At 46.8% G+C, this 144,179-nt stretch overlaps 1 protein-coding gene across 1 annotated transcript; it reads right to left on the reverse strand.

The window, feature by feature from the left end:
• Positions 1-22,222: 22,222 nt before the first annotated feature.
• Positions 22,223-119,496, reverse strand: LOC147887297 (cyclin-C1-1-like). Its single transcript, XM_087394504.1, has 10 exons — positions 119,328-119,496; positions 105,838-105,887; positions 91,914-92,020; positions 84,245-84,284; positions 53,449-53,493; positions 46,388-46,506; positions 23,480-23,594; positions 23,201-23,245; positions 22,863-23,010; positions 22,223-22,731 (listed from the first exon to the last, which is right to left on the reverse strand). Exons 2-10 carry the CDS (start codon positions 105,867-105,869, stop codon positions 22,627-22,629), a joined length of 756 nt encoding a protein of 251 aa, XP_087250630.1. The 5' UTR covers positions 105,870-105,887; positions 119,328-119,496; the 3' UTR covers positions 22,223-22,626.
• Between the last annotated feature and the right edge of the window lie 24,683 nt (positions 119,497-144,179).

Below are 144,179 nucleotides of genomic sequence, written 5' to 3' on the forward strand. Positions count from 1 at the left end.
TTTATGTGGATGATATGCTATTGGCTAGCAAGAACACTTATGAGCTGGATGCCTTGAAGGCCAAGTTGCCTGAGGCCTTTGACATGAAGGATTTGGGACCTGCAAGTCACATACTTGGTATGCGCATCATGCATGAGCGGATCAGGACACTCCTTTGGCTTTCAAAGAAGAAGTATGTTACAAAAGTGTTGCAACGTTTCAATATGGAGGGGGGGAAGGCAGTAAGTACTACATTGCCTCCATATGTGAAACTGAGTTAGGTAGATAGTCCCAAATCAAATGAGGAGAGGGCCATGATGGCCATGGTTCCTTATGCATTATGCTATAATAGCCACTAGACCGGACATTGCATTTGCAGTGGGAGTTGTTAGCCGGTATATGGCTAATCCAAGAAATAGGCATTGGGAAGGCAATTAAATGCATCATGAGGTACATGAAGGGTCCAAGGAGATGTATATCTGCTTTGGAAGACGAGGGATGAGGGAGGAACTAACTTGGAGGCCAGTGCCTTGCCCTTTCCTGAGGGCTAACGAGTAGGAGTATCTTGGGAGGAGAGGATGGATGGCTCTGCTATAGAGGGTGGAGTAGGGGAAGGGATGGGGGAGGGTGAGTGACAAGGGTGATAACCTTTGGGGGTGTTGGAGGAGAGGCGAGGGGGGGGGAGCAGAGTGGGCGGTAGTGGGGGGATCCAGAGGGCAATCGGGGAGGAGGAGGAGGGTGAAGGGGAGAAGGATCTGGAGGGGTGGAGGAGGGGTGAAGTCTCCACCACTAAAGAAGAAGAGGTTGCCCATTGCTGTGTTTGGGTCTGCTAGTGCTATCGCTCCTCCTCCATCTCCTAAGAGGGTCTCTCTGGGGGAGCCTCTATCATCCACACATTCGGTTCCTACTGTTGTAGTGTGGGCTATCATCCTGGGTGCTCAATGCTTGAGGGATCCATTGCAGAGGTAGGACCCCTCTGCCTGTGGTAGGGGGAATGACCTGTAGGTGAGTCTACTAATGACTGCTCCTCTTGAGGGAAGGAGGATGGCTCACGCTCCATCCACTCCCTCACCCTACGTCTAGCTCTCCGTCTTTGATTATCTGATTCCTCTTTCTCTCCATCTACCTCTTTGTCTTCGATTCTTCTTATTCCACTTTCTCAACTGCTTCTTCCCTTTTACCGGGATTCACTTGCCTTCAAAGGGCATCACCCAAGGTATCTATGACTTCTCTTGGGGCTGACTGGGAGAAGATTGGGCCCTCTCTGAGAGATCTCAATGGAAATGAAACAAAAGAGAGAGAGGTAGAGCCAAAAGAGAGCCACACAAGTTTTGCTTGGTGCTGAACACCCTAATCTTCTATGTCATCCATGTATATATGTGTTTGAATATTGTACATAACCGGGGTTAAGGCACAGTGGCCTTTAACCCCCACAACCTCCCGCCAATTAAAGGTCAATGTGCCTTCAAGAGAGAACAACTAGTGGACATACTATCCAATGCCCATCAATACACGACAATATTCAAACCGCTGATGACTAGGTAGACTCTTCTGTTAGATATGCTCAATGCCCCACCCTCCTGGTAACCACCAGTGGTCCAAGGTGCTCAAGTTGTAAGGTCCCCATATGAGGAGAAGCCATGTGTGAGCCCGGAACACTGGATGGATCCTGACTTGCATGTCAAATGAGGTCTATCAATGAGACCGTTGATGGTAGAAGTCAGCTAGAGGCCCCCCTCAAAGGATCATGGCCTCATGATAGGAGTTAGGGCATAGCAGACCCCCTTCTTAGGTTCTGGACCCAAAGCTTTTCAAACCTTGATGCCCCTTACAGAGGGAGTTTTGGCATGTGGGTCCATGGAACTAGCTGTTATTCTAGATTCCTCTCCTATGTCTCTTGAGCTAATAGTTCTCAATCTACAGCCTTGAAATGGGGGTTCATTCAGTGTGATCGGATCACACATCCATCTGTTCTGGGGCATAGAGTTTGCCTCCAAAGGAGAGGTGGATGTCAGACATGTTTGATGACATGATAGAGGAGCAGTTGTCTTGCATGATGGACGAGTGGATGGGGCCGTATGGTTTGGATCTATGGCTCGCCTATGGCTTGCCAGCTTTCTTCCAGCTTGGTTTCACTTTAGAGTGACCAGGTTCAGGTTTGGTAGTAGTAGTGATCTGATTGCCACCAGAAGCGAAGGTTCATCCAGCACAGCAGCTTTAGACATTACAGCAATGTGCAGAGGCATTTGGGGTAGAATTTTCCTTCATGATGCATTGGGATTGAAAGGTGGGTGTTGAGCTGGTGGCTATTCAAGTCCGCAGGTGCACAGAAACAAACTACTTTCCCTCTAAGCCCCCTTCAAAATCATAGAAGTCCCTCTTCCTAGAGCAAGCTCCCACACATAGGCAAGCTTTGTTCTCTTTGACATCTTCCTCATGAGCTAGACAGTGGTGAGTTGGAATGTGCATGGGCTTCATGATCATGCATGTAGTCAGCTTCAAAATCTGATTCTTCACGAGGAGATGTAGAGAGCAGCTGTAGGAAAGTCAGTTGACCTCCTCTTGATCTAGAAGCATATGTTCACAATAGCCGATGTTGCATTAGGAAAAAAGGGAGCTCATTTTGGGGCCTTTTACAGTTTGGAAAAATAAGCTCTCAACCAATCAATAGAGGGCCAACGTAACGTTGGAAATTCACGAAAATAAGAGAAAATAGAAAAAAGAAACAATACTTTATGTAGGTACAAGCGTGCTACATTAATGTGAAGATTGGTTTTTTATTCTCACAAGATCTTTGGACATGAAGATAGAATCTAGTCTGACATTTTATCTGACAAGGGCCTTCTCGCTTCCACCTTCCTTTGAACTTTGAAATGTTGTGCTGCCTTTCCTTCGAAAGGTCTACCATTCTACACCACTGCCTCATTGTGCAGCAGCCTCTTCTTTTCCAAAACTACTCCCTTGATCCTGTTTGGTGTAGAGTAAGATGTTTCTTGTCAACTATCTCCTGCCCACTTTCTCTTTCTTGAAACTTCAATTTGTTATCTTGTTTACATTACTTTTCTGTTGTTACAGATTCACAAGGTCTCCATGGTGAATAAAAACCATGGCCGTTCTTGTGGAAGACGCTTTGTGGATGATGATGCTATGAAGGCAGAATTATACCACACATCCTTACCCCATCGACCTGCTTCTTCTATTTCTTCGGTAGAGAATTCAAGTACAGTCAAAATGGAAGGAACTTGGGAAAGGTTTAGTGTTTTGAAAGGAGCATGGGTGCTCATGCAACCTAGCAAAAGAAAAAGACCCCAGACAAAAAACACGTCATGGAAGGGAAGAGTACGAGATTTTAAAATCACCAGAGGGAAGATATCGGTGAAAGAAGTTTTGATTCAGCACATATAATTTAGTTAGTATGAAATCAAAATAATGAAGTTTGAAGTTGAAAAAAGCACACACACCACTTACAATTTCAGCTCTCTGTGTGTGTTTTTAAGAGAGTTGAATATAAAGCATTACTTCTGTTGGATGTCAATAGAAACAAAACTCCAGTGGTCACTGCGTAAGGAAAAAAGCATTAAGAAATCAAAGGCTACAAGAGTTCTCAATCTTAAAGAAGAATCCCAAAAGAAGCAGTCACCCACATACCTGTTATGGTATGGAAGTAGCAAAACATCGATAACTTCAAAATTGCAGTGTCTGAACCAGTTGGAAATACCGATGGGAGTTTCCTTTGCATCTCTTAACTTGGAAGAAATGGCAGGATCAATAATATGAACTGTATGCTATACAGAGTGGTGAAGCCAGCTTCTCATCATGCTGCATGGGACCAAAAAATAATTAGGGTGGGGTATAAAGGAGGTACAAGGAGGATTGTTTTGCAAACAAATGTAAAATAATAGACACTTACTAGAGCATTGCAAGAATGATAGTATCTGAGCAATACTCATTCTTATGAGCCAATGCTACCAAGCATGGTTTTGTCAAGTCAAAATCATTCACTGAAGTTTCATCCTTAATATGGACAACTATATTAGGGCCCAGCTCCTGCAACCTTCTTTGTATTTGTAGCTCCCTCTTTCCAGTCTCCACATCTATAACAGATTTTGATTCTTTTATTTGCTGCTTCAGTGACTCCTCATAAGCAGCCTTCCCTCTGGTGTTCTTTGAGTGGGTTACTTCAACAACCTTAACCTCATCTACCTTCGACTTCCTTGTAGGTGGAATTAATAATATGTCTCTTATCTTTATGTCCTGCCATTCCACATGATGAACAAGCTTGTCATACCTCCATCTCACTCTGGACAAAGTGTTGAAGTCTTTGGCCATCAGAGTCACCTTGTGAGCATGGGCTGCTACCAGCATTGCATCTTCAAAATATTTTTCCAAGTAGTCCTCTGCCATTTCCTATAAGGAAAGAATGGCAGTCCTGTTCAACCTGAACCTAAGGTGCCAACTATCACATATGTCTTTCACCAGTCTTTGAAAAGGTGCCTTGGGGATTGCAAAGCCTATAGCTTTCTGTTGCTTTCTGATCTCCCTTAGCACACCTGCACCATGTTTCAATCTCTTGGCCTTTTGCTGGAGCAGGCTCATTGGCTTACCCTTCCTGCCATGTGCACCTCTTCCCTTTGGAGGCACACTAAATTTCTTGGTACCTACCCCAGCTGCTGTTGCTGCAAGCCTTGGCCCTTTGCTAGCTTTCCTTGCAGTTGACTCGGTTCTTGCCATCACTCTGACAAACTGAATACAAAGCAATGGAAAGAGATTACAGCCATGGAGAACATGGTATGACACAAAAAGACAATGACAGGGGTGGATGAAGCAACATTGACAATTTTGCAATAAAACGCGATATGGACAGTTTGAAATTCCTAACAGCTCGAAATCGTGTTTTCTTGCAAATACCTGAAGTGACATGCTGGTGCATTCCTATAGTGATTTCTCTGTCTTTACAACTAAATACAATATTAAGGGTGGATGAAGCAAATACCTGAATTGACATGCTAGTACATTTCTACAATGATTTCTCTATCTTTACAACTAAATACAATATGGAATGAGTCTATGCAAGGAGAGTACAGCCATGGACAGGGGTGGCTGAAGCAACATATACAAATTTGCAATAAAACGCGATATGGACAGTTTAAAATGCCTAACAGCTCGAAATCGCGTTTTCCTGCAAATACCTGGATTGACATGCTGGTGCATTCCTATAGTGATTTCTTTGTCCTTACAATAAAATACAATATGGATTGAGTTTATGCAAGGAGAGTCCAGCCATGGACAACTTAGAAAGACACAAAACCAGAATAACAGGGGTGGATGAAGCAACAGTTCAATAATTGCAACAAAACGTGATTTCGGCTGTTCGAAATTCCTAAAGCCTTCTCCTCGCATTTTCCTGCAAATTCATGAGGCAGCATGCTGGAACATGCCTTCAGTCATTTCATGCTGGAACATGCCTTCAGTTCATGCAGGATGGATTGAGTCTATGAAAGGCAAGAAGAGTTCACAGACTGAAGGAGGAACCCATAGATAAAGTTTTATCCTTAAATGCAATTGTCACACATTAAGATCTGCAAACATTGCTAAATCTATAGAGATGATCAATCTCTCACTCAACCAGGCCAGTTCAAAAGTCTTCCTGCTTGTGGTTGCAGTGGAAAAACCTTAGGAATGCCTATAATCTTTATCCTAATATCCAAGCTATATCACATCCTACAGCCATGTGTGTTATACTATTAAACAAGAAGATCAAAATATAAAGAGTCCTACAGACCTGGAAGCTATATGTGGGTGTGTTGTGCTGCTGATGAGTACCCTATTCTGGTGATGAACCTGTGCTGCTAGTCAGTGTGCTGATGGTGCAGAGTACGGAGGTAGGGAGGCAAGAGAGCTGAGACGGGAGGGCCGACACAGGAGAGATTAAACAGGAGGGAAAAGATTAGTGCAAAATACAAACAAGGCAGCTGCTAAATCTCACATGTGTGGAATGGAGTCATTTTTTCACACGTGTGGGTGGGACCCAGATCTCTTGGAATTTGAAACTTGGCACATGTGAAAGGGACACTTTTTGCCTTGGAACTTGTGCCATTAATGATTTCATAATCAGTTCTACAACCACTCTTCCCTCCCCTGCCTCCCAATCTTTCATCCCTACGAGCACCCTCCCATCATCCTTTTCCTTCCCTCTCGGATCCCTTCCTACCTAGCACACTCCATCCAAACTGCAACCTACCTGAAGACTGCCTGAAGACTACTACCACTGCCAGATCTCCAGGTTACCAAGGCTGCAGTTCAAGTTTGGGAAAGAGCAGGAGATTCACCAGTGCAACTCCAACAGCATGGAAAAGGAAAAGAAAGGTCAGAATTCTAGATTCTTTTCAATGTTTTTTTATATATATTTCTTCCATCCATAGAATTCTTGATGTCCAAATATCTTCACTCAACTCCACCCTTCTTGTTACATATTCAATTTATACTGTCCAAGAATCTGGTAGATCACCCTAGAATTTGATTGGAGATGGATATGAATAGAACCTAGAAGTTTGCAACAAAATGTGAGGAGAGTGCTTTATCCATCTCTAGATAGCCCATATCGCATTTTGCTGCAAATTCATGTTCTCGACACATTCCTCATGAAAAGCTTCACTCAGCTCCAGCCTTTCTCTTGCATATCAACTCATACTGTCCAGGAATCTGTGAGATGATCCTAGCATTTGATTTGACATGGGTATCAATAGAACTGGAAAATTTGCAACAAAATGCGAGGAGAGTGCTTGACATTTTCCAAATGGTCCTACATCGTGTTTTCCTGCAAATTCCTGTGTCTCTTTTGGTTCTCACTTCTTCCTCATTGTTAAGTAGATTAAAACCTTGGAAGGGCTTGCAGCTAAGCCTGTAGCTATGTGTGATATGATTGGAATGAGTTGGATGCATTAGCAAAGTCTACTATTAGACTTCATCTTGCAGAGTTACTTTATTTCACAATATTAATTGAGTAGACTAAGGAAGATTTGTGGAAGAAATTATGTCACTTATGAGAAGGAAACTGCCTATATAAAGTTTACTTGATGAAGAGGTTGTTTGAGCTGCAAATGAAGGAATGGATCTCCATTGCTTCTCACTTGAATGAATTCAATATATTTTTCAGCCAGCTTCAGGCTCTGAAGATGTTGATTGCACAGACTAAGGCAATATTCCTCTTGTGTTAATTGCCATCCTCATGGGATACCTTCTGTATAGCTGTCATCTGTAACTCTGTACCTAGTGGAGTACTGAAGTTTGATGATTTTGTGGGTAGCTTGTTGCCTGAGGAGATTAGACAGAAGTCTATGGATGGCAACAAGTAGGGTGCAACCTTAAATGTGTAAAGGGGCAGACCACAGTTCAAGGGAAAGTCCCAAGAAAGAGGGAAGTCTCATAGCAAATCCAGGGCCTGGAACATTAAGCGTTACCATTGTGACAAGAAGGGCCACATGAAAAAGGATTGCTACAAGCTGAAAAGAGAGCAAAAGTATAAGAAAAAGAATGCAAATTGGGGTGCAAATAAGAAGGAAGAGAGTCCAAGGAAGGACAAAGGAAAAGTGGAGATCAAGGAGATCAATGCAGTCACCGATGATAGTGACAAGGACATACTCTTCATGTCTAGTCTACCTGTAGAGTTGCTTACCACTTCAGATGATGCATATTCCCGAGATTGGATTTTGGATTCTGGTGCTTGATTCCATGTTACGCTCCATAGGGAATGGTTCTCCACTTATGATAGTGAAAAGACAAGTTGTGTGCATCTTGGAAATAACTGTGCATGTGACATAGCGGGAGTAAGTGACATAAAGTTTTCTTTTGCAAATGGGTCTGATTTTGTTTTGAAAAATATGAGACATGTGCCTAAGCTGACCAAGAGTCTCATTTCAGCGGGTCAACTAGATGATGCTGGTTTTCAAACCACCTTTGGCTTTCAGAGTTGGAAATTCAGAAGGGCTCTATGGTTTTGGCAAGAGGTGCCAAGTGTGGGACATTGTATCCCTTACATGTATCAAGGGTGTCTCATCATGTTGTTGCAATAACCAAGTAGCCAAGTACTTCTTTGTGGCATTGCCGGTTGGGGCACATGAGCTAGAATGGAATGAAACTCTTATACTTTTTAGGCTATGTACCACATTTGAGTTTTTTTAATTTTAAATTTTGTGAGCACCATCTCTATGGGAAGCAGACTAAATCAGCCCATAAAAGAAGGAAAAATGAAGATCTTGAAAAGCTTGATTTGGTGCATTTAGACGTATGTGGTCCCATGCTTACACAGTCATTAGACAAGGCTGAATACTATGTGACATTCATTGATGATGCAACTAGGAAAGTGGGGTTATGCTATAGCTCGGAAGAGCGGTGTTCCACGTATTTCAAAAATGGTTGGATTTGGTTGAAAATCAGTCAGGTAGAATGCTTAAAAGCCTAGGGACTGATAATGGTGGAGAGTATATCTCTCATGACTTTCAACATTTCTGTGATACACGTAGGATCAAGAGAGAGCTCATGTCTCCTCATACTCTAGAGAAAAATCTAGGTTCAGAAGAGATGAACTATACCATTCAGGAAATATTGCAATGTATGCTTTCCGATGCAAGTCTTTCCCGTGGTTTTTGGGCGGAGGCAATGAAGACTACAATGCATGTGATGAATAAATCACCTAGTAAGAGTTTGCATGGTCATATTCTTGAAGAGGCATGGAGTGGCAAGAAGCCCTCTTACTCTCATTTGCGTATATTTGGGTGTGACGCATATGCACATGTGCCAAAAGAGCTTCAAAAGAAGCTAGATCCTAAGTCTAGGAAATGCATCTTTTTGGGATATGGTGAAAGTGGAGAGATGGGCTATCATCTCTGGGATCCAGAAGCAAAGAAGATCATATGAAGCCATGATGTGGTCTTTAATGAGAAGAACATGCATAAGACACCTATAAGGGATGTGGAAATGAGGAGAATTACTTTCTAGGATGTGAATCCACCTACATATGTTGATAGACAACAAGCTGTCCATATGCTGGAAATGGTGCCCCCAGGTACTCCCACAATTACAAAATCAAGGGCAAATGATGGATCATCTATTGGTAAAAAAGATGAGCTAACTGTGGCTGATATGCAAGCGGGATAGCAAGCTAAAATGCCCTTGAGAAGATCAACTAGAATGTCTAGACCACCTGATAGACTTGTTCCAGGGGCATACTATGTGATGCTTACTGATTGCGGGGAGCCTTCTTGCTACAGGGAGGCTATGATGCACGAGGATCAGTGCAAGTGGGAGTATGCTATGCAATCAGAGATGAATTCACTCATGATGAAGGATAAGACTTGGGACTTAGTTTCTTTGCTACATGGAAAGAAAACATTGCCATGTAAATGGATCTACAAGATGAAGGTCAAGTGATGATGTTCCTAAGTACAAGGCCCATTTGGTTGCTAAAGGGTTCAAATAAAAGAAGGATGTGGACTTTGATGAGCTCTTCTCTCCAGGGGCATACTATGTGATGCTTACTGATTGCGGGGAGCCTTCTTGCTATAGGGAGGCTATGATGCACGAGGACCAGTGCAAGTGGGAGTATGCCATGCAATCAGAGATGAATTTACTCATGATGAAGGATAAGACTTGGGACTTAGTTTCTTTGCCACATGGAAAGAAAACATTGCCATGTAAATGGATCTACAAGATGAAGGTCACAAGTGATGATGTTCCTAAGTACAAGGCTCGTTTGGTTGCTAAAGGGTTCAAACAAAAGAAAGGTGTGGACTTTGATGAGCTCTTCTCTCCGGTTGTGAAGATGACCACACTTAGATGTGTACTTAGACTTGTTGCAGCAAAGGATATGGAGCTTATGCAGATGGATGTCAAGACAACTTTCTTGCATGGGGTTCTCCATGAGGAAATTTACATGGTACAGCCAGAATGCTTTGAAGAAAAGGGCACAGAGCATTTGGTTTGTAAGCTAAAAAGGAGTCTCTATGGCCAAGCGCCTAGAAAATGGTATTAGAAGTTTGATGCTTTCATTCGGTCCCAGTGTTTCAGAAGAATTGAGATTGATCACTGCCTCTACACTAAAAGGGCTAAGGATAATAGCTTGATACTCCTGTCACTTTATGTGGATGATATGCTATTGGCTAGCAAGAATACTTATGAGCTGGATGCATTGAAGGCCAAGTTGCATGAGGCCTTTGACATGAAGGATTTGAGACCTACAGGTCATATTCTTGGTATGCACATCACGCATGACCAGAGTAGGAAACTCCTTTGGCTTTCACAGAGTATGTTACAAAAGTGTTGCAGCGTTTAATGGAGGGGGGAAAGGGGAAGGTAGTAAGTACTCCATTGCCTCCATATGTGAAATTGAGTCATGTAGATAGTCCCAAATCTCATGTTGAGAGGACCATGATGGCCAAGGTTCCTTATGCATCAGTAGTTGGGAGTCTTATGTATGCTATGATAGCAACTACATCGGACATTGCATTTGCAGTGGAAGTTGCTAGCCGATATTTTGGCTAATCCAAGAAAGAGGCACTGGGAGGTAGTTAAGTGCATCATGAGGTACATGAAGGGTACCAAGGAAATGTGCATCTGCTTTAACTAGCTCTATAGTGAGTAGTAGATTATTGATAGTTTTGCATCTATTTCATGTTCAAATTTCTGTCAATTGTTAAAGGAACAAAAGCAACAATATCAATGAATAAAATCATGGACTTGACACATGACACAAGGTTCATCATGACTCAATTCTCTTTATAAATATCAAAAGTAGTGCTTTTATTACAGAGTTAACAATGGCCCAATACTAGCATTTTTTGAGAATTGAAATACAACAAATACATGAATAAGGCATCTCACTCATATGAGCCTATAAATTCTCTCTAAAAAACCTTCGATAACATGGAAGTCATCATTGACACAACTATGATCTAAACTATGGTAATCATTATGGTCATCTTCTTTTATTCCCCATTGCTCCCTGTCTTTACTATTTCAAATCATTACAATCAATGCGTTTATTTTATTCACCATGACGGGAGGACATACTGGCTATGAAAACACTACCAAACCATGATGCAAATTGGAACCATGACTTATAATGATTATCATAGAAATTCAATTGCTAATGAGAACGCAGCAATGATGAGTGATCATTTAATTAAACATCATTACTTTAACTGTGTGAGGTTTATAATTCGATTGCCAATAGACTCCTTTTATCTCGACAGTACAATGAAATATTTTGCCAAAAAAACAGTGCTAATTATATTACTTCGAGAACAAGATGCAAAAGGTCAGCTTGTAGCTGACGGGCTGCGTTCACAAATCGGACACAGCCCTAAAAGGTAACAAAATAAATCACTCTCTCACGGCAGGATAAGGCGAGTGTGAATGAACAGCCATCGGGGTGGTGAGTAGCGCCACCAAAGGCCCTGCGAAGTCTGCTCGAAGAAGAGGCCCTGAGTGTTCCAAGCCCGGAGGAAGCGTCTCCGCTTCTCTTGATCGGACCGGGAATCTCCCTGAATCTGGTCCCACTGGCCTCTGAGGGTATGAATAATCTCGCACCAAATATCAGTCATGATCTAGGCAGTCGATAAGGAGGTGCCACCGAGGATCTGCGCGCGCAACGCGAGGTCCAAATGTGCCACCCTATGATGTTGCTAATAATCTCCCAGACTGGTTGTCTCTCATGAACTCCTATATCCGCCTCTGCTAGGTGCTGCGGGATACCCTCGAGCGGCCCCCATGTTCCCTGTGTGATAAGGAAAGTGGGGTCCTGCTCGTAAGCCTCGAATAAGTGATGTAGACCAGGTGCGGTGCTGCACCAACAAAACGTGCCCCAAGTGATCAAACCTAGCTCTGGTGCTGCGCGAGTGAGAATCCCGAAAGTCCACCTTCACACTTCCTGGGCGCGAGTGCAGCTCCACAGGCAGTGTTTTGGTGACTCCTCAACCTCATGGCAGATCTGACAGTGTCCCTCCTGGCCTATCTGTCTCAACCAGCTCCGGAAGACCTTTGTGGGCGAGAAGCCATAGGAAGTAGGAGATCTTTCGCGGCCGCCAGCTCTCTCACAAGGCCTGCAAAAAGAATCTGGAAATACCTTGTGCATACCAGCTGGGCCGCTGGGTGGGGGGGCGGCGGCTCTGCATCCTCCCAAGAACTCGCCTGCCCAAAGTTGTGCTGTAGGCAAAGAAGGAGGTCGGCCCCTGTCCTGTCACAATCTCTGGCCAACTCCACTCTCCTGGGTCCCAATCATGCTCTGACAAGGCCCGCCCCTCCCAGAGCCAGAGTCGCCAAAGCTGCATCTGATCCTGCTCAATGTTAGGATCGGTACGCCAGACCTTCCCCAAAAGGCCTACGACCCGAACCCTCTGCCATGGGAGTAGGGGGTCGATGAGTGCATCCTCTCTCCTGAGTCGTCCATCCCCCATAACCGCGAAGAAGGAAATAGAGGAGTCGTCCATACGTCCTGCGACCACCAGTGGGATGGCATGGGGGGTGAACTGTCCCAGCCAACGGTCGTCACCAGGCATGAGGATCTGAGGCTCAGGTGGAACCAACCAATCGCTGGGATCGCGCTGTCGATCTCCGTGCGTCTCGCCTGGGCTCCATGTGCACCTCCAGCTGTGTCTGCGAGATCAGCCGTCTCCAAATGTCTGTACGTGTCCCTCCAAACTCGAAGGGACTGGGCTGGCCCCCTCATCTAGCCATCCCACCGGATATGTGATCTCTCCCCCAACTGAAGGCCCTCGGCATCTCTAACCTGATCATTCCAGATAAGCGGCTGGCGATCCTGACAGCGGGGAGGGGACTGAATGAGGCTGAGGCGGAGCCGCCTCCAAACCATGAGGAGGCTACGAACGAGTGGGGAACGGGGCTGAGTGAGCGGGGCGGAAGTGAAGATCCACCTGAGGGACGGGAGCCACTCTCCACCTCGGCGCGGGACACAAGAACCGACCCCCTGCTGAAGTAGCATCTTCCACGTCTGCCCCCCCGGGGTCAAACCGCGGATGACTAACTTGCCTAACAAGGCCTGACTCTGCAGCTCTGGATCGATGACTCCCAGGCCTCCCTCAGCCTGCGGAAGAATGACTGTCTGCCAAGCAACCCTGGCTCTGGTATCTCTGAGGCCATCCTCCCCGGACCAAAGGAAGTTCCGAACCAGCCTCCTAAGCTGTGCCACGCTGGATCTCGAGAAACACCAACAGGAAGCCACATACCAAGCCGTGGCAAGGAGGACTTGGTTGACTACCAAGGCACGACCTGCAAGGGAAAGCTTAGCAGTGCTCCAGAAAGCCAGCTTCCGTCGGATGGAATCTAGCACCGCGAGAAACTGCTGAGCTGGCGTGATGTCCAGGCCGACCTGAAAACCCAGGTATCTAGCTGTCTGTCCCCGCGGGATCCACCTGAAACCCAAAAACCTCCCCCACTGAGAACGCGCCCCGGGGTCTGTGAGAAAACCAACTGATTTGTTCCAGTTGATTTTCGCACCAGCAGCCGAACAGAAGACCTCCAGGGCCATCCTCACCCTCTCCAGCATCAACTCATCGTCCTGGACATACAGGGCTGTGTCATTCGCGTACTCCGAGTCCAAGAGCTCCGTGTCCTCTCGGAGGGGAAGGCGAACACCCCTGATCCCTGTAGACCTCGCCTGAAGGTAGTAAGTCATAGCCTCGGCGAAGAAGAGAAATAGGTAAGGAGCAAGGGGGTAGCCCTGACGCACTGATCTCTCCAAGCTAAAACTCTCACCCATCGTGCCTCCAATGATGACTCTGCTAGAGGCTGTCCTGTACAAAGCTGAAATACCCTGAATCCAACCTGCTGGGAAACCTAGCCGCTCCAGAGTCCCCTCCAGAAAGGACCAGTCCACCCGATCGTAGCCCTTCTCAAAGTCGAGAAGTAGGATGGCAAGGTGTGATCCACTGTGTTGAGCCCACTCCGCCGCCTCTGAAAAGGTGAAGACATTATCCAGGATACTGTGATCCTGGACAAAGCCTGTCTGAGTGTCATGAATGAGATCTGGAAGTAGAGGCCGAACTCTGGCGCTGATCATCTTGGCGAGGATTTTGTAGGCAGTGGTAAGGAGAGTGATCGGGCAGAGTGATCAGGCGCCACTGACGGATCTCCTGTCTATCTCCTCCCTTCGGGATGAGGCAAATCAGTCCCGAGGAGAGGCTCTCTGGCATATAACCGCTGCTGAAAATCCTCTGAAGAGCTGCTAGGAGGGGCTGATGGATCTGGTCCCAAAAGGAGGTGAAGAAAGCCCGGGATAGCCCATCCTCACCTGGGCACTTCTGTCCATCGATGGCCATCAAGGCCTCCAACATCTCATCCGTGGTAAACGGTGCCAACAACGTCGCCTGCATGCTAGGCTAGACCAAGGAAGGAGTGTGCCTCCACACCTCCTCACGGGCACGACGAGTACGAGGAGAAGCGGCTCCTGCTGGAAAAGGGTCCTGTAGAAGTCGGTGGCCAACCCCAAGATCTCTTTCGGATCCGTAACGATGTGTCCCTCCAATGTCCTGAGACTCCGAAGCTGATCACCTGCAGCTCTCTGGCCATGTGTCCTGAAGAACTCCCTGCACATCCGGTCACCCTTCCGAGCCCAGAAGGAGAGAGAGGCATGATAGGAAAACTCTGAGCGACGCTGGAGTGTCTCCTCAAGAAGGGCTCTGGCTCGAAGGGCCTGGATCCGAAGCTCCTCCCAGCCCGGGGATGCCTGCTGGAGCCACTGAATGGAGGCGAGGTCCCTCCGAAGAGCTCTCTCTCTACCCCACCACTCCTGTCGAACCTGTAGGGCTGCGAGCTGGCAGATCTGGCTGGACTCTTGCAAAGCCTGCGCCACCGAATCAACCAGATCCGCGCACTTGCCCAAGTCTCTATCCCAAAGACTGCAAATACTGCTGTGCACGTCCTCCCTCGAGAAAATGGAGTCGGGAATCCGGCATGAGCGGGGGGGAAGGGCCTGAGCTGCCGAATCTAATGATAAGAGCACAGGCGCATGGTCGGAGAGTGTCATCCCTGGAACTATACCGGCCTGACCGCCTCTGTTGATGGCCCAATCACTGACATAAAATCTATCCAGCCTCTCCAGGAGTCTGCCTCCTTCCCTGCGGAAGCCCCACGAGAAGTCCAAGCTCCCGTGCCAACGCCGGAAGGACGGGTCTCGCCAACAGTCCCTTCCTCCTGTCGCAAAGATAAAAGAGTCCCAAGCGGACTGCTCTATCTGAGACATACCTGTAAACTCCGGTCCTCTGCCCTGCTGGTCCTCCAAGGTCTCCAGATTGTTGAAGTCACCTCCAACAATCCAGGAATCCATGTCTGGGAGAATCCCTGTAAGTGTCCTCCAGAAGGTGGCTCTACAACGGAGATTTATGGGAGCATAAATGTTGAGGATTCCAACTCTGGAGCCCTCCAATTCCAGGCCTACCCAAAGGGCACGACCTGGAATCAACATGCCATGATCGAAAACTCCCTGGGCTAGCTGCTCTCCCACGGAAGTACAGACACCACCACTCCTCCCCAGTGCGCCGATCGAGGGCTCCCAATAAGTGTGAGAGCGACTAGGGAGAATCTTCCCGCATCTACGGGAGTGAGCCGCCGAAAGCTTGTGCTCCTGGAGCAGAAGTACATCCAAACGACCAATCACTGCTGGCTGAAGTTCCTGTCTCAAAATGAGCTTCCTAGGACCACGGGTGCCAGAAGAGTGAAATTCGTTCACATTCCAGGATACGAGGTGTAGGCTCATGGTGAGGACTGGGAGGCTGCGAACCACTGTCTGCTCGCGGTCGAGGTCGAAGAAGAAGCTGGCATTTTGGAGTGGAGGCGCTGGCGCTTATGGGAAGGTTTGGAGGGGGAATCGGGGTCGTCCTGCCCGTCCTTCAACACCTTCAGCAAAGGCGAGAGGCCTTTGGTACCATGAACGAAAGCTTTCTCGAGCCAGCTCGAGATCTCTGAGGTGGACATCCCGTAGAAGGCACGGAGTTTCTGAGGAGTCCAGGCTCTGACATCTTGGGGGAGGGGCCAAGACAGGGGGGGCCTGAGGATCACAATCAGTCTGAATCGTTTGGCGGCGCAGCGCCACCGCAGGCGCACGTCACCCTCGGACCACTGAGTCTCGAGAAGCTGCCCACCGGACGGGCCTATCCAGGAGCAAACCTGAGCATGCGTCTGCTCCCTGAGAGCCTCCCAGACCGAGTCGTCTGTCCAGGTCTCGGTGCCGTCGCTAAGGAACGTGAAAGCAAAGCTAGGGCCATCCCTAGGGGCCAAGGCGGCTATCTTCCCATCCGCCCCTTTGCGGAGCAGGAAGATACTGATGTCGAGGCAAGCAGGGAAGGTCCCGAGGTCGGCCACATCCAAGTAGTCCCAGGGGCCAGATCTGTAAAAGTCGTGGGGGAGCTCTCTCTCCTGAAGCTGAGGCCCGTCAGAGTCTGCCACTGAGGGGCTAGCGGACGGAGAAGCCTGCTCCGGTGGTGGTGTAGACTCAGGGTGTCCTGCCAGCGGAGGGGGAGGGGGAGGAGGCTGGGTAATAGGCAGCTCAGACTCCTCAGGGGCGGCTGGCGGAGGAGAAGAAGGAGGGGGAGCGGGGGCTGCTCTCGGCTGAGGAACCGTCGGTGCAGCTAGCTCTGCGAGAGAGCTGAAAGAGGCGGGGGGGGGAGGGATGGGGCTGCATCTGGAGCTGGGGCTGAGAAGGAGGGGGAGAAGACTAAGGAGGACGAGGGGGCTGAAACTGCGGGTCGGGAGATATGGGGTGCAATTGGGGGATGGGCTGGGGCTGAAAGGGAAGAGGCTGGGGAGAGGAAGAGAGAGGGACCTGAGGCTGTGGAGGGCGGGCTACCGTCGAAGAAGATGCTCTCCCATGTCCCTGGGGCGGCTGCCTGTCGGGTCTCTGAGGTGCAGCTGCAGGCTGGGTAACCTCTGCCTCCTTGCCTTTATCAGAAATCTTCTTGTTCTTTCCTCTTTTCCTTCTAACCTCAGTCCAGCCGCCAGCTATCGGCTGCCTCTGCTCCTCCTGGCGTGGCTGCCCGGAGGGGGGGGGAGGGGGCGGAGAGGGGGGGGGCGGGGGAGGCCGAGAAGAGCTGGCGAAGCGTGGGCAAATAGCCGCCAGGTGCCCAAAGCCGTGACACCGCAGACATTGTCCTGGCTGTCCGGTGACTACCATGCTCTGGGTGATGCTGCCGGCACCTGTCACGATCTCGATCACTGCCGAGAGAGTCGCAGGATCCGCCACAGCCACACGGACTCGAGGGGCTCTTGCCATAGTCACCGCATCGGCGAAAGTATCGTGCATAACCCAGCCGAAGTGGGAGCCCAGGTCCCTAACAATCGGCCGCAGCTCAGCAGCAAGACCAGGAAAAACTAGCGTCACTGGATGGCGAGGTATACGGAACCGAGCATCAAAATCTGCTGCGCTGAATCCACGGTACCACGGGACTATCATGATAATCTTTCCATCCACTGACGTGGGGGAGCCAGCAATCAGGTTGCTCGCAGCTTTCGCACTAGAGAGTTTAAGCCAGAAGATGCCCCTTCCCATAAGGGCCACCTCCTCAATATGGCCGTCCTCTAGCATGAGAGTGGACTGGAGCCAGTCCCTGATGGCTGATCTGGAGGGGGAAAGTCCAATGACTCTGCCATAGACAGAGGTAAGGGCAAAGTCATTGGCAACCTCCTGAACCCGAGATGATTGTTGCTCTGTCAGGATGACGCGGTAGGCATCTGGAGAGGGAGGGACCGTCTGGGCCTCCGGTTCCGGGCAGGGAGCCGCCATACCGCCAAGACAAACTGCGAGGCTACCGATGAGGAAGAGGCTGCCACCCAAAAAGGGGGGGGTAGAAGCGGGAGGGTGGAGCCTGGGTGTGGCGGGAATGGAGGTGGCGCGAGGTGGAGGCGTGGAGGCGGGGAACGGGTGAGGTGGGGAGGCGGGAGCGGAAGCGGGGGCGAGGGAGAGGCGGAGTGGGGGCGAGGGGGTAGACGGGGGGGCGGGGGGAATGGAGGGACGGAGGGGGCGGGGTGGAGCGAATGGGTGGGGGGGGGCGGGGGTGAAGGAGGGACGGAGGGGGCGGGGGTGGAACGGGAGGGCGGAGAGGCGAGAGGGGGCGAGGGCGGGAGGCGAGGGGTGAGGGGGCGGAATGGGAGGCGGGGGTGAGCGGAACGGTGGAGGGCGGGGTGGAGCGAAGGGGTAGCGGGGTGGAGCGGAAGGGGTAGCGGGGTGGGGGTGAGCGGAGCGGTAGCGAGGGCGGGGGTGGAGCGTGGCGAGGGGGGGCGGAGCAAGGCGGGGGTGAGGCGGGGAGCGAGGGGTGAGGCGGGGGGGGGCTGCGGTGAGGGGGGGGAGAGACGGAGGTGCAAGGGGGGGGGTGAGAGCGGAGGGCAGGGGTGAAGCGGAGGAGGGGCGGGTGTGGCGAGGGAGGGCGCGGTGGCAGCAGCGGGTGAGGGGAGGTGAGGGCGGAGGGGTAGGGGCGGGAGAGGGCGAGGCAAGGAGGGGTTAGGGGGAGGTAGACGTACGGCGGGGGGGGGGGGGGAGCTCGCAGGAGCTGGTGATGAAGCTTGGACAGAGAGTCTACATAAGCTCAAAGGAGCACGCGTGCAGTACAATGAAATATCTTTTTGATTAACAGTTAATTAATGATAGAGGCCAATAGACCCCTTTTGGAGACAATAATTTTTATTAATTGTTAATGGAAGATAGAGGCCAATAGACCCCTTTCATGAGGAGAGATGCATGTGCTTGGGTACACAAATTCAGATGATAGCAGGAGATCCACTTCTGGTTATGTGTTTATCTTTGCAGGTGGTGCAGTGTCGTGGATGTCTCGCGCATAGAAGTGTGTTGCTTTGTTCACCACAGAGGCCGGGTATGTTACAGTCATAGAGGATTGCAAGGAGGCTATATGGCTTGATCGGCTAGTGGGATATTTGGGGATACATACAGGTGTACCGGCATTGCATAGTGATTATTCAGCTAGCATGAAATCCGCTCTTTCATGCAAAGACCAAACACGTTGAGGTCAGGTACCATTTCATCAGGGAGGTACTTGAGGACGTGCGCATAGAGCTTGTCAAGGTTCATACAGATGATAACCCTATAGATATGGTGACGAAGAGTCTACCTTGTCAGCGGTTTGAGTATTGTCATGTATTGATGGGCATTGGATAGTATGTTTACTTGATGTTCTCTCTTGAAGGCACATTGGCCTTTAAGTGGAAGGTTGTGGGGGTTAAAGGCCATTGCGCCTTAACCTCGGTTATATACAATACTCACACATACGTATATATGGATGACGTAGAAGATTAGGGTGTTTTGCACCCACCAAAAACTTGTGTGGCTCTGTTCTGGATCTCCCTCTCTCTCACCCTCTTCCGTTCTGCTTCCATTGAGAGCACTCTTAGTAAAATTTCTTTTGAATGAATGGAACATCCTTTCAATTATGCTTGTGGATGAATGGAAAATATTATAGGATGAGCATATCACTCTCACTCCTACTCGTAAATAATGGAAACATTCTCTTACACACACACACACACACACACACACACGCACACGCACACGCACACACATGCACGTGTGTGCACGCATGCATTTTTTTGGTTGAATATCGACATGCATGCGCGTGCGCGTGCGCGCACGCACACGCGCAGAGAGAGAGAGTATAATGTCCTTGAAAGACTTAAGAATCTACGAGACTTAAAGTAAAACAAGATACATTAAAAGCTAAGGGCTAGGGCCACCAAAGCGGGAATCCACATCCAAGACTGATGTCTAAGATGAGAATATCAATGGGCTAGGATTGAAGCGCATTTTGGATGGCTTGGATTGTTTACTTTCAAAATAAAGGGCCCGGATTCAAGCGCCTTTTTCCCTCATCTCATCCCTTGATCTACTTCCAAATCTAGGGCCCGAATTGAAGTGCTATTTGCACTCATCTCCTCCCTTGGATCTACTAGCAAATCTATGGCTCATATTGAAGCGCATTTTCCTCTTGTCCATTAGATCTTTGTGTTGATCAAGGGTGGAGATTTCATCCTTCTATTCTTTGATGGTATCCCTTCAATCTACCCCTTGATCTAATGGCTGGGAGTGCTTTACCTCAAATTTGAATGTATCCCTTGGATTGAAGATTAGATCAAGGGTGGGAGTGAAGATCATAGGTCCAAACTCTAGGTTAGAGGTCTCCACACAATTAAATGCTTTTGTCAACTTCAACATGGCATTGCCCCACACCTCAAAGCACTCTCATTGGTACATCTCAAATTGCTCTCTAATCCCTTGAAATTAGGAAACACTAATTGGGAGCCCTTTTGAGATCCCAAATCTCCCCTAATGGGGAGAGAGAGAGAGAGAGAGAGAGAGAGAGAGAGAGAGAGAGAGAGAGAGCATGTGTGCACGTGCGTGTGTGTGGGGAGGGTGGGGTGGGTGGAAAGAAGAGTGGGTGGGGTGTGGGGGCAAGGGAGTGGAAGTGGGAGTGGAAGTGAGTGTGGGTGTGGGGATGTGTGCGTGTGCACACGTGCACGCGTGTGCCTTCACCAAAAAAGTGCATGCACATGCACGAGTGCATGTAAATCCCAATGTAAATTTATTTGCATGTGCGCGCGTGCATGCACGTGCGTGCGCATGCGTGCATGTTTGTCTGTGCGTGTCTGTGCGTGTCTGTGTGTAAGTTCAAATGTAAATCTATTTGCATGCAAGCACGCACATGCTCTCTCTCTCTCTCTCTCTCTCTCTCTCTCACACACACACACACACACACACACACACACACACACACACACACACACACACACACACACACACACACACACACACACACAATCTAGTAGATAACAAAGAAGAGTAAGCAACAATTTAGACATGTTGAAGCTAGCAACAAATACCAAATGTCACCCAACTACTACCTTGACAAATGCTAACAACTAAGCTAAGCGAGACCATGCGCCACTCTAGTAGCTGTTAAGCTCGAAACTTCCAAGCCTCACACTACTAAACATTGCACTACTAAATGCCAAGCTAGCAACTAGTTGGGGTAGTGCTATTTCGAATTTGATAGTGATGCTTGCTTGCATGGCATTGCGACCTCCCAACCTAGCATTGCTAATAAGAAACTAGTAGCTAGTAGCACTAATTATTGACTAGGCATTGCTAATTGCTAAACTAGCAATTGCTAGCAATAGCTCCTAAACAATCAATGCTTCAAAGAGAGAGGAAAGTAAATATGCGTACCCACTAACCTAGATATGTAATAAGAGGAGGGGATTATAGGGGAGATGCAAACAGAAAGTATTGAACACACCAAAACGAGCAAGGACTATTACGAAAGCTTTAAGGTAAATCCACATTGAGTGCATGAGGTTAGAAAGAATAGATCTTTAAAAATATGGTAAATGACAAAACTCCTTGAACGTCTTTTAATCCTACTAAGGATGCCGTGCTTTGGATTATAGATTAGATCTACCACTGATGAGACTCAAACTAAAAAAAGACGTACATAGACTATTGATGCTGAACGCTTGAAGCCAAAAGCTTGTAAGAGAGGTGCATGTATCAACATGACACTCCTGTATTGAAATTTCTCAAGTCCACCCTTGTTATAGGAACTATTAGTTTGAACTTTACATTGCCAAAACTGATGCTGTCTACTTGCTTCTCTTATTATAGAATATGAGCAAGCTAGGTAGAGGAGCGAGAGGAATAGCAAGAGAAGCAAGGAGAAACAATAGGAGCAACAAAAGGAAGACAAGGAGAAAATTAAAAAAAAGAGCAACAAACGGAAAAGAAAGAAGAATGGAAAAGGAGGACGAGAAGGAAAATGAGTAGAAAACACCAATAGAATTGCTGCATTACGTGTACTTCAATATAGTTAGCTATCATCCTCCAACCTTCCCCTAGATTGAAGTGCCTTTCTTGATTCAAGTGGCCTTCAAAGAATTGATGTGCCATCTAAAAGTGTTTAAATAGTACCTAGTTGCGTCATTTTCTACCATGACAAGGGATGATTTTCACCTCTTTCTGGGGGCAACAATTTCTTGAATGGTATTGATTCATCTTTTAGCAATGCATCGAACATTACCTGCAAGCATGAGTTAAAAAGCATTTTGAATGGCACTGGTTTGGTGACAGGATTTGCATTTTTTAATGCATCACAACTTGTTTTGCAACTGTTACTTTGAGCTTATTTGCTTTGCTGAAGATCAAAACTTCAAAACAAAAATGGAAACATGTGTAGATTATTGGCATAAAAGATCAAATGCATCACATCTTGTCTGATACTTTCTGTTGCAGACAAAAATGTACATGATGTTTGCTTTGGAGAAGCATATAAGCGTTATAACTTGTTAATCAGGCATATAACCCCCCCATCCCAAAGAGAGGGAGGGAAAACTCATTTATAAATATCAGACACCTATACAGTGGAATGGTCAAATTACAAAAATGACCTGTTCTGCAGCCTTTGCACTTTTGAAGGCTCACCATTTTTACAATCCTGTCATATGGTAGCTCCTATAGTAAATGGATCATACAAGTGTACTCTCCATCAATTCCTCGTACTAAGAAATAGTTATAATAAAAAACAACCCTCAAGAATGGATGTAAGGAGTTTCACGTAGCCATGTTGTGGTCTTATGCAATCCTTAAGGTCTATGCCGAAGTTTGCTCAAAGCTGCATTCACTTTTTCGTCTCCAACCTCTATATAATTCTCGTAGAAATCAAGAACTTCCATGCAAATATTCTTTATCTGAAACCCAACCAGAAACAATAACCACCACCATGGGATTATATTCAGGGTAATTTCTTTAGGTCGTCACATACATAGAGCTACCAAAATTCGCTGACTTTCCTCAGAGTCATACTTTGAAAGGCACATACCACTTTTAAGTCAATCCGTAGCTCCTCAAACCATGTGTAGGTCTCCCTCTCCTTACGTATACAGGCAATGAATATACAAGCCAGTGCTATCATGTGCGGAGGATACAATAATATCAAGTCTGTTTTGTAAGTATCATTTACCAAAGACCTGTTGATACCATGTAAACCATCTTTCATTGTCACACGGAGATACCTTTGGAGCCAACTCTTTATGAACAGCTGAAACAAATACAATCAATAAACTGCAAGCAATCTATTCTGCAAAATTGATGGCTCAATGCTCATTACTGGGTCAAATGAAAGTTAGTAATCCACTTGCAATAAGTACTCAAGCGTACCATGCATCTCCAATCAAATCAGTCAAGGCACCATCTTGTAAAAATCTGCATTGCAGCAGGCAGACAGTTTTCACCAGGAACAATTGTCACCAACTAAGGGATATGTACAATCAGTCACTGAGATTAAAACATGCTGTGCGTTGAAACAGCTAGTTTTTAAGAATCAGCCATTTTTATTGTTCAAGACAAGATTTTACTTTATTTTTCAACTGTCACAAGTAAAATCAAGTGAAATTTTCAAAACAGGGACGTACATTCATCAACGTAAAGGAACCTTACCGTACAAGAGATCGATATGGATGATATACTACAAGATAGTAGTCAAGTGCCTCTAGTAACTTCATCTCCATCTCAAGCACATCCTTGACTTCATACACATTCTTCTCATCGGATGCTGTGACCTCACAATAATGCAATAAAAACATCATGATTTAGTATACTTTAAGGTGGGAAAGCACAACACTTAGGCAAATTAATAATTAACATTAAGCATTTTATTTAATAGCTGCTTAACAGTTAGATCAACATGGGCTATTTTATTTCCTCTCTCTCTCTCTCTCTCTGTGATCGGCTCGAGAGTACGATCCGAGTGAAGCAGGGATGCCCCCTCTCATTGAAACTTTTTGGGCTCTACATTGATGAGATCACGATCTTCACCTAGGAGGTTAGAGATTACTGCTCGCTGATCTGATGATACAAATACTGTTATATGCTGACGAGTCCTTATATCCTCTTCAACAGCAAGTCCCTAGAGGCACCTAGAGGATCTAGAGGTGTTTTGCAAGGACAGAGACTTGACAGTTAGCCTTGGCAAGACTAAGGTCACGATTTTCAACACACCTCACAGGCAGTGCTTCATCGACATAGCTTCACTTACTGAGGTGAGCCAGTAGAGATTGTGCAGTCCTACACATACCCTGGGGCAGTCTTCACAGGCCTAGTTTTCACGATCATCCATGCAGCTAGAGCACGGCTCACACATGGCCAGGGGGCTCTAGCTTTGAATAGAGCGACAATGTTTCTAGGCACACTTCCAGGACCCCCGACAAAGGGATAGCTTTTTGATACACTAGTGAGGCCGACAGCCATGTATGCAGCAGCCTTCTAGGAGAGTGACCTTACAGGGACTGACTAGTAGAGATTTAGATTGCAGGTGATTATGGGTTCTCAAATGGTTCGGAGTAAGTCCTTAGTCCCCCATCAGATAGTACAGGCAGAGTTTGCAGTTCACCATGACACCACTGAAGATCGATTCTAGGAGATAGCGGAGGTGAGACCAAGTGTAGAGGGGAAGGGTGACTGGTTGAGGGCTAGGGCTGACAAGAACGAGGAGCACTGTGAGGAAAAAAGGGAGCTCATTTTGGGGCCATGAGAGAATTCACAATTTCTTTCCTCTAAAACACTAAAATACGACATAACTCCACTGACGCACGGTGCAGAATTTGGTACTTCTGACATCACCGACGCGTCCGGCAGCCAACCTGTCAAATTGTTTCTTCAGTACACTTTTTTTGCGGGGTCTTTTTGGCCTTTTCTGAGCCTCTGGGTGCCCGTTTTCAGTGTTTCAAATGTTGTTTCGGGGGTTTTGGCCCGCTCCAAACGCGCCAGTGATGTCAAAAGTACCGAATTTTGCATTGTGCGTCAGATATAATAAAGTAGCTCAAGTATCCTCATTGAATGCAAACTTGATAATATTTCTTTTTTCTTCCTTTTTTGTATTTTTTCAACGTTACGTTGGCCCTCCTTTGATTGGTGGACGGCTATTTTCCTTCCAGGATAAAAGGCCCCAAAATGAGTTTCCTTTTTTCTTAATGCATAAAGGGTACGGTGGTAGTAGGGCATGATTAGGCTGTTACTGATGCAGCTCCGATGTTGATGTCGATATTGGTATCGGTGACAATGATGGTGTTGCTACCACCACCAAGGGTGGTGACGAGAATGATGATGATGATGATGATGAAGTTGAGGCTGAGGTTGAGGTTGAAGCTGCTGAGGCTGAGTTGTGGTGGCTGCCTTCTGTATAGCCATGCTATCTGTCTGCAAACTGTTGCGGTTGTGGGGTTGTTGATGTCATTGATCTCTCCTTACGGTGGCTGTTTGAGCTGTTGATTTGCTCCTCTTCCTTCTTTTCTCCTTTTGCCATGGTGCATTGCTGTTTTTTATGCAATTTTCTTGATTTTTACAGAGGGGGAAGAGCCCTTGCCCTTCCCATTGTTTCCGTTTCTACTTCTTGGGCTGAAAGGTCGAAGGCCTTTCCTGGATTGGAATAATCTTTAAACCAGCCTCTCAAAAGCCTTCCCCCATGCATCAATCAAGCGTTAGGTGTACTAATAGATGGTCCTCAAGTACCCCAGCTTCCCCTTCGAACCACGTTCCAATAATCTTTTTTCAAGTGGTGTATCAGGAGCTTTCTTGTTTCCCGTTATGAGAGGCAAATGTCACATGTATAAGGGCACATTCGCACGATGGGGGGGAGTCATCCCATTAGGACACTTGTTGGGATCAACGGGAAAAATCCCAAGATGACCTTCCATGAACGTCTCTACAATGTGTGCCTTCTTTGCTCGAAAAATCCCTATCTGCTATGGGAATACGTTGGTACGACCTCTGCAAGAGGGCTACGTGCAAGAGGGTCTGAGATGCAAAAATGCAGGCTGGGCTGGCACAGCAGGGCTGAATCTTGTGGAATGGAGGGGTCATCAGATGTGCGGAAGGGGCTGAGATGTGAAAATGCAGGGTGGGTTGGTGAGCAATCAAGAATGTTGGAATGCTAGGTTGGGATGATATGCAATCAAGCATGCTGGAGACAGCTACAACAGGTGGGATGTGCTGGAGAAGGGGGCTAGTGCCCACCTCCGTAGTCTCCAACTAGATGGAGCCCAAACTTTGTGTCTGACTGTGTCATGATCTCCTAGGTTTGGGCTGCACTCACCTGATAGGGTAGTGATTTGGGGCTCAATTCTGGAATGAGCTCAATGGTGTGATCTTCGGGCCGCGTTGGAGGTAGCTCCCTTGGCAAGGAATCTTTGAAAGTATTTGGAAACTGAAATTTCTCACTATCTTGAGGATCTAATTCAGCTGGCTTTTTCTCTTTAAAAATCATGTAAGCAGAAATAGAACTTCTTCTTGTGTTTCCAACGGATACACTTGATACAACTCGAATGGTCTCTGCTCTCCCTTTAGCAACAATCCAATGTTCCTTGTCTCTATGCTTTAAAACAAGAAATTCTCTCTGGCATCCCAAGATGAACCCTTTTTCGGTGAAACCAAGGCAGAAACCAAGGCATTTCCAAAACTACATCGAATTGGTCCAAAGGTGAAACCAAAAAGTCTTCTTGGTCCACATAATCCTGCACATGGATCCTCAGCTTGCCAATAAGTGGACTTACCGGTACTGATTATCCCTGAAAGATCTGACGGGCATCAAGAGACTATCCGAGTTCTTCTGCCTCGATCCCTAACCGCAAGGCGAGATCATGTGAGATGAAGTTATTTGTTGCACATGGATCAAGAAATATTACCACATTCTAGTCTTTTACTTTGCCCCAAGAAAGGCAAAGCTCTCTAGTCTTGGAGTATATTGTCCCTCTCCCCCCTCCCCCTTTCTCCCTTCCCTTCCTCTTTTTTGGGGGGGGAGTAAAATTACAAAGCCGGTAGTCCATAGAATACACTAACCATCAACAATCAAGTAGACTCTACCATAGTTGACTATTGATGTAGACGTCATCAAGTTGTAAATACTCCAAAGTCAAAGTTTTAATTGACCAGTTATTGGATCATAATTAAAGAGTCTCTCATTTATTTAATTATGTTCAAAAAGTTATATTTAATTGGTCAAAATATCGACTTTGGTCAAAGATACTTAACATCGGTTAAGTAAGCCTAACCTCGATTAGGAAGACTTGGTGTATGCCAAGAGGGTTAACTGTGGTTAACCAAAGAACCTTTGACTCCAGTCAGAAAGAGTTGACTTCGATCAACAAGACTTGGCTTCAGCTAAAGCAGGCAGACTCTAGTCAACCTAGATCATTACTAACTCCGGTCAAAGAGTTCTGGCATTAATTAAGGCGCCTTGGCCCCTGGTCAAAGTCCTTAATTACGGCTAGAAGGGTTGGCTTCAGTCAACCACAGAGTTAGTTATTTTTATGTGCACATGTTTGCTTGGTGGGGACGCCCACAGAGACTAGGATTAGTCTAGAATTGTTTTGCATGCAAAAGCGCTAACGATTAATGGTTGCAGGGCTAAGTGGGATTGATTGCCCAAGCGCTACGGAGCCCACTAGGATAGCCAAGAGAAGCCCATGTGACCGAGGGCTACGAAGACCCTAGAGTTTTGCCATTTGAGGCATGTAACTAGAGATAGTTTAGATTTTTTACATTTGGCATGTTGCCAAAAGAAATGAGCTGAGAGATTTCATGTATGTTTTTGTACTAAGCAGCTCGTGAGCTGAACTTTGTACTCAATTTTCCATTGAATGAATAAAAACCTTCAGGGGGGTCTAGCCCGACAAGTTGTCCTGGGCCCGTGTGTGTGTGTGTGCGCTCGCCGGGTGATTCTTTGCGAGCTGAACGCATTCACTGGTCAACAGTTTTTTAGCCTCCACTAGCTTTACAGGAACCTCGCCATTCCTACTTTGTTTCTTTTAAGGGCATCACTTCTGTTGCTAATGTTATTCATGATGATGGCTCTGTGCTACCTTTTTCTTTGGCAGCTACACGGTATGGCTTGGGCTCTCATTATCGTGCTTTGTGGCAACAATTGCTTATATGCTTTCGCCTTTTGTTCCAATTCCTCCTTTGGAACTTCAGGATAGGTTGGAGGATTGAACTTTGACTTCCTCAGATTACGGTGCCTGCATTGTACAAAATCCTTTGGCCTCAACCTTGGGTAGAAAGGCAAATTCTATTTGGCGAACACATCACCCAGCCAAGCGGTGGAGAAAGAGATTACAATAGCTTTGGGCCTACAAAACTCCTCTTCGGCAACAAGTTTTCTTCTGGCCAGTGCTTCTCGGCATTTTTCCATCTGGACAGATGTTGGCTCGTAGACACATTGCTCCTGTTCGTTGCCACAGATGTTTTGAGTTCTCAGGGGATTGTGCCTCATTTATTCTGGTTTTGTCCATGTTCTCGTGAGTTCATTGATCTTCGGCAGTGCCTGCGAGCGAGATTCCCGACTGTTCCTTTTGGGAAGTCTTTCTGGCTCTTTGGTTTTCATCCACCCAGACCGGAGTTTCATCTTTTCTTTGTTTGGGTTCACTATTGGGCACTCTAGACTTTATGGATAGACAGGAACCGTAAAGTCTTTGGTGATCCTATATTTTCCTTGTTTGGTCTTTTTAAGCGTTCTCTGCAGCAATCCTTTTTTGATTGCTTGCAGACGCACTGCATAGATCATGATGTATATCTAGCATACACTAAGATTTTCAGTTGATGTAATTTCAGCTGCCTCGTTTTGAGGTCGCTACTATTGTAATATAATCAATCAAAAGTTTCAACTTTTTTTAAAAAAAGTGTGTGTGTGAGATGGAGAGCTCCTCTGCTCCCCCGTCCTTTCCCGTTCCAGCCTCCGTACCTCTCCCATCCCTGTTTGTACCTCACCCGCTGCTCTCCGTACCACTCCCGCCACCCTCCGTCCAACTTCCGCTGCTGTCCGTACGCGATTTGCAGCACTCTGCGCCTGTTCCGTTGCAGTCCGCTACAGATGCCTCTCCTTCCCCACTTCATGCTACTCCGATAGCTTCTGTCTCTACCCTGTCTCCATCTGTTTCCATCCCGGTTGCCTTTGTTAATACTTTGTCTGCTCCTCCTGCTCCTCTCCTCTTTTCTTCCCCTGTCTCTTCTTTCCCTGAGAACTCTGCTTTTCCTGCTCTTCACTATGTTCGTAAAAAGAAAAGGGGCTCTCTTTCTTCGTCCATTTCGGAAGGGGTGAAGGCAACCAAGTTTGATTCTTCTGGCTTCTCCTTTTCCTTGCTTCAGAAAGATCTGCTTTGTCAATTGTGTGATGATTCAATGCTTTTGCCTTCCACTACTGGACTTTCTTTATGCCAACCTCTCTCCCCTGAACCTTTGCTTCAAAGTATTCGCCAGGAACAACAGCTTGGTGTTTGTTTATATTTTATGGGGAGAGTCATGACAATGTCTAATTTACAAGCCTGGTCTTCAGCTGCAGTGGGTGCTGGCAAGATTACATCTTATGTTTTCTTGGGAAAAGGATTTTATTTTGCACATTGTGCTTCTGTTGACAGTGTTTTCCACTTACTTTGGGTGGAGTACATGGGGAAGGCCATTTTGCAGTTGCTATGCCTTGGGATCCTTAAGAGGCATGATGTCGAAGTTCAACTTGTCTGTATAATGTTGGATGCGAAAAGACAAGTTTTTGATTCTGGTGTTGCACAAGAAAGTAGTTCCATTTGCGAGTTCAATCTGATAGTCCATGAGACTAGGACTGGTGGTCAACCGAAGTTTGTCGACCATAGAACTAGCTAGGAAGTTATGAGAACAGCCACTGTCGATGAGGATAGTGACCGTTGTTCCACGAATCGATCCTTGAACACAAAGTACTTGAGTGGCCAGGGAAGGTTCAGGGTTGCTGGCAAGGCTCAGGTGGATGGTATTCGCCATTCGAACAGCTTTGCCTTTCTTGTCTTGTGCTGGGGTAGCATCTTCTCTTTGGGAAGTGCTAGGTTCCATATTGAAATTTTGCTTTGGTCACTTAGGACAATCGAACCATCTATGGTCGCCTGTACAGATGGTACAAAGTCCTTTTGTGCTGGAGTTGTTCTTCTTGTCAGTGGCCGCACCTTTATGTTGGGGATGTCGGTAATGACTTTGTGAAGAAGAAGAGGCGCGATCCTTGGAGGAGTGCTTCTGTTGGAATCCAGCATATGATTTCTGAGTCTTCTAGGGATCTTGAGATTGTCGCTGACCTTGATTACCGAAGTTTTTTCGAAACCTGATGTTATCTTGAGGGCGAGCACCTTTGGCCATAGGAGAGTTCTGTGTGCGATTAGCACTCTGCTTCCCTGTGTTTTGGAAATCTGTAATGCGCTCTGCGTAAGCAATAGCGCCAGCTGTGGTGGTGATGTTTGCTTTAAGGACATCAATGCGTAACGAGGGATTTAGACCTGAGATGAAAGCATGAAGGCGATCATCCTCAGTTAAACCATCAATCTCCAGCACCAATGTGGTGAACTGAGAGATGTAGGAAGACAGGAAGCCCGTTTGCTCCAACTGCCGGAGTTTTGAACGTGCTTGGAAGTCCGCATTGGTAGGTATGAACTGCTTACGGAGCACGTGTTCAAAACGTTCCCATGTTAACACACTTTTGCCGTCCTTTAAGCGTCTTTGCCACCATAGAAAAGCTGTATCCTTGAGGAGGGAGGCTGCCAAGGCGATCTTTTTGCCTTCAGTGAGGTCAACAGTATCAAAATACATGCGCATTTTTGCGAGCCATTGGTCAACTGTTCGGCGATTGCGTTGACCAGTGTAGGCTTCCGGAAGTTTGATGTCAAGTCTTTTAGTTTTGGAAGCTTGAAGTAAACGGTAGAGGGCACGTAGTTCAGTGTTTTCTACCTCTGGTGGGAATGAATCCGCATAGTCATCTGGTTGCGTCACGTCATCCTCTGTATGTGTGGTACTGCGAGAATCTTGAAGTTGTTGAACTTTCTAGACCAAGTCGGAGATGCTGTCCTGAAGCTGGGAAATTTGAAGTTGCAGTAGTGATTCGCCTTGTACGTTGACTTCAGGGGTCTTTTTTGGACTTGAGTCTTTGATCTCTGGAGAGGCTTCACGCTATCATTGCGACATATCGGAGATCCCTGTGAGAAAAGCGCGAACTTGCGCTCTAGTTTGTACCATTCCTGGAAGAAGATTCGGGCTGCTCCGTGAGGTTGCTCATGTCGGAGGGGGCAGGCGAGGCAGGATGGAACCACCCGTGGAAGTCTGGTAAAGGAGGTCCTGTCTGAGGTAACACTGGTGATGCCGAAAGTGGTGTTACTGCTCGTGAGAGGACAGGAGTAGGTTGCAGAGTCCACGGATCTGAGAAAGGATAAGGAGCTGCTGTCGGAAGTGGATGATATCCAGGAGGAGTGCCTTCAGAGTGTAAATACTGTGTCTTGGAGAAGGTACAACCTGTATAGGAGGATATCTAGGAGCTGAAGGAGGTGGAGAGTACCCTGGAGATGCCGAAGGTGAGGGGTAAAATTCTCTCCACAAATGGCTACTCTAAGTCCTCACCAATCCGCAAATCTGCTGACCTCGGAATCAAGCACTGATGCATAAATCTTGGATATGACATGTCTAATCATAATGATCCTGTGGTTCTCCGAGCTCATGGGATCCCTTGCCTTGTGGATGGGTGAGATAGCATTAATGGTCCAGGTGCGTGGAAACCCCAAACAAACAGCTTCATTAAAGAGGATTGCTAAGATCGGGGCTCGGAGGTTAACCCCATACGCAATGAACTCAGTGCATAGTCCCTCATGATCCTTCGCTCGTCCATTATGAAGTTTCATTACAGCATCTTTTACCCCCCCCCGCCCCTAGCGAAGAGGGTGCAAGATGTGGGGCGTGGCATATGTGATAGGTTAGGGACTGGCTGATTTGGGATGTCATAAAGTGTGCGTGCATAACCATACCAGACCTGAGTGTCAGTGAGTGGTGAGGGGGACCGTCCCTCTAAAAATCTCCGCCAAAAGTTGTTACTAAACAAAATGTTCAGTAGTTCCTCCTTGTTCTGGCAAGTGAAGTCTAGTTTCTTTCTACGTACCAGTCGACGATACTCGCGTAGCGTCTCTGGTTCGCTTGAAAGACTATTTTTGATTTCGAATCTAAGTTGACGGCGTAAAGCCTTACATTCATCATCATACCAGCTATTACAGGGTACGGGGTCCCAGGGGGTGGTGGGTGGATGGAGCGGGTGGTGTGAGGAAAAGCGTGAAGGACAGCCTCGTGTAGTGAGCGGGTGACCAAGGTAGCACGATTCTCTAATAGGGGTATGAAGTCAATATAAGCGAGAAGTATGTACAGACGGCCAGAGTAAGTAGGTGAGTGATCGCGGTCGAAGTGTATATCATGATAGATGGAGTAAGAACTCAGTGGGGTGGAGGGTGCTGTGCGACGAGGGATTGAAAATGCTAAAGAAAAGATATGGAGGGAGAGGTGCTACGGTAAAATCAGTTATGCGAGATGTGGAGGTAGGGGATCCCATGAGATGAGCCATCTATCAAGACCATTATAAATAATGAGATCATGCATCCTGCCAAGGTCTAATAGGGCCTCCCCACAAGATGTGATCGGACCTCGTCTATCAACCGAAATCCGTAGCATACCTGCATCCTCAAGGTCAATGTCTAGCAGTAGACTGGAATCATCCCTGAAGTCGAGGAGTCGTATCTGCTGACAGGCGCCTGGTCTCGCGTTGAAGTTCCCAACTAGGAGGACTTCTCCGCGGCTAGAAAAGTCAACAATGGACTGATAAAGAGCAGCAAATGGAGATGTCGCATCCTCAACTTAAGTATCTCTAGCAAAGTGAGAGGTCTCAAGGGGGAAGTAGCAAACTGCAACAAACAGATCCCGGCTGTCCATGTGTCAGATCTGGATCTAAAGAAACTTGGAATGTGCATCTCTCTGCTCTACTGAAATGGTCCCCAAAAGTGTGGATCTGTAAAGGACTGCTACTCCACCTGACCCTCTAACTCTCCTATATCCCTCGTCTCATCTCTGTAGGCAGACTCCCATGTGTACCCGCTGACTACTGGTAGTGGGCGCTCTGGACTCTGATGTGTCTTTGCGTAAAAGACTATGTCGTGACCTATATAGGATTCCGAGAAGTTCTCTGAATTTGACCATAAGGTACCATTATAGTTCCAAAACGTGTTGGATAGGGTCTCGGATATCTGAGTCTCATAGACCCCGCTTCCCTATGTAGGGGAGGGGGCTGGTGCCCTACGGGGGCTTGTAAGAAGTCATCCCTCTCGTACCACCGCTCACTTCCCCTCCTTCCCAACTTGATCCCGCTGTTGCAACAAAGAGCAGGGTGAGGTCCTCATCATGGAGATCGCTGGCTGATCTCGGAGGACTGACCTGCACCGTAAAGCTGAAAGTTGTGCTTGAGTGTCATGGAGCCGTATGATTAGGGATTGCTCTCGGTTGGGGTCTCTCCCCACCCCCCATGCCCTCTCAATCCTGTGCTCAACCACACCCAAAGTAGCGGCCACGAAAGCAGCCGCATCTGCCATTAGTGTAGCCTCAATATGCGGGATCCCATGTACTCTAATGTTGAGAGCCTTGTTGGCTCTCTACTGCGGCTCCATGAGGGTAGCCGTAAAGGGTACCCTTTCGGGTTCACGTTTGACCACGTCAACCCATCTAGAGGTCTCCTCAATTACAGATTGCATACTCGTAATCTGTGCCTCAACAGTTGGGATACTCCCTGGGACTGTGTGTATGGTTGTCACCTCCTGCCGGAGCTGCAAGATATCCTGTCTGAGTCCCTAAATGAGACCAGTCTACTCCCGAATGGCGCGAGCCTGTTCCTGTTGTATGATGGGCTTTGCTCCTGTGCGAAGCGTGTCAGCTCCATCTCGCGCTCACGGATACTGTGTACCTCCATGAGCGAGGTCTCCCAGGCCTTTGGTATGTCTACCCGCCTGTGTCTTAGCTGAAACTGGAATGGCTATGACATGAAAGTATGGGGATGAGTCCGGAAGCTGGGTGGTGACTGAGTGAGTTGGGTGAGGTACGGAGAGGACAATGGCATGGATGAGGCTGTCCCAATGGGATGTGGGAGCGTGGGCGAGGGGAGAGAAAGGTTGAGGCGTAATGTGGAGCAGTGTATGACACTTCCGAAGTAGGTGTCATAATCGGTGCGAAAGCTGTAACGGGGGAGGAGGGGACTGTGATGGCACAAATGAAACGGAGGAGGCCGATGTGATGGGTATGTCATTGTCTATCATGGGTATGGCGCTGATAGTAACCGTGGCTAGGGATGTAGAGGTTGTAGCTGAGGCTGAGGCTGAGGCTGAAGCTGCGGATGAGGATGTAGTTGTTGGGATATCTCAAGGTGTATGCCTCAGGCACACCTTATGTTTCTATGTGTGAGTGCTAGAGGCACAGTTAGGTGCCCACAAGCACAGTTAGGTGGTGGAAAAGCCACATAGGATGATTGAGTGAATCTAGGAGCAGATTGAGGAGATGATTGAGGAGCTTTGAGGTCATCAGTGATGTCAGTGACCTTGTATGAGGTGCCTACTTAAGGACCTCTTTCTTCTTCATTCTATAAGCAAGTATTCTGAGTTTGTGTCCACTCTACTCTTTCTTTTCAGTATTCCAACATGGTATCAGAGCCCTTTGATCCCCCTTGAGCCCATTTCTGCCACATCATCATCTTCTTCTTCATCTTCTTCTTCTCCATTTTCCTCTTTCTTCCCAAAATCTTTGAGAGCTTGGTTCTCCATCTACAAACAGCCATTGCCCAAACCCTCTGAGCTGGAAACTCCTCTAGTATGGGCGAACTTCCACCTGCAAGCAATTGAAGAAAAAACGTCTGTGGTGGCTACCATTCTCCAAACATCGAATTTCTTCTGTTGCTCAATACTCCCTGCATACTCCGCCATTGCCTGAGCCCTCTTAGGAGTAGATGGGCGACCTCAAGACGAAGATTTTGAGCCATTTTTCAGGTCATTTGGTTCAGTAACGAGGGAGAAATCGTCAAAACTCAGTTTCAGCCTGTAGCAACTCTCCCGGGCAAAAGTGCGCACCATTTCGTCCAACCTCTGTGCTGGACCTTCTCTGGTATATGAGCTTTCTTTTGCTTCAGAAAGCCCTCTTTTCCTTGCTTTGAAGAGTGAGCTACAAGCCCTCCAAGTTCAGCTTTTCAGTTTTGACAGTTTTGGACAAGTTTTTGAAGATGATGCTACATAAAATGCTACTCTAGCATTTCTGGTTTTTTGAAGCTTTCAATAACTTCAGTACAAGTGTGGATTCAGTTTTGTTTTGACTTGCTAGACCTGGTTTTGATTGGAAAATGTTTATTTCATCCACTTCTATGAAGCATGTAAGAAGAAGCATCATTGTTTGAAATCTAGTCACTACTATTTGCTACATTAAGTGCTCATATTTTGGAAGTCTTTCAGTTATTTTTGCCTTGTAAGAGAGATAGACACTGCCCAATATCTGGGTTAGACCCTCTCATGGCTACCATATATAATCTTGAGAAGTTCAATGGAAAGGGGTTCCATACATGGCAAATGAAGGTAAAATTTGCATTAATGCGGGAGAACTTATGGGGACTTGTCAAATCTACTCCTACCGCTTCTTCTACGGCCTCAAATGCTGGGGAATCTTCAGCTCCGACACGACCGGCAAGGGATCCAGCAAGAGAAGAAAAAGCATATGGTATAATTGCTTTAGCTTTGGGTGATGATTACATACATCATATATATGACTTGGAGTCTCCATCGGAAGCATGGCAGAAGCTAGATTTGATTTTTGGTGCAAGCTCTCATATTTCTAAACTATCACTTAAAATCTCTTTCTTTGAATTAAAGATGGCAAGTGATACTACTTTAGCTGCCCATGTCAACTATATGCGGAGTCTTATGACTCAGTTAGCTTCTATCAACTCTCCTATCACCCCTGATGATGCTATGGCAGTACTACTTAAGAGTATGCCTGAAAGCTTTGATCACATTGTAAGCACTTTGAAGAATCTTCCCAATCCAAACCTTGAAGGCATTATCTCAGCTCTCCAAGAAGAAGAAAGACACATGGAGTTAAGGAAAGGCAATGACACTGCTTATGTTATGAAATTCCAGAAGGGCAAGTACTCTCCTTGCAATCACTGTGGAAAGACAAATCACCTTTCAAAGGACTGCTTCAAAGTTAATCCATGTAAGCACTGTGGCAAAAACAACCATAGTGAGAAGTTCTGCAGAGCCAAAGCAAAGACAGAAAATGCAAATCTACTTACAGTTAATGAGCCTCCACAAGATGAGGCATCCTTTGAAGATTATGCATTTTAAATTATCTCTATGTATGCTCCAGATCACTCTTTTTATGTCAAGGTACTCAGCCTGGATAGTCCTCCAAAATGAATGAAAATAAATTATTGTGTGTTGTGTTTTGTGAACACCTCTGGTCACCTTATGATGTAGGCCATGTGTATGTTTGTTCCATGGTACCTCCTACAGACATTGTGTGCATGTACATGTAGGAGAGATAACCATTGGAAGGTCTGTTTGTATCCCTTTCTGTTTACCTTACACCCAAGGAAACCCTTGCTAGCATGAGAACCTAGCCATAGATTTATCCTTGACCACCATGAGATGGCATGAGAAACTATGAGACTAGATGTATCCTTGACATAGCCTGAGGCATCTCCTTGAGGGGGGGTTTGTTGGGATATCTCAAGGTGTATGCCTCAGGCACACCTTATGTTTCTATGTGTGAGTGCTAGAGGCACAGTTAGGTGCCCACAAGCACAGTTAGGTGGTGGAAAAGCCACATAGGATGATTGAGTGAATCTAGGAGCAGATTGAGGAGATGATTGAGGAGCTTTGAGGTCATCAGTGATGTCAGTGACCTTGTATGAGGTGCCTACTTAAGGACCTCTTTCTTCTTCATTCTATAAGCAAGTATTCTGAGTTTGTGTCCACTCTACTCTTTCTTTTCAGTATTCCAACAGTAGTGGGAGCTGAAACTGGAACTGAAGCTGAAGCAGGGGCTGAAGTAGAAGCAGGGACTGAGGTTGGAGCTGAAGCTAAGGTGGGTCCTGCCTTTGCCTTGCTGTCAACCCCAAGTCCACTTCGGTTGTAGCGTGTGTTCACATCCTCAAGTTTCAATTGTGTTTGCTGTTTTTTTTTTTGTTGTGGTCTTTCTTGGATTTGTCCGTCTCTTTATCGCTTTTGCCCATTTTCCCATTTTCTTGGACTGACTTCAATTCCTTTCGCGCAGGCCCTAGTGCGGGAGATGGAGTGGAAGCGAGAGTATGAGGGCCCCCCCATGGTGGGAGGAGCCCACATTACGGGGAAAGGGTGGTTCTGCAAGGGGGGGAAGAGACCCGACGGGAGAGAGCGCAACTGTAGGCGGGGAAGGGGAAAGAGAGCCGGCGGTGGGATTGCAAGGGAGTTGCAAACGAGGGGCAGCACCAAGGAGGGAGCAGGAGGCAAGAACGGGAGAGGCAGGAGTGGGAGGGGCAGGAGGGCCGGAGGAGAGGGCGGGGTAGCAGCAGAGTGGACGGGAAGGGGCTGCGAGGGCGGAGCAGGCAGCCAGGCGGAGGGGAAGGCGCTGTAGAGTGGAGCTGCAGCGCGGGCGGGGGAGCTGCAGCGCGGGCGGGGGAGCTGCAGAGGGCAGTTGGGCTGCGAAGGGAGCTGCACGGAGCAACAGAGCGGGAGCTGCACGGAGCAGTAGAGCGGGAGTTGCACGCGGGGCAGCAGAGCGGGGAGCTGCAGGTAGGCGCGGGCGAAGCAGCCGGAGCGGGGAGCAGGAGGCGGGCGGAGCAGCAGGAGAAAGAAAGAAAGAAAGAAACTATTATTATCGTCCTTTGGGGTCTTGAAATCGACCCATGGGACCCAATGGAATGTTACAAAAAGTCTCCTTCTTTGAAGAAGGGTGAAGTGGACAGCTAGCATGTTGCTACCTGTGTAATACATTGGTCACGGTATGCAAGGACCTTGGTAATGTAATTGCCCAAGGCTGCGAGGTGAGGATGGGAAAGCAAGCTCTCCAAACTGTTGTGATGCTGTGTGACATTGCTGAAATCTTCTCTTAGATGCTCATATCGCGGACATGTCAAAAGAACATGTGCCTCATTTTCCACTTCATCTAAGTTGCATAGCTGGCAGAGTCTTTGTTCCCTTGATACTCCTTCCCATGCTTTTTTCTCCACTTCTAGGGAGTGTGATCGAGTTCGGATGATTGTGATGCTTCTTCTTGCCCTGAGAGAGATAGGTGTGCATATATATTTGTGTGCTTTGTTCTCTTTCTGAGAGTATGTGGTCCAATAGTTGGGGTTGATATTCTCACAATAATATTCATATTTGGTCCTTTTCTTCACTGATTGCCATTTACTGTGTAGTGCTTCTAAAAGGGCTGTAGAAAATGTCCTTTTCTCCTCTTCCCTTCGCATTGCATCTAGGTAAGAAGCAACTTCCCATCTTTGGAACCAGCCTTTAATGTCATACCCCCATCCAGATGATAGCATCTTGCTCTTGTTTGTTTTTTGAGGTCTCTTGCTTGCCTCCCATGCTCTCTTTGGTAGCCTATGTGCTTGCATATCTTGAATCCTCTTTATATATTTGAAGACTCTTTCTAGTGCTCTCAACTCAATGGGTCTGCAACCAGTTTCAAGAAGCATGATTGAGTATGGTGTGGTGGACTTAATTCCTAAATGCCTTTTGAGAAATGACTTCTGCAATTTCTCAATGTCATTCCATTTTGATGCTGAAATGCTGCCTCCCCATACCTCCACACCGTAAAGCACTGTTTGAATGACATACGCATCAAATAGCACACGCCTAATATCCCATCTCGTGGTGTCATTGTTTCTGCAGTCATTTTCAAAGCGGTAGTACTTACCCCATCCTGCATCAATCCTCCTCTGAACACAATCTCCCCATCTATGGTTAGATGGTACATCTATCCCCAAGTATTTGAAAGTTTGCACCCTCTCGATTTCCTTCTTATCATACATAATGCTTGGGATGCTGGCTGGCTGTATTGTCTTTATTACCATCATTGTGGTCTTATTGACATTAACTGTTAGACCACTCTCCATGCAAAATTTATGGAGGGTGTGCATCATCCGCTGCATATTCTCTGCTGTGTAAGAGAAGAAGACCACATCATCTGCATAAAGCAATAGTAGAATGGTATATCCACATATTTGGGGACTCGTTGGCTGCTCTCCCTGTAGCATCATATGAATTAACTCTTCCAGCTTGTCTATGCATAGACCAAACAATGTTGGGGATAATGGGCAGCCTTGTTTGACTCCCATGTTACTATAAAATGTGGCTGACAGCCCATTATTCCCTTTTAGTTGGCATGCTACTTTCTCATACATTCTGAAGATTGCCATTCTCAGATGATCAGGCACTTCTAAATGCACCAATCTTTCCCACAAATGGTTCCTGGGGACAGTGTCAAATGCTTTTGTAAAATCAATAAAGCAGCAAAAAAGGGGCTGTCCTCTTAGCCTGCTTTCTTCCATTAGTACCCTCAAAGTAATCAAATGATCAGCTGTACTGTGGTTCTTCCTGAAGCCTGCCTGTCCAATGGCTCTTTTTCTATTCAGCTCGGCCCATAGACTCAGCTCATTTTCGATAATTGTGCTGAAGAGCTTTGCCATAATGGATCCTACCATGATAGTCCTATAATTGGTGAGCTGACTGCGATCTCCCCCTTTAAAGATGGGTTTTATCCAATTATCTTGCCAGTCTGGTGGGAAACCATGTTTAATTGCATCATTAAGCAAGTGGGCTAAGCACCCTCTTGTATAATCCTGTGTCCACTTGATCATCTCAGTATGAAAATGTAGAGTGTCTGGTGCTTTCCCACTGGCCATTTTTTTAAGACCTTCATTTACAGCATCTATAGTGAAAATGTCTGGACCGTTGTAGAAGAACTTCTCAACAACCATAGGTGGGGCATTTGGGTGTATGTATAATTGCTTCACATATTGAAGCATTTCCTCTGCTGTAAAATCTCCCAGAACATCCTTTTTTCTTCCCTTTGTTTTCCTCCAAGTGCCTTTCGGGTTCTTTGCAAACTCTATGGCATCTTCCCATTCTTTATCCACCAAGTATTTCCTTCTCTTCCTCCGGTTAAGGGCATGAAAGAGCCTTTCAGCTTCTCTACGTTCACTCCCATTTGGCATATGTTTTATCTTCAGTCTGGTGCTCTTACATTCTTTATCGAACCACCGATTACATGGTAGCCCTTTTGTACATGTTCTCTTATTTTTTCTCTACCCCAAAACTGTTTGTGCAGTAGAGAATAATGCTTCCCTCATTCTATTCCAATCTAGCATGCATGTGTTCTTGAGCAATGTATCTACAGCCTCTTCATAATATTCCCTTTTGTCTGTGTCCATGCGGAGGGACCAGTTTTCTGCTGTGGCTGTTTTAACTTCTGCCAAATGGGGTATGTGCATCTCGATGTAGAGAGGGGTATGATCCGATTCTCTCTGTCAAGAATTTCTTTTTCGTCCAGATCTCCCTCAGCTTGCCTATGCTTCTTAGAAACCTCTATTACAGTTTCACTGGCAGTGGTATTCCCAGTTTTCACTGCATCTGCCCAACTAGTGGGCTGTTTGATAGATCCTTGCATGCATCGTGTCCCTTGGAATTCTTCTAGTGTCTGTTGTAGCTGATCTATTTTAGCTTGCTGCATAGTCACAGTCTGTTCAAGATTTGCATTCTTTTGTTCAATGTTTGCATTCTTGTATTCAAGCTCTTGGCACTTGAGAGCAAGGTTGCTTAGTTCCTGCTGTTGTTGGGCCATAGTTGCTTGCAAAGTAGCCAAAAATGTCCAAATGCTTCATTGTGATGGAATGAGAGGGACTGCAATTTCATCTAATGCCAAAGGAATTACCTCTGTTGTTGGGGATTGTGGTACTGCTGCTGCATTCAGAGACTGCATTGTCTTTGTTGAGGCTGCATTCATTGTCGCTTTACCATTTTTTGGCACTGTTCCAGAGCTTCCCATTTGACTGGTTTTCAGAATGGGAGTGGAGTGAGAGGAATGCCCACTGCGTAGTATTCTCCTATTGAGGGCTGGAGATGCCAGATTGTAGAAAGAAATTGGTGACGCTTGGCAGAGAACTGCCCACAACTTCGCGTATAGAGCTCCAAATGGAGCAAGCTTAGGCTCAAACGAAGCCTCTATCTCATATCTGGCTGAAAAACAGTGACGCGAATTTCACCTGGCAGAGAGAGAGAGAGCGAGAGCGAGAGCGAGAGAGAGAGAGAGAGAGAGAGGGAGGGGAGGGGGGAGGGGAGGGAGGCGAGGGGGCAAGGGTAACGGCAGCGGCCGGGGGGGGTGTTGCAGGGAGGTAGCAGGGAAGGAAGGGAGGGGCACAGGGGTAGGGGCAGAAGGCCAGCGGAGGGGCAGAGGCAGGAGGCGGGCGGAGGGGCAGAGGCAGGAGAGAGAAAGAAACAAAGTTTATTAAAGTCTTCGGAAGACCGATGGGTCTATGAGACTCTGAGAAACCTAATACAATGAGCTGTGGTAGTGGAGCTACTAAACGAGCATCCATACCAATGCAGAATGCAAAAAATGCAAAATGACAGTACTAAATCCTAAGTACAACATAGTCATATCTCGACACTATATATATATATCAATCTCAGCATCATCATTGACATCATCATCATCAACAGCAATAGGACATCATGATGGATGGGCTGTGAAAGAGGAGGCATGAGGTCAGCAATAGAGCGCTATCGCCCCCCCAAGGGTGCAGTCCTGGTACGTCTCCTGGTCGTAGCTCTGCGTCTGACCAGGGCCACTATGACCCCTGTCGGTCGGGCTCCGACCCTAAACAAGGAGGGGATGTCCCCAAGTATGATCTGTGAGTCAACCCTATGTCTGAGATGTCAGGTCACAGGCTCCGGGTCACGGTCATGTCGAGGCCTCGCCTCGTGGGGGTCTATGTGATCTGGCTGAAAGAACTCCGTGATAGAGCTCTGAGAAGTATCAATCGAGGAGGAGGTCTGCCCCTGTCTCCGTGCTCGCGAAGTATCCTATTGTGGTGTCTGAGCACCTCATGAATGAAAGCAGCCAAACATCGCTGGTCTGGGTAGGAGAGGAAACGGGTCAACACTCCATAACTATCTCTGAAGAGGCAGTAGAAACACCCTTAGATCTCATAGTAGACAGGTTACCTGAAGATGAAATGCTCCTCTATCTCAACCTCCTGCGTGTCACATAGTGTGCATATGTGCCTCTCCCTGGGTAGCCGCTCCGCTCTGCCGCTCTCAATACGAAGTCTCTGTTGGAACTACCCAAGAGAGATCCTCAGCGAGTGGGGTAGGTGAATCTGTGTGTATCCTGGTGGATCAATAAAACCCTCCGCTGTGATATGTAAGAAGTGATCTCTGTAGAAGCCTAGCTTCACTCGAAGATCACTCGGGCCCAACCAGGTCCGGATTGTGTGTAGTTGTAGTAGATCCTCACGGATAACCTAGTTGACCTCGTGTGATAGGAGGGGAGAAAAAGGAGCATCCATGATGTACTAGAAAGGAGGTAGTCTGCCCATGTGGAGCCCGAGCCACCTTGCAAACCATCTCTATGTGGGTGCATACCAGCACCTCTGGTCCCCCCCTGCTGCAAGTGCCATAGAAGAGGACAATGCTAGCCATGATATCCTGCTACGTCCAAATGTGTAATCCCCATACTCCCTGACTCGGTACACATACGTGATGACCTGAAACATAGCATCTAGCTGTAATGGGGGTGACCCAAACTCCGCCTGAATGATCTGGTGAGGGACGGATGGCTTACCACGGATCATCCATGATAACATGAGAACCTGTAGCTGCTCCACCCTGGCCCACTCTGTATCCAACAAGTCTGGCCCCCAGCATGGACTGCCATACATCCCTACTGGGCCAACCAAGGAGTCAAAGAGCAACCCTTTGGTCCGTGGATTCTGAAAGTAAGAGCGGAAGCACTATCTCTCTAGCCTAGCCAATGAAGCATATCCTCTGCTCAGGCGTGCACGCATCGCGGGTCTCATGGTGAAGATGGGTCCGGAAAAGACAACCCCAAGGTAAGTGTATGATGAAACTCTCTCAACAGGGGGACCCATCAAATGTGAAATGCTCATCTCGCATGACGGCTCGAGATGTATTGAAGATCATAACCTTGGTTTTACTCAAGTTGACCTTCAAATCATGAGACTCACAAAAGGACTGTAGTGCGTCAAGGTGTCTTTGGAGTCCCCTGAGGAGGACAAGAGAGCCACGTCATCTGCGTAAAGTAATATCCGGATCAACGTGCCCACAAGGGACCAACCTACCCCACCCTATGCCTGCATCATTGTCTCAAGCTCGTCGATGTAGAGGCCAAACAAGGTAGGTGATAATGGGCGCCCTTGTTACTTTGGTTCCCTAAAAAATTTTAATACAACAAGCTAGCCTGGCAAAAATACTGAGTTGTACAAATTCCCTCTTGCTCAGACAAGGCTCATAACCACTCAGCAATGACTGGATGTAATCTTTTGGCCTCTAAGTCTCTCAACGATCTTTTGGCTCACTGGATGTAATGTTTTGTTCTCTAAGGCTCTCAGCAATTGCTGAGTTTTTTATTACATTTATGTAATCTCTTTTTGTTCAATTTGAGGCTCTTAGTATGCACTATTGTTAACTTTTATATTTGAATGGTTATGGTCGCTAGCTGTAATCTTTTGGCCTTTAAGGCTCTCAGCAATTGCCGAGTTTTTATAAATGTAAGATCCTCTGTTCAATTTTTGCTCGGTATAAGTTGCTAATTTTTATATAACCTGTTATATAGGCGACATACATTGTAATCTCTTTTGCTCAATTTTCACTCGATGAATTGTACTTTTGCCCTCATTTATATTTATTGCAATAAGGACTATCCTATAGTGCTCATAATCTCATCTATCCCTGTCCGGACCCTGCCTAAAACTCACTCATAAAGTGCCATGACAGCTTAAATGATCTCCTGGTCGTAACCCAAATCTTGTAGGCATCGTATGAGGCGGGCTCTCGGAACGGTGTCAAATGCCTTACGGAAATCCACAAAGCAACAGTAAACCCTATGCTTCCGTGCCCTCGTCTCCTTGATATACATCTGAGCGCGAGAATATGGTCCCATGATCCTGCCTGAAACCGGCATGTCCTGCTGCTCTTAGTCCTCAAAACTCTGCAAATCTGCTGACCTCGGAATCAAGTACTGATGCATAAATCTTGGACATGACATGTCCAATCATAATGGTCTTGTAGAGAGAGAGAGAGAGAGAGAGAGAGAGAGAAAGAAAGAAAGAAAGTCTATTAACGTCCACTGGAGACCAAAAGGTCTATGGGACAGCAAGAAACCCTCCAGTACATCTACTTTAGGGAGGGCACATGGCAGCCCAAGGAGTGCAAAAAGCAACCCCAATTATTTAGAGTACCTACATGATATTCTGGAGAGTAAACAGCCATACATCAGTTTAAGACTGAGAGTCTTTTGTTTTTTATTTAATCTCTCTGATTAGTGCTACCCCTTCACGGTAAACTGCCCATTTTCCATCCTTTCTAGCAGCCCTGACTTTAGCTAATTCAGTTGCCTTAATCTTGAGTTGAGTTTGTGTAAGCTCCTCTGCTATCCATACTTTGGTGCCCTTCAGCTTGTAAGATTGTCGAAGAAGCTTGATCCACATATCTTTTGACTTCAGTTGACTTCTATAGTGCAAAATAGAAGTTGGCCTGGAGTCGTCATCATCCTGCTCATCATCATTCACCCATTCGATGTTGGGCAAACATGATTTGATCTTTGTCAATATTTCACTATATGTATCCTCCTCTTTGTACCAATCTTTTGGTAGCCCCCTATTCTAATCTTCAGCACATTATCACATCTAGCTCCGTGTTCTTTAATCTCTACTTGGATATCAGACTTACTCGCTTTGTTGTCCACTTCCACAAACACTTCCTTCCTAGCAGTTTGTACTTCAGTGTGAACAATATCTTTGACTGTAGAGACTAGCTGCGGGGTAGGGGGGGAATCCTTACAAGATTTTACAGCCTCATCAATTACTGCCTGCTTACCAAGCCCTTCCAAGATGTGAAGTCGGGCCTTTACTTCTGCCTGCTCCAATCGTAGCTCTCTCACTGCCTGCTGCAAATAAAAAATCTGATCCTGTTGCCCGAGGATGGGCCGTTTTGAGCCTTCTTGTTGGTAATTCCGTGCGTATGGAGAGGGTGTCATGGCTGCAACTATAGAGTACCGAGTCCTGATGGATCTTGAAGGAGTTGAGGGGGACTTGGAGGAGAGGGTAGGCCAATCCATAGTTGGCTGTATGATGAACCCCCCTGGCTTAACCTAACCCCCCGGGTTGGGTTGGGGGTTTAGCCCAACTCGGGGTTAGAGAGAATGTGAAGAGGAGGAAGGTAGGCTGCACCATGCTTTGCTGGCCATATCTCCTGTTACCCCCTGGCTGAGCTAACCCCCTAGTTGGGCTGGGGGTTCAGCCCAGCTAGGAGAGGCTATAGGAGAAGGGGCGGAGGGGCTACGGGAGGGGGGGGGGCAGAGAGGCTACAGGAGGGGGGGGGGCGGAGAGGCTACGAGAGGGGGGGGGCTCTAACACAAATCACGTCTACATTTACCCCAACTAGAGCTTGCTGGAATCCTTGAACAATCATAAATTCACTTTTGAAAAAGGTAGCTCCAGCCCACAATCTTATGACCAATTGTTCCAAATGATTTTGATTTGAATAAGTAAAACCACCTCACTTTTACACCAGGATAACGGGGTTGGATACTTAGCTTCATCAAACTAAAAATGTAGTGTTGTCTCTCAACCCAGCAAACTATACCAGAAACTCCAAGACCTATCCTACAAAAATATGCTTAATAAATGCCTTGCCCTTCTAGCCATTCAAGCAAAACCCTGCAGGGTATCCATTGATTCATATCCTGTGGGGCCCCTCTCAACCTAGCCACAATTGCATATTTTCCCCAATCTTCAGAACTCTATGAGCTTCGATCTCTTGCGCTGACTACTTTCCAAATTGTTAGGGAAGCACCCCGGCTTTGTTTTCCGTGTCATAAAAATATTGGAAAGAAAACGTGTGCACATGGCAAATACCCAGCAAACTGATTCTGAGATATAGAAGTCACAACAGTCTCCATGAGGAGAGGAAAACAAAATGCCTTTAAAGGCCTAAATCAGTAACGCAGTTTAGGGTCAGGTATAAAAGGGCTGGAAAGCCTTCCAAGTCCCAAACCATACAAATTTAAGGAGCTCTCTACATTCCAAACATGAATAGACGCATAGTACAGAGTGCAGGTTTGGGAGGTTGAAGACTATAATAATCATTCTCATAAGACAAGTACCCTACCATAGGGGTACACAGGAAAGACAGGTCCTCAATAACACGATAAAATATGCACACTTGGTATCCTCTTTTAATAGATGCAAAATCAGGATTTGCTACTGCTTTGAAAGAAACGTACATGGCTTCTTCATAAAAAACACAAGATGCTTTGCTGGCACGGTACTCTCTTCAGCTTTTGAAGCTAAATATAAGCATGTTGGAGCCACTAGCCATGGATCATATTCAGTAAAACTTTTCCTGAAAAATCATAGAGGTTGACTTCATCATATATCCAGATAATAATAATAATTAAGACTTTTCATGGCGCTATCAAAATTTTATTTTACCAATCAATGCTTCTTGAATCCAAAATGTAAATAGAAATTGTTTGGGTGATTGCGGATGATGACACCAAGAACAGACTCACACTCCTTATGCAAGAGAAAAACCAAACTCCACTTTGAGATTTGTAACACTCCCAGACAATATAGACTGCAATATGCATATTAGGGACTTGCTACTAACCATCCCTACCAACTACATCAGCATGGAAGGTAGTTGTAGACATATGTATCATTTTTTTCTTGTATGCACCAAAGGCATGAGCCTTGGGCGTACATTTATGCAAACATTTTCTTCCTACGTTCACATTAATCTATATAACAAACTTCATCACAATAACACTAGCACTTCAGGACACTGTGAAGGAGCCTTTTCTTCTCCAAAAGTAAAGTACCATCTATAAAAACAATAACACAATACAAAGAGTCAGCTGTAAGTGAGGCACTGAGAGAAACCTAGCTGTCCTGCAGCTGCTTTGTGAGGTCCCAGCTCACTCGGTACCATGGAAGCAGGTAAGAATAACCATTCTAGTGGACTATGCAAATCCATACAACCTATGGATTCCTTGATGGGTGAAGATGTAGAAAATGCATGCAATCCAAGCCTTGCAAAAAGGTTCATGCCTCTCGGCGGTCATCTTGAAGCCATGTATGCCATGCTCCCAAATGGCAAGTAAGGTAGATGATATTCAATGCATGTGGTATAGAAGGAGATGGGTACATGCACTTTCTGACTGCTCTCGAGGGGCCCCTTGCAAAGCCGGAGCCCATTGTGTACTCTTCTCTACTGTTGTCTTGGGTCGATGGCCCATCTCTTCCCCAGCCACCCCACAACTCTAACCTTTGCAATCGAGTGATTCCGAAACTACTCATCCTCAATGTCACTATCAATAGCCTCCATCTCAAACTATAGGACCCTTCTAGGTCTATGTTGAGTAGACCGGATAACCTAAAGTGATAGACCATGAAACGGGCCTTGGGGGCTTGTGTACTTATATCTATTTTTATATATTGATTTATATCGTTTAAGTGCTTCTATATATATATATATATATGGCTAGTGATAGCATTGCAAGGCTTGTCAATTTGGACACTAGCCTTAAGGCTCTTACATGGTCCCAACATGCCTACAAGAGTCCATAAAAAAGTGGTCATTTTTTAGTAATCACTTGTCGTCCATATGGCAATGCTGTGGAAAATAGAAACATCATAATTGCAAGGCAAATGCCTGAAAAGGCCACATGATAAAAACCTCAAGCATACTCAAGGATTATCAACACCATGTAAAACAGTAAAACAAACAAACAAATCAAAGACCATTAAGTAGCTTGTCTAACGACCCTAGGTATCTATCCCGAAGGGAGTCCAATCATGAAAAACAATACAATACATTGTCACGAGGGCGTGAGTTTTGATATTCACATGTGGCCTCGACCCCAGTAACCAAGTGGCGAGGTCACGTGCGGTGTGCAAGTTTCCCTTAGGCTTATGCCTTGGGGGCAATTGAAAGGTTTAGGACCAAGAGAGGACCAAAAACCTTTAGGCCTTTTAAGTTGGTCATTGGTGGGCTTTTAAAAAGGCCCCACAGGAGGGGGCCTAGGGACAAATGAGGCCCTTGGGGGCAACCCAACGCATGGGCTGCCACATGGCAAGCCCATGCATACCTTTTTGGAAAAGAAGGCCTTGGGCAAAGAAAGATGGCGATGTAAGCTTACGGGAAGGAAGAGGAAGGCAGCCCGCGCAAGGTGACGCCGTGAACAAGACGCTGGCTAACGGATCCTTGCGGAAGGCCGTACGGGTACAGAAAGCATTAAATGCAGGCTGCACGGGCACCGAGAGGTGGGTTGGCCTTCCTTGTTGAAGCCGTATGATAGTACAGATGGCTGTGCAGGCAATAAATGCAAGTACGGTGCATTAACTACTGCTGGTACAGCTGTGTATGGAGCTCTCAACGCTGCTGGTACGGATTTGTATGGTGCATTGAATGCTGCACATGCTGCTGGTACGGGCTGTGTACTCACGTTTGGGTAGAGATAAATGCCATTTGCCAAGGAGTGAGCAAAGCAATGACCAGCATAGTATATGCTTGGTAAGAAGAATGCACACACAGGTTATGCTTGGGGGCCATGTTGGCCAATGAGCAGTGGGCTCTGTTTTTTAAGAGACTTGCTTGGCAGGGGTGATCACAATGAATGCTTGGAGATTGTTTGTACTTCTGAGCACCGGGGGCAGCTCAATTATGCTCAACCATTGTTGGGTATTCCAGTGATCAGTGAACACTTGGGATTGTCTGGGGGGGGGGAGCGTGTGGCCTTGATTGGGCTGAAGATAATAGCTCCCCATATTAAATGCAGGTGTTTGCACTGAGTATGGATGCCTATGGTCACATGGGGGTGAAAGCAAAGCCCCACAGGGCTGATATGTTGTGATATTGATGCCTGTTGGGTGAGGGAAGAGCATTGAATGCGAGTGAGTTGGTACTCACTGTGTAATCTCCTTGTAGCACTCTTCAATTAATAAAGAAATACCGAAAGGGGTGCCGAGGCTTTGGGGCCAGTCTGTGTCTTTGTATTTGAGCGGGAGCTCTCTAGCTCCCCCTATTTGTCTATGTAGTATTTGCTGAGTATTCTTTTGTGAAGGCTTTTGTTTGGTTGGTTTTACCACCCTCTCGTTAGCCTTGAGGCTGGTTTCATGGTTCAGTTGCCGGGACATCACCATCTTTCTCAAGGAGGTGAGCCTGTGATTGTCTCTGGTGAAGTGTTGTTTGCTGTGATTCGATTACAGCGAGAAGAAAATCAGAAAATATGTCTTTGACAGATAATGATTGGATATGGAGGGGCAATCCTCCCAGGATGAGCAAGAAGAGCAATCTATGCATGAGGGAGCCTTCCACGATGACCAAAATGTTGAGGCACAACAAGTGGTAAATGCTTTTGGTGTGGGTGCCTCTTAGTCAAAAGGGTCAAAATGCAGAGGAAGCCGATGCTATCTTTAAGACACAATTAGTGAGCGCTGTGGGAGCACTCACGCAGCTCACACAGAACACGAGGTTCCTTGAGTTTATGCAGACTCCTTTGAGGTCCAAGGAGAGAAAGAAGCATTCTCATTTAGGGGAGCCTAGTGGGGTTCAAAAACAGCCATTTGGAGTGAATCCATTGGATGGACAACCTCCAATAATGCCAAATGTATAGGGAGTTTCAGGGCAGCCCTTTCAAGGTCCTGGTATGGTTATGCATGGCCAAAGGGCTGATTTTCAGAATTTAAATCAAGGGCAGCAAGCTCTTCCCCAACCCTTTATGCATGCAGGGTATTTTGGTGGGGGTTCAGTATTTCAAGCAATGGCTGGTCAAGTTAATGATGGTCAAGGAATACTTGGAAATTACCCTGTTGGTTTACAGCATGGGATGCAAGGCAATGTATTTGGGGAAATGCAGCCCGCAAATGCCTAACATGATGTATGGCAATATTGGCATGCAGCCAGAAATGCAAAGTGGAAGGTTAGGAACCTTTGGAACTCCTACAGGTATGTTTGGTATGCCTGAGGCTGGTTTGACAAACCCTCTAATTGTGAGGAAAGGAAAGCCTTGATGGAGGCTAACAAATCCTTTCACTGTAAAGAAGAGGGCCACATGGCACGGGATTGCCCAAAACGTAAGCAAAAAGGGAAAGTGGATGATAGGGAAGAGCAAAAAGGCAAGAAGCCTAAACTATATTCAGGTTTAATGCCTGATGTTATCAGTGAGCAGCCTAATGATGATGCTACAGAGCTTTGCAGGGCATGGGGCAAAGTCAGGGATCAGATGACATTGATTTTCTTTGACCTAGCTGCTTGTGCAAATTTTATCTCTCTTGAATTGGCATGCAAACTAAGAATCCGTGCAGAGGAGATGGGGCTTATGAGTGAAGCAGGATTGGCTTGTCCTAGCTTTAGCACTCCGGTTACTCCTATCATTGGAAAGCTCTGATTGCATATACAAAGCTTTGTGGACAGCAAGGAATATTATATAATCTTCCGTGAGCATAGGGCTTTTGTGGGCACTTTCTTTGATGACATGATTGTTTACTCAAAAGATGAGGCAGAGCACAGGAAGCATCTGGCAACAAAAGAAAGTAGCTAATCGTTGTCGTGAATTGATATTTAATGAAGGTGATTGGGTTCTTTTGCGTTTTGAAAAGGCAAGGCTGAAAAAGAAAAGGGGAAAAGACCGGTTGTTTCCCAAACTCAACATGAATATTATGCGCCTTTTCAAGTTTCAGAGAAGCTAAGTGATGTAGCTTACAGGTTGTAGCTACCAAATCACTGGAGGATTCATAATGCTTTCCATGTGAGTCTCATTAAGCCTTTCAAGGGTGATGTGCCAGAGGATATGCCTGATGAGATGCAACCACAGGTTGAGGAATTGGATGAGATCCTAGTTCCAGAGCAGATTTTGGCACATAAGGAAAGGAAGATAAGAGGTAGAGTTTCCCACCGCTACTTGGTAAAATTCAGAAATTATTCTCCATTACATACAAAGTGGTTGGAAGAGGGTGATTTGGCAGATACACTTTAGTTATTACAGCTATATCTAGATGCTTTTTCAGCTTGAGGTTGTGGCTCCTTCAGGCTCAGCAGAGCATAGGTCTGGAGCATTGCCTGATGCTCAAGAGAGGGGTGGTTCCTATGTCTCTAAGTTACAAACACGCTCACAAATCTAGAGGTCACTTGGTGACATTGTTTGTTTCACCCAAGGTACTGCGTGCTGACAGGGTATACCTGCCTTGAGACTTCTATGATCAGTGTACTAGTCACTGTGAGTGGGTTTTTGCAGTTTATATGGATTGCTATCCTAGGTTCTGAACAATCATATATGCTATCTTCAATGGTAATACATGTTTTTCATGATGGTATATTCACATGTATGATGCTTTTGTCAAAGATGAAGCCCAAATATGCATGACTGAGACTAATCCAAGAAAGCAACCACTGGCAGTCCCTAGAAAGTTCCGGGTGAAGATAGCCACATGAACAGCTTTAGCCTTCTCCTTTATCCCCTCAGCTTGGAAGATGAAAGGAGCAATGAGATTGCCCAGAACGGATGTGGAGCAGCAGGAAGATAGGATGGAACAGCACCACGCTAGGTGGATGAAGGGTAGAAAGGCTAGGAGTTAGGCATGCGAGAGAGCAATCAATAGGAAAGCTAGAAGGGTGGACAGGGCAGCGAAGATAGAGCGCTAGGGCAGCGATTTCAGCAGCGTAGCAACGTGGAAGAGCCCTGACGGCAAGCTGGGATAAGGTGTCCAGCAAGAGAGAGAGAAGATGGCAGCGAACCGGAGAAGTAGCAGCAGCTTGGAAGGCTATGGCAGCAAGGTGGAACCTGTTGCGCAGCAAGAGGAAGGGAGATGGCCTAGCTGTGGAGGATTCACTGAATGAATCTGTGTGGATAGGCTAGGCCACTATTTTATAGGAGAGCTAGGGCTAAAAATAGAGTAGCTTTTCTAAAAATAAGAAAGCTAAAAGCAGAAAAGCTAAAGGAGCTTTTTGGAAAAGCCAAAAACAGAAAAGCTAAAGTAGGTTTTTGGAAAAGCAAAAAGCAAAAAAGCTAAACTAGTTTTTTTGGAAAAGCAAAAAGTAGAAAAGCTAAACTAGCTTTTTAGAAAAGCAAAAAGCAGAAAAGCTAAACTAGCTTTTTAGAAAAGCATCAACTTTTAATAATTCAATACTTATGAATATGGCTATTTTTTTAATTATTATTTTATCCTTCACCAAGGTTAATTAATCCAGAGGCCTAGGACTCAATCAACCCTACAACCTAGACAACTTGTATCTAACTCTAGACAACTGAGAATTCTACTAAACTGAGACCATATTTTAGCTCTCGAAAGGCTCTCGAAACTAGATACTCAAGGACTGGGTTTTGAGATCGCTCCAAACTCACTAAGCTATGTGATCTAGATCCGTAGATGGTGCATCACACTGAAGGTGATTGGTCACGCTGAAGGCAACAGATCGCACTGAAGGCGATAAGAGCTCTGAAGTCTAGAAAAAGGTCACACAGAGGTGACAAGTGCTAATATTGAAGATAGCATGCATCATGAACAGCCATGAAAAGAGAGTACTCTAAGCTGCGGGAGAGTATGTGCACATGGTAGCAGAAGATGCCCGACCGGGATGTGAAACCTGCAATCAGAACTCACATAGAAGAATACACACGTGTGATAGTAATAAGAGATCTCAATAATGGAAAATAGAAAATGTGGCCAGAAGAAAGAACCATGGTTACGAAGAATCCAATACTTTCAAGTTTTAAAAGATACTCTATACACCAGTATTGAATGCATGCTGAGGATAAATGGCCCCCCCCCAAAAAAAAGAGAGGAAGCTTGAAGATATGGACCCTTAATAAGTATCAATGATAGGCTCAAAACTTTGCTTTCTATAAAAGCTATCCCTCTTTTGAACAACTGGCCTTGCAATTTTTCAGGAGAATATTCAAGCTCCAAAGAATTAATCTTTTAAGTTATCGTGAGGTGAAACGAAGTATAGAAAATTCAATTAGGTAATTGCCAGTCAACTGTTATACAAGGAGAGCAAAATATAGTCAACTCACGTGGCATTACCACATAGATAACTAAAATTCAATTAACAGCCAATTTACAGTTATACAAGGAGAGCAAAATATAGTCAACTCAATTACCACATAGATAACTAGGACTTCAAAAAAACGTGCCAATGATTTCATGAAGCTTTTAAGATTGAGATCACAGCTTTCTGTTTTGTGAAAATGTTCTCCAAAAGTGTTTTAACCTTGAAATAGTCAGATTATAATGTGACATTGTAAGTCATTCACAAGGGTATCACAATAAGTTTAAAACTTGCCTGGTATAGATGCGCCTGAAGTAAGCTATTGCGGTTGCACCGACCCTGCAATGTCTCCCAATTAGTACTTTCTCAGATGTCAAGTGGGAAAAGGACAACAACCACAACCATGGACCACTCCCTATTTTAGCATATAATGAATTATTTAAAAGACCATGAACAGGGCATAATGTATTCTTACATTAAAACTAAAAAGACATGTTATGGAAGTTAGAAGGTGACGGATGAAAAAGAGGAAATAAAGAATCCCAACCTGATTTTGTCAACACACGTGGACAAGAAAACATGATAACAGTTCAGAAAGGAGGGAACAATGCATGAGGAAGGCAAGCCCATGGTAGCATCAATTATGTTGGTGCACAGACAAGACACACAAGGAGTAAGCAAGTGCAATAGCAATGATTGGAATGAATGATAGAGAAGATGTGACTAAAGTCACATCATATACATGGATAGGGTTGTGCTTGCTAAGCACACCCTGCAGGTCACATGGAAGTGTGCCTGCCAAGCTCGGGGGAAAAAACCTCCACTAGTTGGAGTAAAAAGTGCCCCGGGCCTACACCTAAGGTGTCACCCTACACTCCCAACACATAGGTGCTAACAAACCCCCCTGGAGTGAAGTGGTGACAATGTACAAGGCAAATGTGATATCAATCACCAAAAGGAAGTAAGTTCAGAAGCTTGCGAAAACCTTCGAACTTCTCACGAGACAATGCTTTGGTGAATATATCTGCCACATTGTCATGTGTAGGCACATAGATCATGCTGATTTCTGAGGCAGACAATCTCTCTCTGACATAATGATAATGAACCTCAATATGCTTTGTGCGAGCATGGAAGATGGGATTCTTCGCAACTGCCAAAGCACTCTGACTGTCTCTAAAAATAGAGGTAGCAGACTCCTGTCTCGTACCCAAATCAGCAAATAATCGCCTGAGCCAAACACACTCAACGGTGGTTGTGAAAGCTGCCCTGTACTCAGCTTCACAACTGGAAGTGGCCACGGAGGGTTGCTTCTTACTCAACCAAGAGATGCATGATTGCCCAAAGTAGAAGCAAAAACCTGAAGTGGACACTCTTGTGTCAAAGCATCCTGCCCAATCGGAGTCACAGAAAGCATGCAGCTGTGGATCAGCCCCCCTGGGAAAGAATAAACCAAGGTGCATAGTACCGTGCAAATAGCGGAACACCTGCTTAACAGCCTGCCAATGCTTAGTTCTTGGGCAATGCATGAATCTGCTAAATAAGGAGATCCCAAACTGAAATATCTGGCCGTGTATTGCACAAATAAATCAAACAGCCCACAGCCTGTTGGTACAATGTCTGATCAAAGGCATCTCCAGAATCTTCAATGCTGAATTTCATGCCAGGCTCCACAGGAGTTGCAACTGGCTTGCAATCCTGGAAAGAGAACCGCTGAAGCAACTTCTGGATGTATTTAGTTTGTTTCAGAACAATACCATCATCCCGCTGTATAAACTGAATGCCCAAATAAAAATGCAAAGGGCCCAGATCACTCATCTCAAATGAGGAATGTAATTCAGCCTTGAAGGCTGCAATATCTTGCTCATTGGGGCCTGTGAGCAGCATGTCATCAACATATAAAACAATGACCAAAAAAATATCCTGAGTCCTCTTAACATAGAGGGTACTCTCAGTTGGACTGTTGCGGAATCCCTGGGCAACCAAATAAGTGTGTATCTTCTCATACCAAGCTCTAGGTGCTTGCTTAAGGCCATACAGAGCTTTGCGAAGCCTGCACACCAAGTGTTCCTGACCATCCTACACAAATCCACGAGGCTGTGTAACATAAACCTCCTCATGCAAGTCTCCATGTAGGAACGCTGTTTTGATGTCCAACTGATGTACTTGCCATCCATGATGGGCTGCCATGGCAATCATGCATCTGATAGTGGTCATGCGAGAGGTAGGGGCAAAGGTTTCATCAAAATCAATACCCTTTTGCTGAGCATACCCTTTCGCAACGAGTCTTGCTTTGAAGCGGTCTACTGAACCATCAGCCTTCCGCTTAATCTTGTAAACCCACTTAGTACCAATGGCCTTTTTGCCTGGAGGCAATTCAGCCAAGTGCCATGTTTCATTTTGCATGATAGAATCATATTCTGAATGCATGGCTGCCATCCAATTACTGTCCTCTGCAGCATCCTCAAATGTCAGAGGTTCTTCATCACTGCATGTGCTCTGAAAGGCATAATCAGTAAACAACCCAGATGCATGATGAGATTTTGCACGAGTCCTCGCAGGTAAAGGAGTATGTAACCTGCTGTCCCGTAATGTTTCAATCAGCCACCTGGGCACCCGTTTGGATGACTGAATGGCTGTCATTTCCTCATCAACTGCCTGGTCAATATTTGCCTCATCCATAGGCATATGTGGTTCAGCCACAATAGGCTGATTAGGTGCTGTACCGGCCTGCGTAACAGCATGGGGAATCAAACTGGAATGTTCTGAAAATGAGGGACCTTCAGTTGTCATGGGCAGCATTTGTTCAAACACATCCCTGGAGTAGACATCAGGCTGTTTTTGACAGGACAGCAATGGCTGAGTGGAATCCTCAGCAAAAATGACATCTCTGCTTGTAATAATCCTCCTGCTAGATGGATGATACAGCCGATACCCTTTGCTTTCAACACTGTACCCCACGAAAATGCATTTGAGAGCCTTATCATCAAGTTTAGTACAATGTTGCTGTGGCACATGTGCATAGGCCAAGCAACCAAATACTCTGAGATGAGCAACAGAAGGTTTTCTACCATGCCATGCCTCATACGGGGTCAGATTATGTAAGGCCTTTGTGGGACATCTGTTAAGCACATAATTTGCACACATGATAGCTTCCATCCAGAACCTGTTGGGCAAACCTTTGCCTTTGAGCATACATCTACCCATCTCCATTTCCGACCTGTTTTTCCTTTCAGCCAGCCCATTTTGCTCTGGGGTGTATGGAGTGGTACACTGATGTATGATGCCTCTCTCTGCAAGATATGCATGAAATTCCTTGGACATGTATTCCCCCCCTCGATCAGTGCGAAGTGTCCCCACTTTTTCTGAGGCATAATTCTCAGCCTGAGTAATAAAATGTCTGAATTTTGTAAACACCTCTGACTTCTCCTTCAATGGGTAGAGCCACGTGAAACGAGAGAAATCATCAATGAAAGTGACAAAATACAGATATCCCCAAATAGATGGAGTCCTCATAGGACCACAAACATCACTGTGTATAAGCTGTAATCTCCGGACAGCTCTGACAGTCCCATCTTTGGGAATCGGTGTGCGATGCATCTTCCCCAAGATACATCCCTCGCATACATGGCGAGTCGGAGTATGTATGTGTGGCATCTCGGACACCATTTCATGGCTGTGTAAACGCAGCAAACTTATGAAATTGAGATGGCCAAATCGAGCATGCCATGATTCAGCATTTGCCAACTGTGATGGGGTGGTGGTGAATAAAGCATCATGCAAAGAACTCTCATAGTGATCAAGTCTGTAAAGACCATGGCATAAAGTTCTAGAAGCCACAATTGTATCACCATCACTAATGTCATGTACAGTGCATCTGTCATCCAAAAACTTCACCATTAAGCCACCACGGGCAATGGCTGAAACTGAAAGCAAATTCTTTTTGATACCAGGCACCCATAGCACATCAGAGAGTGTAAATGCACCACCATTTGCTGCGGTAAGTACAATCTTTCCCACTCCTTGCACAGGATGGGAGGAGTTGTTGGCACATGTCACCGTGCCTCCATGAGAACCAGCTGCATAAGATGTAAACAAATCCTTCTATGAAGTAATGTGCTTGCTAGCACCACTGTCAAAATACCATACATTGGCATCACTCACAGATAGGCATGCATCATGAACAAACGGATTGTAACTGCATAACACTGTAAAAGCCCATACCTCATCATGGGAGGATGTATAAGTCTAATTTACAAGCTCATCGAAGGTAATCGAATTGGGATTACCCTTCATCATAAGCCGCATAGTAGTGGACACATTCTGATACGTGTCGGGGATGGCCTGCAACACTGTAGAAACCCATCCACAGATGCTAATTGCTCCCGTAAATCCTTTACCTTCGTGAGATAATCATCCATGGAATCACCATCAAGCATAGGAAGAGTCTCCAATTTCTTCTTCAAGTATGCCACACGGGCTTCATTCCTGACTTGGTACAAGTTTCCCAAACTTTCCCAAGCTGCCCTTGCTGTTTTGCATGACCGGATGTGAGGAATAATGCTTCTTTTAACAGATAATGCAATCAAGGCATGTGCATTGGCATCCCGGCCATCCCATCGACTCTGCTCTGGAGTAGGTGCATGTGATATCTCTGTAATCCGAGATGACTCACCCTCTGAACTGGGTGAAGGAGCGGTTGTTGGTGCATGTGGACGCAACTGAGTGCCATCCACAATGCCCCAAAAGCCTTTGGCCACAAGCACATGTCGCATCATGTACGACCAGAGAGGATAGTTGGTGCCATCCAACTTATCTTCTGCAGAGAGCAATCCAAAAACATCCCTTTCTGCCATTGCAATTGCACAGAATTTCCCCAAAATGCAAAAATCCCTTTGATTCTGCCCTGAATGACTGTGTACCTAAAAATAAAGAAATACCTCGAGGCACATGGGCCAAAACCACCAGCACGTCAAGCAAGATGCTACAAACCAGTAACAGGACGCGGATAGAAGGCTGCTCGCACCAAAACAGGACAGCACGAGTACTGGCTAAGTCGCAGGGCCGCACAAAAATAAGCCTCACAGGGTCAAGACGATGCTTGTGTTCACCACCTCCGGCCGCTCCTTAGAAACAGGCCACTCCACAGTAGCACAGGGCTACCCGCACCAGATCCAGCCGCACCTCAATAGGAGCAGTCCGCACCTCAAGAACGGCAACAAGGTGCACGTCACGAACAGCAACATGGCGCAGGTCTCGGGTAGGCGCAAGTTACGTGCAGCGGGGGCCTGAGCTAGTCGGTGGGCAGTACGACCACTAGGCTGGAGAGGCTGGAAAATGAAGCGTTAGCTCCACGTAGGATGATGGCAGGAGCTCTCCACGAGCTTGGCGACGGCCTCCACAGGCAGGGCGACGGCGCAGGGCAGCAGCGGCTTACACGAGCAGGGCGACAGTGCAGGGCAGCAGCAGCTTGCACCAGCAGGCGTCGGCCACCACAGGCAGGTTCACGTCCACGGGCCAAAGCGGGGGCCTGCAGCAGGCTCACGTCCACGGGCCTGAGCGGGAGCCTGAGCTTGATGGACAGCACGTCCACTAGGCTGGAGCACCTCCACGCATAGGGGCGACGGCCAGGCGTAGGCAGCAGCACTCAGCGACCAAGGCGGAGCAGATACGGCAACAGCTCTCCACGACTAGCTCCACGGCGCAGGGCGGCAGAACACGAACAACAACAGAGCGCTCCTCAGGCTGCTCCACGATATCAGCTACACCACGAGTAGGCGATGGGGGGAAGGCGGCTGGAAGATGGTGGCTGCACGTTAGGATGTCACGTCACAGAGAATGCTCTGATACCATTTGTTGGTGCAGAGACAAGACACACAAGGAGTAAGCAAGTGCAATAGCAATGATTGGAATGAATGATAGAGAAGATGTGACTAAAGTCACATCATATACATGGATAGGGTTGTGCTTGCTAAGCACACCCTGCAGGTCACATGGAAGTGTGCCTGCCAAGCTCAGGGGAAAAAACCTCCACTAGTTGGAGTAAAAAGTGCCCCGCGCCTACACCTAAGGTGTCACCCTACACTCCCAACACATAGGTGCTAACAAATTACAGATTTGGGGGAGGGGGAATGAGCAAATTGACTTAGAGAATACCAAAGAAATAAATTAAGGCACTGAACATCAAGAGATCATCAGTCTCCAGAACATAAGGAGGTAGTGCAGAACCACTTCATAATAGCATGTCCATGTAAGAACCCCAGTGGACACAACAATTCAGGGTAGTAAATAAGAAGATTGGCTCACATGAAGGATTTTTTCTCTGAAAGATGCCTCCACTGGTGACGACGACTCATTCCTTTTGTTGCAAGCGTGCTATCTTGCTTCGTATGTTCTTAAGTTTTGCCATGACGCTATTGTTTACGTCAATTGGTCGAATTGCTGGTGCTCTAATGTTTGATTAAGACTCTTCTTCTCCTTCTGTGTTCATATGATGATCGCAACCACTTTGCAAATGCACACTTTTATTGCAAGCTACCACATTGCTAATCTACCGCTTCCTCAATTACAACCACTGCCGTCACCTTGCATTGCTGTCGTCAGGGCTATTTTGCCAAAACAGTAGGTAGGGTTTAGAGGATAGATCTATTTTCCCCATCTGACAACAACACAAGTCGCACACTCCTTGAATTGAGCCATCCAAAGGGCTGGACTCAAGTGGACCACAAGAAGACAAGTAAGAGAGCTGCAAAGAGCCAAAGATGCCGTGCATGTTGACATCAGAAGACGAGCACGAGGCTCGCACCAGCCCTCCCACCGAAGAGGAGCATATAGAGCCGGGCCCCTTATGATGGGGGCCAGCAAATTGGAGTCAGTGGAAATAGGGCCTACTCCAAAAGGTCTAAAGCAGGCTCAAGAGCTGCACACAAAGAGCTTGATAGGGCTGCACACCTAGGCTGACATCCAGAGCAGCAAGGTGCAGGGATCGGCACATGATGACTAAGTCTACATAAGGTTAGAGAGGACCACGCATGCTCAGGGATCTAGACGTGCCAAGGTGACAGTAGTACAACTTTTTGTAAGGTCAGAAGAACACTGTTTGGTGGGACTCTAAGCCTCTCTTTTGTATTGTGTCCATTTGAGGATAGAAATATATCATTTTGTTGGTGCTATATCTCTCTTAGTTCACAGTCTATTTACTAGCTTGCACACACACACGTGGTTGTGAAAGTACACAAAAAAAAAGAAGTTTTGGATTCCATAGTTAAGCACTTCCACATGTAATTCCTGGGTGTTCCGCTACAGGATACCCTCTGTATAGGTTAACTTCTAATAAGTCCCATATGCAAAGGTGCGTTGTGACATACCTTAATATTATTTAAGGTCTGAGAATCTCCTCACATTCCCACCAGCTCTTTTGGGATAGAGGTGAGGATGACATGGCTATGAGGTGGGGAGTGGGACAGCTGCAACAAAGTTTCCTTTTGACATGTGGCGTGTTTTGGCGCTCTTTCTTACAATGGTATTAGAGCCGGTTTTTCACCCACTGACACATGGCTTTGCCTGCATGGATGTGGCTTTGGACACACGCATTGCTATGGAGCCTTTAACCTATATGTCACATCACTCCTCTAAGTTTGCCATGGTCCCCGCAAATTCGGTCATGCACTCTTGGGTGGAAGGTATTTATCACAAAGCCTACTTTGTAGCTAGCTCTACACTCATCTTGTCTGCTATGGCTTGCTGCAAACAGCTCTATTTTTCTCTTTCGCTCATGTGGGTGTTGGGAATGAGCTCCCCTCGTTCGGGTGCTGCAACATGTACAATTGGGGACTTAGTTCCTTAGGCAAAGATACATTGTGATATACCTTCAATGTATTCAAGGTATGAGACCCTCCTCACTATTTTGCCACCTCTTTTGGGATAGCGGGGAGGATGACGCGGCAATGGGGCGAGGAATGGGACCACATTTCCCTTCCCACACAATGTGTAATCTGGCGTTTTTTCTTACAATTATCTAAGAGGCAGGATAGGTCAAAGTATCCCTCTCCTCTGTGCCATGTATGGCTGACCTTATAATTTCATTTGATCCCTGGCGCTTGGGGGGGGACTCGATGGGGCGGGGAAGGGGAAAGAATAAGAAAAAAAGACATCTCCATAGCATTTTCTTCTGTTTATTTATTTTTCAATGAAAAAGACTTCTACTAAGTAGGAAAAAGACCCCATAAGCAAATGCTCATGACAAGAGTACATCATGCATAGCTTGAAAAACAAAATACCTAAGTATGTCCAAAACCTACTCATCAAAAGAGCCAGTAAAGCTTCCACGTTGAGGCACCTCAAACATGTGATGTACTTCAAGACAAAAAAGGAGCCTTTCCACTCCCTAAGAAAGATAGTCATCCTAGCAGACGCCACCTAAAACCAGCCTCAAGGCCAACAAGAGGGCGGTATTAGATGACTAACCAGCCAATGCTTTCTTATTAGAATATTCAGCAAGTAACTCCAACACAAATTGGGAGCTAGAGTGCTCCTGCTCAAGAATAAGGACAAAGATTGGCCCCAAACCCTTGGCGCCCCTTTCGGTATTTTTTTAATATTAGGGAGACCCTAAACGCAAAGATTACACATGGGCTAAAATAGCTTTTGCATTTAGAACATTCCACCTCCCATTGGCCAACATGGCCCCATGCATAGCCTTTGTGTTCATTGTTCTTACCAAGAATATACTATGCTGGTCACTGCTTTGTCCAATCTTTGGCGGATGGCATTTATCTCTGCCCAACCATAGGCACACAGCCCGAAAATTGTTACTAGCAGTCCCACTTAGCCACACAATCTTTTATAGCTGCCACTAGTGCCCACAAGGACATCCATCTGCTCAAGCACAGAAATTAAGCATAATTACACAGCCAACATCAAAAGAAGTGCCCATGTGCATCCCTTTCTAAGCCAGTCAAGCTTCAAAATGCTCGGCGAGCTTTAAATGAAACATTGAACAAAATAAGTCGCCCAAAATTGACCCGAGGTGAGCACACAACCCGAGATGAGCATGCAGCCCAAGGTAACTGCAACCAGCCCATACTAACTGTACGGCTGATCAGCACCGAAGGAAACATGGTGAGAGTGAGTGAGAGAAAGGTAGGCTAGGGAGAGAAGAAGTGGTACTCAAATCTAAACACCATGAAAGGCTCTCATTCATTCATCATCATCAAATGAGACAAGTGAAGTACAAGCCTTTATAGGCTACACACTCACACACTAGCACCAAGTGCATATGGGATAAGTCCCATGGTGACACGTGGCACTCACACATGAACTAGTACTAGATCTCCTAGTACAACACACCAAAACACACATTTCACACACACTTTGGCTATGATATCTCCAACACCCCCCTTCAGAGCAAAGAGTGTGAGACCCAACATGCAAGGAGTAGACCGATCCCCACTCCACCGCAATGCTGCAAAGAGCAAGTCCAACTATCCAACACCTCGCCTGTGTTAGTGACTTCTCAGTCAGCTTGCGACCGGCAAGGGCAAACCATCACTCGTCACCCCCCCTTACTCTAAACTGGGTGGTCAATACCATCACACCAAAGTAAAAATTGATACAATCATTTTTGGGGGACAACCCAAGACAGAGTACCTTTTATTGACTCCAGATACATTCAGTTTAGAGGGACAACTCAAGGCTAAGAACCTTTATTGACTCAACACAAAAACATATAGCATATAGGGCCTAGAAAGCCCAATCCGAGTCATATGGCTCCTCAAGAGAGAGGCCGTGAGTCTCAGTTGTGGCTGCATCTATCTCCTTAGGGGGCTTTTCAAGTTGGGCATGTTCTTTAGCAAGAAGATTGGCATGGTGCTTCTCTTGTTCTTGTTCCTTTTTCTTGAAGCAATAAGCCTCAATATATCCTTTCCTCTTACAAAACCTACAAATAATCTTCTTGTTGGTCTTCCATTTGCTTGTGGAAGAAAATGCTTGATCACCAGGAGAGGCAAGAATGGCTTCTTTGTTACGATGGTCCTTCTTAATCAGTAGAGCCACCATATCATCAAACGTGGTGGTGGCAAGGCGTAGTACATCAAGAGTTTGCTCAAAGTGTGGTATCCCATGCATACTCTTCATAAGAACAACCATCTTATCTTCATCATCAAGCGCGCTTTTCAAACTTGAGAGTTGTTGAACAAGAGATTGAAACCTTGCTAGATGATCACTCAACTCATCACTCTCTTCTATTTTCAAATCATAGAACTTGAGCTTCAAAAAGACTTTGGAGTTGGTGATTTTATTATCAAATAACATCTCAAGGCGATCCCAAATCTCCTTAGAAATTGACTTGAAGTCCACATGATGGATGAGAGAGCCGGCCAAGCAACGACCAATGAGGGCAATGGCTTTTGTATTCTGCTGCTTCCAAAGCTAGCGTTGTTGCCGATCAAGTGTATCAACTTTGTTGTCCTCAACATCCCAAACTCCTTCACGCATAAGGAGCTGAAACCGGACCAAAAACCCTAAAAATGAATCACTACTGGTAGAAACGCAGCCTGGATCTTCGATGCATAGCAGATAGAATCCTCATCCTGGGACCTTCTCCTCTTCATCTCGCAATCTTGCTTAGGTGCTTGTACTTGTTTTTTTTTTTTCCCCCCCCCGAAAAAACAGTGCTGATTATATTACTTCGAAAACAAGATACAAGAGGTCAGCTTTGCAACTGACGGGGCTGCATTCACAAATCGGACGCAGCCCTAAAAGGAAACAAAAATATAAAGCTCTCTCTCACGGAGGGATCAGGCGAGTGTGAATGAACAGCCAGAGAGGTGGTGAATAGCGCCACTGAAGGCCCTGCGAAGTATGCTCGAAGAAGAGGCCCTGCGTATCCCAATCACGGAGGAATCGTCTCCGCTTCTCCCGGCCAGCCCGGGAATCTCCCTGTATCTGGTCCCACTGGCCTCTGAGTGTGTGTATAATCTCACTCCAGATGTCGGTCATGACCTGGGCAGTCGAAAGAGAGGTGCCACCGAGGATCTGCGCGCAACGCGAGGTCCAGATGTGCCATCCAGCGATGCTGCTAATAATCTCCCAGACTGGCTGCCTCTCCTGGGAATGCCCTCTAGCGGCCCCCAAGTCCCATGTGTGATAAGGAACATGGGGTCCTGCGGGCCTGCCTCGAACAACTGATGAAAGCCAGGTGCGGTACTGCACCAGCAGAACGCGCCCCAAGTGATCAAACCTAGCTCTGGTGCTGCGCGAGTAAGGATCCCGAAGGTCCACCTCCACACTTCCTGGGCGCGAGTGCAGCTCCACAGGCAGTGTTTTGGTGACTTCTCGTCCTCATGACAGATCTGACAAAGTCCATCCTGACCAACCTGTCGCAACCAGCTCCCCACTGGAAGACCCTTGTGGGCGAGTAGCCAAAGGAAGTAGGAAATCTTCCGCGGCCGCCAGCTCTCCCACAAGGCCTTCCAGAAGGCCTGCAGAAATAGCCTGGAGATACCCTGAGCATACCAACTGGGCCGCTGGGTGGGAGGGCGGCTCTCCATCCTCCCGAGAACTCTCCTGCCCAATGTCGTGCTGTAAGCGAAGAAAGGGATCGGCCCCTGGCCTGCCACAATCTCTGGCCATCTCCACTCTTCTGGGTCCCAATCAAGCTCTGACAAGGCCCGTCCCTCCAAAAGCCAGAGTCGCCATAACTGCAGCTGATCCTGCTCTATACTAGGATCGGTCCGCCAAACCTTCCCCACGAGGCCTACGACCCGAACCCTCTGCCACGGGAGGAGGGGGTCCATGAGCACACCCTCTCTCCTGAGACGGCCGTCCCCCAAAACCGTAAAGAAGGAAACAGCTAGAGCAACGATCTCCAAGTGTCTGTAAGTGTCCCTCCAAACTCGAAGGGACCGGGCTGGCCCCCGCATCCAACCATCCCACATGATATGTGATCTCTCCCCCAGCTGAAGGCCCGAGGCATCTCTGACCTGATCGTTCCAGATGAGCGGCTGGCGGTCGATCTCCTCCGGACAGCTAGGAGGGGACTGAATGAGGCTGAGACGGAGCCGCCTCCAAACCATGAGAAGGCTACGAATGAGCGGGGAGCGGGGGTGAGTGAGTGGTGCAGAAGCGAGTGAGTGGTGCAGAAGTGAAGATCCACCGGAGGGACGGTAGCCACTCTCCACCTCGGCGCGGGACGCAAGAACCGATCCCCTGCTAAAGTAACATCTTCCACGTTTGCCCCCCCGGGGTCAAACCGCAGATAACCAACTTGCCCAGCAGGGCCTCACTCTGAAGCTCAGGATCGATGACCCCCAAGCCACCCTAAGCCTGCGGAAGAATGACTATCTGCCAGGCAACCCTGGCTCTGGTATCTCTGAGACCGTCCCCCCCGGACCACAGGAAGTTCCGGACCAACCTCCTAAGCTGTGCCACGCTGGATCTCGAGAAACACCAACAGGAAGCCACATACCATGCCGTGGCTAGGAGGACCTGGTTGACTACAAGAGCACGACCTGCAAGAGAGAGCTTAGCAGTGCTCCAGAAAGCCAGCTTCCGTCGAATGGAATCTAGCACCGAGAGAAACTGCTGAGCTGGCGTGATATCCAGGCCGACCTGAAAGCCGAGATATCTAGCTGTCTGTCCCCGCGGGATCCACCTGAAACCCAAAAACCTCCCCCACTGTGAGCACGCCCCGGGGTTTGTGAGAAAACCAACTGATTTGTTCCAGTTGATTTTCACACCGGCTGCCGAACAGAAGACCTCTAGGGCCATCCTCACCCTCTCCAGCATCATCTCATCATCCTGGACATACAGTGCTGTGTCATCTACGTACTCCGAATCCAGGAGCTCCGTGTCCTCCCTGATGGGAAGGCGAACACCTCGGATCCCGGTCGACCTCGCCCAAAGGTAGTGTGTCATAGCCTCGGCGAAGAAGAGAAACAGGTAAGGAGCAAGGGGGCAACCCTGACGCACTGATCTCTCCAAACGAAATCGCTCTCCCATCCTGCCGCCAATGATGACCCTGCTAGAAGCTGTCCTGTATAACGCTGATATACCCTGAATCCATCCTGCTGGGAAACCTAGTCGCTCCAGAGTACCCTCCAGGAAGGACCAGTCCACTCGATCGTAGGCCTTCTCAAAGTCGAGAAGTAGGATAGCTAAATGTGACCCACTGTGCTGAGCCCACTCCGCCGCCTCTGAGAAGGTGAAGACATTATCCAGGATACTGCGATCTTGGACAAAGCCTGTATGAGTGTCATGAATGAGGTCAGGAAGTAGAGGCTGAACTCTGGCGCTGATCATCTTGGCGAGGATTTTGTAGGCAGTGGTGAGGAGAGTGATCGGGCGCCACTGACGGATCTCCTGTCGATCGCCTCCCTTCGGGATGAGGCAAATCAATCCCGAGCAGAGGCTCTCTGGCATATGTCCGCTGCTGAAAGTGAAGAAAGCGCGAGAGAGCCCATTCTCGCCAGGGCATTTCTGCCCATCGATGGCCATCAAGGCCTCCTGCATCTCGTCAGTAGTGAACGGTGCCATCAACGTCGCCTGCATGCTGGGCTGAACAAGGGGTGGAATGTGCCTCCACACCTCCTCGCGGGAACGTCTAGTACGAGGGGCAAGCTGCTCCTGCTGGAAAAGAGTCCTGTAGAAGTCGGTAGCCAACCCCAAGACCTCCTCCGAATCAGTAACGATGTGCCCCTCCGCTGTCCTAAGACTCTGGAGCTGATCACCTGCTGCTCTCTGGCCATGCGTCCTGAAGAACTCTCTGCTCATCCGGTCGCCCTTCCGAGCCCAGTATGAGAGGGAGGCGTGATAGGAAAACTCTGAACGGCGCTGGAGAGTCTCCTCAAGAAGGGCTCTGGCTCGAAGGGCCTGGATCCGAAGCTCCTCCGAACCCGGAGCTGCCTGCTGGAGTCGCTGAATGGAGGCGAGGTCCTGCGAAGAGCTCTCTCTGCCCCACCACTCCTGGCGAACCTGAAGGGCTGCGAGCTGGCAAATCTGGCTGGACTCCTGCAAAGCCTGCGCCACCGAATCTACCAGATCCACGCACTCGCCCCAATCTGTCCCAAAGGCTACCGATACTACTGCGCACCTCCTCCCTCGAGAAGATGGAATCGGGAATCCGGCACGAACGGGGAGGAAGGGACTGAGCTACCGAGTCTAGTGATAAGAGCACAGGCGCGTGGTCGGAGAGTGTCGTCCCTGGCACTATACCCACCTGACCACCTCTGCTGATGGCCCAATCACTGACATAGAATCTATCCAGTCTCTCCAGGAGTCTGCCTCCTTCCCTGCGAAAACCCCACGAGAAGTCCAAGCTCCCGTGCCATCGGCGGAAGGACGGGTCTCTCCAGCTGTCCCTGCCTCCTGTCGCGAAGATAAAGGAGTCCCAAGCGGACTGCTCTGCCTGCGCCATACCTGTAAACTCTGGTCCTCTGCCCTGCTGGTCCTCCAAAGTCCCTAGATTGTTGAAGTCACCTCCAACAATCCATGAATCCATGTCTGGGAGAATCCCTGTGAGTGTCCTCCAGAAAGTGGCTCTGCATCGGAGGTCTGTGGGAGCATAGATGTTGAGGATTCCTATTTTGGAACCCTCCAACTCTAGGCCAACCCAAAGTGCACGGCCTGGAATCAACGTACCATGACCAAAAACTCCCTGGGCAATCAGCTCGCCAACAGAAGAACAGACACCGCCACTCCTCCCCTGTGCACCAATCGAGGGCTCCCAGTAAGTGTGAGAGCATCCAGGGAGGATCTTCCCGCAGCTACGGGAATGAGCCACTGAAAGCTTATGCTCCTGGAGCAAAAGTATATCCAAGCGACCAATCACTGCTGGCTGAAGTTCCTGTCTCAGGATGAGCTTCCTAGGACCACGGGTGCCAGAAGAATGAAACCCGTTCATGTTCCAGGAGACGAGGTGTAAGCTCATGATGAGGACTGGTAGGCTGCGAACAACTGTCTGCTCGCGGCTGATGTCGATGAAGAATCTGACATTTCGGAATGGAGGCGCTGACGCTTTTGAGAAGGTTTGGAGGGGGAGGCGGGGTCGTCCTGCCCGTTCTTCAAAACTTTCAGCAGAGGCGTGAGGCCTTTAGTGCCATGGACAAACGCTTTCTCGAGCCAACTCGAGATCTCTGAGGTAGTCATCCCGTAGAAGGCTCGGAGTTTCTGAGGAGTCCAGGCTCTGACATCCTAGGGAAGGGGCCACGACAGAGGGGGCCTGAGGATCACAATCAATCTGAAGTGCTTGGCGGCGCAGCGCCACCGCAGGCGCACGTCACCCTCGGACCACTGAGTCTCGAGAAGCTGTCCACCCGACGGACCTATCCAGGAACAAACCTGGGTGTGCGTCTGCTCTCTGAGAGCCTCCCAGACCGAGTCGTCTGTCCAAGTCTCGGTGCCGTCGCTGAGAAATGTGAAAGCAAAGCCAGGGCCATCCCTTGGGGCCAAGGCTGCAATCTTCCCATCCGCCCCTTTACGGAGCAGGAAGATACTGATGTCGAGGCAAGCAGGGAAGGTCCCAAGGTCGGCCACATCCAAGTAATCCCAGGGACCAGATCTGTAGAAGTCGCGAGGAAGCTCTCTCTCCTGAAGCTGAGGCCCGCCAGAGTCTGCAATTGAGGGGGTCGGGCTAGCAGACAGGGAAGACTGCTCCAGGGGTGGTGTAGACTCGGGGTGTCCAGCCTGGGGTGGGGAAGGGGGAGGAGGCTACAGGGTAGGCAACTCAGACTCCACGGAATTGACTAGCGGGGGGGGCGGAGGAGGGGGAGTGGGGGCTGCCCGCGGCTGAGGAACCATCGGTGCAGCTGACACTACAGGAGAGCTGAGAGGGGCAGGGGGGGGGGGGGGATGGGGCTGAAACTGGGACTGGGGCTGAGAAGGAAGAGGAAGAGGAGGGGGCTGAAGAGGAAGAGGCGGGGACTGATGCTACGGGTCGGGAAGATGGGGCTGCGACTGGGGAAGGGCTGGGTCTGAGTGGAAGGGGGCTGGGGAGCGGAAGAAAGGGGGACCTGAGGCTGCGGAGGGTGGGCTACAGTCGAAGAAGAAGCTCTCCCAGGACCCTGGGGCGGCTGCCTGTCAGGTCTCTGAGGCGCTGCTGTAGGTTGGGTAACCTCTGCCTCCTTGCCTTTGTCAGAAATCTTCTTATTCTTTCCTCTTTTCCTTCTGACCTCGGTCCAGCCGCCAGCCACCTCTGGACCGGACTCCGACTGCCTCTGCTCCTCCTGACGTGGCTGCCCGGAGGGGGGGGGAGGGGGCGGAGGGGGGGGAGGCGGGGGGGGCCGAGAGGAGCTGGAGAATCGTGGACAGGTAGCAGCCAGGTGCCCAAAGCCGTGACACCTCAGGCACTGGCCTAGCTGTCCTGTGACTACCATGCTCTGAGTAATGCTGCCAGCATCTGTCACGATCTCAATCACTGCAGGGAGAGTCGCAGGGTCTGCCACAGCCACACGGACTCGGGGAGCTCCTGCCGCAGTAACCGCGTCGACGAAAGTGTCATGCATCACCCAGCCAAAGTGGGAACCTAGGTCCCTAACTATCGGCCGCAACTCAGCAGCAAGGCCAAGAAAAACTAGCGTCACTGGGTGGCGAGGTATGCGGAAACGAGCATCAAAATCCGCTGCGCTGAACCCGCGGTACCAGGGGACTATCATGATAATCTTTCCATCCACAGATGTGGGGGAGCCAGTAATCAGGTTGCTCGCAGCTTTCTCAGTGGAGAGTTTAAGCCAGAAGATGCCCCTTCCCATAAGGGCCACCTCCTCCATGTGGCTGTCCTCTAGCATGAGAGTGGACTGGAGCCAGTCCCTGATGGCTGATCTGGAGGGAGAGTGTCCAATGACTCTGCCATAGACGGAAGTAAGGGCAAAGTCATTGGCAACCTGTTTTACCCGAGACGATTGTTGCTCTGTCAAGATAACACGGTAGGCATCTGGAGAGGGAGGGTCCGGCTGGGCCTCCAGTTCCGAGCAGGGAGCCGCCATACCGCCAAGACAAACTGCGAGATCTCCGATGAAGAAGAGGCTGCCACCAAAAAGGGGGGGAGATAGACGAGGGATGGAGCCTGGGTGTGACGGAGAAGGATGAGGCGAGACGAATCGAGGCGGGTGGGGGAAACGGAGGCGAAGGCGGGGGCGGAGGCGGAAGGGGCGGAGGGCGGATGTCGGAGGCGAGAGCGGAGGCGGAGGTCGAAGGCGAGGGGGAGGAACGGCGGCGGAGGCGAGGGCGGAGGGCGGAGGGGGGGGGAGGGGCGAGGGCGAGGGGGGGGGCGAGGGTGGAGGGCGGAGAGGCGGAGGGGGGGTGAAGGGTGAGGGCGGAGGGCGGGGGGAGGTGAAAGGCGAGGGGCGGGGCGGAAGGGCGGAGGGGCAAGGGGCGGGCGGGCGGGGGGGCGAGGCGAGGGGCGGGGGCGACGCGAGGGGCTGGGTGAGGCGGAGGGGTGAGGCGAGGGGCGAGGCAGGGGGCGGGCGGAGGGGCGAGGCGAGGGGGGGAGGGGTGAGGGTGAGGGGCAAGGCGAGGGTGAGGGGAGGGTCGAGGGGCGGAGGGGCGAGGGGTGGGGGCGTGGAGGCGGGGGGGGTGCGGCGAGGGCGAGGGGGGTAAGGCGAGGGCGAGGGGGGGCGAGGGCGAGGGAGAGAGGGTAGGGAGGTAGAGGCTGCGGGAGGGAGGGAGGGGGGCTCGCAGGAGCTCTAGAATTGTAAGGTTCTACAACTGTAAAACTTGTAGTAGGTGCTTGTACTTGTGAGGGCTAAGTGGCCGCGTCCATGATGAGAAAAACGAAATAGCAACTATTGCTTTTTGCTGCTTTTTTTTACGCCGCTTTGGAGAAAAGAAGGCTGCATGTGCACAAAAAGCGGTTGCTTTTTGTGAAAAGCGGGTGCTTTTTTGGGAGAAGCAGATGCTTTTTGTGAAAAGCAAGTGCTCTTTGCTGCGAGAATTCTAAGCAAGAGATTGGAAGCACATCACCAAGCATGACGACAGAATGAACGTCCTTTCCATTTGATAGATCACAGAGAAGAGAAGAAAACAGCCCAAGAGATATGGCGATAGAGACAGACGAGACGTCTGGCCAATACGACTTTGTGCCTCCTGAAAGATGCGCCTCAGCTCCTAGCCTTCAAACAGCAGTGCCCCACCTTCCTGGATGGGTATTAGTCCACAAGCAAGAGCGCCCCACCTTCTCGAGCTAGAATTAGATCGCAATTGGTGCCTCACCCTCCAGCACTCGAACCGATACACAACCAAGTGCGCCTTACCTTGATTCACAGCTGCATGCTAGCCTTGGACCGTTTCCACCAAAGAAAGTGGAAATCCAATGCCCTGATACCACTGAAACCAGACCGAAAACCCTAAAAACGAATCACTGCTGGTAGAAACGCAGCCTGGATCTTCGATTCACAGCAGATAATCATCAAGATAGATTTTAAATTTCATAGAAAACAGGGAAAAACAACATCTAAAATCTTCAGCTGACGAGGAGTAGCAGATTTCCTATGGGAATCAACATGAATTGAGAGAGGGAGAGAAAGAACATAGATTGCTACTTCCACGCAATAATTTTGCAATATTTCACAAGTGCTTCACGATAGAAACTGGAGAATGCAAACTGAAATCTGAAAATCAGAATTGCAACACTTATCTCATAGATTCTTTGCGATAGAACAGAGGGAGAGAAGAAGGAGACATAGCACGTGCAACAACAGGGCCCAGAAATAAGGGCTGGACCCCCCCGAAGGTCTTTATTGCAATAGAATAATACTTTGTACATCTGGCTCTAAAAAGAGCATGAAGCTAAGTACAACTCTTGAATGAATCTGGGAGGCTTGGGGGCTTTCTTTTATAGACTTGGCCTAACAAAAAGCTAGGGTCTGCTTTCTAAAAGCTACTTTTACAAAAAGCCAAGATTTTAGTCTTTTTCCTTCTCAATCTGGTGCTTCGGAGCTTTTAGGCGCCTTTTAATCTTGTGGGCCCTCCTTATAATGAGGCGTCCCCTTGTCTTTACTTTTTGATCCTTGTGGGAGTACTTTTTTACTTTTCTCCCCACTCTTGGTTCCTTTTTGCACTCTCTTAGGTCCTACACATGGCACAAACAAATTCCAACACTTTAACCCATTAAAGGTTAGCGAAATGCATGCATTCCTAGTTCTTGGACTAATCCTAGTCCCTTGTGGGTGTCCCCATAGTTCTCTTTTACCAATGCAAAGCAAAAGTAGTAAAACTTATTCTAGTGAACCAAAGTCAGTTTTCCTTGATCATAGTCAATCTGATAAAGACTCTTCTTTATTTCTTGGGAGAAATACCAGTTGGTGATAGGAGCAGCTGCATCTTGGTTTGACACGTGGGAAACCTTTCCCCTTGAACTTCTCCACGAGCAAGGAACTACAAGACAACGAAGTCATGATGGCAAAGGCGTGCGTGAAGGCGGGCAGCAAGCTGAGATGAAGAATGAGCAAAGGAATGGGCTGGTCACAAGCTTCAAAACACAACAGCAAGTACATGCCCCGAAATGTAGAACTGAGTGAAGCCGAATCAAAGAGCGGCAAGTATACGCCCTGAAATGCAGAGCTGAGTGCTGCAGCAGGTCTGAAGTCCTCAAAACGGCTCACCAAGGCACTCCGAAGTGCAAAAACAGGTTGCCTACGTGAAAGGTGGCTGATGAAGATACGTTGGAAGCTAGAAGACTGTTCGAAAATGCCTTCAAAGGCCTCGAAGTACTGTAGAGAATGCTGTCAGGTGGTCAACTACACAGCAGCAGTTTTGGGCACCTCTAGACGTGCCGACCAGCTAGTAATAAAGGCCATGAACAGCTCCCAAAGCTCCAGAAGCTCTCGAATGAAGGTGGCAATGGAGGCGGGCTGTGGCTGGCAGAGACGGATGCAAATGACTGCAAGAAGAGGAAACTAGAAGCGAAAATGAAGCGAGAGAAAGAGATAGCTAGAGGTGGTTGCACAAGAAGGAGCTGAGCAAAATTAGGGTTAGGGTGGAGAAGATGATGACATACAAAATGAGCTATGAGGGTGGAGCTACTAAACGAGCATCCACACCAATGTAGAATGCAAAAATGCAAAATGATAGTACTAGTACAACATAGTCATGTCAGTGGTCGACTACATATCAATCTCATCATCATCATCGTCATCAAGACATTAGGGTGGATGTGGCAATGGAGGCATGAAATCAGCGATACAGTGTTGTCGGCTGCTCACGGGTTCGGCTCTATGACGTCTCCTGGTCATAGCTCTGCGCCTAACAAGGGCCACAGTAACCCCAGTAACCCCAGTCAGCTGGGCCCCAACTCTGAATAGAGAGGGGATGTCCCCAAGTGTAATCCGCGCGTCAACCCTCTATCTGAGCTGTCGGGTCACTGGCTCTAGGTCACGATCATGTCGAGGCCTCATCTCGTGGGGGTCCATGTGATCTAGCACGAAGAACTCCATGATAGAGCTCTGAGAAGGATCTGCCAAGGAAGAAGTCTGCTCCTGTCTCCATGATCAAAGTATCCTCTCACAGTGCCTAACTACCTCATGGATGAAGCCCGCCAAACACATCTGGTTTGGGTAGGAGAGGAATTGGGACAAACCCCCAGAGCTATCTCTAAAAAAACAGGGCACCTGAAGATGAAGTGCTCCTCCGTCTCCACCTCCTACATGTCACATAATGTGCATATGCGAATCTCGCTGAGTAGGCCCTCTACTTTGCCGCTCTCGATACGAAGTCTATGTGAAGAGACCCGGAACTGCCCAATAGAGATCCTCAATGAGAGGGGTAGGTGGACCTGCGTGTATCCTGGTGGGTCAATGAAACCCTCCTTTGTGATGTGCATGCAGTGATCTCTATAGAAGCTGAGCTTCACTGGGAGTTCGCTCGGTCCCAACCAGGTCCGGAATGTGTGTAGCTGTAAGAGATCCTCACGGATTGGGTCTCATAGTGAAGATAGGTCCGAAGAAGACAACCACCAGATACGTGTATGATGAAACTATCTCAACAGGTAGCCCATCAAACGTGAACTACTTCTAGTGCATGACGGCTCGAGATGTATTGAAGATCATAACCTTGGTTTTACCAAGGTTGACCTTCAAATCATGAGACTCACAAAAAAACTGTAGTGCGTCAAGGTGTCTCTGGAGCATACAGCAATATCTGGATTTGAATGCCAGCAAGAGAGCATCCATACCGCCCCTATGTTTGCATCACTGTCGTCACTGTAGAGGCCAAAAAGGGTAGGTGATAAAGGACACCCTTGTTTGACCCCAATATTGATCATGATCTCGTCTGTCCACCCAGACCCTGCCCAAACTCTGCCTGAGACTCTCGTAAAGTGCCATGACAACCCAAATGATCTCCTGGTCATAACCCAAATCCTGTAGGCGCCGAAGGAGAGTGAGAGAGAGATAGGCTAGGGAGAGAAGAAGTGACACTCAAATGTAAACACCATGAAAGGCTCTCATTCATTCATCATCATTAAATGAGACAAGTGAAGTACAAGCCTTTATAGGCTACACACTCACACACTAGCACCAAGCACATATGGAATAAGTCCCATGGTGACACATGGCACTCACATGGCTCACACATGAACTAGTACTAGATCTCCTAGTACAGCACACCAACACACATTTCACACACGCTTTGGCTATGAAATCTCCAACAAGCACCAACCGGTATAAGTGTCCGTACACATTATATGGCTGACCCGCATTCAACAACTAGAGCAACCCATAGCTGCAGTCTGTACTGTAATCTTGATTCCATATCAGTCCATACGTAGACCGTATGTCGTATGGATGTTCCGTACAGTCGTACGGCTCTATCCACAGCCACAAAAGAGATCTTGTGCTCTAGCTAAGGGATCCGTGCTGCAACTGGAAGTTTGTATAACCCATGTGCCATGCAGCGTAAATCTGGCTTGTTTTTCTTCTCCTCGTCAACTCTCTGTCCCCCACACACCGCCTCACATGACGATTTTTCTCAGATGCTTCCACAAGCAACCTTGCTAATTGCATCGAAGAAAGAAAGAAAGAAAGAAAGAAAGTTTATTAAAGTCTGCTAAAGACTGATGGGTCTATGAGACTGATAGAAAACTTGATACAATGAGCAAAAGGGTGGAGCTACTAAGTGAGCATCCTAACCCATGCTAGAGAAAACTGTGTGGACATAGTCAATGATATCATCATACATGTCACCATAGTCATAGACATCCCTGGCATCATCATCCTCATAGTAGATGCAGTCGGATCCAATACAATACAATACAATACAGTGGGCCGACATCCCTTCGAACCTTGAGCTAGCCTTACCTTTGCAATGATATCATGGTAACATCCATTGGTGAATGTTGCAAGCTCTTAGAAGTTCTAGATCTTAGGTTTTGTTTTAGCCTTGACAAATTTTCACTGAGAGTTATCACGCAAGGTTGTCAAAACCTTAGAGTTTTGCATGTGAATTGGTGCCATTAAGTCACTCTCCCAGGCTGGCAATCACTGGCTCTCTCGTCGAGTAAGCTTAAGGAGTTAGATGTGCACCAATGCAGGAACTTTTGTCGACACAGTCTACTTGCCATATGTAATGGTTGCCCTAGTCTTTGTTGCCTTGAGATTTCCCATCGTTTCTTGCCACCGAACTCTACATTCCAGCGCTTCCATGAATCTCGTCCAAATATACAGGTTAAGTTTAGAGATAGTGATAATGATCTGGTGCGAATCATAGGGACCATTGCAAGCTGCTAATGCTGCAAGAAAAGGAAATTACATGCTCTAACTTCAAATCTTTGTGGCCTAACAAAGCTGGCTTTTGAACCGGTCTCTTGAAAGACGCCATGTAAAGGAGAAAACGCTGGTTTTTTTGAGTTTTTGAAGGTCTCAAATAAACATCTGTTTTTAACTTCCTCGTTTCCTTTTGATCTTTTGGCCTGGCATGAGAGCTTCTTGAATATCTCTAGCTTGGAATTCTGAAATTGGCTTTTTATGTGTTTTTGGTGTCTAAAGTGCTTGCAGGTAAAGCCATTTGCATATGGATTTTGGACAGGTTTTAATGTACTTGACAGAAGATAAAAGAGGGTTGAATTGGGGCCAAAAAAATTGCCAGCTTTTTTCTAGTAATCTAGTGGATGTCTTGTTGTTTACTAGGCGAAAACTAGGTCAATTGTAGTTGTGCCAAAGTTGGTGCTGGTTTATCCTACCATGAGGATTTGAAGCTGAAAGCAAGGTTTCTTGTACACAGGCATTTTGTGACAGACTGCAGATACGGCTCTCTTTGGGACCCCATCTGCTCGTTCACTCTCGATACAAAGTAGGTGCGATGACACATGGAACTGTCCAATGGCAATCCTGAGTGAGTGTGGTAGGTGGATCTGAGTGTACCCTGGTGGGATAATGAAAGCCTCCTTGGAGATGCGTAGGCAGTGGTCCCGATAGAAACTGAGCTTCATAGGAAGCTCTATCTGTGCCAACCACGTCCTAAATGTGTGTAGCTGTAAAAGATCCCTCCTGGATGATCCACTTGAACTCTGTCCCGAAACAAGACAAACGGAGCGTCAATGCTGTACTGAAAGGCGGCAGCCTGTCCATATGGAAACCCAGTCTCTCAAACCATATGCATGTGTGTGCGTACCGACATCTATGGTCACCCTAAGCTGCTAATGCCATAGAAGATGCTAACGCCAACCAAGGTAGCTTGTGTCGCCCTGCAGTACAGGAGCCATAATCTCGCACGCGGTATAGATAGGTGACATTCTGGAATGCCACATCTAACTGCAATGGAGATGCCCCGAACTCAGTCTGAATGATCTAATGAGGAACAGATGGCTTATTGCGGATCATCCATGATAACAAGAGAACATGTAATCTCTCCACTCTGTGTCGGATAGGTCTAGCCCCCAGCAAGTGCTGCCATACATGCCCGCAGGTCAGACCAAGGAGTCAAAAAGAAGACCCTTGGTCAGTCGGTCTTGAAAAATGTGAATGGAAGCATTGTCTCTCCAGTCGGTCAGGGGAGGCGTATCCTCTACTCGAGTGGGCCCGCATAGCCGGTCTCATCGTGAAGATAGGTCCAGAGAATAGAACCCCTAGGTAAGTGTATGATGAGACAATCTCAATTGGTGCCTCTTCAAAAGTAAATTTCTCTCTATGTATAGCTGCTTTGGAGGTGTTGAAGATCATAGCGTTGGTTTTACCCAAGTTGACCTTCAAGTCATGGGACTCACAAAAAGCCAATGCATCTAGATGTCTCTGGAGCCCCTCAGCAAACGAAGATAAGAGTACCACATCATCAGCATACAATAGAATCTGGAGCAAGTACCCGGCAAGAGAGCAACCAGCTGCTCCTAGGGTCCTCATAAAAGACTCAAGCTCGTATATATAAAGGGCAAACAAGGTTGGCGAACGTGGGAACCTTGTTTGACCCCAGTGGTGCTCATGATCTCAACTGTCCATCCAACCCCCATCCGAACTCTGCTGGAAACCCTGTTGTATAGTGCCAAAACAGCCCAAACTAACTCCTGGCCATAGCCCCATGCGTGACGATTTTCTCAAGTGCTTCCACAAGCACCCTTGCTAATTGCATCCAAGGCATGGAAATTCCACGTGGCATCCCCCATCCTCACTTCCCCCCATTTCCCCCTCTATAGGGCCTTTTTTTGGACCAAACAAATGAATTTTCCCCATGCCCCCTCTAGTAGTGCATTTTAAGGGCCTAACTAATGACCCACTTGGGTTTTAAGGGTTCTTTGCCCCCTTTGGGCCCAAACCCCAATTCACCCCAAGGCACTAATTCCTAGGGAGAACTTTGCACACTCACATCCCATGGCCCTGCCCACTTAGTTTTCCAGTGTCCTACCCACATGCCGGTACAAAACTCATGCCCTTATGACACCACCCTGGAAGACCCCTGCATGTTGAACCAAATGGTATACATTGTCTGTCCAAATCCTCGCGATAGTGTGAGATGGGTGGAGCTAGGAGCCATCAATTCCATATATGCCACAATGAAATGCTCATTAAGATCTCCCAAAAAGTATCCACCAAGGTGTGTGCAAGTCTGCAGCAAGAAGGGGGAACATCATCTAGAGAGCAAGACTCAACTAAATGTCGTTTGAACTGAAAGAGCCTAAGAGGAGTTATGCTCCTCAAAAAAATTATGAGGGCCCAAAAGAGAGATCCAAGCCATCGAGCCCCAGGTCATGAAGTAGGAAGAGGGAACAAAAGTAGTCCCAAAAGTCTAGCAATCCCCTTCTAGATTAACATCACTTGTCTGCAATCCCATAAACAATGTTGCATGGACTCCTCACTCGAAAGGCAATGAGGGCAACTAGGGGCTGACCTCTACAAGTTTACTCCAATACCGCCATAAATAGAAAGCCGCCATAAATGGAAAGCCACAAGAAAGTAGTGATTTTTCTATTTTTGCGGGACTTCCAAAGATTTCTTCAAAGTAATTTTTGCAAGATTGTAGAAATCTGAAAATTCTCCCAATGAGGAGCTTCTAGCTCCTAAGATTGAGCTAAAACCCATGGGCATTGTTAACTGTGTAGCAAAAGAAAGGGAGACTCTTCTCATGGTTTATTGCATCGATCCACTCCCACTCCCCAGAGTCCTACTGCAAATACTTTATGGACATCTCCATAAAGCCGTCTAGGTACCAACCTGGAGTCAAAAGAATCACTGCTCCATATGATCCAAAACTCTGACAAGCTCACAAACAACCTCCACAAGAATATCATCCCTAGACCCGATAACTCACCCCAGAGTGAACATCGAGAACCAAGCCATCCTCATTTGAACCTTGTTGAAGCCTATGATTTGAAGCGGGATGCTAGCCCCCGTAAAAGCCCCAATCCATATAAGGCCTGCCATCTATGAGTTGCATCAATCCGCTTGATTCTTCTCTTATATCCTTTAAGGTGACTTACCAACAGAAGTTTACAATCATCTAGAAGGTTCTTGAAACCCTTTCAAGATCCCACAGAGGAAGTGGGACCTTGACCACTGCACTTAACCAAAGCCCCAAGAGGTCTGCCATGATCATCAAGTATGAGGTCATTCCACATGATAGGATGCCTATCAATCTCTTCCTACGAAGACGGTGGGATTCTCCAAAGAAGCTGCCTCAAACTATCATGATGGCAGTCATAAAAGGGGAGGCATGAATCCTAAGATGCGTTGAGGTAAAAATCGACCTGATACTATCCATCCAATCGTCACCCGAGGAGGGGAAGCAGAATTGTATGCAACAAATTAAGAAATATTTTCAAGGCTACTATCCTAGCAAAAGCCCCCTGACCACTATCTTGCCCTACACTAGGAATCTGGATCAATGATATTGAGGCCCCCTTCCTATGTGGGGAAAATCAAGGTCTTCCAAGCCACTCTGTCTCTGGTATCTACGGCACCATCAAGTCCACTCCACAAGAAATTCCTTATCGGTCTTTTGAGCTGAGCGATGCACTTCCTAGAGTGGCAACAACAAGAATAAAATAAATAAGGTTGTGGCCAGCAGTATGGTTAACAATTACCACTCTAGATGCAAAGGTCACGTCTAGCTAAACACGTTTTCTCCTGATACAATTCAACATAGGAGCAAACCGCTGCAAAGGAGAGAGAACCACATAACCTGGCAGCCCCAATATATAATAAAAACACCTCTCTGATCCAAGTGAAAACAAAACCAGCCCCCCAATCTGGTGTGTCCTATCACTAATCCATAAGGCATTGGATTTATTCCAAATGATATCTGCACTTGCTGCAGAACAAAATAAATCCAAGGTTTTCCTAAAAGATGTGAGAGTCTAGGAAGTGGCATCCAAAAAACAGCAGTGTCGTCAGCAGCCTACTGTCCAAGTTCTCCTCATCCTGCCTCAAGGGAAGCCTCGGCCCAATTATATCAGCCAAAGATCTCAAAAAGATGCTCATGGCTTCAGCCAACAAATAAGTACAACAAAGGGGCAAGAGAGCATCCCTGTTGGACCGACCTGGAAATCTAAAATCTCTCTATGTACCGACTCTATTATGGGCAGGGTTATGGATTATGGAATTTGTATTTGTCTTGGGTGTTGATGCCTGTTTAGTGGCTCCACCCATCAATTCATTGAATTAGCTTCTTTTAGTCTCATAGACCCTTTTTGGTCTTCTGAAGACTTTTAATAGTCTTTCTTTCTTTCTCCTCTAACCCTATTGATGAGCACCTGACTATGGGCTAATCTGTACAATGAAGATACCCCTTTGATCCAAGCATCTGAAAATCTAGGCATAGAAGGGCACCCTCCAAGAAGCCCCAATATACTATGTCATAGGCTTTGTTGAAATCCAAGAGCAAAATGGCTAAACCCTTGGCCACTCTTCATAGCCTAGTCCAAAGCCTCCCAAAAAAAAACCCGTTATCAAACATGCTACGGCCATGCAGAAAACCCGTTTGTGTCTGATGAATAAGATACGGGAGAAAAGACTGCAAATGCAAACTGATAGCTTTTGCCAAGGTCTTATAGAAAGTGCACAAAGGAGAGTGGTTGGCCTCCATTGGGCAACCAAGTTTCTACATCCCTCCTTTGGAATAAGATGATGACTCTCATATCTATTTTCACCAATACTGTAATAGCTTGCCAAACTCTATGTTTGGCATCATCTTTGGTGGGTGTGTCAAGATCTGTAGAAAGAAGGGAGACATGGAAATCAGAAGCAATATGTAAGGCAATGTCAAGCTCTGAATGTAAAGCCCCGTCAGAGTCAAGTAGCTCAGAAACACTTTCTCTACCCTGTCTCGGGCAAAAGTCAAGAATAAGTATTTATTGACTCTTCCTCTCATTTGAGTTCAAAACGATGCTTGTGTATGAAAGGCATAGTACGCTCTTTGATTCAAAAGAACCTAATGATGAGCCCTCGTTGTGCACCAAGGCACTGCTGAACCCAAGCATCTACAGGTCGCTTCTGCTCTTCCCTCTGTAGGGATGCTAACTGTCAACCTCCCAACCTAGAACGAGCAATAGAGTGATAAAAACACTAATACCAAAGAGAGCCACTTCCACAAGTGAAGGAGAAGGCACCCGCCTTGCATATGAGAAACCCAGATCTATAACACTGCCTCTTTAAGGCCCTCCCTGCATACAAAGCATCCAAATCTTGATGCTCGCAAAACGGGCTCTCGAACAAGGCTCAGAAACCATCAAAACCACAAGAAACTGTTCCAAGGTGGAAATCCCTAGAGAAATGCAAGAAGGTGCCATAGGACGGAGGAGAACATTCTAGACAGTCCACATCTAATCAATACTCGATTGATAGAGGGTGGCACGCTATGCACATATCTTGCATATGATTTGGTCCACCTTGGACCAATATATATTGATGTTTCTACTCTCTCTCTCTCTCTCTTGAGCATTGTTCATCGAAGCCTGTACATGTATAGTCGTATACACTAAGGAAAGAAGTTTGGTTTGAATTTACCACTGTGTGATTCTAGGGCACTATCTCTTTGGTTAGCTCCTGTTGTGCAGATCATTGACCTTAGCAAGAAACCTCCACCACTCTTTTCTAATACCTCTATCTAATGCCTAGTCATGAGCATAAAATCTGTCTATCTGTGCATGGATGGGCATCTTACGTCTCCTACTCAATCATGAAAATAGGAATGAGTGAGAAAAAGTGTGAAAAGCATCATCTATCCAAGAATCTATGGAGCTGAATTGAGAAAGGCATCCCAAGTTGCGCTCTCAAGAGAGTGGATGCCCCCTTCCCTTCCCCCTGTCTTGTCTCAAAAGGCAACTCCACCATGTTGAAGTCACCTCCAAAAATCCATGAATCTATAATTAGGGCCCATAAAAGCAGTTTATACCCAAAAAAGGACAAGTTCTTCTCTATTATCGGGGGCGTAAAGATTGAGGAGGCCAACCTTACATCCATCAATGTGAAGTATGCTATAGAGAGTGTCATTATGCCATGTCCAACTACAAGGGAGAAAAGAATCTGAGACTAAAATGCAGCTAGTGGCCAATGAGGGAGACCAAAAAGTATGACCTAACTTTGCACAATCTTTACCACCGAATGTGTGTTCCTAAATAAAGAGAATGTCAATGAGACTCTCAGTGAGACCTGGATGAAGCTGATTATGAATCAGCTGCCTTTGATGGCAATGAGGAACACCGCCAAGGCCCTAAATATTCCAACTTACAATCCTCATTGACAGAATGGGGGTAGACTGAAAACCTTAGCCAACCTGGTGGCGGGAACACCTCCCTCTTATGAAGCAGGTCTCCTCAGGGAAGGGAAGGGAAGTCCACAAGGAAAAGGACCCCCATACCTGTGGAAGTGGACGCCCTTTCAGTATGATTTGGAAGATTCACAATGTCAGCAAAAGTGGAGGGCACAAACAAGTCTCCACAATCAGCCAGAGGGGAGAAATAGTTTGTATAAATCAAAAATGGCGCCGGAGTCTATAAGATCCTTGCCGACAAGGAGGCTACAGAGGTAGGAGCCATCCTAGGCCCTTGACCAAGAAGAGTTAGCTTCTGTACTGAAGGCAAAGGGGCTGCTTGAGAGGAGGAGGACTAGGATCCCCGGAGAGGGGCAATCTCTTGATTTGTGAGAGAAGGATCTGAAGGAACATCATCTCTAGCCACCACCAAAAGGAGGTCAAGGAGAGGGTCAGGAACAAGAGTAGGGGGCTCCTAATCTGCAGAAGCTGGTGGAGAAATGCAAACTCTAACCACAACCCAATGAGGGACAATAGGACATGCAGGAGGTGCCAAAGGAATGCTATGTCAAGAAGGGGCCGCACCAAAAGTATCACTAGCTAAGTCCCCAAGGATCCTACGAAACCATGTACCTGTGTGAATCCTTTTGCCATGATCCGAGCCTTGTACTTATCCAACATGTTGTCGGACTTGTACTTGGCATAGTCTGGTCATTGGATATTAAGATTAGTCATGATGACCCTATCGGACCTGATAACTCCCGAGGAGTGTAAACGAACGAGAGAGGGGGTTTCTGTGCCCAAACTAAAGGAAGCTTTGATCGTGGCAAAGAAGCAATGGTAGACTTGAGAAAGAACAAAGAACTTGATAAAAATAGATGTGACCCATCTATCCTCCACAGAGTCAAAGCCTAGTGAAAAAGGTGTGAGAGAGATCTTCCTAGAGCGAAGTGCCAAGGGGCTACTGGAAAAACCCTAATAAATGTACATCTAAAAGGGGGGGGATGAGGTCTGAAGGCAAGGCAACGAGCATCCAGTCCCTAGCCTGAGTCCTGGAGGGGTGGGATCCATGAATAAGTGCAAAAGAGAGAGGGTGGTGAAGCTCTCAAATTCCACGTCCTTCTTAAACCACAGGGAGCTTGTCTTTAGAGAAAGTGCATGTTCTCAAGGCCAGTGAAAGGGGATGAGGATTGGTTGGGTAGCCATTCACCAATCAAGGGTGGAAGGCCAACTTGAACAAACTTAGGGTCCGCCCGTCACGAGAGAAAACTAGGAAAAGAGGAAGGCGGGGAGGGAGAGAGGGGCAACAAGAGTGGGGAGCAAGGGGAGGGGCAGCGAGGGAGGGAGGGAGGTGGAAAGAAGGGGGTTGTTGCAGCAGCATGTAGGGAGACGGAGGGGAGGGAGGGGGACGTAGCAGTGGGCATGGAGGCCGAGGGACAGAGAATGAGGAGGGGGAGGGGGAAGAAAGAGAGGCGGAATAGGGGGGCAGTAGGAGAGGAGGGAGGGGAGCAGTCAGCAGCGGGGAGGGAAGCCAGGTAAAGAATGAGAGGTGGGGGTGAGGGAGCAAATGGGGGGGGGGGGGGGGGGGGAGAGCTGGGGGGAGGGGCAGCAGCACGGAAGAGGCGTGTCGGGGAGCAAGGAGCAACAAGCAGCTTCCGATACGATCGTAATCCCTTTAAAAGATCTTTCTAGAGAGTATTTTTGCACTCTATTTAGAAATATGAAACTGAAAAAAAAACATTTGAATGGAAATTTTGCATCCCAGCGATCGATCACACTGTTGTCTTAAGCAATCTGACAATCCAGAAACAGGCATTTAGATGGAAAAATTTGCTTCCCATCAATTGAATATAGTGTTATCTCACATGGATGCCAATCTAGACCCAAAGACAACAAGTAGAAAACATTGGAAATGACTTCATCACGTTACCTTTGTCTAACTTTCGTTCGTTGTGCCAAATACTCAATATCTGCAACACAAAGTATACAGGCAGTGCTGACTTCCTTAAACAGAGATAACAAAAAAAAAAGCATATTAAATCTATGTTGATGCATAAGGCCTTCCAAACCCACAAGTGCACACAGTCTGCAATACTTCCATGGGACTTCTTTTTTAGGTTCAAGCAAAACAACCACCACCCTTGCACAAACAATAGACGGAACACACTCCCTTACATGACATCGAAAAGAAGCTATGAGATATTATAAATGTTGCATATTATGAAGCATGAACAAAACGAGAGTTATGATCATATTCGAGCCATAAGAACCCTATGTACAAAAGAACCATCATTGCCATCTCATTTATTCATCCAGAAAGCATCTAAGCTCTCAATGTGATAAACGAAAGTCTCTTACTTTCATTGTCCATCTGTCATTTGCTATTCATTTTCAGAAAATGTCAGAAAGTTACTGACCCTTTGCCATGATGGTGGTCATATTACCAAGGATGAATATATAGGGGAAGCATTACGATTAATGGTGGTGGCCCCTTGACTCACAGCAAGGATCATGAACCCGTCATAGCATATATATTCGGACTATGCCCTTGTCAGTCATTGGGAGCAATAGACAATTTCCAACCACCACCATCCAAGGCACCTCCATTCAAGTGCATGATTATTCTACTTGAAGAGAGTGTTGTTGCAGCAAGAAGAGGAAGGGACATCTGAGACACCCAATCCTCATCTTGACAGATGTCTCTACTGGTGTTGTTTCTTCACCCTCACTGCTCCTTTCACTAAGACTACTACTTTCACTATCCCCGATCAGGCAATAATGACGACAAAGATGCTCTATCCAAGGAGTCTTTCCTACTATCATCATAACAGTAGATGGATTGCTACTCCATTTTCTATCCCAATAAATCCATCCACCTAGCCTCCTACTTTCACTTTCATTTAATACTTACTACACATATATCCTTCTTAAAAGAGGCGCACATGTACCCTTTCATAAGCAGAAAATGTGTCAACGTATTCTTATGATAACAGCACCTTTGCATTCAATATAGGACATAATTGTTATGAAAAAGGATAGTATGTTAACTTTTTTATGTGAATTATAAATGACATCTTGGTGTTTTCTACTAGGCAACACATGAGTACATGGTGCTTGTTCAAGTTTCCACACTGGCATGAATGCTATGTGTTCTCAAGCAAATCATGAAACTCTAGAATTCAAGAACTCCTTCATCAGTTACCTTAGAGTGCATTGCATCTCTTGAACATGCAAACATTCTCATGTAATGTCACATTAGCTTGTACACTCATTGACAATGCAAAAGAAAGCATTGCCTGCAGGATAATGAAAATCCATATAATATGTGAAATTATAACAAACTATAACTATGTTTCAATTCATTGGATACCTCAGTACATTGCATCTCTTGAAGATGCAACATTCTCACTGAATGCTGGATTGGCTTATATACTCATCTACAATGCAAGAAAGCACAGCCAATGTGTGCTGAATGATAAAGAAAACGCATATCATATGTCTAACTTGCAATGCTTAATGATCGTGTAATCACAGCAAGCCTTCTTTAAACCTTTAGCGACTTGTCATTAATATGCACCATAGAGAGGGGAGAGAGAGAGACAAGGGTAAATAGATAAGCAAGCTGACAATTGATTGGGTCCCTGTATCCACTGAGGGGCCCTTCCTCCAATATAGGGGAGAATTTGCTTTAATATTGGAGAACTCAAATGCAACTAAATGACACTCTTTGAGAGAGCAAAGAATGTAACTCTGAAGAGACACTGTGAATACTAGAACAGACCCTAAGACCTGAGAAGCAGCTCAAATCAATGACCAAGACCTCAATGCTGTCCACACCGTTGATGCAGACAACTCTGAGAGGCTAGTGATGAGGCTAGCACTGTCCACAGGGATGAGGTTAGCACTGTCCACGGGCATACAGGTTACTGCGTGAGTGAGAGAGATGGAATGGACTGGGACTCAGAACTGAGAGATGAACTGAGTCAAACTGAGAGATGAGGTGCTGGCCTGTAAACTGAAATGGAACTGCTGAAACAGACTGCCCAAACCTCAACCTTGATGCTGTCCAAACCCTGCTGCTTTGCTGTGTGGAGGAGCTGCCACAAATCGTGATCTGATTGGAGGGGATTCAGGGCTGATTCTTGTCCTGAACTGGCAAGGCAAAAGGCTGGAGGTGAGGCTGGACGGTGGCTGGAATGAACAGGGAAACAAGGGGCAGCACCAACCCCTTATATTGGCCTGCAACAGGCCGACCTGGCAGGCAGTTTTGACCAACTGACCAGGCCAGGTTGACCGACCTGCTGGTTGGGTCAACTGACCTGCTTGGTCGGGTCAAATAAAGGCTGACCTTGGGCGACCCAGCTGGCCACTCATTTGGCTGCTGGAAGGCCCTCAAATGGCAGTCAATAGGCTGGCCATTTGACCTAGACTAACCCTAACTGTTCCTAACTGAACTAGGCTGACTTCTAACTAAACTAACTAGTTCTCCAAAGGACTTTGACTGAACCTAAGGCTCCGATAGTATGAAGCTTGTGCCTTACTCATCCTTAGATTGGGGCTCACAATGGGGCCATGGCATACAACAAAAAGCCTACTAAAGGGATCTACGATGTACAATATGCACTTGATGGTGAGTCCAGTGTGTCACAATGCACCATAGGTGCAGGGGTGCATGTGACAATATGTGAAATTATAACAAACTATAACCTATTGTTGCTCACTCAACGCTTTGGGGTGAATGTGACAGTATGTGAAATTATAACAAACTATAACCTATCGATGCTTTTATAGTCTCATATAGATATAGTGCTCGACGTACATTCTCACAGAGCATTCCAATGATATGAAATGGAAATAATGTCATTTTCTTGTTGTTCCTATAGTAGCTAAAGATCATGGTACCTTACAAGAAGTAATTGAAAGTATTGTCTCATCTTGGTCATCCAATGGCTCATTGTCACTTTTTTCATCCATGATCACCTCATCCTCGCCCTCACTCTCTTTTTTTTGACTCACTTGCTCGTCCAACTTGGATGTACGACAGTTCCTTTTGGGGGATAGATCTTTCGGACATAGACTAGTCCTCCATATAGAGACTACAGGTGCTACTTCTTGCTCGGATGATCCGTAGCAAGCCAATGGTTCAACATCATATCTCCGAGAAGAGTTTGGGGCTACCCTCTATAGCTTCATGCAGCCTTTTAGGTGGTCGCCTATCTCCATAGAGTTGGGGACTTTGGCACCACAACATCCGGATGTGCAGGGATCAGAGGAGCTAGTATGCTTAGACACACAAATGGTTTGCAGGCCTGGAACTCCATATGGACAAACTATTCAGTATAGCCTTGAGGCTCCATCCACTCTGCTCACTATCATGAGGTGAATAGGTTCTCAAAAAGCATTTATTACAGCTCCACACGTACAGGACTTGGCTTGCACCTCAGGAGCTATTAGTAAAACTTGGCTTCTATAGAGGAGGGGTTTGCCGAATCACCAAGCTACACTTAGATCCATCTCCCACATGCACTAAGGATCTCGATTGGGTAGTTTTGAGTATCTTCTCACAGGCTACCGGTTGAGATAGGAGGGACAGAGAGCATTCCACGTGAGAAATGGATCTATACACTATGTCATATACACAAGACCAAGACAAACGAGCACTTTGCATTCAGATGCCCTGTGTATCCGTGGACGGCACGACTATCTATTCAGGGGGGTTTCACCTCACTCAGAGATTTCTTGGCAGACCCTGATTAGCAACTCGTGGCCATTCCTCCTCCTCAAGTACCAACGACATGGAGATCAGCACTTTCAAGCACAGAGGATAGCATAGGAGGGACCATCAGAGCCTAGTCAAAGGATGATTTCTCCGGTGACTTGAGCCAGAGGCCAAGACATAGTAAAAACCTAGAGAGCACAACTCGATAGAACCAATCGCAACCGCAAATATTTCCTCAAGCATGAGGATTGCAAACATCTCCTCTCCACTATTTGACATGGGGAGACATTTTCACTTTTATCTTGTTGGCAACCACAAAGGGAGCTATTTCTTGTGCTGTATATGTTGGAATTATCGCCATAATTCATGGCAGTGACCAATGTGTAGCCAATAAGTGAGTTAGGGGCACCTTTCCCTCATTAGAGGTTTTTCCCCCTAACCACAGTTAGGATCCCTAACTACGGTTAGTGGATAGGTTTAGGTTTTGTCACTTGGACAAAACCTTCACCTCTTGTATGTTTTCTTATCTCTTCTATTCAGTACGTTTGTGGCCTGCTCTCTATCTCTCCTTTTGTTCACATTTGGTATCACAGCCTGCTTGTTCTCAGATCTGACGCCCATCGCTCATCGTAAGCCTACCTCTCTGCTCCTAGACATCGAGTCCATCGTCACGCTAATTTGCAGCATTGCCAGCCGCACACCATTCCGTACAGCTCTAGACCAGTAGCCGTACCAATCCGCTACACATCCGTACAACTGTACGATCTTGCCGTACAATAGCTCGTCAAATCAGTTGCACGTTGCTCCGCGGCTTTGTCAGCTCGTCGTACAGCCTCCGCTCCTTCTGCCGTGCATTGTCCGTACGTTGACCATACGCTGGCGGTACCTTGACCGTAATCAACCGTACACCGAGCCCATGTGCACGTGCAATCGTATGTACCCTGTACATTGACCGTACGTCATCCATACACCGAGCTCGTGTGCTCGTGTTCTATACTGCAGAAGCTTCCATACAGCTGCACGTTCCCTTTGTATGTCTCATTGCAGGTGCATTTGGAAGTTTGGTGTGCTCATAGGCACACATTTGCACATTGGGTTGATTTTGATTGCACAATTTGGGAATTTTCTTATACTTGCCCCAATTTCAGCTCACTTCACCCTGCAAATTGGGGCTTTTGTGATTGGGCTGCAATTTCACAGTGTATGAGGAGTTCGGACACTTTGCATGCAATTTTGGGCTCAGATTGAGTCACATTGCAGACTTTGCAGTGTTTTTTTGGCAAATTTTGGGCATTTACAGGTTATTTGGGTGCATTTTGAGCCTTTGATTTTGGACACCCATTCTCTTGTATTTGGGACTTTTGGATTTTTTGCAAGTGTTTTGAGCAGTGGGCAGTTTGCATCAATATCCCAGAAGGGATTTGTGTTGTGCACCTTAATTTCCACGAAGGGAATTTTTTGTTGGTATATGCTGCATTTTCTTTGGCAGTTATGGCCCAGAACAATCCCAATGAAGAATTTGGAGTAGGAGGATAAGCTAGATGGTACCAACTACTCCTTAAGGAGTTTTATGGTTCACAATATCTTGGTTGGCAAACACTTATGGGATTATGTCAATGGGGATGAGCCACGGCCAGAGAATGTGGTTGCTCCTGCCACTTATGGGATTCTTGAGCGCCTTCAACTAATACATGTTGGAGATATGCACTTTATCCATGTGGCATCCATCCTGCTGCCCACATGACAGCCTCAGCTATCCCCCTACTAAGGCATCTACTCTCAACATCATGTAGGCATCAAGCCCCTTAATCAAGCCCCTTAGCTCTCCTCCTGTGGGGGCTTACTAAAGGGGCATTCAGCGTATACTTTCAACAAATTGGTCCTTCGCCACGGGGCTATTCACTTTGACTAATATCCACTACGCCTAGGTAAATATGTCATCCAAGTTTGGTACGAGCTAACTATGGTTATCTTGGCACGTAACATTCCCCCTTCCCTTCTCTCCCTCTCTTAATGAGCATCTATGTCCTCATAAATCAAAGTTAGAGTTAAGACTAGCAACACTCTCCCGAGAGTCATCATCCTCAGACCTAGCCTTGATCAAGCATTCATAATGGATTGGTATGAAGACGTCGCTCCTTTTGATCTAGAACTAATGCACCTTCTTGGGTCAAATCCTCCAATTGAACAAGCTCTTCTTTAGAGACTAAGCAACGGGGTGTGCAAAGGAGTTGTAACTATAGAGAAATTTGATTCCCAGGTTCACCCTTCCCAGTCTATGGCCAGTATATGGACTGATACTATACACACACTGATGGCCATCTGGGCGAGCATGCAGGGATCCTCCAGAGCAGCTACAGCTAGGAGAGATACTTTTTTCAGAGTTTGGAGAGGATCTCCTTTCTTCTCTGAGTCTCCTTCAAGGTTGAGGTGGCATTTTCAGCCTCCACCTTGGATTTTTGTTAGCTCTTTTTGAGCTGGTTTTTTTTCTCATGCATGGCATGATGTACTCCCGCATTAGAGCTTGCTCTTGCAGTTTTCATTCATACTTAATGAAGTAATCTTTTTGAAAAAAAAAAAAGAGAGTAGATGTTTTCAGGAGTGCTATACCTTGAGCAGCTACTGAAGCCTACATGGAGGTAGGTGGCAAAAGAGGAAAAGTTTATCTCAGAAAGAAAAAGAAAGAAAGAAATTTTATTAGAAGTCGTCGAAAGACCAAAGCGTCTATGAGACTGAAAGAACCTGATATGATGAGCTGGAAGGGTTTAAGCCTCTAAGCAGGCCTCAACAGGCATGAAAAATACAAAAAAGCCATAATCTGATAATTCCAATACATAAAGAGGAAATTTTTACTTCAGAGGGTTCAGCAAACAGAGCTATCTTTTTGTACCTTACGTTGGTGATTGTGTGCTGAAGGCATTGGTACATACTGTGGCAGTTTTTGTACTCAGTATCTACTGTGAGATATATTCTGTTTTGGCTGTACATCTGAGTTCTCTTTCCAGATCTGAGATCTGAGTTGTCCTCTTTACAGTTAAGTAAGCACATGCTGTGCGTTGTGTTCCATTCACGTGTCGTGTGATTTCAGGGTAATTCTTCCACTGCATGGGAGTTGGCCTTTAGCAAACAATTTCCCTCTGTTTTTCTACACGATTTAACTCACATCTAAGGAGAGGTTTGTGATAGTTTCTAAGGCCCCATTAAGTCTAGCCATGGGGGCTGAGGCTATGTAAGTGGCTTGACCCTCCATATTTGGCTTCCCTCTGTTTTTCTACACGATTTAACTCACATCTAAGGAGAGGTTTGTGATACTTTCTAAGGCCCCACTAAATCTAGCCATAGGGGCTGAGGCTATGTAAGTGGCTTGACCCTCCATATTTGGCTATCAATCATTGTAGTGCCAAGACTCCTTAGAAATAGCCCATATAGTTAGACTTCAGCACGACCCTCAAGGTGTGTCATGGTGGTATGGGATATCGTGTCTTCCCACTGGTTGCTCTAGAGAGTTACCCAAAATACTTGGGGGTGATTCAACATTCTCTCGGTTTATGGATGGGATGTGAGCCTGACATCAGGTCCTTTCACTGTCTGACATGTGAATCCTTAGTCAAGATGTACCACAAGTTGTTGGAGCATATGAGGACTTAACACTCACCCTACTTTGTATCAAACTTGGATTTCTTGCTATCCACTTCTATCTCACCATCTTGCATTGCACAAAGTGATAGAGAAAAGCCAGGTTTATAGCACTCATCAATTAGTGTTTAGCAAACCTCTCAGTAAACTTCTAAACTCTGATGTATAGAGGGAAATAAATTTCAACATACAAAAAGTTATGTGCATTGCAAGTAAAAGATCCACCAGTTCCATTCATACATACATGATGACATGCGTATCTTAATTATTTTCACATCTTCTTCTGTCAATTCATGGTCCACATCAGCAGGTAACACACGGCCAATCTCATCCTCATCAAACAGTGTCTTGCTGCGTCACAACACAGTGCCCATGTTAGCTGATGTACATTCAGAGCTTGTAAAAGAAACATTCAGTACATAAAACATTAGACCTTTATTGGACTATTGTCAAGCATGTATGTACGTTATCATGCTTTATAATGATCACAATGACTTAAAAAATCATCTGCAAAGTTCCTGGTGAAGTCAATGGATTCCCATGATAGTACAGATGACAGAAATCCAGGCATTCAAATGAAACAACCCTAAAGGAAGAACTATGCTGTCTACATAATATGCATTATAATTTCACTGGATCAGTGAAAAAAAAAGGTTCCCAATTTTCCCAAGACATGTAAACTGAAACACAGGTCCATTTGGGTTCCCTCAATTGATGCCTTTAAGTCACATGCAAACAATCTATCACATCTTAACATGTACATGATCAGGATCGTTTTCAAAAAAATACTGATCACACGTCTTGGAAAGAAAACAGAATCGTATTCTTAGAAACAGTATGGCACTTATGATGCCGATTTGTTGCTGAAAGGGAAGTATTAGTCTCACAAAAGGGAGGGAGTGGTGAGTAAGCAAGTACTGAACCCATATCGAATACCTAATGTTGGCACACCATAAAGCACTCAGTAAAGCATGAGAAAAAGAGAAAAAGAAAACCATGAAGATAAACATATGGAAAGCTACTAAAGGCAAGTCTCGCTCCTGTGAAATGTGAACAAAATGCCACATAGACTAACTGTAATTTGAACTTGTACCATGTTCTGTAAATTGCACTGTGCTATGCATTCTCATCGGCATCCTCGTAAAAAGAGGTGTGTGGCATCCACTTGTGTGATGATACCTGACCCCAGCAAGTGGCCTCTACTTTCGTCATCTCCAATAGCTACAGGCCAGGCAACCCTAGTCAAGGTATTTGATGGAGTGAGATAAGTTGCAAAACCTTTCCACTTAAAAACAAAAGCGCTACCCTCTGTCTCATAATAGGAACGGCATCTGGAGGTCCAACTGTTGGAGGTCAAAATCTCCCGATGTCACTCTAGAGAGAAAGAGGGCCTTCCGCCCAGTGTGAGGCTAGGTTAGGATGAGAGAGGGCATGTGTTGTGGGTGTGCCCGCCCCCTGTGAGGGTAGACTAGTGTGGGCCAGATCTGCCCGTGTGGAGGAGGCTTGGGACCAGATGGGGGCCACTATGGTGGCACGCCTTGTGCTGGTCAGCCTTGGATGCCAGCACAGCCTCTCTCTAAGGAGGAGACCAGCACCTATGAGCCTGAGGTGGGCCATCCTGCAGGTCGGCCACCTAGGCCTGTACGTAGGGTCATATGCAGGGGGGGTCAGCCCTCCATATAGCTGCATGGCAGCCCCTACATGGGGCAGGAGGCTGGTCAGCTGAAGTTGGCCCTTGAGGCACGGGAACCAGCCCCGCCACCTAGGCCTGTACGTAGGGTCATATGTAGGGGGGGTCAGCCCTCCATATAGCTGCGTGGCAGCCCCTACATGGGGCAGGAGGCTGGTCACCTGAAGTTGGCCCTTTATTTGCCGAAAAAACAGTGCTAATTATATTACTTCGAAAACAAGATACATGAGGTCAGCTTTGCAACTGACGGGGCTGCGTTCACAAATCGGACGCAGCCCAAAAAGGTAACAAAAAAGTAAAGCTCTCTCTCACGGAGGGATCAGGCGAGTGTGAATGAACAGCCAGAGAGGTGGTGAGTAGCGCCACTGAAGGCCCTGCGAAGTATGCTCGAAGAAGAGGCCCTGTGTGTCCCAATCACGGAGGAAACGTCTCCGCTTCTCCCGGCCAGCCCGGGAGTCTCCCTGTATCTGGTCCCACTGGCCTCTGAGGGTGTGTATAATCTCACTCCAGATGTCAGTCATGACCTAGGCAGTCGAAAGGGAGGTGCCACCGAGGATCTGCGCGCAGCGCGAGGTCCAAATGTGCCATCCTGTGATGCTGCTAATAATCTCCCAGACTGGCTGCCTCTCCTGAGATCCTGTGTCAGCCTCTGCCAAGTGCGGCGGAATGCTCTCGAGCGGCCCCCACATCCCCTGTGTGATAAGGAACGTGGGGTCCTGCGGACATGCCTCGAACAAGTGATGAAAACTAGGTGCGGTGCTGCACCAGCAGAACGCGCCCCAAGTGATCAAACCTAACTCCGGTGCTGCGCGAGTAAGGATCCTGAAGGTCCACCTCCACACTTCCTGGGCGCGAGTGCAGCTCCACAGGCAGTGTTTTGGTGACTCCTCGTCCTCATGATAGATCTGACAACGTCCATCCTGACCTATCTGCCGCAACCAGCTCCCCACTGGAAGACCTTTGTGGGCGAGAAGCCAAAGGAAGTAGGATATCTTCCGCGGCCGCCAGCTCTCCCACAAGGCCTTCCAGAAGGCCTGCAAAAATAGCCTGGAGATACCCTGAGCATACCAACTGGGCCGCTGGGTGGGAGGGCGGCTCTGCATCCTCCCGAGAACTCTCCTGCCCAATGTCGTGCTGTAGGCGAAGAAAGAGGTCGGCCCCTGACCTGTCACAATCTCTGGCCATCTCCACTCTCCTGGGTCCCAATCAAGCTCTGACAAGGCCCGCCCCTCCCAGAGCCAGTCGCCATAACTGCAGCTGATCCTGCTCTATACTGGGATCGGTCCGCCAAACCTTCCCCACGAGGCCTACGACCCGAACCCTCTGCCATGGGAGTAGGGGGTCGATGAGCACATCCTCTCTCCTGAGTCGGCCGTCCCCCATAACCGCGAAAAAGGAAACAGAGGTGTCGTCCATCCGACCTGCGACCACCAGTGAGATGCCACGGGGGGTGAACTGTCCCAGCCAACGGTCATCACCAGGCATGAGGATCTGAACCTCGGGTGGAACCAGCCAATCAGCTGGAATCGCTCCGTCTATCTCCGTGCGTCTCGCCTAAGCTCCACGGGCACCTCCAGCTGCGACTGCTAGAGCAGCGGTCTCCAAGTGTCTGTACGTATCCCTCCAAACTCGAAGGGATCGGGCTGGCCCCCGCATCCAGCCGTCCCACCTGATGTGTGATCTCTCCCCCAGCTGAAGGCCCTCGGCATCTCTGACCTGACCGTTCCAGATGAGCGGCTAGCAATCGATCTCCTCCTGACAGCTAGGAGGGGACTGTATGAGACTGAGGCGGAGCCGCCTCCAAACCATGAGGAGGCTACGAACGAGTGGGGAGCGGGGCTGAGTGAGCGGGACGGAAGTGAAGATCCACCTGAGGGACGGTAGCCACTCTCCACCTCGGCGCGGGACACAAGAACCGACCCCCTGCTGAAGTAACATCTTCCACGTTTGCCCCCCGGGGTCAAACCGCGGATAACTAACTTGCCCAGCAGGGCCTAACTCTGAAGCTCTGGATCAATGACCCCCAAGCCACCCTCAGCCTGCGGAAGAATGACTATCTGCCAGGCAACCCTGGCTCTGGTATCTCTGAGACCGTCCCCCCCGGACCACAGGAAGTTCCGGACCAACCTCCTAAGCTGTGCCACGCTGGATCTCGAGAAACACCAACAGGAAGCCACATACCATGCCGTGGCTAGGAGGACCTGGTTGACTACAAGAGCACGACCTGCAAGAGAGAGCTTAGCAGTGCTCCAGAAAGCCAGCTTCCGTCGAATGGAATCTAGCACCGAGAGAAACTGCTGAGCTGGCGTGATATCCAGGCCGACCTGAAAGCCGAGATATCTAGCTGTCTGTCCCCGCGGGATCCACCTGAAACCCAAAAACCTCCCCCACTGTGAGCACGCTTCGGGGTTTGTGAGAAAACCAACTGATTTGTTCCAGTTGATTTTCGCACCGGCTGCCGAACAGAAGACCTCTAGGGCCATCCTCACCCTCTCCAGCATCATCTCATCATCCTGGACATACAGTGCTGTGTCATCTGCATACTCCGAATCCAGGAGCTCCGTGTCCTCCCTGATGGGAAGGCGAACACCCCGGATCCCGGTCGACCTCGCCCGAAGGTAGTGTGTCATAGCCTCGGCGAAGAAGAGAAACAGGTAAGGAGCAAGGGGGCAACCCTGACGCACTGATCTCTCCAAACGAAATCGCTCTCCCATCCTGCCGCCGATGATGACCCTGCTAGAAGCTGTCCTGTATAATGCTGATATACCCTGAATCCATCCTGCTGGGAAACCTAGTCGCTCCAGAGTACCCTCCAGGAAGGACCAGTCCACTCGATCGTAGGCCTTCTCAAAGTCGAGAAGTAGGATGGCTAAATGTGACCCACTGTGCTGAGCCCACTCCGCCGCCTCTGAGAAGGTGAAGACATTATCCAGGATACTGCGATCCTGGACAAAGCCTGTCTGAGTGTCATGAATGAGGTCAGGAAGTAGAGGCCGAACTCTGGTGCTGATCATCTTGGCAAGGATTTTGTAGGCAGTGGTGAGGAGAGTGATCGGGCGCCACTGACGGATCTCCTGTCGATCTCCTCCCTTCGGGATGAGGCAAATCAGTCCCGAGGAGAGGCTCTCTGGCATATATCCGCTGCTGAAAATCCTTTGGAGGGCTGCTAGGAGGGGCTGATGGATCTGATCCCAGAAGGAGGTGAAGAAAGCGCGAGATAGCCCATCCTCGCCAGGGCATTTCTGCCCATCGATGGCCATCAAGGCCTCCAACATCTCGTCAGTAGTGAACGGTGCCAACAACGTCGCCTGCATGCTGGGCTGAACCAGGGCTGGAATGTGCCTCCACACCTCCTCGCGGGAGCGTCGAGTGCGAGGGGCAAGCTGCTCCTGCTGGAAAAGAGTCCTGTAGAAGTCGGTAGCCAACCCCAAGACCTCACCCGGATCAGTAACGATGTGCCCCTCCGCTGTCCTAAGACTCCGTAGCTGATCACCTGCTGCTCTCTGTCCATGCGTCCTGAAGAACTCCCTGCACATCCGGTCGCCCTTCTGAGCCCAGAATGAGAGAGAGGCGTGATAGGAAAACTCTGAACGGCGTTGGAGAGTCTCCTCAAGAAGGGCTCTGGCTCGAAGGGCCTGGATCCGAAGCTCCTCCGAGCCCAGGGCTGCCTGCTGGAGTCGTTGAATGGAGGTGAGGTCCCTACGAAGAGCTCTCTCTCTGCCCCACCACTCCTGTCAAACCTGAAGGGCTGCGAGCTGGCAAATCTGGCTGGACTCCTGCAAAGCCTGCACCACCGAATCAACCAGATCCACGCACTCGCCCCAATCTCTGTCCCATAGGCTACCGATACTGCTGCGCACATCCTCCCTCAAGAAGATGGAGTCGGGAATCCGGCACGAACGGGGAGGAAGGGACTGAACTGCCGAGTCTAATGATAAGAGCACAGGCGCGTGGTCGGAAAGTGTCGTCCCTGGTACTATACCCGCCTGACCGCCTCTACTGATGGCCCAATCACTGACATAAAATCTATCCAGTCTCTCCATGCCTCCTTCCCTGCGGAAGCCCCACGAGAAGTCCAAGCTCCCGTGCCAACGACGGAAGGACGGGTCTCTCCAACTGTCCCTACCTCCTGTCGCGAAGATAAAGGAGTCCCAAGCGGACTGCTCTGCCTGAGCCATACCTATAAACTCTGGTCCTCTGCCCTGCTGGTCCTCCAAGGTCTCCAGATTGTTGAAGTCACCTCCAACAATCCAGGAATCCATGTCTGGGAGAATCCCTATGAGTGTCCTCCAGAAGGTGGCTCTGCATCGGAGGTCTGTGGGAGCATAGATGTTGAGGATTCCTATTCTGGAACCTTCCAACTCTAGGCCTACCCAAAGGGCACGGCCTTGGATCAATGTACCATGACCAAAAACTCCCTGGGCTAACTGCTCGCACACGGAAGTACAGACACCGCCACTCCTCCCCTGTGCGCCGATCGAGGGCTCCCAATAAGTGTGAGAGCGTCCAGGGAGAGTCTTACCGCAGCTACGGGAATGAGCCACAGAAAGCTTGTGCTCCTGGAGCAGAAGTATATCCAAGCGACCAATCACTGCTGGCTGAAGTTCCTGTCTCAAGATGAGTTTCCTAGGACCACGGGTGCCAGAAGAATGAAACCCGTTCACATTCCAGGAGACAAGGTGTAGGCTCATGGTGAGGACTGGTAGGCTGCGAACAACTGTCTGCTCGCGGTAGATGTCGATGAAGAAGCTGACATTTCGGAGTGGAGGCGCTAACGCTTATGAGAGGGTTTGGAGGGAGAGGCGGGGTCGTCCTGCCCGTTCTTCAACACCTTTAGTAAAGGCGTGAGGCCTTTGGTGCCATGAACAAACGCTTTCTCGAGCCAACTCGAGATCTCTGAAGTAGTCATCCCGTAGAAGGCTCGGAGTTTCTGAGGGGTCCAGGCTCTGACATCCTGGGGGAGGGGCCACGACAGAGGGGGCCTGAGGATCACAATCAATCTGACGCGTTTGGCGGCGCAACGCCACCGCAGGCGCACGTCACCCTCGGACCACTGAGTCTCGAGAAGCTGTCCACCGGACGGGCCTATCCAGGAGCAAACCTGAGCGTGCGTCTGCTCTCTAAGAGCCTCCCAGACCGAGTCGTCTGTCCAAGTCTCGGTGCCGTCGCTGAGGAATGTGAAAGCAAAGCTAGGGCCATCCCTCGAGGCCAAGGCTGCGATCTTCCCATCCGCCCCTTTGCGGAGCAGGAAGATACTGATGTCGAGACAAGCAGGGAAGGTCCCAAGGTCGGCCACATCCAAGTAGTCCCAGGGGCCAGATCTGTAGAAGTCGCGAGGAAGCTCTCTCTAATGAAGCTGAGGCCCACTAGAGTCTGCAACTGAGGGGCTAGCGGACAGGGAAGACTGCTCCATTGGTGGTGTAGATTCAGAGTGTCCTGCCTGTGGAGGGGGAGGGGGAGGTGGCTGGGGGGTAGGCAACTCAGAGTCCACGGAGGCGACTAGCGGAGGGGGTGGAGGAGGGAGAGTGGGGGCTGCCCGCGGCTGAAGAACCAACGGTACAGCTGACACTGCAGGAGAGCTGAGAGAGGCGGGGGGAGGGGGATGGGGCTGCACCTGGGACTGGGGCTGAGAAGGAAGAGGAGGAGACTAAAGAGGAAGAGGCGGGGGCTGAAGCTGCGGGTCGGGAAGAGGGGGGTGCGACTGGGGAAGGGGCTGGGACTGAGTGGAAGGGGGCTGTGGAGTGGAAGAGAGGGGGACCTGAGGCTGTGGAGGGCGGGCTACCATCAAAGAAGAAGCTCTCCCAGGACCCTGGGGCGGCTGCCTGTAAGGTCTCTGAGGCGCTGCTGCAGGTTGGGTAACCTCTGTCTCCTTGCCTTTTTTGGAATTCTTCTTATCCTTTCCTCTTTTCCTTCTGACCTCCGTCCAACCGCCAGCTATCTCTGGACCGGACTCCGGCTGTCTCTGCTCCTCCTGACGTGGCTGCCCGGAGGGGGGGGGAGGGGGCGGAGAGGGAGGGGGCGGGGGGGGGTCGGGAGGAACTGGAGAATCGTGGACAAATAGCAGCCAGGTGCCCAAAGCCGTGACACCTCAGGCACTGGCCTGGCTGTCCTGTGACTACCATGCTCTGGGTAATGCTGCCGGCATCTGTCATGATCTCAATCACTGCAGGGAGAGTCGCAGGGTCCGCCACAGCCACACGGACTCGGGGGGCTCCTGCCGTAGTAACCGTGTTAGCGAAAGTGTCATGCATAACCCAGCCAAAGTGGGAGCCCAGGTCCCTGACAATCGGCCGCAGCTCAGCAGCAAGGCCTGGAAAAACTAGCGTCACTGGGTGGCGAGGTATGCGGAACCGAGCATCAAAATCCGCTGCACTGAATCCACGGTACCAAGGGACTATCATAATGATCTTTCCATCCACAGATGTGGGGGAACCAGCAATCAGGTTGCTCGCAGCTTTCGCAGTGGAGAGTTTGAGCCAAAAGATGCCCCTTCCCATAAGGGCCACCTCCTCAATGTGGCTGTCCTCTAGCATGAGAGTGGACTGGAGCCAGTCCCTGATGGCTGATCTGGAGGGGGAATGTCCAATGACTCTGCCATAGACAGAGGTAAGGGCAAAGTCATTGGCAACCTCCTGTACCCGAGACGATTGTTGCTCTGTCAAGATAACGCGGTAGGCATCTGGAGAGGGAGAGTCCGACTGGGCCTCCAGTTCCGGGCAGGGAGCCGCCATACCGCCAAGACGAACTGTGAGACCTCCGATGAAGAAGAGGCTGCCACCCAAAAAAGGGGGGGGATAGATGAGGGGGGTGGAGCCTGGGTGTGATGAAGACGGGTGAGGCGAAACGGGGCGACGCGAGTCGGGTGGGGGAAACGGAGGCGCAGGCGAGGGCGGAGGCAGAGGGCGGAAAGGTTGGAGGGCGGAGGGCGCGGCGGGAGTGGAGGCGGGGGTCGAAGGTGAGGGGGAGGGATGGCGGTGGAAACGAGGGTGGGAGGCCGGGAGGCGGAGGGGGCGGGGTGGAGAGCGAGGGTGGGGGCTGAGGATGGAGGACGAGGGGGGGTGAAGAGGCGAGGGCGGGGGCGGCAGGGGTGGGGCGGGGCGGGACGGAAGGGCGGGAGGGGGCGGGGCGGGAGGGGGCCGGGCGGAAGGGCGGGCGGGAGGGGCGAGGGGGCGGGGCGGAAGGGCGGGAGGGGCGGGGGGCAGGCGTAGCGAGGGGGCGGGGTGAAGCGAGGGGGCGGGGGGGGCGAAGCGAGGGAGCGGGGGGCGAGGAGCGGGCGAAGCGAGGGGGTGGGGGAGGGCGAAGCAAGGAGGCGGGGTGAGGCGGAATGGCGAGGGGGGGTGAGGCGTAGCGAGGGGGCGGGGTGAGGCGGAGGGGCGAGCGGGTGAGGGCGAAGCGAGGGGGCGGGGTGAGGCGGAGGGGCGAGGGGGTGAGGGCGGAGAGGCGAGGGGGTGAGGGCGGCCGAGGCGGGGGTGAGCTAGGGGGGTAGAGGCTGCGGGAGGGAGGGAGAGGGCTCGCAGGAGCAGCTACCAAGTCGAACTGATGTTATAGGAAATAGTTACAAGGGAAACATATTGAAGTTGGCCCTTTAGGCAGGGGAACCAGCCCCTTCTAGGGCTGGTTGCCGGCCCTTATAGAGGGCTGAGGGGGTCGACCCCTAGGGCTGTGGGTCAGTCCACCTACAGGCTGTTGGTCGGCCTTGTACTACCGACCGACTAGGAGGGGGAGAGGCTATATATGTATTTTGGTGTTCAGCAAAATTGGGGAGCATAAGGAACATCTGAAGTTAGTCTTTTCACTCTTGAAAGAAAATCAATTGCACATAAATCTTGAAAAGAGTAGTTTCTTCCAAGATCAGATACAGTATTTGGGTTACATAGTATCCGCCGATGGGATTAGAGTAGATCCAAAGAAGATCAAATGTATAGTCACATGGCCTAACCCCCGAGATATACACGAATTAAGATCATTCTTAGATTGTGTAGCTTCTATAGGAAGTTTGTCAAGAATTTCGCATTCATTGCACATCCATTGACAGATCTTCTTAGAAAAGCTAAGCATTTCTTATGGACCGAGCGTCAAGATAAATCCTTTGCAGCTTTGAAAGAAGCTCTCATGCAAGCTCCTGTGTTGGAACTTTTTCTAGACCGTTCTTTGTAGTTGTAACCGATGCTAGTGGATATGGAATTAGAGCCGTGCTTATGCAAGATGGACATCCTATAGCATATGAGAGCCAATAATTAAACCGGCGAAATGCAATTATAGATGATAAAGAGTTAACTGTGAAGGGGAAAATGGCAAGGAGGAGGTGCCATTTGTCATGCATGTGTATGCATGCCCTTCCCCCACCTTCCATCTCTCTCCCCTCACTCTCCTAGAGGTGCTGGATGTTTTTCAGTTGTTCTTGTGTAGTTTTTGAGCCGTTGGCCCTATGAGGACACCATCTTTGGGGCAGCATGTATTTTTTGTTACCTTCATGAATTTTCCAGATTTTCATAAATATATCCCCTTTTAAACAAAATAGATGTCTTTTAGAGCTTCAAGTAGTTTGTCGCTCTCTCCAGCACCACAAGGGCCAGCTAAGAGGGACACGTGAAGCAGATTTTGTTAATTCAGCTTGGATAAGCTCATTGTATGATACAGAAGAATCAAGCAGTTTTGAGGATACTCAAGACAATGAAGCATTGGATGAGGGCCCTACAATAAGAACTGGATTCTATCATGAAAAAGGGGATAGATTAATGATGAAACCTTTGCCCCCACTTCTAGGATGACGATCATCAGGTGTGTTGTTTCATTGGCTACTCATTTATGTTGAAAAGTACATCAGTTAGTACATCAGTTGGATACAAAAACAGACTTTCTCAATGGGAATGTACGTGAGTCAGCCCGTTGGTTTTTAGATGCCTGGTCAGAGACAAAAACTATGCAGCCTCCATAAGGCACTGTATGGGATGAAACATACCCCATGCGCTTGATATGAAAAAATTCATACACTTTTTATCAATCAAGGTCCACAAAGTAGTCCAACTAAGAGCACCCTTTATGTCATGACGGATAGAAGGATTTGTAGATTGTCATCTTGTATGTGGTGATATGCTGCTCACAGGCACAAATGAAGAGAAAATTGCAGAATTCAAGAATGATCTTGAAGCTTCATTTGAGATCTTATCTGAGGCTTTTCCACTATTATGTGGGCATTCAGTTTATATAAGCAAATGAAGTCATTCTGTTCAAACAGTCAAAACATATTCAGGGACTGTCACAATAGTTCAATTTTCAGGACTGCAAGCCTGTTTCAACTCCCATGGAACCAGGGTTGAGGTTGTCCATGCATAATGCAGGTGAACCTTTTGATGATGATGTATACAATTACTATGTTGGATGCCTTATTTATCTCTGCAATACTCATCTAGATATTCAGTTCAGTGTATCCCAGTTGAGCAAGTATATGCACAGCCCAAAGACACAGCATTGGTGTGCTCTAAAGAATGTTTTCATATATTTGCAGGGTACTCAATCTCTTGGTATGTTCTATGCCAGGAGGGGTGACTCTAACTTGCATGCTTTCAATGATTCAGATTGGGTTGAGGAAGTGGATAATGTTTTTTCGTTTGCAAGTCGTGGATCCACTATGCCGACATCATCTTGTGAAGCTGAGTACAGGGCAGCCTTCACAACTATAGTTGAATGTCTATGGCTCTGGGCAGACTTTCGTGGTGGTTTGCAGCCATCTACTCCCATACTCATTGGCAGTTAGAGTGCTATTGTGGTGGCACGGAATCCTGTGTTCCATGCAAACACGAAACACTTTGAGATCCATTATTATGTTAGAGAAACACTGCATGCAGGAGAGATCAGTTTGATCTACTTTCCTACACATCCGAACATTTGCATATCTTTTCATCAAGGCCATATCTAGAGAAAAGTTCGAAGCTATTGCAAAGCTTTGGGATTACTACCATTTGGTGATTCCTTGCACATCAATACACTGTCACTACAAGGGCCTGTTGGAAACATTGTAATATTTAAGGCAGTAGCATATATATAAAGTAGTTAGGAGGGTTAGGGGCACTATTTCTAAGGATTTTTCCCCTAACCACAATTAACGGTCGAGTTAGTAGTTGTGAGTTAGGGTTAGGGGCACTTTTTCCTTCTAAGGTTTTGGTTGAGTTAGTAGTTGTGTGACTTAAACTCACCTTAGGCTATCTTGAGTTTTAGGGTTTATCATGTTGATAGCCCTCTTGTATCTCATTCTTGCAACTTTTCTTCAAAATAAACCTCCATGTTTTTGTATTCTCTCCATCTTTGCACCTCACATTGCCTTATCTAAAATCTATGAGACCCCTAAGAGCAAGAGAACAAGGGAAAGGTCTTTTTACGTATGTGAAAGGCCAAGAAAGCCTATGAGACCAAGAGACTAAAGCTAACGTGAAAGTACAACCCATGAGAGGAACATGAGGTGTCTTATCACACCCCCAAAAGCAAAAAATATAATTAAAATACTAATAAATGTCTCGAGAGTAGTTCTTGTCATGTCCTAACACGTATTACTGTTTGTACAATTTCACGAGGCAAGAGAAGAAGGCCCATTGGGATGCAGATATGAGGATCCTCAGGTACCTTCACGGGAGGATTATTCTATCAGGCAGGGCAGCAGTCCAGGATCCAACTACCGGGCTGGATTGATTCCAACTGGGGAGGAGATTCAGACACTCATTGCTCGACCACAGGCTATTGCTACACCCTCGGATCAGCAACAGTCACATGGAGCAGTTAAAGGCAACCCACCGTAGCCCTATCTTCCACAGAGGTTGAGTACCAAGCCGCTTGTTCAGATACATGTGAGGCGATCTAGCTTCGCAAATTGCTTGGAGAGATTGGGTTCCCACAGACGTCCCTAACCGTCATCCACCATGACAACCAAAGTTGTATAGCACTCGTTCGTAATCCGGTGTTCCATGCAAGGACGAAGCATATTGAGCCACAGTACCATTATGTCCGGGAGAAGGTGCTCGATGAAGTGATCCTACTCATCTTTTGTAAGACGGAGGACAACAAGGCAAACCTGTTTACCAAGCCCTTGTCACAGCAGCTGCTTGGTACTCATTCTAGCTCCCTGAGGTTCCAAGAGCTGAGAGGGGGTGTTAGAGGTAGCATCTCATGTATCATAGAGTGAGGGCCATTGTTGTGGGTGTGCCCGTCCATGGGAGGTAGGAGGGCACCATGTAGAGGAGGATCTCTCACAGGCCGCCATGGAGACACGATGGTTAAGGCTTGGGACAGGGGGTGTGCGGGGCTGTTTCACGTGCCCTGGGGCTCTTGTCTGTGCCACTAGGTGGGCATCACATAGGTGCCACCAAGGCGCCTTGATTGAGAGGCCAACCAAGCCGGTTGGCCACCCGACCAGCAAGTCAGATTTCACCCGACCTTAGGTCGGCCTACCGTCAGCTTGTTTGGCTGGTGAGGGGCCCCAATAAATAGCGCTCCTCCCCTCTTGTTGTACCAACACTCATACAAGATTTTTGCCTAGTATCTAAGGCATTTTTCCAAATCTCTTGTGCAAACTCTCTTTCTCTCTTTCTCGTTTCAGTTTGCAGTCTTTGTGCTTTTGTTGTTCACATTCCGTTGTGCACTCACAGTCTCATATATATCGACTCTCTACGCAAGGGGACCACCAAGGAGCCTATTAAAAGACACTCATCTCGAACCGCTATCCACTTCCCCTCCTTGTGGGGGATGTCCCGCTGTTGTAGGAGGGTACGCCTCTCCTTTACCTGTGTGCGAGATCCTCTTCCACATGGTCAAGTAGCACTATCCACTTGAGTAAATGTTGCAAGACAAGCTTGAGCATCTTTGAAGCAGATGACAAGAGGCTGATCCCGAGTGGGGTCACCTCCTATGCGCCAAGTGCCCTCAATCCCATACTCTTGGACTCCCAGGGTGTAAGCCACAAAATTAGTTGCATCATCGATGGCAATGGTGGAGGTACAAGTGATCCCTCTAACTCTAATGTTGAGAGCCTTACTGGAACCTACTACTCAAGAATTGGTAGCTGGAACGGTGGCATTCGCAGCCTCCCGTTTCACAACGTCCACCCACCTGGAAGTCTCCTTCATGGCCGATCACATAATGGCTATCGGCACCTCCACTACTGGCCCACCGCTTAAGGTTGGTGCCACCTGATGGTGTATATAAGCAAACTCCTTATGGAGTTTGAAACTCTTGATTGAGGCTATAGATACACCTATCTTGTTCAGTCTCTCATGCACAAAGGCGATGAACATCCATGAGAATCTCCTCTCAAGCCTCTATGATAGAGAAAGATGTGCATTGATAATAGGATATAAAAAGGAAAAGATATGCTAAGTAAATACCAAATACCAAAGATAGGCTAAGTAAAAATCTATAGAAACCCGTACGTGCATCAATATGAATTACATAACAAAATCAAAATTGATCATAGAAAAGTAGAGATTACTAGTGAGAAGAAGTCCAAAAATTGGCCGCCATGTATTATCTCGAACTTCACTGAAAACACACAAGCATTCCAAAGTCAATGTTTTGAAATCATCATAAAAGACCTATGCTACACCTAGAAGTAGTTAAATATAGACAAGCCACAAAGAAAAAATAAAATCACAAGGTCTCCCTATCTAGCCAACCATGTGGAGAAAAGCAAAGTGCAAATTTTCTCATATAGAACTTTATAAGACTAGAATCTTATAAATTAAATTTGTTTATAGAACAAAGGAAAGAAGAGAGTTTGTAAGCGACTTTAGACAAAATTATCAGTAAATGAGAAAAATAAAAAAAATAAATTAATTAGCAAAGGTAATCAGCCTCTTCACAAAAGACGGATAGATTGCACATGGATGCAAAGGACTGATGAGTAACCAAAGCCAGCACATAGACTCTAAAACCCTTCGAATGCCTTTATACAACACATGCAGAAGAGATTCGAAGAGATGTCTGACATTTTGTGACAAGCTAAGGATTTGGAGACGAGTTCAAGAAAAGATCGGAAAGAGGAATAATGAAGGACTGATGAATAACCAAAGCCAACACATAGACTCTAAAACCCTTCAAATGCCTTTATACAACACATGCAAAAGAGATTTGAAGAGATGTCTGACATTTTGTGACAAGCTAAGGATTTGGAGACGAGTTCAAGAAAAGATCGGAAAGAGGAATAATGGCAACACTGAAGGACCATGGACATATCATTGCTCTTCATCCACCTCTTCTCATGGAACACACAAGTAAGGTATCTTTAACCATGTCTTCTAAAGTAAGCTATGTTCTTCCGTCACGAGTCTGCATGGGCTAGAGAGGAAGCGTAAATAACTAAAATAGGAGAAAAGAAAGAAAGAAAGTTTATTAAAGTTTGCTAAAGACCGATGGGCCTATGAGACTAAAAGAAAACCTGATACAATGAGTAACGAGCATCATAACCCATGCTAAAGAAAATTGTGTAGACATAGCCAATGATATTGTCACGAGGACGTGAAATTTTGGGACTTTTGATTTGCGACTCCCGTAATTTGCACGTGACTGCCTTGAGCCTTTGGGACGCGAGGGTCCGGCCATGGGGCGGGACTTGGGGAATTAAAATTCCTAGTGGGCCCTTGTAAATAGTGAATGTGCGCCCAGTTACTAGGCAATTAATTCCTAGTTTTAGGGGCCAAAAGAGTGGTGCAATTAAAAAACACTGCTTTTTGGAGCCCAAGGCTTTAAAAGGGGGAGGGAGCCCTTCTTTTGGATGCAGTTGGCCAAATCAGTTCCAGAGTAGCCAGTTCATCCGTTTCAGGTGTTCCAGAGCCTGCCAGGGAAATTCGTTTTTACCCAGGGGCTAGTTTCCAGTGTTCCAGAGCCTGCCAGGGAAATTCGTTTTTACCCAGGGGCCAGTTTCAGGTGATCCACAGCCTACCTAGGAAATTCGTTTTTACCCAGGGGCCAGTTTCAGGTGTTCCAAAGCCTACCAAGGAAATTCGTTTTTACCTAGGAGCCAGTTCCAGGTGATCCAGGGCCTGTCAGAGCAAATCGCAATTGATCCAACAGTCTGTTGTAGGTGGCGATTTCTACCAGGGTGTCTGTTCCAATTTGCGATTTGCTTTTGGGCTCTTCTAGGCTGTTTCAGGTGCCTGCGATTGGTTCTAGGGCTGTTCCAGGAGTTCTGGACCTAACCAAGCTGCTCCGGGTGAACTGCAACTTGCTTTTTTCAAGCTTTCAGGCTCTGCAAGAGATTTAGACTTGGTAGAGCTTTCTGGGTGTTGTGGCTGCTTTTGGTATCTTTCCAGGCGTGGGTGTTCTATTCTAGGCTCTTGTTGGGGTTGTGCCAGGGCGGAATCAGCTTATCTCCGCAGGATCTAGGGTTTTCCAGCCAGGGTGACCTTTCTTCTGTGGATTCCGAGTAGAAGAAGGCTTGTCTTTTCCTGTTTTTGCCGTTTCTTGATTGGTTGCTAGCTAGTTATTGCGTTTGGGTTTCTTTCCTCGCGAAGAAGGGTTGATTTATGCTGTTGGGCAATGGCCAGGGAGGCTATAGATTGAAGAAACTCACTGGGAAGTGTTTGGTTGTTTGATTGCACCAGAGTTCAGCTGTTGAGGGCTTTGTCTTGCAGTTGCTCAGCCGTGTTTGGCTAGTTCGGCACTTGGATGTGCGATTGCAGGAGTGGTTCAGACAGTGGATGCTATTGGGGTCTCTGTTGCATACTTTGGTTGGCTGAGGATATAGGATTGTCTAGTGATTGGATGTTGTTCACCGTTTGAAGTTGAGCAGTGAATTACAAGGTGGGCTGGACGGGGAGTCTGCGGGCATTGGTTTGCCTGTGGTGCAGCTTCCCAGAGACCTTTGTAATCAGCCGCTTGGCTTCAAATGAATGTTAAATAAACACCGCAAGGGGCGCCAACATTTGGCGCCAATCGGTGTCTTGTTTCTGAGTAGGAGTGCTCTAGCTCCCCTATGATTTGTTCTGTGGTGCATATTTACTTGTCTATTTACTGTGTATGCTGTATTTAAGTGGATCCTACCACCCTTTACGTTGTTGAGGCTGGTTTCACGTATCATCATACCTGTCACCATATACATCCATCCCTGGCAACATCATCCCCATGGGAGACGCAGTTTGATCCAATACAATACAAGACAGTGCATAAGGGAATGTCAGGGTACAACCGATTATGAGCAGCTCCCCTAATAAGTTGAATTGTGTCTCAGTATAGAGCAAAGACAACAAATTCAAAAGGATACAATAGATCTAAGCACTATCTGCTATTTGGATGAGTAGTCCGTTGTGTCCTCCTGGTAGCTACCTGACGAGCGCCACAGTAAACCCCGATTGGCCGTACCCCAAGTCTAAAAATAGAAGAAATGTTGGTGAGTGTGACATGTGCATCTCTACTCTGTTGAGCGTGAAGCATCTCAATCTCGGCGGGGTTTCTGTCTCTCCTGCTATCTGTGGCCGGGGGAACAACGTGCTCTGATCGAAAGAACTCAGTGATCATACTCTGGGATGGGCAGGGCAAGGCACCCTAGTCCTGTATCCGTGATCTGATGAGACGCTCTCTATGTCAGACTTCCTCGTCAATGAAAGCCGCCAAGCATCTCTGATTTGGGTATAAGAGGAATCTAGAGAGGTCCTCGAATCCGTCTAAAACGCAGTGGTATCGTCCACGGATCTCATAATAGACTAGGCAACGAAAGATAAAGTGCTCCTCTGATTCCGCTCACATAATGTGCAGATACGACTCTCTTTGGAATTCCCATCTGCTCGCCCGCTCTCGATACGGAGTCGATGTGATGACACACGGAGCTATCCAATGGCAATCCTAAGTGAGTGCGGGAGGTGGATCTGGGTGTACCCAGGTGGGATAATGAAACCCTCCTCGGAGGTGTGTAGGCAGTGGTCCCGATAGAAATTGAGCTTCACAGGAAGCTCTATCTATGCCAACCAAATCCTGAATGTGTGTAACTATTTAGATCTTCCTCGATGAACGGGTTGAACTCGTTGCTCCAAAACGGGACAAAGTTGTACTGGAAGGGTGGCAGCCTTTCTATGTGGAAACCCAATCTCTCAAACCATCTGGATGTGCGCACAGACCAGCATCCCTTATCACCCTGAGTGCTACTACCATAGAAGATGCTAATGCCAACCAAGGTAGCCTGCGTCGTTCTATAGTGCAGGAGCCATAAGCTCGCACGCGGTATAGATAAGTGATAGTCTCGAATGACGCATCTAACTACAATGGAGATGCCCCGAACTCAGCCTAAATGATCTGATGAGGAACAGATGGCTTGCTCTACAACAGGTCCCATGTGGCTCTTTCTTCCAATAGGAGGTCTAGGTACCATTCTGAGGCTTCATCGGTTAAGGCCATGAGGAGCTAGGAGACCTTGGTTTCATTGGATTGATCTCCACCAACTCGGCATGCCGCATCAAAATGCTGGAGGAATCTGGCTGGATCGCCCCTACCATTGTATTTGGGAAGTTCGATTTTGCCCAGGGGGCACCTGCCTTGATTGCTATTGTTGCAGCCAAAATTGTTGCGGGGGTTAAAGAAATTGTTCCCCTGATCAGACGTGCTAACAAGAGGACATGTAATCTCTCCACTCGAGTCGATACGTCTAGGTCCCCAGCAAGTACTATAGTACATACCTATAGGACAGACGAAGGAGTCGAAAAGGAGAACCTTGGTTCATGGGTCCTGAAAATGCCAATGGGAAGCATTGTCTTTCCAATCCCTCTACTCAGATGGGCCTGCATCACCGGTCTCATCATGAAGATAGGTCCAAAGAACAGAACCCCCAGGTAAGTGTATGATGAGACAGTCTCCATTGGTACCCCATCAAACGTAAACTGCTCTCTGTGTGCAACTGCTCTGGAGGTATTAAAGATCATAACCTTGGTTTTACCCAGGTTGACCTTCAAGTCGTAGGACTCGCAAAAAGCCAATAGTGCATCTTGATGTCTCTGGAGCCCCTCAGCGGGCAAGGATAAGAGTATCACATCATCAGCGTATAATAGAATCTAGAGCAAGTAGCCATGAGAGAGCAGCCATCTCCTTCTAAGGACCTCATAAAATACTCAAGCTCATCTATATAAAGGCCAAACAAGGTCGGTGAGAGTGGGCATCCTTGTTTGACCCCAATAGTGCTCATGATCTCATCTATCCATCCGCCCCCAATCCGGACTCTGCCGGAGACCCTCTCGTAAAGTGCCATAACAGCCCAAACTATCTCCTGACCATAGCCCAGCTCCTGCAACCGCCTATTGAGACGTGCTCATGGTACTGTATCGAAGCCTTTCCGAAAATCTACAAAGCAGCACTAGACCCTCTGCTTCCGTGCCCTGGCCTCCTCTATGACACTCCTGAGTGTAAGTATGTGGTCCATGGTCCGATGATCACGCCGAAAGCCTGCCTGCACATCTTCTATGAGTCCCTGCATCTCTGCATAGCGACTAACCTCCATATCCAGTACTAAATCATTAACCCTGTAGCTACCTGGACTAACCGTCCACTGCCTCTAGGTTTCGTGCCATGTAATAGTTGGTATGATGACGCGTGTAAGGCTTTTTGCCGACAACTACGATTCGAATCCAAACATGAACTATCGAGCAAACCGGACACGTTACGCGAGTATCGTTGTCTAGTTCGACAGAAGAAACGAAACTTTGTTCGCCAAAACGAGGAGGAATTGCTGAACATCTTGTTCAGTAATAATTCCAAAGACTTTTGGCGACGGTTTCTTGAACAGCGGTCCCCCTCACCACTCATAGATACTCAGGTTTGGCACGATTACGCTTGCACACTATACGACATCCCCAACCAGCCCACTCCTGATCTGTCACACACACCACGACCGGCCTCTTGCACTCTATTACTAAGGGGGGCATCAAATACGCGGTCATGAAGCTTCACAATAGCCGAGCTATGGATCATGAGGGGCTATGCGCTGAGTTTTTTGCATATGGGATTGATATCCTAGCCCATTTCCTAGCAAAGCTATTTACTGAAGCAGTTTGTCTCGATTTTTCATGCACAAGGACCCTCAACACTATCACACCTATCTACAAGGCAGGGGATCTTATAAAGGTGTACGGGAAGGCGTGAAGGGCAGCCTCGTGCAATGATCGACTAATCAAAGTGGCCCGGTCTTCTAGGAGAGGTATGTGATCAATATAAGTGTGTGGAGTGTAAAGTCGTGCAGAATATCTTGGTGAGAGGCTATGATCGAAATGTACACTCAGCGGACACTCGTGATATGCCAGTGTCAGCAAGATCTATGTCGGGAAGTAAAACTACATCCTCTCGAAAATCTAGTAGTGGCACCTGACATGCTCTCATCCTTGCGTTGAAGTCCCGAACTAGGAGAACATCTCCGCGGCTCAAAACATGCATGATATCTTGGTGGAGAGGTGTGTATGGTGATGTCTCAGATTCCTCTAGCACTGCCCTGGCGAAGTGTGATGTCTCTGGTGGGAAGTACCAGATCGTTATAAAGAGATCTTGGCTAGTCGTACATTGTAATCGGACCCAAAGAAACCTGCAGTGTGGATCTCTCCTCTCCACTGAGATCGTCCCCAATGAGAGATGATCTATATATGACTGCCACTCCTGATCCACATACTTCGCCTGTGTCCCTCGTCTCCTCCCTGTAGGCTAACTCCCAACTATATCCACTGACCATCCGTAATTGGCGCTTTGGGATCTGATGTGTCTTTGTGTAGAAGACTATGTCTCATCCTGTGTAAGATTCTGAGAAATTCCCAGGCTCTGACCAAAGGGTACCATTCCAATTCCAAGTGAGGCAAGCCGCAAGCGAGGGTCTCGATATCTTGCATCTCATAGGCCCCGCCCGCCTATGTGGGAGAACAGTCAGGTGCTCGGCAGGGTCCGGTGATGAGACGTCCATCCCGCACTACTGCCCACTTCCCCTCCTTGCGAGCTGCATCCCACCGCTGCAAGAGAGCCCGTCTCTCCTCTATCTGCAAAGGAGTCAGATCCTCATCCATCGCTATAGTGGGGTGATCCCATAGGGCTAATCTACGACACAGAGCTGCCAGACGTGCCTGAGTGTCTCTAAAACATATAACAAGGGCTGTTCTCTGTTGGGGTCTCTCCCCACTCACCATGCTCCTTCAATATCATGATCAGGAACCCCTAGTGTGGTCGCAACAAAGGTGGTCGTGTCGTCCATTGGTGAGATCTCTGTTCATGGGATGCCTCGAACTCTGATATTGAGAGAATTGGGTGGCCCTCTATTGCTGCTCCAAAAGGGTAGCCGAAACGGTTGCCTTTGCAGGGTCCCGCTTCACCACATCTACCCATTTGGAAGTCTCTGCTATGGCCGACCGCATGGCAGCTATTTGCCTATCTGAGCTCATGTATGAGACTAGCCTGCTGCTGAATAACAAGCGCCTGCTCCTGAGTGAAACAAGCCTGCTCCTGTGCAAACTGGGTCAACCTCACCTCACATGCCCGAATGATGTGTACCTCTATGAGAAGAGACTCCCAAAGATCTGGTGGGTCAGCCAATAGGTAGCCCAGTCCTCTAAGAATCTCAGATCGAAAGGGGGCTGGCACAAAGGTAGGTGGATGGGGCTGGATGGTGGGTGGTGATCGAGTGAGGTGAGCAAAAAGAGGGGATACCAGTGATGAGGGGATTCCAATAGAGTACTGGGAGGAGGGTTGGGAGGGGTGAGAGGGAAGAGAAAGAGTATTATAAACCATCATGGATATCTGGAGACTGTGAAGTAGGTGATGGAACTGCAATCGATGTAGATGTCGAGGTCTAAGTAGAGGATCTCGCTGAAGCTGTCGAAGTCGATGTTGAGGAACCCAAGGTGGATGCTAGTGGTGATGAGAAGGATGGCCCCACCAAGGTAGATATTGTAGTAGTCTTGGTTATCGCTTTGTTGTCCACACTGAATCCGCTCCTGTTGACGCGTGTGTTAAAGTCCTCTAGAGAGTTGCTTTGGAATCTTGTCCCCTTTCTTGTTTCTCCCCTTATCCTTTTCTTTGTCATTCTCTCATTCGCCTTTCCCCATCTTTGTGATGCTAATTCAAACCCTTTCTTTGTCTCTTTTGGTAGGTACGTGAAGCATCACAATCTAGGGGCATGAGGACCCACAACCTATGAACCCCTCATCAGTGTTGGCAACGAGGCTGAAGGCTGATGAGATGAGCTGAGTGGGTGGGAGCGAAGAGCTGAGAGTGAATGAGGGGGTGCTGAAGGCGAGGATAAGGCAGTTGAGGGGGTGGGGGAATGGTTGAGATCGTGGCTGGAGGCGTAGCTGAAGACGAGGCAGAGGCAGCTAAGGGAGTGATCAAGGGAGAGGCGGGTGAGAAGTGGTTGAAGCGTGTGAGGGGGCGAATGGAATGGAAGCGTGGCCCAACAAGGGGCTGCAGTGTGTGGAGGCACAGCCCAAAATGGGCTGCTGTGTGTGGAAGTGCAGCCCAAAGGCGGGCTGTTGCTGCGGGGTGTGAGGCGCAGCCCAAAGATGGGCTGCTGTGGCGTGTGGAGGCAAGTAGGAGCCGGCAGGAGTAAGAGGGCGGGGGCGTGGAGGAGCTGTGTGAGCAGGGTGGTGGCAGGGGAGCTACGTGAGCAGGAGCTGCAGCGTGGGACGCAAAGCAGAAGACGGGCGGGGCGGGAGCAGCAGCCAGGTGGGCGAGCGAGGAGGCTGCAGCGTGGGCGGAGAGGCAGAGGCTAGGCGGCAGGAAGGGAGGCGCTAGGCGGCAGGGAGGGATTGACTTAGAGGCAAATGTTTGAGTCTACGAGAGAGAGAGAGAGAGAGAGAGAGAGAGAGAGAGAGAGAGAGAGAGAGTATATTGAAGTCTTCGAAAGACCGATGGGTCTATGAGACTGTGAAAAACCTGATACAAGCAAGTTGAAAGGGTGGAGCTACTAACGAGCATCAACATCCAGACAGAAAAAACAAAAGATAAATGCTACATAGTCATATGAGACTAATAGTCATCTCCCTCATCACTAACATCATAACCACCATCATCATCATCAAATATTCTGTCATCTGAACACACAGTGAGGTATGCACCAAATGTCACAACTGTGGCCCACTCTATCCCCCCTCGTCAATGGTGGGGGAGCAGGAGCAAAAAACTAGAGATAAATGATGTTGACTGCCTGTGTGCATAGTCCTACGCTGTCTCCTGGTCACAGCTCTATGTGTGACAAGTGTGACCATGACCACCCCCATCGGTCGCACCCCTACTCTGAACAAGGAGGGGATGTCCCCAAGCATGATCTGTGCGTCAATCCTCCGCCTGAGCTGCCATGTCTCTCGATCAGAGAGAGAGAGTAGGCCAAGTAGCAAGAAGGAAGGAGAAGAGTAGATAGGATTAGATGTCACATCAAAAAACATTACAAGAGAGAGACACAAGTGCATGCATACATGTACACCCCTCAACTACTCAAGGAAATGCTGCTCCACATGAACTTGTCCTCCTGCCCTCAGTCCCGTTCCCAATTCTGTCCACCTTCACCTCACTTCCACATCCGCTCATCTTCCTTACCCTCTTTTCCACCTTCTTCCATCTTGCTAGAGCTCCTCTATCCTACTATGCTCATCACTCGTCCTGCCACAGCCCCCCATTCGTTGATCACCAGGTCTTCTTTCAGCTTGCCTTCATGTTGCCCACCTTTTCTTCTTGTGCTCTGCCACCAGGCTAAGCCCTCTTTTCCCCCCTTGTTCCTACCTCCTTTGGGACAGCCAGCAGGCCCCCACTATCCCCATCTTTTTGCCAACTTTCCTCCTTTTTTCCTGTCCTCCCTTCCATTAATTTTTTTCCCTCAAGCCTTTCTCCCACACCTTTCCCTTCCATTCCCAACCTAGAAGTTTCATCCTCCTCTTCCCTCCTATCACTTCTGAGTTCACCCCCTTCTCACCCCTTCCTTGTTCCTTATTTTTCATTCTTTTAGGGGTTTGGAGTTTAGAGTGTTGGTATTTTAGGGGTCACCTCCCCACTTGTGAGCCACCAAATGAGGACGACACGGGGGAGGTAGACCATTAGAATAGGAGAGAGTCCACAGAGACTGTCACGAGAACAGATCTGAGAAGATATAGAGTCTGCAGTGAGCAGGGCTATTACAGCAGGTGCTGTAGAGTACAATAGGGCTGTATGTGTCAGGACAAGACAAATGATTATTTTGTTCATTAATAGTCATTAGAACATTATTTACATTAGGCGCCAATTTGATGGTGCGGCATATGTTTGTATTTATGATGGATCAAGTGGGGTACAGATGATACTGCTAAACTATGTAATATTGGCCAATAATTATTTACGATTTCACAGTTCGCATAGATCATTAGGCCTTGCGGTGGCTTCAAACCATGCTAGCCACTCAGTGGTCAAACCGCTAAACCATATGGAGCCAGACTTTTTAGCAATTTGGTGGCATGATCAAGTATTAGCCAAGATCAGAGAATGTTGTGGCAAATGCTCTTAGCAGACAAGGTATGGTCACCTCTATCTCCATAGTGCAAGAGTCCTCTCTAGTAGTGATGCGCAACCAGTTACCATAGGGACCCAGATTTCCAGGTGCATTGGTACAAAGTTATGCTTGATGACCATCCCGGCGACTATGCTAGGATTTATTGGAACAGGTCTGTGTCACCCACCCTCCAAGATTTAAGGTTGCAGGTTCTGAAACTTGGGTATGCCGGCTGAAAAAGGCCCTCTATGGTTTGAAGCAGGCGCCGCGGGCATGGTATGCCAAGGTACATTCTCTTTTGCTATGCCTTGGGTTTCAGAACAGCCCTACAAAGGCCACTTTTTATGTCCAGAAGAATGAAACATAATTTTTTATTTTAATTCTGTATGAGAATGACATGCTTATCACTAGGCCCGACACACAGAAAATTGCAGATTCAAGGCAGATTTGCAGAAATCATTTGCAATATCAAATATGGGCAGGTTGCACTAGTATTTGGGCATCCATTTGCTAATGTTGAGGGGGGCATAATGATGAGTCAATCCAAATATATTGGACATCTCTTGCAGTGCTTCCAATTCGAGGATTGTAAGTCGGTTTCTACTCCATTGGAACCTGGCTTCCGTTTCTCCTCCGAAGATGGGAGTGCCCCATTTGATACCACTCTTTATCAACAGGCTGTGGGCTGCCTTATTTACTTATGTCATACCCGGCCTGATTTGTAGTACACTATTTCCCAGTTAAGCAGGTACATGCACAAGCCCAACACACAGCATTGACAGGCAATGAAGCAGGTCTTCCATTACTGCAGCATTTGGGACTCCTCTATGATGATCAGTCTTCACTGGTTTTGCATGCATTCACAGATAGAGATTGGGCAAGTGGTTATGACACCCATGTGTCACATAGTGGCAACTGTCTCATGCTCGTCTATTCATGCATTTCTGGTTCAGCAAGAAGCAGCCTACCGATGCTACTTTAAGTTGTGAAGCTGAGTACAGGGCAGCCTTCACAGCCACCGTTAAGTGTGTTTGGCTTCGCAAGTTACTTTACATCTTGATGTTCAGCCAGGCCTCTTCTACCATGATGTACACTGACAGCCAAACTGCTATGGGCTGTTGCATATAATCTTGTCCTTCATGCGCATACCAAGCACATTGACAGGCACTATAATTATGTTCGAAAGCGACTGACAGCTGGAGATACACAGAGTTGTCCTACGTTACCACGGAGGCTAACTTAGCAGATCTCTTCATTTGAAGGACGTTTGGCAGCCTGACATACGTGTTACTGCTCCATCTTGTCTAGGCCCCTTATGCTCAGTATCAGGCATATATCATGGCCCTCTCGGCACTTGGACAGCACAATGGTTAATGAAGCTGTCCAGAATTCCATACAAATCGACGTGTAGAGCTTGCTCTTACAAGGGCAACAGTTCAGACAGCTTGTCAACGGAAAAACCAAACCAAAGATATGCAGTTGGCCCATAATGTGACACCACCACATGCCACATGGGTGCCATGTGTCACGCCTCACATCAGCCCAAATGCCTTGCCATATTACCACACGAGGGTTCTGTCAGCAAGGGGACACCCACAAGTAACAAGGCACCCTTCACATTCCACATGATATCACAAAAAAGAGCCACATTAGTGCAAATGCCTTCACATACTTCCATGCTTCCTTGGGATTCTAAAACAGGTGCCCCGACCCCCAATTTCTCACAGCATTGGCCTCCACTCTTTCAGCCTAGCAGCAGAGGAGCAATCTTGGAGGAGTGACGCTCCTTTGTAGCCTTATCCAACTTGTGTGTTTTCAGGTTTGTATTTTCAAGCAATAAAATATAACTCTATGTATATTTACAGAATCCAGGAAGAGACCCAAACACGTCCTCTAGAACCTCAGGACAGTGAGTTCCTGCTCCCAGGATATCATAGCAGTGAGGTGGATCCCTGAGGAACGGGCTGCATTTACTTACAGCAGCACCTTATAGATAGCTGACACTGTGTGTTCTTTTAACATTAGTAGATGGTTCTCTTCTCTGGGAAAAAATAATACTAATAATAAAACAATATGCATTCAGGAACATGGCATCCACTGACCTCATCAGCCCCAATATTGTGTGTAGACCATAAACGTATGCTGTCACACATAGAGATCATGCCCCCACACAAACAATACAAAGGTCTTGATTCTAAGTCTCTATCAACGAAGGGCACACTCAACTGAGACAAAAGCTGGAACTAGAGGCTAAGGCTGGTAAAAAAGTAGCCCTCTTTTGATCCAAGCCTATAAAGAGAAGAGTAATTCAATTGAAACTCTCTTGTTCGTTAAATCTCAGCATCCGCTTCTGCATTATTAAGCACTCTTAGCTACACACAACTGTGGGCTCAAAGCATGGTGTTCCCTCATTGGTTATGGGAATGACTTTTCAGCATCTTCATTTGAAAGAATGACACTCAGCACCCTTTTCTTGGGCTTTATTGTGAGGGGCACACTTGTAGAAGGGTGAAAGTAAATTCTAATGGGTAGTCTTATCAATTACTCAAAGTGGTACACTTTACGGTTTTGTAATAAACAATTGAACTTTGTTAGGGTTAGACCCTTCGCACTAGATGTGACCTCTATCAAAGCAAAAGACAAAGGGATCCTTACGAGGCTTCTATGGTTTCAGGTTGTAAAGGTGGGACGGAGATATCTAGAGGGACAGGAAATAGGGCCTCACAAGCTCCCCAGAAATCTACCAGAAAATGGAATCTTCAAAAGTCCCAGGTAAGGGATCTCCATTTCACAGATCCTGAATAGTATTTAAACCCACGTAGCCTGTCTCATTGTCCTAGCCTCCAGCACTGCTGCAGAGCCATTATTTTCATAACTTGAGAAAGACATTTTATACTAAAGACATCATTCTGTCACACTTGCTCAATCCCCTGCCCCACGCGCATTCTCAGCAGTGCCCCTGCCACTAAAGACAATGGAAGGCCCTTTCGGTATCCTGATTCCTGGGACATAAAGGTGCTGGACTAATCATTTCAATAAGGTCTAATAGAGTAATTCAACAATTTCTTATGGTGTTCCGTTTTAGAAAATGAATTAGATGAAAGAGACATTAGTGAATCAGGTGGAAAGAGCTCATAAGGGGAAAAAAATAATTACTGCTCACGTAACCATTATCGCAGTTCTTATGAGCACTCATAAGAAATGGAGTTTATTAGAGTTTAGACGAGGTGCAATTTTTTGTCAAGAGCACACTTCGATCAGCCGCCGTCGACGTAGCTTACAAGCTGACTGAACATACTGCTGAGAAATATCAAACGCAGGAAGCCGAGAAAGCCATAGCAATTGTAGTGCAAAAAAGCAGATAATTCGCCCAGCTGCGCTAATTTGAAAAGCAGATAATTCGCCCAGCTGCGCTAATTTGAATGAATTCTCTTCATCTACGATGTGCAGAGGACAAAGTGCGGGCATGTAAGCAATTGAAGCAACCACAAATTCAAATTGAAGAGGAAGATTACCGGCAAAGTGGGCATCTAACACCATTCCACAGGTCGCTTCTCAGACTATCAGCCCCCAAGGTTTTGGTCCAACAACCTTTAGCCTTGAATTGCTCTCCATGAACACTCCCAAATTTCCCCAAAGGACTTTGTTTTGTTTTGAGAGCCGTTTTTGAGAGACTCATCACCATGCAAACATGCAAATTTCCTGCAATTGCACCACGAGAGACACATAGGCCCCACCTGCACATCATCAATCCGGAGACACATAAGAGACACATAGGCCCAACATGCACATGATCCATTTGGCGCCTGTTTGTCTTTGGTAGCCGATCATGTGCATGTCAGCCCTGCTAGCGCACCACCAGAAACACATAGACCCCACATGCACATGATCCATGTGGAGCCTATATGTCTAGAATCGGAGGACCCTACCGATCATGTGCATGTGGAGCCTATGTGTCTCTGGTGGTGACGGAATCAAGAGGAGTTCGAGTGCCAGCCTCTCATTTGGCACTTGGAGATCAGGGATTAGGATGGACGTATGCTGGAACATCGGACTCATATTGGATGGGCACAATGGGATAGTGGCTCGGCTTGCTCCTTTGGCAAATGGAGCAAATTACCTAGGGAGGCAAAGGCAAGGCTTGGAGCCATAATGCATATGTGAGGGACATGGCAGCAGATAAGGGAGATTTTGACCTAGCCATCCTTAAGTCTTGGTGGGAGGGACTGTGCATGTGGACAACATTGGTTGGGTCAGTTTTCTCGGACTGGGGTCCCTTTGAGGATGATAATTTAGCGAGGCAACAAGCAGCCTTGTTTCTTCCATGTAGGGTTTGGAGGCCTACTTCAGGCATTCACTGAGAGAGACCTAGAGATGGACGAGAGTCTGGATAGGATTCATTAGCAGATGATCAGAATTGTGGGCTGATCGGGGAAGGAGTAGCACATTGATCCTCCCAGCATCTAATCGTAGGATGCTCCCAGATGGCTTTGGGAAGGTAGACCCCTGAGGGAGGTACAGTGGGATCTGGGAGAGTGGTTTTGGCCTTTCAAGATCGGCCTTACCGAGTAGGTGGATGAGGTGCCCTTCTTTTCCTATACCACTCGGATTGGCAGGAGGCTTCAGATGGACTTTTCGACATGGAACCCTTCTAGGGAGGCCCAAAGAGGCCTGTTCTAGGTTTTGGATGTGTCTATGGTCAAGTTTAGAACCGAGAAAAATCTTTTACTTTTTTTGGTTGGCCTCCCCCACGGAGGCTTAGATGCGGGTGGAGGGGTAGTGTCACTGTTGCTTTGCTGGTTTTCTGGAGACAATCCCTCACTATCTTTGGAGATGTCATAGCGCAGAGAGGATCTAGATGGGAGCCCTTAGGATTATTACATGCATGACGTGCCTTCATAGGGACTACACCTGGGGGATGGTGGCCTGGTTGACTAAGGGAGGCCACACATTCCAGATTGATGAGGTCTCTCCAGCTTACCGGATACAAGGTCAGAGAATTTAGAGGATAGAGCTCCATGAGGCAGTACCCCTTGATAGCCAGGATCCTCATTCCCCTCTGGACGATAATGTGTGGGAGGTAGTAGCAAGTATCACGGCGTTGAACATTTGGGCTACTCGTTGTAGTCTGCTGATGGGTGAGCTCCACACTCGACTACCTTGGTTGCCATCTGGCAGGATATCATCTACACCATGTGCTCCACCTAGGAGCATGGGACCCTGGCTCTAGGGCGACTGTCGCAAGGCACACACGTTTTTGCAAGGCTTGGCTTGCATGAGTTTTCTACATATTCACTCCACGAGGGATTCGCTAATTGTATAGTCCCCCCACTTGGTTGTTAGCCCTTGTACCAAAGGTTCCCTAGGCAGTGAGCTGGGTTTCTTTGGAACAAGCTAGTTTTCTTCTTTCAGCCTTTACCGTTTTTTCCATAACACCTTCGGGGTTGCTGTTTTGTATGAAGTTTTTCAAGCACCTTCCTTTCTTTGCAAAAAAGAAAAAAAAGCTTGGTCACGGAATTGGATCAACCATCCTCAAAGGCCAAGTCTCCTAATGTAAAAGTGGGTATCAAAGGGGAATAAAGGCCAAGATGCCTCTAGCTTTGATGACACAATCCATTAACCTTAAAAGGTCTATCAAGCAAGGGTGCCCTTTAGCTCCCCTTCTTTTTGCCATAGTTGCCAATTGTTTGGGCTAGCTCCTTCATGACCAAGTAGAGGAAGGCAACATCAAAGGGATTGAGAGTCCTTCTAGAAAATAGTTGTTAAACCAGCAATTTGTTGATGATACAAAACTTATCTCCCAAGAACATTGCCCAAGATGTCAATGGAGCTTTAGAATGCCTTAGCACTTTTTGCAAGGCTTCTAGGTCAGTGGTAAATCACTCAAAAATAGGCTATTCGACTCTCATTGATGAAGGCCAACATGTGTTGGCAACTTGGTTGTCTCACAAGATTCGTAAGGGCATTATTTTAAGACTATTGGGAATTCCAATAAATTTTTGACATGTCCATGAAGGATAGGCGTGAACAGTTTCTAGACAGGTTTCAAAAAAGGCTTGATAAGTGGGAGGGATTCAAGCAAACCTAGCTAGGAGAAGGATGGTTTTAAATTAATGTATTTAGCTTGTGGACATCTTCTACCTCTCTTGTTGCTGCCTTGCTAGAACTAGGTTGGAGATGTAGATCCTTTCTTTGGGGAGAACTAGGTTGGATAAGTAGATCCTTTCTTTGGGGAGGGGACAACACCAAAAAGAGGATATCCAACGTCATGTGATCATTCTACACAAGACCCAAAGAGGAAGGATGGGTGGCGTTGAAGAGCTTAGGTGGAAAATATCAGAAGAGAATTCAAACTCTCTAGCTAGGACCAAGCTCTAGTCATTCATATGATTGAAATATGGGTTGGCAAAATTCAGTGGAAAGGGGGTTCATCCTTAGTTTATAGAAAAAAAACTCAATTGGCTAGGGGCTACTAATTTTAGCAAGTACAACTAATGAATGAATTCTAGGATGCTTGTAAATGTTAGCTGGCACAGCTTAGACAACAACTAAAACAGGAGCAAGATCAAAAGAACAAACTTAAATCATGCCATCCATAACAAAACAATCTCTCTCTCTCTCTCTCTCTCTCTCTCTAATAGATTCCAAAACACCTCCACTTCTGCCTTAGTGTTTGCTCCTTAGGCCTTCCATGTGAGGGAAGGGATATGGGTCCCCACATGATTATCAAACGGCTCCCTACTAATTGCGAGTCACCATTTGAGGCTGACTTGCGTCCTCAAGTCCCTTCGTTGTCTCATTATCGCCCTCCCTTTGGGGATGTGGGTCCCCACATCACTATCAAATACCTAATCACGAGTCACCATTTGAGGATGACTTGGTCCCCAAGTCCCTTCGTGTCTCATTCTTCCCCTTCCTCTTTATAATGTCCCTCCTTGTCTTGTACTTGTGAAGTCACAGGTGGCCCAACACGTCACTTATGATTTGGAGACCTAATAATTCTAGGACCATGCCATAGGGTTCACAAATTTCAAAAATCCCAAGCGGTTGATCTTTAGGCCTTGCATACAAGGAAAGAGATGTGGGTTGCCAGGTTGGCATCAAATGCCTCCCTGCTATTGCGCTTGTGTGTGCCCAATTCCCTTTCTTACAAGCTATAGCCCCCCATTTAAATTGCATTCCCCCCTTAGAGCCTGCTCACAAGCAGGGGCCTAGTTGGAAATTAGAGTGGAAGGGAAAAACTAGGTCGTTTCACATTAGAAGGGTCCTCTCGTCAATGTTTCACATTAGATTAATTGCTCCTCCTCCTCACTCCCCATTTGATTAAGAGGATTTTCTTGTTTTTCTTTTTACAGGGAAAAGGAAATTTCAGAATAGAAGAGAAAAAAGGAAAATACAAAGGATGAACAATGTAGCTAAACCACTTGAGCGGCATTGTGAAGTGAGGCCTTGCGATTTTGTCACCTCCAGAGACACGTTGGCCATAGATGCACATGGCTGAATCTATAACCGATGTAGCCCAATGTGATTGGAAAGGGCCTGACTAATGTCATTGATTTTGTCACCACCAAAGACACATAGGCGCAACATGCACATGATGATCAGGTTGGGCGTTGTTGGTGTCTCTGCAATGGGGTTGAGCACGAATGAGACCCCTGCCAATCTTTACCATACCCTCTGGAGGCTCCTCATCATGGGGGAACCCTTCCCCATAAGGGGGGCCTTTGAGAAGATCCATTTGTGTGAATGTTGCCATTGCTCCCCAGTGCGTGGGGTGTTCCTGAGAAGCCCTGTAAGAGGAGCTTTTAGGGCTCTATACCAGGGGTGAGGCCGCACACCACCAACTTTCCCAAGAGGGCTCTGCTCTTCACATCTTCGGATCAATGATACCCAAGCCTCCCAATGCCTACGGCATACTCCCCATCTACCAAGCGGCTCGACGGGCTTTGGTCTTCCTCATCCAAACTTGCCCAAAAAATATTATGAAACAAGCGTCGGAGCTATCCAATGCACCCTTTGTGAAAGCACCATGTACAAGGCCGTGGCAAGAAGGACCTAGTTTGCTACCAAGGCACGTCCTGCTAAGGAGAGTTTGGCCCAAGCTCCAATAGAGAAGCTTGCGTCAAGCACTCTCAAGAACCAGGGTGATCTGCTGCTCTACTATAATATCAATACCCACTTAGCACTCGAGGTATCTCATTGTTTGGACCTATGGGATGTAGCGAAAGCCAAAGGCACTCCCCCACTCTCGAATCTCTTGTGTCTCCTCATAGCTTTATGAGGAAACTGATGGGTTTGGCCCAATTGATCAGTGCACCAAAGGCCTCACAACCAATAGCTAGGGCTCCCCAGACTCTCTTCATCACTTTGTTAAAATACATACAAGGTTGTGTCATCTACAAACTCTGAATCCAATAGCTCCTCCTCCTGTTTGATTGGGAGCCTCAACCTTGTGAGGCCCGCCACCTACGATCTCAAGTAGTATCCCAATGCCTCTGCCACAAAGAGGAGAGAAAGGGAGCTAGGGGAAAGCCTTGGCGGACTGAGCATGAGAGAGAAAGGCCTTTCCCGTGTGTCCACCTATAAGCATCTGACTAGAGCTCCCCGCATAGAGCACATAGACTCCTCTAATCCATCTATCTGAGAAACCCAAGCTCTGCATAGTGCCCTCCAAGAAAAACCATTCTACCTTGTCGAGCCTACTCAAAATCCAAGAGAAGGATGGCCAAAGGTTGTGACTCCTCCCTAGCCCAATCCACTCCCTCCCAGAATGTGAAAATGTTGTCGAGGATGTTGCACTCATGTACAAAGCCAATCTATGTATCATGGATGACATCGGTGAGATGAGGCCACAACCACGAACTCACAAACTCAAGACCTTAGCGAGGATCTTGCATGCGGTGTCCAGTAGGGTGATTGGTCTCTACGGCCAGATGTCTAATCTATCTCCTCCTTTCGGGATCAAACAAATCCCCCCTGCTTAGGGACTGCTGCTCAGGGACTGAGGAAGGGAACCTATGTCGAAAATGTCCTAGCAAGCTGAGCGGAAAGGGCTGACAATGATCTTCCAAAAGTTACAAAAGAAGGCTAGAGTCAAACCATCTTCGCGAGGGCACTTCTAGGTCGAGAGGGCCTGGATTCCCAAAACTCCTCATCCGTGAAAGGCTCCTCTAGTCTCTTGCACAACTCCCTCGAGACTATTGTCAGAACATGGTCCCAAACTAACTCATGGGCCACAAGGCAAGTTGGAGTCACCCTCTTCACCTAAAAAAGCTGGTTGTAGAAATGCACGGTTAGCTCTAAAATCTCATGCGGATCAGTGTGCAAGACACATGCGGATCCTATAATCACTATAGTTGTGTGCCTATTGATCGAGGCCCAGTGGTTTGAAAAAACTGCTTCGTCATCCTATCCCCTACTGAACCTAGGGGGCCTGATGTCCAAGAGCTCAAGGCGTGCACTCTCAAATCTATCACTAAGCCACTGGGATCCTGGGTCCTATTCCTTGAGCCTCTTTATGGAGGCGAGGTCTCAACGCAATGCATGCTCATGCTCCTGAAGAGCCCTCCTCTGTCTAAGGGCATGAGACTGCAACTCATTGCTCCTCTGAATTACATCTACCACCCACGAAGCCCAGCCTTACAAGGTAATCTCTGTAATAACCAGTTGAACCTCCTCAACCTACAGTAGGTCCTCTAGAATGCGAAACCCCTTTTGGGAAAGACCACGGCGAGGGTGCTCTAGGTGTAATACTATTGGAGACTGGTCTGACATTGTGGTGCTTGCTAGAATCCTTATAGAGCCACCTCTGTGGAGTGCCCAGTCCCCAACGTAGAAGCGATCTAGCCTTTCAAGTAGTCCATCATGTCGCTGCTGGCCGAATGAGAAGAGAAGGCTGCTTCTATTGAATGAACTTTGGCTCACTCCACAGGTTTCTGCTCCACTGATCGTGAAGATGAATTGCTCCCACATGCTCCGCTTTTCTACTAGCATCTCAGAAAAGGAGGCAGTTGTCCACCCTAAACTCTAGGTTGTTGAAGTCTCCTCCAACAATCTAGGAGTCAACATCTGAAGGACACTATCGTGAAGATGAACTGCTCCCACGTGCTTCGCTCTACTGCTGGCATCTCGGAAAAGGAGGCACCCCCCTACTTGTCCTCCCCAAAACTCCAGGTTGTTGAAGTCTCCTCGAATGATCGAGGAGTCAACATCTGGCAAACACTCTTTCAGCCTCCTCCAAAAGGCTGGACGATGCTATTTGCATTGCGAGGCATACACATTCAGGATCCCAATCCTAGGCTCTCCCATCTTGACTCCCATCCAAACTGCCTGAAGCTCACTTTGATCATAGACCTTTGAGGCCACCACCTGGGAGACCAAGATGCAAACCCCTTTGCTCCATCCTACTATAGGAGACCACCGCCCTCCACTCTGTCCTACTATAGGAGACCACACCTTTGGGCCTCTCTTTGGAAGAAGATGATGATGATGTCGGATGTCTGATGCTGAGAAAATGTGCTCCTATATCAAAAGGAAGTCCATTGCTTGCCCTACCACTGCCCTCTACAACTCCCACCAAAGGATCAGGTGGTGCTGCGATGACTGACTACATGCACGATCGTGGAGCCCATGCACATTCCAACTCACTATGGGCCAAATGAGGACAGGGAAGTAGGAAACAAGGCTCGCCCATGGGTGGGTGCCTGTTTTAGAAAAAATGCCTTTTGTGACTTTGAGGGGGGTTTATAGGGCGAGTAGTCCGTGTCCATGTGATGGCATATTAGAGTGGACACCAGCTCTATGCTAATCTTCCATGCCCACTGCAACATGAGGGAGATGTCCACTCTAAACATCTCAGCACACTTTTGGAGTGGCCAGTAGTGTGTCGGATCAATCCTTGCCTCAAGTGGCAATCTGATAACCCCTACTGTCAAACCATAGATCGGCTTCTCTCACATGAAGCTCACTTGGAAGTTCACTTCAGCACCATGGGCATGCCAAAGATCTAGTCCCAGTGGACCCATCCAATCATCCACCATGCGTGAGATCTGATGTCCCAATCATAGCATCAAATGCCCCTGGGGTCGACTTTTGCAACCCTATGGAGGTGAACTGAAAACACCAAACTAGATGTGTCTGGGATCCCACTACACCAGGAGATATCCATTCCAAACATCTTAGCACACTTCTAGAGTGGCCAGTAGTGTGTCGGATCAATCCTTGCCTCAGGTGGCAATCTAATAACCCCTACTATCAAACCATAAATTGGCTTCTCCCGCATGAAGCTCACTTAAAAATTCACTTCAGCACCATGGACATGCCAAAGATCTAGTCCTAGGGTCCACTTTTCCAAACCTATGGAGGCAAACTAAAAACACTAAACTGGATGTGTGTGGGAACCCACTACGCTGCTCGAACCCCCTTTCTTGGGCTGCAAGATCATGAGCGTCACCTCTAGTGTGGTAAAGGGTAAGAGTCCAAGATCTCCAAGTAATTCTAAGGCCCAATTGCCAAAAGTCTCTCTCGGGAGCCCAGGCATAAATTTGGGAGCTACTGATCAGGAGGACGAGCCCCTTTCCTCTGAATTCGCCCCCAGAATGGGAGGGCTGGGAAGGGAGGGGGAGCTGCTGAGATGAGGAAGTGGAGGAGGATGCAGTCGTGCCCTTGCCTATTGGTGGTGGTAGGGGAGCCGAGGTAGGTCTAATAGGGGGTGGGAGGGGGGGGAGGCTACAGAAGCTGCTATGGAGGGAGAGGCCGGGGCAAAGGGACGGGGGGAGGAAGGAGGCGGGAGGAGGGGGTGGGTGCTGAGGATGACGAGAGCAGACATGGTGAGGGGGGGAGGAGGGGGAGGGCATGGAGAGGGAGAGTGGTCCGGAGGGGGAGGGGGCGGGAGGGAATAGGGGCATTGCCCTATTGATCAAGCACACCTGGGCTCTGAATCCCCTTCTCCTCAACCAATGTTGGGCTACCCTCTGTAGCTTCCACCATCACAACGTCCGGAGCTCCTGAGGCATATTGCTAGTGCAAGGGTAACTGTGGTCACTATACCTCCACTAATGCGGGATCACTTGTGACCGCTGTTGCTTGGGGGGAAGGGTCTCCCACCAAGGGCTCCTGTAGGTGCTCCTCCATGGGTGTTTGTTTGTCTCTCTCTCTCTCTCTCTCTCTCTCTCTCTCTCTCTCTCTCTCTCTCTCTCTCTCTCTCTCTCTCCTACGTCTATCTTGTTGCATGCGATGCTTTTGAGCCAATTTACTTTGTTTCTTTTTCTTTTTTTCCACCTGGGTCCACTCTCCCTTTGAAGGTGTTACCCAAGGGGCCTGGGACTCCTGCTACTCCTATCTAAGGGGGTGTTTGGGCTCTATGCTGACTCTGCCTGTCCTACGGGGGTTGGGGGGAGGAGTTCGTCCCTGACCACAAGGGTATTTATGGGCCAGATGGCCCATCTACCTACAACAAAGACACTGGCCTGGTAAATCGGAGATCTCCATTCTTTGATGAAGTGTAACCCCCTTGAGGGTCTCAAGAAGTGTCACCTTTGGGAGGGACTCTGGGCTCTTAACCACCACAGGGGACCCCATCATTTGCTACCACTAAAGCTGTCAAATCTGGTGGGGACTCTAGCACTGTTCCAAACGCTCTACCAATAGAGGGAAGGATGGCTCTGTATTCCTTTGGAAGCCCTAGGAAGCTGAGCGGAGCATCACTGGGAATCTGGGAGCATGTGTGTCATGTCTATGTCCTCCACTATGAAGCCATGGTACCAAGGGAAAGGGTACACTAGATGCGGACCAAGGAGGCTCTATTCCACAAGTGTCAAGGTAGTAGTAGTTGGAGAGATCAAGTAGATGAGGAAAATGCCTCTCTGTAGATGGTGACCTCCTAGATTTGGTCTAAACTCGCCTGAATCTAGCCTCTCACCTGTGTCCTTGTGGGTGTGAGGCCAACTATTCTACTCACTACTGCCTTGTCCTGAAGTGAATGAATTGCATGTTGTACCTGTGCTTGTCGGTTTCAGAAAGAAGAATCTTAACGGTTGTGGGATTTCAGGGTGCTGCCATAGAGCCCCTTTGGCTAGACCAAGGGTCACCACCAAGAGATTTTTTCTCCAAGACAAACAAATCACTCACCATTGCCCAGAGGAAAGGAAGGAAAACCAAAGGGCAGGGGAGCAGGCAAACTGCTACACACCCCTACAATTGGCTGCCAATGAAGAGGGAGAGCCCTCACAAAGGAGGAAGGCAAAGTGGAGGTGAAGAGGGGGCGATCGGTAGGCAGGGTGGAGGCGAAGAGGAGGCAAGGATGAGGCAGAGGGTCCAAGGTGGGGTAGGGGTTTAGGCAGAGAGGAGGCGAGGTGAAGGCGGAGGGGAGAGAAGTGGATGGAGGCGGGGTGGAGCAAGTTGAAGGTGGGGTGGAGGGATGGAGGCAGAATGAGGCAGGGGCAGCAAAAGGGAGGTGAGGCAGAGGCAAGACTGGCTGCAAGTGGCGGGGGAGGCAAGGTGGAGGTGGATGAAGGCACAAGGAGGCGAGGCGAAGAGGAGGAAGGAAGCGAAAGGAGGTGGGGTGGAGAGGAGGAGGGAAGGAGGAGGGGGGAGGCAAGGCAGAGAGGAGGTGAGAGGGTGCAGGCTGAGGTGGAAGGAGGCAGGAGGGGGTTGAGGCAGGAGCTTAAGAGTAGCATCGATGTCCTCAACAATGTTATTCCATGACCAAGTTTGCATTGGGCTCGATTTGACTAAGATATGATGACATAGAGAGATAATATTGAGATAGATTAGATAGTAGTAGGAGGTCACCATGCCATAGGAGGCTGAGGTAGGCTGAGCACAGCGACATGTCATGGACTTCTATGCATTTGAGTCAGCTTAGGACATACTGGGGTGGTGGAGGAGGAGCTAGCTGACATGAGGGCAGTATGAATTTGTAGGGAGAGATGATGCAACATAGTCGAGGGCTAGAGATGTAGAGACCACACACGGCACAAAGAGTGACCAAAGCACACACGATTGAGGTCCAATCGATCTTGACTCTTCTTACAGGAGACCGGCAGAGCTGGGGTATCGCTCTTGACATGCCATATTGGATAGAGAGGTCAAGAAGGCCTCGTCCTCCAACATAGCAATAGACAGCTTGATAAACGCAGATCCAAGACATCTTCGTAGCCCACCAGAGAGCCACCATGGCACAAGTTTTGGTTTTGGTTTTGAGTTTTGAGTTTGATCTCTTTAGCTTAACATAGCATTGAGCAAGGTCCCTAGTGCACCTTTTCTTCGGACCACAAAGGCTTGTATGAGTTTCTTCACTTGATGTACTTTGTCCCATAGGCCTCATGCCCATAGGCCCATGAGGCCTTTTAAGGACGTCTCTCTCTCTCTCTCTCTCTCTCTCTAGCATCCTCATTTGTTGAGTCACATGGTTTGGGCACCAGAAATCTATCGAAAGTAGTATGACTTGAAGGTCCTAATAAACTTGAGGAACTACTTGAGACTTCGTGGCACTTGTGGGGATGTTGGTGCTTGCGGGTGGTACCTCCCCTATAGGAGCAAAAGAGAAATACTGAAATCCACACTTTTTGTAAGAGAGAGAAGTCCTTAAAAGAGAGAGAAGTTGTTATGAGAGAGAGAGAGAGAGAGAGAGAGAGAGAGAGAGAGAGAGACGTCCTTAGAAGAGAGAGAAACCCTTACAACAGATAGAAATCCTTACATGAGAGAGAAACCATCACAAGAGAGAGGAATCCTATTATGGAGAGAAACCATTATAAGAGAGAGGAATCCTATGATGGAAAGAGAATGAGAGAAAGCATTTACACTTTGTGTAAGCATGGAAACTCATAAACATGTATAAATATCTCTTAATAAAAAGAATCTTCCATTATTCATGGTTTAGTGTTCCTTTCACTTAGGTTTCATGTGCTTGGTCTCCTTGGGTCCATGCTCCCTCAACACTATGAATGCGTGATAGCATGCTCTAACCTTGCAATCTCGCATCCTCCTCCCTTGTCCTCCTCCTCCCTCCTTCTCCCTTTTCCTCCTCATCTTGCTCCTCCTTCCTTCTCCTCCATGAATACATGAAGGAGACTAGCTCTCCACTCCTCTATCAACCCTAAACTCCTCTCAACCTTAAACTCCCAGCTAGCTATCTCAACACTATCCTCCTTCTAAGCACTACAAACCTTTCCAAAACCTTGGAACCTCAAGGGATGTGATAACCTCGACCAAATCTCATGAAAAACACATATTTTCCCCCAAAGAACAGACAAGAGCTACATATATGCTTTATCCTACACCTCTCATCGAAAAATGACCCAAGGACCTATGCTACAATCGTAACACCTATGATACAATGAGCAATTGATGCAGGTGACTAAAACTCTTGACTCTTGGAAATGAGAGAAAACGTGACAACATTTACCTAAATGTTTAAGAAAGGATTGAAACAAAGGGATGAAACATGCCTATGGTAATCTTGGAGACACATAATTGGCAACATTGAATTCATAAAGATGCAAAAGAAAGGGCAATGTTGGGTGTGCTTGTGGAGTCTTCTACTCTCTTTGAGATTGTTCTAATCTTTTGCAAGTATCAAAACTATTTTGAATGCACATTGGCTTTCATTAAAGGGAATATACCTTGACAAGGACATGACTCCAGGCTAGGCTAAAGTGCAACTAGCTTAGATATGACTTGTTTAAGCCTACTGCATATTGGTGACCCCTTGCTTGGACTTCCCACATGAATTGAGAGAGTGCCTTGTTGTCATATACTACTAAACTAGACCAACCAAGTTCAATTTGGGGATGGTAAGAGCAAGAAGTCTATAACATTTCTACTCTTGAAAATCTCCTATACATCTCTAATTTCCTTACAATTTATCACTTCTCATAGGCTATTTCCTAGTGACCCTTAAATTCTTCCTCAACCTTGTGTTTGGGTTTGGTACACTGCAACAATAAGTATGGGTCATCTTTCTCAATCTCCCCATAGGCAATGACAACTACAAAATTTCCCCCTCTTCCAAACAATCCGTGAGGTTATTGAAACACTCCCCAAACTATGGTGAGTCATTGTTTATCTCTCCATTGTTTGTCACTCGATCTTCACATAGAGGGAAAGCTTGAACTGGCTACCTTCTCTTCACGGTTGCAATGTCCTCACAATTGTCATGATCCCTTGTGATGCATGCACGCACCGTAGAAACAAGAAAGTTTTCTTGTTTTGAGTAGGTGGGTTGTTTGAACTGCCCCATATGATGTGCAAACTACGAGTTCCTTTATTGGCCCCACATTCTTGTTTGCTTCTCATTTACACTTCATTCACTTTCACTTCATGGAAGACTCTACACACTACCCTATTCTTGAGGCTTTATTTAGTGTAGGTTGATTGTGCCCCTGTAGAGAGGTTGGCTATAAGCCATGTTACACCATCATGGGCATCATTGAGCTTTTCTTGAGGGCATGTTAATAGGTTTATAAATAGAGATTGATTAATAATATCACCTCATCCATCATGTCCCCCCTTGCCATGGCTAAACCTAGAAAAATTCTAGGTCATGTTTAGATCGTCAGCCAGGGATTTGAACCTTGAGACAAAGTAGAATCCACTGGCTGATCTAAGTTGAGATGAAGCACCATCTGACCACACCTTTTATATTTTCTTGTACATGGGGATCATCTTTTCTGAGCCATTACCAATGCAATAGAAAAGCATGCTACACAAACAAGATGTCCTATACCCTATCATTTGAAATGTAGAATGGTATGTGCATTGCACTAACTTGGACTCTTGTGAGTTAGCAACAGCTAGTAGATTAGCATTAGTCATAGAAGAATCAAGCAAATGATTGTACGTGATATGCAATAAAATTATTATCTACTTGTTGTACCAATGAGCACTTTGTATCTCATCTTGTTCATGAAATGAGTTTTTTCTACAAAATCTATGAGAGAGACAATAGGGTCATGGGGAAAATTGGCAAGGCATATCACGAATTGCTTATCTTAGCTGTTGGCCGTGAAATTGTGAAGCACATATTTTGGGATGGATTGAACCAAGTGATCTATAAGCTTCCTTGGTGGTGGCTGAGTGCTCTTATACGGTAGTAGCCATCTCTTTTTCTCGAACCTTCAACAATAACTATTGAAATCTCCTCCATTTTAGAGCAAGAGGTTTGTCTTCCCTCATTTCATTTGGATAGACATCAGATTTTCTCTTTTTCAGACTATAATGCATGCATGTGCCACAAACCCATTCAATGCGGTGCCACTTAGAGTCTCCCTTTGGACAGACCAGTGGCTTCCACAAAGATGTTAGGCTACCAAGCTTAGCTTTCCTTGCAACGCATGATGAGGATTGATGTGGCCTATAGACTATGCATTCATCTGTGAAACATGGGCATGTATCTTCAAGGAGCAATGATGCGTGTTTTTTGACCCTCAGGCACGATATGCATGAAAAAATCATGAGAAAATTACTTCTTGACCATGCAAATGATAATTGATGGGGATAATACTTTGCAAGATCCTTAAAAGGGTTATGATTAAGGCTTGCAAAAAGTACCCATCCCCAACAGAGATATGCGCGTTCAACTACACCCCGATGGATGTTTTGGACCCTTAGGCATGATGTGCATGGAAAAATCACGAGAAATTATCTTCCCGACCATGCAAATGACATATTATGGGAATGATAATTTGTACAAGCCTTGAAGGGGATAGGATTAAGTCCTATGAAAAGTATCATCCCTATCAGAGATATGTACACTCGACTAACACAACCTGATGCATGTTTTTTGACCCTCAGGCACCAGGCGTGGTAAAAACCATGGAAAAATATTGTGCCAATCATGAAAATGATATCTGATGAGGGAGATACTTTGCACGGACCTCAAAGGATGTAGGATTAAGGTCCATGCAAAATACCATTCCCATAAAAGATGTGCGCATTCGAATAACACACCTCGAGGTGTGTTTTTTCACCCTTAGGCACGATGCATGGTAAAATGAAAAATGTCTGACTGACCATGGAAATGATATTTTATGAGGATAATATATTGGAAGGGTTTTAAGGGGGTTACTACTGAGGCTTGTGCAAAGTACTACCCCTAATAGAGATATGCACGTTGGACTAACACAGATGGATGTGTGTTTTTTGACCACATATGTGTGTGTGTGTGTGTGTATGTGTGTGTGTGTGGATGTATTTTCAAAACATATGCAAAAAAATTCTCTAAACTTTTGAAATTTAAGTCAAAAATTTGATTTAATGCACTTCAAATTCTAAGTATCATTTTGTATAATATTATAAAGCTTCAAATTGTCATGCAGTATTTCAATCGAAATGTGAATTTCTTTTTCTAGTATTGTCTTTACAGGAATTTCCAAAAAATCTAAACATCAATCGAAATAAAACTAATGATATAAATAACCAAGTATACTCATTGAACTTTGTGAAATTTGTTATATTAATTGAAGGAGAGATACTAACTTGCCACCATCCAACATAACATTTTGTTAGAGCAATGCATGTTATGCTGGTGGGAAGGAAGGCTTAGAGCCTGTCCCTCTAGTTGTTATCCATGTCACAGTTAAGTAAAACAAAAGCTCACACTGAATGATGTTATCTTAAGTGTACAACTATTCAATTTTTGTCTTGTCATGTGTTTTGACATTGCAATGAAATATTACTAGGTATGACCATTTGTATGTGTTATCAAAAGTACCTAGTCCAATGCCATTTTGCTATTTCATTTGAAGTAGAAGTTGTTGAAGAGTGTAGTTGTCATCACTGATTAAGATGTATTTCCCAATATGACAGCACATCTCTTTCTTAGTAAATGATTCAAATTCCAATCCATTAATTGCTCACGTTAAATCATGGCTATGTTCTATAATCAGTTACTTTGTGATACACAAGACACGCAAACCGTACTGTAAAACCAAGAAATCTAACATTAAAAGGACATACCAAATCTAGCTTTATATATATATATATCACAACGTATATAGCAATATAATATCAATATATATCTATCTCTATTTATATATCTATATAAAGATACTATTTAAAACTCTCATATATCTTAAAAAATAAAGACAGCCCACTGGGAAGATAGGAGCTTAAGTTTTACCATAAATACCTACCCATTCTCTTATATATATATATATATATAAACAAACACATGCACACACGCACATATGCATGCACACATGCACACATGCACATGCGCACGTGTGCATGTGCGCACATGCACACACACACACACATCCCCTCGAGGATCCTTGTAATGTGTGGATATGTATGTTATGTGATATCCATAAGGAATCTTGATCGATACTCTACATGTTTGATAATAGAAGGATATATGAACCCCCTTGACTATATGATAGCTAACTATGCATGCCCATGGTCATGGGAGGATCCTTATGATTGTCAATGATATAAGTGAGGTTATAGACATTATCATTGGAATATATTGTGGTATTAAAAGTACAATGAGCATGGGTTATGTATCTACTATGATATATTGTGGCCTTCCCACTACGGTAATATGAGCTTACCAATCGATGATTTTGGATATATCCCAGGAACTCATGTGGATTTCATTTTACTCGCAGAAGGACATTGTACATTCATTATCTCCATTATGGACTATTGTAAAGAATTTAAAGGGATCGTGGCATAATAAAGAATGGAGAACGCGCCAATATTTGAAAAGGAGTAAAATGAGTTAGTACCCTCAGATCCCTGCAACTAGAGCATGGGGGGACCATATTGGTGACAGTGGAATTAAAGAGACTTTAATGCGTATATACAACAAGGATGCACTTTGGGGGGGAGAGATTCTATTGAGAAGGGGGGAAAGGATAGTAAGATGTGCCTCTTTTTTTTGGAGGATTTTGCACATTCATGAGAAAAGTGCAAGAGAACCCATGCACTTACAAGCTTTTGTTTGGATATCCTTGCACACTACTAGAGGAGCAAGGAGTCTGCGTGAGAGCTGAATCTTCTAGCACATTGCTCAAAGTATTGAGCCTAAGTCTCATAATAGCTCATGGCACACTGCTATTGGTGGGTGGATATCTTGAGTCCTTCTAGGTATGAAACTCGAAGCCCCCTTCGTGGTGGAGAATGTAATCAAGAACTTTCTAACCAATTATGCCCAATGCTTTGAGTGGTTCACACTTCCTTACCTAACTGCTTAGATAGCCTTTTCCCTTTACCAATAAAAAGATATACAACCCATAAGCATACAACCTATTGTGAGAGACCGAAGCAAATGACCGGAGACTTAAACGTCTGCTTCTCTTAGCCCAAAAAGCTACACGCTCAACTAGCCCTTCTTCAACAACTACCACAAAAAAGAAGCTGGCAATATTTGACAAGTCCGTTGTCAATATTCAACAAGTTTGCTGTCTCTTATCGATACGTTACATAGGTCCTTTTGAAGTTACTCGAAGATCTATGCCATTAATGCTCTTCATGCAAGCTCCATTGTCAAGTATACTATACAATGTTGTTTTGAACCTTCATTCTAGTGTTCTTTCTCAAGCATACTTAGCTTAATATGCTAGGAGAAGGCCAATTGAAGTGTATGTTTCAACCATCAACTAGCATATGCATTAGACAAAGCTCATACCCCTTTATCTTGATGTTTGAAAGTCTAGTTCATTATCCTTGGTCTTGAGCCAGCATTCTTCCATATTTGCACTGAGATTTTCAATTGTGGCAAAAAGGACATGAGTGTTCACCAATGCACTGGGTTCTCTTTAAGATTATTTTAAAGGATTAGCATGAGGATTTATTACAAGAGTCCAAGCCCATACATTCAACTAAAAAAATTTAACTAGAAACACATCAATTTCAACCACCGGGCTGGTCATCAATCAGACAATAACAATATATTACTATTTATTTTTGTTACAAAATATTTTCTATTCAACCATGTTAGCTCGGTGATATATTGCATGATGTTCCAACCATCAGCTTGGATTTGGACAATCATATTAAGTCCAAGCCTAGATATTAAACTAAACTAATTTAACTAGAAACATGGCAATTTCAACCACTGGGTTGGTCATCAATTAAACAATGACAATATATTGCTATTTATTTTGTTGTGAAATATAATTTGTTCAACCACGCTTGTTTAGGACAATCACATAACTTATGTTTAACATGAACTAGATCTATGGTAAATTTCATGATGTTCCAACCACTGGACTAGTTTAGGACAATCACATTAAGTCCAAGCCAGTAGTCTGGTTTAGAATTTAAATAATTAAACTATTTCAAAACTCAATCACAAAAAACCACCGGGCTATTTTAGGCAACCACCACTGACCTGTGTCATATCAAGCCAAAATTTTATCACTCTAGCAATGACTTCCATAGTTAGTCTGCCCCTCATTTTCTTGTGTTCTATTGAAAAGGAGGGACAGTTATTAGTCTGTCCCTCCTTTTCTTGCATTCTATTAAAGCCCACAGACTTCTCGGATCTAGATGGTCATTGTTTTGTCATTTTGATATTGTGCCATTTCTTGCCCCAAAATTTTTTCCTTGTGCCTTGACCAAGCTTTTCATTTTTGTTATCTCGCAACCTCTATCTACTTCTCTTATAAGCCATGATGAGCTTCATCTTACCATTAATGCCATGGTGATGATAAGTGAAACACTAGACTAGAGACCAACTAGCTTGTGAGGCGAGCAAAGAATAGAAGACAACTTACTCGAGTAAAGAAGATAATGCCAAACCAAAGTGGGTGCAAGAACGAGATCACATCAGGTTGCACGATACAGGTTGTAGGGTAGTACAAGGATGTACTTTATATTCTAAGATTTTCAAGGAGGGAGGTATGAAAATTTAAAATTTCGTGGGTGTAGCAAAATTTTTGCAAGCTAACAAAATTTTTTGCCACCATGGTTTCCCCCCTCTGGCGATACATGTTAGCAAAATTGGATACCAAAGCAAGAGCAATGTGGCCTAAAATGCTTCAAAACACAAATATGCAAAAGGGCATGCTATCGAGTTTGATGCTATGTATTATGAAACGCAATGACCTTTGACATGCTTATGAGTCATATAGCAATGGATTGCATGGGAAAAATAATAATAATAATTTTTGGTTATCAGATTGGGATTTTTCCAATAGCTCAGCAATGCAAAATTCTCACCCACATATGGTCAAAAGGCTCTTTAGAAAAGATTAAAACCTTCTTCCAAGTTTGGGATCCAGGTGGAAACAAAGGGAGTACAAGAGATGCCTTAGCTCAAAAGTATGGGCTGAATGACTCAGACGTAGAGGCTATGGCTACTATGCTAAGTTGATTAAAAGAAAACTGGCCTACTAGTCAGGAAGAGCAGGATTTAGCGACTTTGTGTGGAGGTCAGGTAAGCCATTTTCAAAAGTAGGGCTGGAGGATTTCAAAGAGGATAATTCTGCAATAGGCTAGAAAGAATGGAAGTTCCATACTCCACATGATAGCTTGGTTGTTTGGTCTTATTGGATGAGAAAGGTGTGGAAGGCCACTCCTTCCTTCAAGATAAATTTTATGCTTTGGAGAGTGATTATTGGGAAACTCCTAGTGAGATCAAGGATTGTAAAAGAGTGCCAACCACTTGCCCCCTGTCTAATCTTTGCAGAGAGACACACATGCACTTGTTGTGGGACTATCTTTTCACTTGCCAAATCTAAACAACATAATTAGAAGGCTAAACATATCACACATTCAAATAAGAATTAAGTGGAAAATGGCAATTTTGGGAGATAGAGGTACGTTGACGGATATGCCATATGACATTTTGTAGGTAGTTAGGGGTGTTGTGATCATGCAAGTTCTTGGAAGTACATAAAGGACGTGGTCTTTCAAAGACCACACAAATGAATGATATTGGAATCTGTTATTCTAGAAGAGATCAAGAGAGCGCTTCTTTTTTTGGGAAAAAACATGAAGTCTTTAGGACTGTAAGTCAAGTATGGGGCTAGCGTTGTTACTTTCTGCCGCCTTAGAAGAGGTAACCAGACTTTACTTCCTTGTATATTTCCTCTGTTGTTAATACAATCTTGACTTTTTACTTGCAAAATAAAAATAAAAAATGATGCTCCACTCTCAACTTTTACCCTCATCTTTGTAGTGTATGCTCCACTCTTAATGTTTACCCTCATCTTTGTAGTGTAAGCTCTAACCCCTACCTCACCCTCACATGTGTAGTGCAAGATACACCCTTTACCTCAACCCTCATATGTGTAGTGCACGCTCCACCCCCTTCCTCTTGACTATCTTCTCTGAGTTTCATCCTTTCCTCATCCTAGCAAGATCATTAAAATGGTTTTGATTGTCAAGCCCTCATTGTGTTGTCGTAGTCTTGCCTTATTTTTTGGTTTTGTCTTCAAACCTTGCAAGAGCCCTGCAACTGATAAGGCGCATCTGGTTCAATTTTCAAACCCTCATCTTGTTGCTGAAATTCACTGTCAACTTCTTTGAAATTCAATTTATTCATAAGTGGTGCCAACTTGTCCAATGCAATCCACGCATTTGATTTTGCAATGAGTGTCCTTCCTCCATTGCTTCAATCATGCACAGCTAAATGTAGGATTTTCCATGTTTCATACTTCTTAGGATGTCTCACTAATAAATCAACATCTTCATTCTTTGGTGCAAAAATGAATTTTCTCACCTTCGAGCCACCAAAACAGGGTCTACATGGTATATTCCCATCATTTCTTGATGGCCCTCCATAATATCCAATTTTTGATAACACTTCTTATTACCTTCTTACATGTTGCCATTGAATTAGTTGGAGGCTGCATCTTATAAGCAAAGCATACATATTCATACACTAACTTCTCTATCAATCTCACCAAGGCATATAAAGTGCAAAAGTGGACCCTCTTCAATGGAATGGGAAGTATGGGATCCTACTTTGGATCCATTGGCACTATATTACTGTCATGACATACAAACTAGTCATGAGTGTGTGCACCATCCTCGCATGTTCTTGCAATCCATTTTTTCTTTGCATCTATACCTTTCTTCTTGGAAGACATACAATAAAGACAAGGAAATTATGCATTTGTTGCATTTGACACACCATACACACATTTCAAGGTCTACAAATTAGCTGCAAGGTGCCATTCTACATATAATCTCCATATTCAAGCACAATTAATACCTCACCATTAGATTGATGTCTAATAATTTTTGGGATTTCTGTTAAGTTAAAGAAAACTTTGAGTATTTCATGGTCTTCTTTAGGAACTTCAAATGTAGGAAGCCACCAAATATCATTTTTAGATTGCACATTAAAGTAATCTAGATGATCCTTTGAAGTGTCACCTGCCAATGCTCTATTCATTATTGTAAGACTCATCGTTCTAGCTTTTGACATTTGATGACCTGAATTTGATCCAACTTTAATACAAATTGAAGGTTACTATTGCATTCTTCATGGTCATGTTGTAAAACTTTACCATTGCTAATTGCACTTTATACACAACCCCAAGACAAAGCTATTATGTGTATGAAGCTTGAGAAGTATTGCCTTTTTCTTGCATACATGTGTGTGGCTTAAGTGCATTGGCTCCCCAATAAGCTTTAATATTTTTGTGTTTAGACATTCTTGTGCTTTGGTGCCAAAGCCAAGGCGAACGCACGAAACCCATGCCAAAAGGTGATAATCTTTGTTTTCTTCTTGACTACAACATGGATCGATAATCTTTGTTTGCTTTTTTACTACTTTCCTATCAAACTAACATGAAAGGATTTGGAAGAGGTGAAACCCTTTTCTTTCTTGTCAATGACTTGAATCCTTTGTCTAACTACTTGTAGATAATGGCATATGATTGTCCACTAATTCAAACCTTGTCACAAATACCCTGTGCACCATTTTGTAAATGACTTACTAACCTCCTTCAAATAATCTATTGTGATGTCCTCAGTTATACTAATTTGAACTTTGCAAATTGGAGTGCAGTCTTTATCATCTTCTTCAACATCACCCTTGCAATTGAGGAGTCAACTTCATTTCAAATTGGTGAACATCATTTGCATGTTTTCGCATGCTTTGATTTTGCACTTCCATTGTCCACTTCCTATAACCAAATCTTCCATTGACTTTAGCTCTCACACATGCTCATGTGGGCCCAATGAAGTTTGATTCTTAAGCCATTGCTAGATTTGTTGTTCCTTGCTCTTCAAAATGTGTTGAGTTGAAATATAAACACTATGAGCTTGGCTTGCAAGTCGTTTAGTATACCCAAGTAAACCAACATTACCTTCACACACATACTTAATGATTGAAGCCAATCCTAAAAATTGAGGAGGTCTCATAGATGCAAGATCATGGGGATATATTGATCCTTCCACCCAAAGATTTACATGGTTCTTACGAGCATTTTTTTCATCTGGCAACACACATCCTTCCACTTTACCAATATCATTCCTCTTATACAAGGGGGCATATTCAGCCTTTAGTTGAAAATGTATATCCCACCTTCTTCTCATTCCTACATGCTGTATACACACATTATAAGATGAAAACATTACCATAACCATCCAAGAGACATAGGGATCATTTATCAATTGATCAACTACAAACTTAACATAGAACATACCTCCATATGCTATGAGATCCTCTACACATGAGCTATAAGGTTTGCATTTGCAACCTCCATGGGGTGGGGGAGGGGGACAGGGCAGGGTGGTGGAGAGGGAAGGAAAGGAACACCTTGTCATTTTTTTTGCAAAGCTTTGATCTAGTCACTGTTACATACGCTGAGATGAGGGGGTGTGTAGCTTTGGAGTTGTGACAAAGGAGAATCGAGAAGTCGATGCAACGTGGGCAAAGGCTCCATAGAGCATAAATAGAAGATTGATATGCTAGAGGTGGAGGAAGACAAGAAAGTGGAGTTTCTTGAGCACTAATGGTGGAAAGATTGTTTTAGCTCCATGGTTTGTGAGAACACTCAACTGCAAGGATCAAGCTCTCCAACTCTTTGAGACTTCTTGGGCATCTTCTACTAATAATGTTCTAAGTAGGGAAATGGGAAAGGATTAAGATTTGAAGGGTTCATGGTCCTCACAAGATTTTAACAAGTTCTTATGTCATTTTTTGGCCCTCCTAAGGGTTTTAGGAAAGGGTGGCATTCTTGGCCTTGGGCTCTGGAACATGGGTTTTTGTGTAGTGATTGGTCAATTTGACTAGTTTAGCAAAGGGAGAAGGGTTAATGGAGTAGTTAGGGTTTATTGGTTAAAGTTGATTGAGTCATTATCAAGGCTAGTAGGTGACCTCTCATCTTTACTTTGGCTGCAATGCTTTACCATCTTCCATTCTTTCTTGATGCAAACTCTCCCACTAAAGGATGAGCTAGCCTATGTCTGTTGTCTTGGTCTCTTGGTGGAAGATTAGAAGGACATGATAGCCTAGTTGGAGCAAGATGGGAATGATTTGTTCTATCATGTTGTCTTCGTGGGGATTTTTGGTTTGGTTTGTGTCACTCCATCTCTCCATGGCATGGTAGATTCGCAGCGTGGTGGAAGTATTGGCCATGGAAGTGGTTTTGAAGACATTTTCATGGCCTTGAAAGCATGTACCATGTTTTTCTTTTGTGGCATGTTCTTGATCATCGTCCCTTATTTAGATGCCCTTGAACCAACTTGCATGTTCGGTTGTTGCATGCTGCCTGTTATTTAGGGCTATAGGAAAACGGGGGTTTCCATGGATGTGTTGTCTTTTGTATTGTATGCTTGGTTGTTTGTTGCTACATGCTAGGCCTACGATTTGCAGAAGAGTGTAGATGCTCTGTAGCTTTGAGAGGACTTCCAAGCATAGTATGTGCTAAAGCAGTTGCTTATACACGGTTTGCACTTCTTCAGTGTCCTATATAAGGATACAGACGATACTGTGCTGCATATGAAGCAATCTTGTGTTCCTCAATTGTTTTGATTGCTTGGCTACTTTTGACGAGGAGGCTTTGGATTAACATATGTTAGAGATTGGAGGTGCTTTCCTTTTCTGATCTTGTTGTGTGTTCATTTCCTTGTGAATGTTCACTATGGTTGGTATACATTGTTTGAAGTTGCTATGATGTTGAGTAAACCCCCAACACTTGTTTCATTATGCATTACTATCCTCTAGGTATGCCATTCAAACACTGTCCTATTCATAGAAACCCCCAATAGTTATTTTGTGATCAAAAGGAAATGAGGATCATGATGTATGTTTATGACTATTGGCTTCATGCTTTGCTCTTTTCTCTTAGTATAAAAGCAAGATGTCTTTTGACTACTCTTTTGGTTATGAATGTTGGCCTTACATACTCTAGTCTTTTCTCTTAGTATAAGAGCAAGGTGTCTTTTGATTCCTCTTTTGACTTTCATAAATTAAATCTTCACATTAAGTGGAACCTCCCACCTTGTAAATTAGGGAGAGAACCAACACATAATAGGACTTAGCCATGTTTACTTAGATATGGTTCCACCAAAGGTTGATAGTATGTGCAAGCCAACAAGATAGTTTTGCGCTTCAAATTGAAGGTTTGAAAAGTTCCTCTTAATGTGAAACCAAAACTTATTTGCTAAAGCAAATGAAGTTCACGTACTGTGTGCATCTAAAGACTATCAACATATACCTCTATATTCTTTTTCCATTGCACACTAGTGTTTCATAATGATTATGCTTTCTCTAATTTTGTTTCAATGGTTGTTTGGAGTATGAAACATCTAGGAAGGATGATTAGGATATGAGCTTTACAATTTTTAAAATGAAGTGAATGCCATATTTAAAGTGATAAACAAGTTGTCCATGTCTCTCCTTCTCAATTGTTTGTTCATGTATGTTCCTTTCACATTCTTGTTACTTCAATGCGAGCTATAACAATCATACTACATATGAGCATCTTTGCAGAGCTACTTCTATTCTATCCCTTTCATCCGAAATGGTTTTCCACCTCTTTCCCACATAGGGCTTCATTGGTTGGCATAATTATCTTGTAATGGGGTAGCACTCAATAGCAGCATGCCTTCAGTATGCTCATATATTCTTTACTTTTGGTGGGGCTGGTTCATAGTACATGGCTCAGAACACTGTTTTTTATAGGTGCAAGTATATAATGTTGCTATTGACTAGGAAGGATCACTTAGCAGGTAATGTAGTAATGGTATTCATGTAGTGAGGGAGCTTTGTATTTTTTAGATGACAAACTTTACATTTTTGGAAGCACAAGTGCGGCTATCATAAGATATTAGACATTGTGAACTTATAGTCCTTGTTATAATTAGCAAAAAAGGTGAGATGTTGAAAGGCATCCAAGTATTAAGTCCTTTGTTTGTATTCTGTACTTCTTGAGAATCAATTTGATGTTGTAATTCTAATCTTG

Source organism: Dipteris shenzhenensis, chromosome 23 (genome assembly GCF_047967505.1).
Source record: "Dipteris shenzhenensis isolate YYH24624 ecotype China chromosome 23, Dip_SZ_1.0, whole genome shotgun sequence".
In the NCBI taxonomy this organism is placed as follows: Eukaryota; Viridiplantae; Streptophyta; class Polypodiopsida; order Gleicheniales; family Dipteridaceae; genus Dipteris; species Dipteris shenzhenensis.

Bases quoted from the DNA above. Each gene is read 5' to 3' on its own strand.
- LOC147887297 (XM_087394504.1), bottom strand. From the start codon at position 105,869: ATGGCGGCCAATTTTTGGACTTCTTCTCACTA. The intron at 53,494-84,244 runs GTAACGTGATGA...GAGACATTGCAG, and splicing joins CGAACGAAAGTTAGACAAAG to GGTCGGTGCAACCGCAATAG. The intron at 46,507-53,448 runs GCAAGTTTTAAA...ATGATTTTTCAG, and splicing joins TTCAGGCGCATCTATACCAG to GAAAAGTTTTACTGAATATG.